Source organism: Argiope bruennichi, chromosome 4 (assembly GCF_947563725.1).
Source record: "Argiope bruennichi chromosome 4, qqArgBrue1.1, whole genome shotgun sequence".
Taxonomy (NCBI): Eukaryota; Metazoa; Arthropoda; class Arachnida; order Araneae; family Araneidae; genus Argiope; species Argiope bruennichi.
Window position 1 is genome coordinate 38,820,595 of NC_079154.1, and position 144,179 is coordinate 38,964,773.

The 144,179-nt window shown below is 28.2% G+C and overlaps 1 protein-coding gene across 1 annotated transcript; it reads right to left on the minus strand.

Annotated features, from left to right (window-relative positions):
• Nucleotides 1-37,486: 37,486 nt before the first annotated feature.
• On the minus strand, nt 37,487-114,342 carry LOC129965859 (metabotropic glutamate receptor 6-like). The gene is made up of 7 exons (XM_056080099.1): nt 113,728-114,342; nt 75,158-75,312; nt 63,860-64,030; nt 60,113-60,257; nt 45,007-45,543; nt 42,589-43,848; nt 37,487-38,592 (listed from the first exon to the last, which is right to left on the minus strand). The coding sequence occupies exons 1-7, from the start codon at nt 114,269-114,271 to the stop codon at nt 38,447-38,449; spliced, it is 2,958 nt and encodes a 985-aa protein (XP_055936074.1). The 5' UTR covers nt 114,272-114,342; the 3' UTR covers nt 37,487-38,446.
• Between the last annotated feature and the right edge of the window lie 29,837 nt (nt 114,343-144,179).

The following is a 144,179-nucleotide window of genomic DNA, read 5'->3' on the forward strand; positions in this document are numbered from 1 at the left end:
AAAACTAAACAAGTATCATTCATCCTTTTGATCCCACAATACTCTTTCAGACTTACAATATGTTCTGTCATTCTTCCCAACTTATTGCATGATTGTCCCAAGAACTTATATTCTTCACAATTTAACATCAGCCATATTACCATTCCGATTCCTGTGGATCAGAAAATAGCTGCACAAGTCCATGGGAAAAATTAGAGGTTTATCTGGGGAGTATATAATACACCTATTGGCTCGAGTAATCTTCGTTCCAATAGCAAGATATTCCCCTTGAGGGAAGGATTGAGCCGTAGACAGTTTTTAAGTTTCGGTCATAGATCTTATCCTCATTTCACTTATTAATATCATGGCAACAATTATTTATATTACTATTATGCCTAAATAGATTAGGTATTACACAATTGCTCTTACACATTTTAAGAATGCATAATCGGTGATATTTAGAAACAGGATTTGCTTTATATTTCAACTTACATTTTATTATTATTTCCAAATAGAAAGTTTTTTGTTCGTAACATCTCGATTATGAATTATTTTTTTTTACTTGTATACGCTGTACAAAATTTTTTAACAATATTATATTTAAATATACATCAGAAAATTCGCTTAAAGACAATATCATATATAAATTTATGTGATATGTAAATTTTTCTTTTCATTCAAAAAAAAAATATTAAAGCGTAGAAGCGAGTCGGGCTTTGATTATTTCATATTAACACGAAAATGCGAAGAATAACAGGTCACTAAGTAACACTATATCAAGTTTATTAGCTGTAAGCAATTCGTAACAATCAGGCGAAGAACTGACACCACTGCTTGTGGAACTCAGAATTTATACCTTTACAGAATAAACTAGAATTATAAAAAAGGTTATAGAAATTTCTAGAAAATTAACAAATGAATAATAAGAAATTGAAATAAAAGTTCAACCTATAAATTAATGCGATTTGACTGGAATTCGAACCCCCTACCGTGTGCTTCGAAAACGCGTGCTTTACTTCTGAGCTATGCTGATTATGTGCAGATCTTCCTTTTGCGGCAATATTCTGAATTTGATAAAAGCTGTTTTATTTCTTCTCAAAATTCTTAAATTTTATACACGAATAATGAGACCATAATCTGCGTGCTTTGAAAAGTATGTATGTATCTTATACGTTGAAAATTATGGTACACTAAAAATTAACCCACATTATTATGTACCCGTTTATTTCAATTATAATTTTTTAATTCCAAAAATATATTTTTATTCTTTATCTAATTTTTAATTCATATTTTTTACTTCACTAATAAATGCATACCAATGGAAAAAAAATTTTGAGGTCGAAATTATTATGAACATTGTTAAAATAATTTAAATGTATCAAGATCCTGTATCTTTTTTAAAATTAAATACTTTTAGAAAGAATGAAATGGATTGTTAAGTGAAAAAAATTCAGAAAGGAAAAATGTTGAATACAGTTTATCTAAAAAACAGCTCCTTAAGTGTCTGCCTTTGCTTTTTAAACACTCTTTTTTCGAAACGATAAAACATTAGTTTAAGTCTTCTTTCTGGTGAAGTATTAACTTAAATATTTCACTTTAATCTTTTTAAAAGTCTACTTTACAAAAATCAACCTATTTGAAATATTACGAAACTGCATTTGCTATTACTTTTAAAGAAATAATTACTTTTTCACACTTTTTGGTGAAAACATTCTAAACTAATTCTATTTTTTTAATCGCAGTACTTATCCAAAATTAAATGCATCGATCCATTGTATAGGTATTTCTACAAATATCAGATTTATTTATTTTGCTCAATGCGCGTGCCAAGATATTAGAGATGAATTCCAAACTAGGCTTCAAAAATTAGCATAACACAAATTATAATAATGAGTTATTTTAAATTCAATGCTCGTACTTTTAGATGAGGTAGAACACACAAATAAAAACTGCATAGGAAGCCATGGCTGGAAGTATCAACTGAAAGAGATAGATGGCGTTGTTTTGCAATATTGTGTTTGTGCATGCTAATTTGATTGTGAGTTGAAAACACGCAACATTATATTTACTACGCAGTGTCGGAAATTCCAAACTCGGCGTAAGAATATCAATGCAAGTTGATATTTTTCACAGGAAGCTATATATCACTATTGTGAGCTCATTTTAAACAGTTGTTGCCAAAATGAAAATGTTCACATATTGTTCAGAATTATTTATTTACAAATAATGATATATTTGACAATTATTGTTTGTTTTTTTTTACAACACTGCATCTTTGAATACATTCGAGCTCATAAGAGTGGTATTTCTAATTATACATTATTAACAATATTGGCTTTTATTGTGCATTTTATATATTTTCTAGCAATTTGTCCAATGTCTTTGGAATTGTCTTACGTAATACTTTTATGAAATTCTAAATATTGTTTGCACTGAATAAGATATTGGACACCTTGAGAAGAATAATGAATTAAGAATAATGTAAAGACAATTGTAAATTACGTATAATGTATGCATCAATAATACTAAATAGTTACAAAATTGGAACATGAAATTGCTAATTTTTAGAAGAATAAATTGTTATCGAACAATCAGTAACAGTTTAGAGGGTTTATTATTTTCCCTCTATATTCAAAATTTCTTCAAATATTTGTTACTTTGAAGGATGACAACTATTGTTACTTATTTTTATCTAGAATATTTAATTATTCCCCCCTTCAGGGAATAATCCCCTTACCATTCGATAACAGTAATTAAAAATGTGATCTGTAAATTAATTATTAAGTTATTTTAATGACACTGTATTTACTTCCAGATATAGCTCTTATTTCATGGCCATATTAAACAAGTCATTTCATCTAAGTTCGGGTAACACTACAAATATTCGATAGTAATTTAGAAATGCTTTAATAAGGAATGCTCTTCCTAATCTTTAGTCGCTCAAATTTTCATTTACTCCACACAATGAAATATTTATTGAATTATTCTTATATACGGTTCTAAATCAATTGTCTATATCGCTTCAAAAACTATCAGAGGTCTAAATATCATACCTTATCGTTAAGTTATTCAAATTTTATAGTCATGAAGATAATTACACAGAAATAATCAAACTTAAAATGTGATAATTATCATATACTCTTATCAATATAATAATTAAATAATGCTAATATCATATATTATAAATACTAATTATCTAATAATAAATACTAAATTACTGATTGTCATATATTACACGTTAATTTTACAAATGTATTACATAATTACAAAAATACAAATATCATCACAATTAAGAATGTTACTAAGTATTTTAACCTACATAAATACATTCATGATTTACACTGTAACCTGAAACACAACAAAACAGCGAGTCCGTACTTCTTTAAAATCAAGGAAAGTCCATTTTATTTATCGATCGAGATTGAGATAGCTACAACAGTGTAATACACAAGATTTTAACTTTTAATTAAAATGAAAACACAGTTGTCAACAATCAGAACACACTGCGCATGTGTGCATTTTCAACGCCAGTTGGGGTAACGCAAATGCATGAATTTTCTACACCAGTTGGGGTAACGCAATGCATATTAGAAATTTTTAATTTCCTTTAATCTGTTTTATTTTAATTTAAAAGTATTTCAGAATGAATCCAAAAGATCGATTAATTAACAATGCTTGGTTTTAAATGCATCAAACACCCAGAAAATAAACAGAATCCTTTGAAATAATCGGTCGAAAATATATTAAGCCTTACCTCATTAATGTGGGGGAAAAAAACTCAAGCCCTACTCATTTTCGGCGGGATTTGACCTCAGATTTTTGGCGGGAAAGTTAGTCTTTAATTAATAAAAAATTCACCACTCAATTTACCATGAATTATTAGTAGCCTGTGTCCTATTCCAGACTATAATCTATCTATGTGCTAAATTTCATTCAATTCTGTTCAACCGTTCTGGCGTGATTGACTAACAAACATCCATCCATCCATCCAAATTTTCACATTTATAATAGTAGTATAGATTAATTTTATATGTTTAGCACAGCTGTAACAGAATTCTATTAAAACATAGGCTAAAATACGCTTGCGTAACATGAAATGTTTCAACACTAAATCTGGAACTAAAGTGAATAAGTAATTAAATGTGATAAAAATTAGTTTTTTTAAAAACAAATGCAATAATTTTTTTTCAAAATATACTGTTATTCCTATATATTTCATTTTATATACATACATTTTATATACTTAATTTCTAATAAGTTTTTCTCTTTAAACAATTAAGTTTATCTTATGAGGTCATTGTTAAAATTTTCTTATTTAAAGAAATAATAATTTCAGAGCAATAAATTGTTAATTGATTTAAATATTATACCAATAATTGGAAAATTCTCCATTTACCCTGGGAAAAAAAATTCAAAACAAGTCTATGTTATGAAAAGAATGTATAGCTAAATAACACAGTTGAAACTATTTTTTCCCTAATTTTAGCAAAAAGTGATGGATGGGCTGTGCAAAATACCCAATTATGCAGTTTACGTTCAGTGTAGAAGCCTTAGCTAGTAAATTATAAATAAAAAATGTTTGTTTTGTAACACAATTAAGTACTCTCTCTTTTAAACGTAAAGTGTTGAAAAAGTAGTAATTAGATGAAATAACATTAGTTGCCAGTTAAATTCCACTTTAAATAAGTCATCAACTATATATTAGTGAACATGAACTATTAGGAAAGTAACTGCTGATTTCTGGGAGTTAATTGAAAGGATTTTTTTTGTATTGAAATAACAGATTTATTCAATAATGTTTGCATTAATTTATTTGATAATGATTTGTCTCTTTTGAAAAGGTTCATTCTATTATTCTAAGATCACATCTATCTCTAAAAGCTAAAAAAAAAATATTCCCGAATGTTCTATTTGCAGGATTTCAGATATTAGCAATTTCTTCCTCTTCAGAGAATTCAGCAAACAAGGATCTGGTGCTATTCCAAAAACGATAAGTTATATTGATTAGGAAGAAATGGTAAAGCATATCATTTAACAATCCCCTTGTGAATAAAAATTCGTGTGGTCTAATATTATTCTCAGGAAACACCATCTTTTACGATTGTCCAATTTCGCTTCTAGGCAATTGCTTGCTATAATTGCTATTGGTTGACCAAATTGCTATTATACTAAATGCAGTTAATTATCTAGTTAAACCTTAGTGATGGCGGTTCATAACTCTATTACAAATTTCCCTCAACAATATTGTAACCAATACATTTCAAAATGGACTGTTTACGCTATGTTCAAACAATTTACGTGGTAACACGATCCAATTAAAGTTTACTTTTAATTTGTAAAACACTCAAAATGATGATACCAAATGCGATCAAATGCTCATTTTGACATTTCCAAAAACTAATTATTTGTGATTAGTGTTGTGCTTTAGTGTGTTGAAAATCATAAATCATGTTGTGTGATCATAAAATTAGGTGATCTGTTGGAAGGTTGATGGTGGTAAACATGAAATTCAAACATCTCAGTTTCATGTAACATATATGCTCTTTCCATTTACTTAAGGCGTTGCCGCCATAAGTAGAAGAGTGTGTTATAAAGATATAGAAACAATGCTGTTAAATATCTTGTATTAATAAGATATACTTTAAAATATCTTTGAAGACTGGAAAACAGAAAGACGTAATTCAAAAATTCAAGATATGTTTACACCTGTAAGTGCCCTTGAGTGTAATACTTAGTATTCCTTATTGTTGATGTTACATATTACATTTCATACTTTTTTTCCGTATATTAATGTTTTTATATGATGAATTCAGCGAAGTATTACTTTACTCATAATGGAATTAAAAAGATAAAGTATTTGGAAAGATTACTGATTTGTCTCATGATATGTTATGAAGAACAGATCAAATGTAAAGCTAAAATCAATACTTATATATTTTTAATGTAAATATTAGATGGATTTTGTAATTTTATTTGGGGGGGGAAAGGAATCATTAATATTATAACTGTTTCATAGGACTGCATTTAAACGCTGTGGAAAATATTTTCAGAAATCAGATTATTTTAGAAATAACATTTCAATGTCTAAATTTTGCCATTCAAACAATGATTATTGATATCAAAACTTATTTAAGTATTAGAACTGTTAAAAGAAATTCTTTGATTTTGAGAAATATAGGAAGTAAATTTAGTACATTTATCAAATCAGAAATAATTTCTTGAGGACATAAACAGGATGAAAGTTTCATAATACGATAATATTAATATTTACAACGCGATAATGATTATTGCACTTCATACACTCAATTTTAAAATCTAAAAAAATATTATACAAGAGTTAGCAAGCTCTTCGATATTGTTAGATACAAATTGTAAGAAACATTCATTCATTGAAACAAATTATCAAATTAAGCAATTGTAGGACTTCATAAATTGACTTACTTGTAGAATAAGTTGAAAATACAACAAGCAGAAAATTTATGTTCATATTTTGCCTAAAATATTAGTAATATAATATCAATCATAAAAGTCAGCTTTTTGTTTCAAATCTTTTATAGCGATTTTAACTCTAAACATTAAAAAAAAAACCATGATATTAGAAATGACAGTTTCGTAAAAATCAACTGAACTCGGAGGAGCTCTTAAATTTAAAATATTTAGATAATTTAAATACAAATATGCAGCACGCAACAAGAGAAATTCATTTGCACAACAACATACTTTACTTTTAATGTTTCCATAAATCGTGTTGATATCCTTTTTCCATTCCAAAATTGTTTTGGAGCTTAAGGCCTTTCTGGATGAAATTCTAAATATTTTCCTGGTTTTCATGTTTGTGAACTTCTAGAGAACCAACAGCTATGTAGACGAATGTGCTGTTTCTTAATATAAAAAACAATAGGAATGATATGAAAATGGGAAATAATATTAACAACTGCAAGCAAGATAAGAAAAAAGGAATTTAAAGTTCACATTTCAAAATATATCAAACTTGCGGATTAAATTTAATAAATATAGGGAACATTGTAAACTAAAAAATAAAATGTAAACTCTGTTGTTAGAGATTGAAGAACCTTTGTATTTTTGTAATAAAATAATTTGCTATTTTGAGAAAAAAATTAAAGTTTTTCTTTTCCATGAGTATGTCTACTGAAATGTTTTTCTAAATAGACGGTTCCTAATATGCCGTTTCCTAATAGACGGATCAATTCTTTATGGAATTTCTTTTGTAGCAGGTACATGTTTGCATTGTTATTTGTGTATTGTCTTATATTTGTAATATGCATATCTGGAATTTATATTTTGATATATTTTGCTTTTGTTTCATCCCTTCTTTTTTTTTTCTTTTCATTGCCTATTAATTTTTGTAAAGGAACTGCTTTATTCAAAATTAAAATTATTTTTATACCTAATTCTGTAGGCCTTGTTTTTATATCTGCTGTGCATGAGTAGTTATTAATGTTATTATAAATAAATAAGCAAACATGAGAACTAAAGGAACTAGGAATAACTAGAACGGCAATTGAAGATTTAGTCTATGAAAAATTACTCGCTATAAATGATAACAAAAATTAAATTAAACTGTAGGATATTTCATTCAAAGAAGGGAAATAAATCAACGCAATGACAAATGCAGCATATTTTGATGCACAAATCAAAGAGGTTACGAAGTCTGATAAGTATATACCTGAAAGATAAATTTTTTGAAGTATTTTATGAAGCTGAAATTAAAAATGATGCGAATTAGTTAGTTTTTTTGACATTTACTATAGGCATATGAAATGCAAGCTAATTGGAAATTAGAATAGTAATAATGCAGTTGGAAAATTTATACCGTTATAAACAATGAAATATATAATAGAATTCGAAATATTTGTTGGTTAGGTGAAAATTGGTAAATACGTCATTAAAAAAAAGTATTCATATGTGGACAACAAAGTTCACATTCTCTGTTCTATTAATTTGAAAAGAGAAACAGTGTTTTTGTGTTTAAAGATGTAATGACTTGAAAGAAAGAAATCAGTACTAAATCAGATTCTCCTGTCACTAGAGATTTGATTCGAGTCGAGAAACTAGAAATTTAGTAAGAAAGAAACTGAATGCTAGAAGAATATCTATAACCCCTTTTTGTATTTTCTCTGAAGAACTGGATAACCAAAGAAAATACCAAAGACGTGAGGAATTTGTTTATAACTTATTTTGTAAAAAGTCGTACACTGCTTTCGGAACTAAAATGGTTCTTCAAAAATTGACACTCTTAAAGAGGATTTGGAAGAATGCTACCGCCTTATGATGATTATATTTTGGTTTAATTAATTTAAATGTAATAATATTTTTTTTTAATTTGAATTTTCAAAAATCTTTAAAATGAGCTTTTTGCTCTCTTTTTGTGCTTTTTTAAAACTTGATATCTCTAATAACGTCTATCGAAACCAAGGATAATCAATCAACTTTCTTCTATAACTGCTCTACAATTTTCCATTAATTTTACGTAGAGTTATAGGAAATGATCCTTCAACAAAATCGTAATTATAGAAACCAAATAAAGAAAACAAGTATTAAAAACTTAATTTTTTTATTCCTGAAACATTTTGCAAAACAGATGTATTCACTTTTGATAAGATGTTCTTCGTATATATTACACTAGTCGTTATTGGCGACCAGATAGTTTGTCCAGTATAGTGGCTTTATCTTATTTTTATCAAATATTTTAGATAAAACTTCATGTAGTTGATTTTCTTAACATTAAAGACAAGGAATTTTAATCGACTTACATGTTTTTTGTTCATTGCCTACTTGATTTTTTTTTAACGGAGACTAATTGTAAGACATCATGATGCTTTAAAAAATATGAATGTGTGGTTCTTCTAAATTAAACAGTATTGAAATTTCACTTTTTTTACTCGTATCTTAAATGAAGCAGATGTTAGAACATTATCTTGTTTCTTTAGTTTTCAATAATAGAGAAAAGAATCGCGTGATTTAATATTTGATGAAACAATGAAAACAATTTCCTTTTAAGAACAACAATGTTTTGTATGCTTAGAAATTAAAAAAAAATTTTTAGGAAATTAACGAAATTAAAAAAAATGCAGCTATTAAATTGATATTGTCAAAAGGGCATTTTTCTAATTGTGAAATGATATAAAATGTCTTTTCATGCAATATTACTTTTTGTAAGTTATTGGTGAAAAATATCAGGATTCAACTTAATTTTTAATTAAAATTCTAATTAAAACTTTAAACAATCCCTATAAGGAGCACATTTCCACCTTCCAGGATACATATATGCCAAATTCGGTAGCTTCCGGTCAAACTTTCTGCCCAACGCACGTGCACAAAAACACAAACTCTCTCATTCACCTTTATCCTTATTAGAGACAATGATGTACATAGACTCTACAGCGTTCATTACATAAGATGAAATTGGTTATGATTATATTAAATAAAAGCCTAATAATTGCAAATCTCTATTTTCATATATTTCAAATGTTTTTTAAAAAATTAATTGTATGTAATAATCTGTCCGCTATGTAACCATTATGTAATAATCTGTCAAATTTTATTACAAATTGGTTTTAGAGATTTAATTCGTTAAAATATGGCAGATGCGGTCAGCACAATTTTAGAAAGTGGATTAAGAAGAATTGCCTTATCTTTTTTATTAATATCCTTTGAGATAAAAATACTGGAATTGAAATAGTATCATTGAAGCTTTATATATTATAGTTTTATCTACATGGTTAGACTTCCCATGAACTGTCTGAGTGTTGATTTTTACAAAACTGCTAAGACTTCAGTTAGATAATTCAATAATTGATGACTGTATTTAGCAAAATATTTGCTTCGTGATATGGACAAGAATTACCATAAATATTTAATACTAATGTCAAACCAGAAATCAGCGTTACCCCTCGTCTTTCTCACATAATTAGACAAAGCACACTATCGTACGCTCACCTGTTGTTCCATCTCTATTGCCTTGTGCTTTGAAATCTAAGTAAGAAAAATTCATACATATTTTGAAAGTCTAAATTTCGTTGTTTTGGATTTAATATACATTTGAAATTTCTAAGATAAATCTGTTTATTTAATTTCATCCATACCTACATTTGCATTTTTGAATTATAACATTCGCAAGCATTCAGACAGTTGGACAGATTTACTTTTTTTCAAGGAATTTTATTCAAATTTTGAAAGGAATCTACAAATTTAGTGTTTAGGCTATATATCATTTTTTTTACTTTGGATGTTCGCTTATTGGATTATGGTATTCAAGGTTGATATAATTCTCAAAATTTTCTGGAATTCTCAAACGTGAAGATTTTTTGAAATCTGAAATTTGAAATTGTTGATAATTGCAATGCTTTTTATTTATATATTTAGCATTAGGAAAGTTACATCATTAGAGAAGTTACATCATTAAATTATTTTATATAAATTACTAAAATGCAGAGTTTTAATATTGGCATATTTAAAGCAAATAAAAGTGATGAAGTGTACGAATCTTTTTGTAAAATTTAGTGATATATGCTTTTTGAATGTAGATGCTTGCAAATACGAATTCAAAAATTGGCATATTTAACTTTAAAATTAAGTATAAGATTTGTTTGAAAATCTATGTCTACAAATTGTTTAGTTTTGAAATATTTGACATATAATCAGTATTATGAAAGTAAATAAGCAATATAAGATACCGATAACATTTATTAATATTTTTCTATTCTATTAATTCTTTATCTTTAGTCAATATTGAAAATAATTTATCGTAAATGTTAAGTTAAAGGATTTTACTTCTCTAGAATAATTAAACATAAGGATAATCAAAGAAAATATTTGTCACTCAGATCGAGTTTGCAGAAAGGCTTTTGCTCCGTCTTATGTAAAGAATTCGAATAAATATCGATTGCATAGTGTATGGAGGAGGAAAACTGCGACGAAAATAGATCCTCTTCTAGAAGGTAATGATTCGATGTTTCGATTTCGAAACAGAAAGAATACAAGACATTTTTAAATTAAAATAAGTTCTTTTATTCTTCTAAGTAAAGCTTAATGGTGAAACTTGTCTCTTTAAATTCGAAAATGATAAACGGAATTTTCAAGATTAATGCACAAAGACATAATCTTTCCACAGAGTACATAAATTCAAATAATTACCAAATAAGCAATTAATTAGGAATGCAGTGAAATATGCTCCATTTAATCAATACTTGTTAAAGATTGTATTAGCTTTGTATTTTTTTAAATTTCCTGATAAGAAAATTTTTTTGATTAAACCTGAAAACTATTTTTTTAAGGAAGTATTCAATGTGATTTGAGATTTATTGAAAAAAAATATACATTTATTTAGTAAAAATATAGAATTAATTATGAAAATATCCGTCCTCGTGTTCGTAAATTTGCCCCTGGAAAGAATGTTAAGCAAATAGGCACATTTTGACAATATTTGAATTTGTGCAGTCTGAAGCATAACATCATCAATGATAGCAGGGCAATGGCTCCATTTATATTCAATAAATTTCAGTTCAATGCTGACTTTATTTATGAAAACTATTAGCGCCAATATATTTAGAGATGAATTAAACGACGCAAATGATTCCAATATACAATTCTTGTTTGTTATAATCTCAACAAATTATAATTAGAAAAGAAATGAATAGAAAAATTTTAATAAGAGAATTTGATAACATTCGAGGCTGTTTTAAGAAAGTATTCACACCCTATATGATCTATAGAAAATTTGTTTAACGAGAACCATTCATTTGAATTGGGTTTCTTAAGATCAAATTTTGTAACTATAATGAGAATTATTTTGAAACAAACCTAGAAATTTTGTATTTAGTTTAATGATAACATTGAATCCTCGTCCATCCTTAGGATTTTAACGTGTAATTAACACCATACACATTGTATTTCCGTCGAATTGGGTATCAAATCCACTGTCGTTTGGACCCATGATCATGACGATGCTTTTTGACCACCAAGATCCATCGAAGAAAATAAGTTTGCTTGCTACATACATAAGGAATGCAAGTGTTGCTTTTCAAAGGGTGGATTTTGTGTTGTAATTTTCTAAAAGTATTTTAACAACCAGTTAATTAACAATTTACATACATTTAACGCGATATGCATATAATCATATATAATCTACTTTTAACAAATACATTTTCTGATTGTTCTTTATAGAATAATAAAATAATTTTATAAAATATTGAAACCTCTGCTGTATATTGTAGGTTGTAAGAAAAGAGTCGACTTTTGCTGATTTCTGACAGATTAAAACTATTTTTGTACTGAAATACTACTTGTTCTACTTCTTGTTTGTAAAGACCGAATTTTGAAACTGATTTTTTTTACTCTCTGATGGAATAGAGCTTGAAAATTTGTACATTTGTTTGCTTCGAAAGTAATATTCTATTTTGATACTTTCAGAATTTAATTTTCGAGAAATATATTGGGATTTTTTTTAATCCTATATGAGTGTCACCACTTTGTAATAAGTTGAATTGGTAACGACAATCAACCAAATTTATAAGTATCTATGTATAAAATTTCAAATGAAGTAAATACTGATAGTATTTAATAATATTATGAATGCATTGAAGGTATGAATGCATTGAAGTATTATGATATTGATCGAATTTAAAAAATCATTTTTTAATATATTAAAATCGTGCTTTTATAAAACTGCATTTTATTTAATTTATTTTCTAATTTCTATCATGGATCAACTCTAATAGACTTGGTGAATCTAATTCGATGCTTATCAAAGTTGGATTATATTTAATTTAATGTATATTAACATTCATTAACGTTTTTATTCCTTTGAGTTAGATTAAATTTGATTTTCTAAAATCTTAAAATTTTTCTATAATCTGAAACTTTATTTTTCTAATGTTTTTTTTAATGACTAAGATATAATAAAATCGAAAACTCCTACAAAATTCTGTAGGAGTTTATCATACTTGAGATATTCACTCGGACTTTGATTACATTTTACATTATTTATAGCATTATTGCTTTCCTGGATACAAAAACGACTTACTTTATTTTCATACTAGCCGCCTTTGGCGACCCGCCGGTTCGCCAATCTTAATATTCGTTTAAATTTTAATAATTAAATATTTTACGCTATTCCTACTTTAATAGAATCTTCATCAAAATATTTTAATACTTCAAATTTTGATAATCATATAGTTCACTCATAATATTATAAAGGCCTTCAGTCATAACGTAATATGTTTCTATCTAATTTTCTGTTAGCTCCCGTAGAATTTATGCTTTTTATAGATGTTATGCTATAACATCAATGTATATCTAATGACTTTCAGAAATGAAGAAAAAAATTTCTGCACTAAGCTGACACCTTTTTTTTTTTTTTTTTTTTTTTTTTGTAGTTTCATAAATACGCTAAATTTCAAAATAGAATAATTACGAAGGCTTGCTTTCATATTAATTTAAATTATGAGATGTATAATTTAATTATTAATCTCATTATGAGATGTATAATTTGCTAAAGTTCCATTCTAATCATGATAATACTTTTTGAGATGAATTTTACGTTTGCTTTTTAATCCATGAAAGTAAACATGTATTTAAATCATATTATGAATAGTATATATTATGCATACATGTATGTAATATATAAACTATAAATAAATATAAATAACGTAATATAATAAACAACAAAATAGTTTAAATATAGTTTTAATTTGAATTACATTAATTCAAACAAATGTCGAGTATATTCTTAAAAGCATGTTGAAACTTCTTCGGCAACATCGTCTTTTCCCTTTCAAATTTCCTTCAAAACTCATGATAATAAAAATTAGTTAGACTACGTGTGTTTAATTAAAGCTAATGTTCTTTGTCTGTTAAAGGAATTTAAATATTTTCGTCCTATGGTTACAATAACTATTTCGATATTTTTTTAAAAAGAACGATGTTCTTAAAGAACAAGAAATAGAACATTCTTTTACTAATAGTTAAAATTTGAAAACAAAGAATATCTGTTCAATCATTTTTAACATGCATTTTTCCAAAAACTTCCAACGAAAAAAAATTATACGTTGCATATTTGAAAGTTAATTAGAATGTCTGCAACTGTTCAATAGCGTCTACTAAAAGTATGCAATATCAAAATCTGTAAGTTTTTGACATGTCGGTATTTGAAAGAAAATGCATCGTAATCTAAAGATATATTTTAGTTAGTTTTTTTTTTTTTTTTTTTTTGGTCTAACTAGTTAGGGTAATTAATTTTTTCTACTTTTGTAATAGGCAGAATATGAGCCGCGTTCATTAAGTTTACCAATATTTAGAAAAATTACATTTTCAAAGAACATTCACTAGAATATTGAAAAATTAATCTATAATAGCATTATTCTTGTCCTCCATAAAAATGCTTTAAAATCACCGCATGAAATGGAAATATTAAAAATTGTTTGGAAACAAAACAGTAAAGCAAACTATGTTTAATTGCTTATAAATATTGAATAAAAATATTTATATATTAGCTTAAATTAATAATAATACATTTTATTTTATGAATAAAAAATCAAAATAAAGAAAATAATAAATCTTTTAAAGTACCTTTCCAGTGAGGTCTCTTTAAATAATTTTTTCATTTTTTTTACTAATATTGATAGTTATATTATTATGGATGTTTAATTGCGCAAACACAGAAGGATTATTTGAGTTTTTCCGAAATTGTATTTCATTTGCTTGTGTATTTTTTTATTACATTTAACTTAAAAAAATTACCCCATGTTGAGTGATTTACATATTTACTTCTCTCGCATTCGCCATGTATAAAATTACCCTTATTACTATAAAGAGAGTAATATTACCCTTATTACCCACTCATTCTTCATATATTCGAGTTCTAGTACCTTTGAATACTGGAACATAAGAGTTTCTCTTTCGAAGAAAAGAAACATTCCCTGCCTTTCATCAAAAATTGCTAAGATAATACTTTTTTTTCAAGGGCTTCTATGGAAAAGATGTATGTCCCCGATTACTTGATAGTTATTAAGCAAATGTATGCTCGGACATCCTTTGAGCATTCTCAAGAAACTTCCCAGCCCGCTAAACCCATTTAGGCTAGCATTTCCGAAAAACAAAGCACACACCACGGGTTTTCAACACAGTGGTTGAAGCGAAATGAAGGAAAAATTTCCCAGTATAGTGAGTGTGTTGTGATTTTCTAATGAACTGCCCAGTTTTAAATATAATATTTTAAATCTACATAAACACAGCTACACCGCAGAATGTACAAACACACATAGACAATTAGATTAAAGAAAACAGTATGGTGGAGGGATTCCACCAGTTCCAGCAGAAAGCAGTCGGCGTAAGCGCGAGGGTCGCTCATGGGAAAAAGTCGACCTCAGGATACAGGTCTCCCGTTCAACTGCTTGTCTGTAAACGCCACAAGGGGGCGTCTCTGCTCAAGGGGGGGAAAGATGTACTACAGCACTGATATCTAAACGTTTCAGGCATTTGTCGTAGTTTTGGTGAATGGGTCTTTGGGGCTTTTCAGTAATAATAGAATTCACCCATGTTTTTAGTTATTTCAATATCAATGAAATATCTCATTTGGAACATTTATTATTGTTTTAATCCGTAAAAAAAACATGAATGTTTGTATGACATACTAAAAAATGCATAGACTATTATTTTAGTGTTACAAAATTAATTCACTTACCTACAGATTGAAATATCCAGATTTCAGTAAATGTAGCGAATTAGAAAGTTCATGTGTATGGAGCAGTTTTATGGTCGAACAAAAGAGGGTTGTTGTACTGCAAAATATCTACAATATATTATTTGGTAAATGTGTAATATAGGAAAAATAAATATTTCTGTAAAGATTAAGCAATATTTGAATAATATAATAGCTTTATCTAAAAAATTATTGGCCTAAAATCCTATAAATTCACAAACAAACTAAGAATTGTGAAGAATATAGGAAGCTGCCTTCGGTGCCAAAGTGATCTTAATTGAATTTTGCTTCTTTTAACACTCTATAAAATCTGTGTAAATAGCTAAGGTGAGAAATCAGAAAATAATTTTCTAATCACATGTTGTGAATCGTATTCTTATGTTTCTCTTCACCCTTTTCTCCGTGGTTTTTATTCCAGCTCCAGAATTATTAATTACTATCCGTTTTTAACAACTAAATGGTTCACTGGAATGGTTCACTATTGAGTATGTTTATTTCAATTAATCAACTATACATAACTTGATATTCATGATTTCCTAATGGTAATAATATTATGCCTACAATTAGGGCATAATAAAAAGCTAATTTCAAATAAATTTACAGTTGCTCGGTTTACTGCGTACAAGAAACTTTGTAATCCATTAGTTGCCACGATCTCCATTTGGGGATTTTATATGTACACCACTATTCTGCGCCAAAAATATATTTAGTACCCCTGTCAATTTAATTATATATATATATATATATATATAATCAGTATTGTATGTAACGGAATGTGCACATTCTGTGCTTCACTTGATTGCAACACGCGAACAAATTTGAAATTCGTCTTTAAGTTTAACGAAAAGAATTGTCTTATATGAAGAATTATACTTTTTGATTTGGTTTTTATATTATCATTACATACTGTGCATATATATGTAATTTAGAGTTTAAACTAACGCTCTGTTTCTTACTCAGTCTTTTATTTTTAATTGAAATGATTTCATAACTATATCCTTTTTCAAAAATATAAAATCCTTTCAAAGAAAAACATAATTTGAATTTAATTATACTATTATAACACACACACACACATACAAGCACACTTATATATATATATATATAAACTTGTCCTTCTAACAATTTCATAAAAAATTAAAAAATGTGACAATTAATCGTTTAAGGCAAGTTTTGTCCCAAAACTTCATAGCCTTATTAAAAGTTAAATGTCTGGATAGTATATTTCAAACTGCGCGTTGTATATGGAAATACAATTTAATTTTCTAATATTTCAGTCAGACTACACAAATGTATCTTTGTTCCTTATATTACAACAGTGAGTGGAAATTATGCAATTGAACATTTGATAAAGTAATTATAATATTTTGCATTTCATTGTAAAAATGAATCTTTCTGTGAAAATTATGTATTTTTTAACATTATCAAAATTTAGCAAAACATTGTGCGATGGTTTAATTTCTATCCTTAGAAAGCCATTTTCCTTTGTATTTATAAATGGTGCATAAATGGAATTTTACAATATATTCTCTACAAATTTTTTTGTTTGCAATAACATAATCAAAAACTGCCTGAGCATAATATCAAAATCTCGCTTGTCTTTAAATAATTAAAATTTAAAAATGTCCCACATTTTCACATTCCAAAGTACATTTGTGTCAAATTTAGTAGCTTAAGGTCAAACGGTGTGTTCTTTAACCCATTAAAAGCAAAATTCAAAATCATTATTTGTTTTCGATGCAAACAATACAAGTTATTATTTTGACCACTTATAATAGTAATTTAATGTATAAATAAGGAAATTGCACTTACCTTTAAAAATATAGGGTGTTGCGTTGGCGCAACGTCAGCGGAAAAGAAGTACGAATGTTGATCGTTATCACCGAGTACTACGCCACATTTTTTTTTTCACGCTTTAAAATACTAGAAATTTTTGTGAGCTCATTAAAGGGTGTAAAATAGTCAAAACACTTCTTTGAAAATTTTAATTTATTAAACATTAACAAATAAATGTAGTTGACATGCTTATTATGTAAGAATAAGGTGATACAAATTTCAAGTATGATATGCTTCATTACAATTATGGTGTAAAGCAACTTCAAAAACATTGCACCAATAAATTGTTTGGCTGTGGCAATACTTGCAACGTAGTCTTCTACTGTCTGTAGACTTAACAATAAAATGTCCTTCGGATATTGGTTTTGTAAGGCTGAATTTGCTCGGACGTCCTGTAGCGGATCTTTTCTTATTTATCTCACTATCCAAGGGCGTCTGTAACAGATGAAACACAACCTCTCGTCTGAAATCCAACAGTGACTTTTTACTTCCTTCCTCAGAAAATCTTGATATTTTCCAAAGCATTTGTTAGTGCAACATCAAAGAAATTTGAAAATATCGGCCACCACCATCTTTTGCCACGGACCCTAATACTGTAATTGGAAACAAAATTGTCACACAAATCTACACCACCTATTTTCTGATTATATTGCTCAATGCAGTGAGGTTGGACTACTAATATTTTCTTCTGATTTTTAAAGTATCGAGAAACATTCTTTAGTGGTTCAATTTTTCCAAACGTTGACCCTATTGTCACAAAAGAGTTGTCGTTCCACCGAACAACAAATATCTTTTTGTTTTCTTCATATTAAAAAAAAAAGATTGAAAATATCTGCACTAATTTTATTTTCTATGATTTGTTTGATGCGATCAATTGAAGCTTTTTCTTCCTTTTTTGGTTGAGGCCTATCAATTGACTCCTTTCTTGTCCATCATAATTCCTCCTTTTTTTTTTTTTCTTTTTAGCAGAACTTTTGGGAGGATCTAACTTCTTCTTTACATGAACTTCAACTTCCCCTGCAGTATCTCTAGGCAAAACTTCATTATCGTTATTTAAAATATTTTCATTACCTTCTTCTTCATCACTAGCATCTGCTGTTTCTAGAGGTACAACAGCAGTATCGGTCTCATCTGCATCTTCGTCATCGGAATTGTGTTCGAAAATTTTTTCCAAAGCTTCTTCTAACGTAAGATATCTTGTTCTACGCATTTTAAACCACAGAGGATAAAAAACGTTGCTACCAATAAGACGCACAGTACTGAAATGAAATCTTTCAAGAAGGATAACAGTCTACCCCTTTCCGCTGACGTTGCGCGAACGCAACACCTGTTTTTACTTTCCCCTCCTCCCCCACAGAAATACCTGCTTTGTAGAATATACTGATAAAGAGTGACCTTGGCTAATTTATTCACAACCAAACTTTAATGTGTTATTAATTTTTATTTTTTCTAAGAAAAAATGAGTTTGGAAATTTGGACCTAAAAAATGCTTAAAGTAAAACATAGATAATTAGGTGTAAAATAATTTATTTTAGTCAGCTTTTTCACTGATTTGTTAGTAGGGCTATTCTTTAACATAAAACTGTAATTTATTTAAAATTTGTTTACTCGTTATTTTTTTATATTTATTTATATTGACCGTTGCGTCAACGCAACACCAGCGGTTAATGGGTTAAAATACTTACACACATAGTTATATAGAAGCTGCTCCAAATGCTCGATTTCCATTGTTCATATATGCGTTAAAAGGCTTTTTTTTTATTAAAATATAAATTACACGTTTAAAATATATCTCACTGAGGGTACTTTCTCAAAGAAATAGAAAACCGCTTTTTCCTACTTTCAAATAAATGCAAGATAAGGTTTCTACAATTCATTGATTTACAGTTCTTTCTTTTTTCCATTGCAATCAATTTACCATTACAAACGATATTACTGTATAGAACTGGGTAATAAAGTAACCAGCCTCTTGATTATACATAGTAAATCTGGATGAGGATCTGAAATAAAAGAAAATTATATTGCATTTCCTGTGGTCTTTAAAGAGATGTAGAAATTAAGAATTCCGTCTTTCCTTAAGGGAATGGCTAAAGTGAAAATTCCGTAATCTCTATTATTAAAATTACTACTATAATTAATAAGTAGTTGTGTATATTGTGTCTGTACGTGCATGCGCTAGAGTTTTATAGGTCCATTTTTTCTAGAACAAACATATCTGATTTAGATATATTTTGAAAGGTGGAAATTTTCTTTTTTTAGCAAATTTTTAAGCATTCTAATTAATTAAATACTAAAAAGAATTTTGGAGAGTTTCAAAATAACAAACAAAAATAGTTTTATACAAAACTTACAATGAAAGCAATTTAAAGGTTTAAAAAATATTTTTTAATGATATTTACGTAATTACCCTGCAATATTTTTTCTTGTAATGTCGAAAAATTATTTTAAATATACATATTCATTGTTTTTGGTTTCGAGTTTTATTTTTGCAATTCAAACCATATTCATTGCTTTATCAAAACTCTAATTGCAAGATTTTCTTGCATTTTTGAAACCTAAGGAATAAAGATTCTGTTATTTATTGCTCAATTTCATTGAGGAAACAATAGGTGAAATTATAAATTTGCTACAAAAAAAAAAAAGAAAATATACAATTTAAAACAGATAAATTATGTATTTAGGTTTTTAATGCCATTATGATGTCATGGAATTACTATTATCATGCTACTGCCCATCTTCGCTTCTAGAATGGGAGGCCCCTGTTGTTTAGTTTAGCATAGAAGTAAATGAAAAAAGACGGAGAAAAACCTCTCCTTTGTAGAAATAATCATGAAAATTTGTGCATAAAAATGTTAAATGTAGTTAAACGCAACAATGGTTAAAAGAAAAGAACTGTATTCAAATTATTGACCACAGTATGACCTTTCATACTCTGAGCATTTATCTTTCAACTTGTTTTATTAGCCAAATAAAATTCATTTATCATAATTTTTATTAATATTTGCATGCGAGTGGAAAATACATCATATATAATAAGAGATTAATTGCATTTAGAACCGAGTGGTATTTATTGATTTTACCTAAATGCATTTTTTACTGAACCTAGGTAATTATATGTCCTTGTTGTTTCTGTTTAATACACTATTTATTTCAAGAAATCAATGTTCATTTCTATTACAAAATAAATAGGCCTGTTACAAATAATAATAATAATAAAATAAATTTAGGACCGGGATAGCCTGACTGGTAGGGTCGCATCCCTTGGGACCCTTCATCCGAAGACCCGTGTGTCTGTCGTAGTCACAAAGTCCTCCATGTCGAGAGTAATACCACTGGGGGTACTGGACCAGAGGTGATCGTTCTCTGGTTCAGGTCTAAATTACGATCTGTGGTTGAATGAATGAATTGCATGAATGAAGTCCGCCCCATAAAAAGGGTTGTGACGCGTGAATAGCTAAATCGTACTCTTGGAACTAGATGGCACTACTAAAAAACAAGAGACGTAAAAATTTCGGCTTAATTCTCTAACTTAGTAAAAGCGAATTTGTCTATGACAAGCGCCATCAGAAACAACAACAACAAACACATATTTTTCAATATCGATTATTCTTCTGTTTTTGAATTATGTTGACTCAAACCGAAATTTCAGAACCAAAATTTAAGCTCAAACTATTGATTCTGTATCAAAAGTTAAATTGAACATTGAAACTGACGTTAAGAATTTTTTCCTTAGGTGTCCTTTGATATAAATGAAATTCTACAACAAATTACAGAAATATTTATGAGTACTCAAATTAAGTGAGTTTAAAAATAATAAATTCTTAAGTATTCCAAAATATTCAAAATTCCTAATTAAAAATCTTTTCATCCTCTGAAATGGAAGTTTTCTAAGGAACTGTAACAAATGTTAAATCCATATCTGAATTACAAATTTGCTTCGTAAGGCAAAATACAGCTAATGAGTAACTAACAACCTGTCAATGGTGCTTATTCTATCTCCACTTTATAGATTTCACCATGATTAAGTGCTTATGAATCTGAAACGAGATCATCCTATATATCTGCTCTGCTGTTGAATGATCACCTTTCATGGTTTGATACTCAATTGATTCTTCATACGATATCTAATGACATGAAATCTACTTCTGAGATTATGCTTATATTTCATCTTTAGCAAATTGAGAAATAGTATTTAAGCATATTCAGTGCCATGTATTTTAATTAGATGAACAAAATTTTATTAAATTCATGCATACTTAACTCTTTTCAGTGCAGACTTAATAAATACACGATATTTTGTACTACGAAGGAGATGATTTAAAATTTATCACGGACTTGACAAATTTAGTAATTTATACTGCAGTCTAAAGCATTCCATTTAAGAAAATAATTATCTTTGCGAAAGGTCAATGTTGGTTGTATTTCTTGGAATTCTTAGATATTAAATATTGATATTACAGTAATATAAGAATGTGTACATTAATTTTCTGCAGATAGTTTGGAAAACGCTGTTCGATAAAATTTCCAGAATATAACAGCTTTAGGAAGATCGCGAATTTCAGGTTGTCTATTAGATGAATTATATTCATTTATCATTTTGTTCTTTTTCTGAACTATAACTGTCATTGTAATATTAGAATTTTATCTTAAAAAGCGATGTTATTTATTATATAGAGAACAGATTTATTTCTCGGAATTTCATATATTTCAAAAAGTTGATGGTTAAGTGCTATGGGGATAAAACAGCAATACAACAGTTCAACTTCTTGAAATTTTTAAAGTTAGGCTATTTTTTAATTGGCATTTTTTGAATTAAATTACTTAACTTTGCTTAAAAACTTAAGGTAGAGTTGAAGCTCAATAAAAATTCTGCATTCATATTGAAAATTATAAGCGATTTTTTCTTCCAATTTTCGTTTCGGAAAAAAAGTGTAATAATAAAATTGGCCCCTGTTATCTTAAATACTAATTATTTTTATTATCTATAACTTTCATTCGCAACATAAAAATAAATAAAGTGTAAGACACATGCGGAAGAAAATATTACATTCGCCCATAATCTTTTTTATGAGTAATTTTTAAAAAAACACACATTTTAATAATTAAATAATATAAATATATTAAAAATAATAATTTACCATTATTTTAAATCTTAGCAATTGTTTTAAAAGTTTCATTGTTATATTTTATAAACTTTCATTATAGTAATAGTCTGTAATTTCATTATTTGATCATATTTTTAATAAATGGCTGTGACACAAGCGTCAATTTTTTTGTATATTGTTTATTCTATCTGAATTGGCAAGAAGTTATTTAAGTATTTTGATCTATTTCTTTACTTTGATCATTATTTTTACTAGTAAATTATTCTTAATGGATACTTTTAAATACTTTACTAGTAATTTGTTCTTAATGGATATTTTTAAATGTTTTGGATACATCATTTTTAAAATTTCAATTGCATTTATTGGCTTCACTGACATCCTTGTAATTAATTGATTTTGAAGCTGTTGTCATTTAATGATGATGTTTTATCATTTAAGAACAAGCATCATGATATTTTTCTCATATTTTACTATTTATGAGAAAGCAATATTTTAATTTCAACCTTTCAATCGATCATAAATTTGAAAAATTAAGTAATATTTAAAGCAAATTAATATCACAAAACTATATACAAAGGAAAGAATTTTGAATATATTGACTTAACATTCACCAGAAAAAGAAGTTAAGTTAGTCTATTTCGTAATATATTTGCAATGCAGAATTAATTTGATGAAAGTGCATGGAAAAAGTTTTGCATATATTTGAAACAAAGTTTGACTTCTACTTGCGCAGTTTTTTGTTAATATTGGAAAAATTAATGGATTGAAGTTTCGATTCTTTAATGAAATTCAATTAATTAATTTTTCCATTAAGAGAAAACATGAGGAGAGAAATTGTCCTTACAATTTTTATACTTCGCAAAGCGTACCATCTCAAACTTCTCAAAAGAATTTCCACTTTCTAAGAAAGTTGATTTTTACTGGAAGCTCCATTAAAGACTAAGTGAAGATTGTAATTTAATTTATTAGTTTTCGAGACAGATTGACTGCATTTGAAATGTATTAAAAAGACATAATAACAATTCCAAGTATGTGTTTCCTAAAGTGTAGTGAATTTTCAAAGATTATCTCTCCTTTAAATGCTGATAATCTCTCAGATCATTTGGTAAATATTTCTGCTCGTACTTGTGATCAGTTTCTAACATATTCGAATAATTTAGATATCCTTACTGATGCTAAATGATGGTGTAGAAGCGGTATAGAAAATGGTAATATTTATTTTGGATATATTTATGCAAGTGATTTTAATAATGAAGCATAACAAAGTTCATCTATTTTGAGTACAGTTTTTATTTATGTTAAAAATAATTATCGTGCAAAGTATCTGATTAGGAATATTATATTCGATTCCTTATTTTTTTTCTCTTTAGAAACAATATTTGATATTCTCACACTAATTTAATTTATTTTGGATATATTTATGCAAGTGATTTTAATAATGAAGCATAACAAAGTTCATCTATTTTGAGTACAGTTTTTATTTATGTTAAAAATAATTATCGTACAAAGTATCTGATTAGGAATTTTATATTCGATTCCTTATTTTTTTCTCATCTGCTTTTTTTCTTTAGAAACAATATTTGATATTCTCACACTAATTTAATTTATTTTGGATATATTTATGCAAGTGATTTTAATAATGAAGCATGACAAAGTTCATCTATTTTGAGTACAGTTTTTATTTATGTTAAAAATAATTATCGTACAAAGTATCTGATTAGGAATTTTATATTCGATTCCTTATTTTTTTCTCATCTGCTTTTTTTCTTTAGGAACAATATTTGATATTCTCACACTAATTTATTTTAATACAAAGGTCATTTATTTCTAATTTGTAGTTTTTTACATTCTGTGCTGAATTTGAATCAGTTAAAATAATGCTATTTAAACTATTTGTATGGATATCTTGTAATACATCATCTTTCACATCAATGTTACTCAATTCTCCAATATCTTATGCAAATTGTGCAGATAGTCTTTCTTTAGATTTCAACGACAGAATGGAATCATGTTCTTCATCATTTGATGAAATAAAAAAAATCGCTTGAATTTCATTGTAAGCATGAAAACTAATGTTCATAATTAAAAAAACATCATGGTACAGGGAGACTTATTCATTATGAGTAATTTACTATCATTAAAAAGAAATTTTTAAACATTTTTATAGGTTTTAACGATTATTTTTGAGCAATAGTAGTGTTTATAGAAACCATCAGGCAAAAACACCAAAATCTCGTCTAATTTCAATTAATATAACTTTAATTACAATTTTAAAAAATCTCGAAGCTGCACATTCCCACCATCCAATGTATATTTGTGCTAAATTTACCAAACTTATATCCAACAGTCTGTCATTTAGAGAGTTAATGACATTCTCAAGTTAGAGACATCCGCAACCGCATACACACATGTACGCATTCATTCATTTATTATTAGTAGATACAGATTAAATTTTCATTTTAGGCTCTATTCATTTTTATTTCTTTATCATAATCCATTTAATATGATTTCATTATTTTCTTCCTTTTTAAGAATTAAATAATAATAATATATGCTAATTTTGTAGTCAAAATTCTAATTTAATTTTATATAATTATAAATGAAATATCTAAATTAACCCAAAACACGTTTCAAGCAAAACACAGAATATCGTGCATTTATCGTTAATAATCATTTGTTTCAAAACACAATAATTTACAGCAATTTACTTATTTGAAATTTAGTTTGAAATATTTTTTTGATTATAATAAATAAATCTATCGCATAAGAAGCACATCGAGCATAAGTTTAAGACATCGAATCAAAGAGAAAAAGAAAATCTGACGAAGAAAAAAAAATCTTAAATAAATTAATATAAGTAACACTTATATTTCTTTATTAATTAACCGCCTTAAGTCCAGCTGTTTCTCCAAAGATATGGAATTCGCTTGAAGTTGTTCATGATTCACTTAACAAAGTAATTTTAAACAGCTTGTGCAGATGTTAAAACCGTGTTATTTTAATAATTTTGTTTCTGTTTTGTTTATTTTGATCATTAACCTTCGTAATATAGTCGAGATTAATGACATCACAGTGGAATAAAAAACCTTAAATTATAATTACATGGGTATTCTATTTTAAATTTCCAGTTGTTTTTCAGAGTACCCTTTCACTTTCTTATTTACATACAAAATCAACAAGACGTTTTATTTTAATTTCTAATTTTAATTATTTCCGCTGATTCAACAATGCAGGGAACGTACGCACTTAATATTCAGCTAAAAAAATAAAATCATGCCAGTTTTCTGTTCAAAAATAAAAGTATTATTGAAAATAATGCAAAAAAAGTATCTAAAGTATTACCTAAATTTAAGGAAAATTTACGGGACAAATAAATTGGTACTATTAAAAAAAAACACCTTTTTTCGGTAAAGTTATATTTTTGAGATTTATCAGGTCGACACATAAAAATCTCCCTTCAATTTAATTTATTAAAATTTCAAAGAAAAAAATCAATACAAAACGCATCCTTCAAATCACATGTATACCCAATATAATGACTTTTGATAATACTGCTTGTACCGTAGAACACCAGTACATATCATTCTTTTTTTTAGTACAGATATCAACCGTTAAAAGGTGAAGATAAGATTTTAAAAAAAAATATGAAACAAAGCGTTTATTGTTAAAATATTAAGTTTGAAATAATAATACTGAAATATATGAAAAGCTGAATATTGAGAAAGTGATTACTAGAATTTAAAAAAGTAACACAACTAGAATGGTGCTAAATTTTAGAAATGCTTCTTAATTTTTTTTTTATAGTACCACAACTTCCTGTTCCGTCAAATATATTTACTTTGGAGTTTTTGGAAACATGATGTTATGAAAAAAAAAAAAGTTAGAAAATCTCGATTTTAGGATTATGAATTAAAATTTCTATTTTTCTTGTGATGTGATGTGATGAATCCATTTGTGAATGTGATGAATCCATTTGGGAATTTTCTGATTTCCCTATCAATTTAGTTCCCACAAAATAAATTTGAATTGCATTTGTTGTGAAGGTTTTATGTTTGCCAGTATAAGAAGAATCAAAATATGTTAAAAAAATTATATATTATAAAATGGGTCAAATTAAGTCAATCAGGACAAAGTTAGGATTGAAAATAATATAAAATTTACAAGAGACTAAATATTAGTTTCTGAAACTGGCAATATAGAAATTATTTTAAAAATTTGTTCCTATATGTTTTCTGTCCCAATTAATAAAGACAATGACCTTTAAGATTTTTAAAACGAATGGTAATATTCAAAATTCTTCCTCAAAATTAACAAAATATGGATAACAATTATTCATAAAAGATCAAAAAACTGTATAGGTCACTTTTGCTGATGTCTAATTTTGAACAGAAATTCCAAACTAAAGATTTAAAATTTGCTTTACTTAGAAATTTTCTATTTCATCATCAATTCTTGAGCAAAATTGCTAAGATTCATTTGAAAACATAAGTCTTAACGAAGTAATTATTGAATTTTTCAGATATAAGTTTTAATTTTTTAAAAAAATTGAAAATAATAAATTATATTGGCCATTTCTTAAGCATAATTTGGCAAAGAATGAATATATTACATGGTCCCATTTTCTTTTAATTTTATCTTTGCATTATATATTATATATTACTCAAATATTATGAATAAAATTCCCATAAAATATTTTTTCCCTCCAATTGATTCTGTATTGAGTTCTTTATTTCAACATAAATTACAATGTAGTTTTTCTCGTAACTCAAAAAATCTTTTACAATTTTCATCGCTTGCTTTTAGCAATGATTAATAAAAATATTATTCTACGCTAACAAAGTATTTTGAATTTCCGAATGTTAAAACATATTTCACATTTTAAAACTTTCCATTTTAACAAAAACACCTTGAAACGCGTCTTTTTTAATTTAATTTTAGAAATAATTTTAAAAAATCAACAGACAGTACCTTTACACTTGTGGATACGATGCCTCTATTTAAATACTTCCAAATAATTGATGCTGGTATGAACAAAAATAAAAGGCTTAAAAGTATTTAAAGATAAGACGAGGTTTAAATTCATGGCGTAGAAAGATTCCGTTCGCGCAAATTACTTCAGTGTTTTAACAAAGAATTAAGCCTTCATTCCAAGAATGTTTAGCTCTGTTGCTCAGCAACGTTGAAAGAAAATAATTACAAAATAATTGAGTTGACTCTCGATGCATTATCTGAGCCTAAATAATTAAATGAAGTTACTTCATTTTTATTCGTAAATATTTACATAAAATTTAATTTTTTCAACTTTTAACAGGAAATTTTAAAATCATACCTTTAAAATATAAAATCTTTAAGATTATTAGCTGTGACTCCAATTAATTGATTTTTTTATAAATTGTAATTTAAATACAACATTTGCAAAAGGCCAAAGAGAAGTCATTTGACAAAGAGATTTCAGATGTTTGTGATTTATTCAGCACATTCAGAACATATTATCTCTGTGATATCACTATGAAAGAATTCTGTTAATTTGATAATACTGATATGTTGACATAATAAATGTAAATTGCAGGATGCATGATCAAAAATGTTTTAAAATGCTTAATTAGGCTTATAGATCTAGAGCTTTAAATATTTGGTAATACTTCTTCTAAGTAGCTTTCTTGAAAAGGGTTTTCCAAAATTTTAATTTAAAATTAATAATCCAGTTGAAGGGATTTCCCTTCAACTTTCTAGTATACTCTACAAAATGTTTTGAGAAAAAATGAATGTTATTTACGAATTATGAAAGAGTCTCTTAATGTGCATTTTTGCAAATGCTTTGATTATTAATCTCTGGGATCCGATTAACATAACAATCAGAATATGGAAAGTGTTTTTCGGAAATTTTTTTCAACTAATTTAAATTAAAATTGTATGCCGAACTACAAATGCAATCCCAAAATTGTACGGCAAAATTCATATATTTAAGAAATTGCGTTTTTGAGTTATTTCTTTCACAAGCTTATAAAAAACAAAATGCCAAATTCTGTACAGATTTGGTTCCAAATTTTGTACAGTTCTATATTTTTGATGCAAATCTTTGCACCAAATTTTATCCATCTTGCTTTCTCCGTTTTATAGTTTTCGTGTGAAATTACATTTTAGCAGCTGAGCAGAAAGATTATATCTAAAAGAATTATGTTCAATATTTGATAGAATTCCATACATTTAGTCCAAATATCACATACCAAATTTCGTCCTTACAGCAAAGAGGGTTAACGGGCAGACAGACATAATTCCAAGAATGTAATATTGGAAGTTATAAAGATCTAAAACGCGCATCTTGAGTAAACACTTGTCTCTTGTATCTTGAGTATCTAACATGAATTTCTCGATATCTAATAATCTTGAGTTCGAATACTTTGATAACTGCTTTACTTTCTATTTTTATACTTCATATATCAGAAAGTAGATATTAATAAAAATTTTAACGCCTTTTCTCTATATGTTCTGGGTCTGTTATGAAAAAAAAAATCTGATTAAACAAAATTTAAAATAAAAACAATATGCTTTTTAGTGACACTTCTTTATTTTTTCTTTCATTCCGTCCATTTCATCTTCTTTAATTTTAATAGATTTTAATCTGTATATATATTTTATAAAATATTTGTTTAAATTTTATTCGCTGAATCTATGCTTACGCGCGTTCTGGATATATATGGACACCTTATCGTCACTATATATTTAAGAATAAATTTTTAAAAAGTAAAATGAAAATAGACGAATCAAATCTCAAATAAAGTCACATTACCATGTTTCAGAATAGAGATTATATTTTTCTTTCAAGTTTGTTTTTATAACAGAAAACAGAAACCATTCAGTACTGACTCCATCAATTGGTATTCGTTAAAACTGTAGTAAAAATAATTTTTAAAACCTCTATTAATTTTTTAATTTTATTTTATATGTTAATGAATAAACATTATTCTTAATACGATACGGAAAGAAAATTGCAAAATGGAACTAAAAGGTTTTGGAAAAAAAGTGCTTACTAGAACGAGTGAATAAAATGAACCTAGAAGTAAAGTAAAGTCCATCTAAGGACGAAATATTATGATTTTCATACATTTTTATGGTCATATGTGAAACTTCTCGCTTTAATTAAAGCAAAATTGAAACATAATGTTTAAATGGACAAATTCCGAAAACATAAAGAAATCTAATGAACTCATATGCACACACATTTGGTACTAGAACTGTGGTTGTTAGTACTTAATATTTTGTAAAGAAACTTAACAAATAGGTTTTTCGAGCACATATAATGGAAAATTAATCGATCAAACGCGAAAGTTAACGCAACATGGATCATTTCGACTCTCTGAAAGCCATTAGAAGGCTGTTTTATTTCCTTTGGTTGAAGTTGGAATGCTAGTTGGATATATTTATTGTTTTCCATTTAGTGTATCTAAGTTTCTTGGTCTTTCAGGATATTTCAGAGTTATTTTATTTCAGCACATGAATGGTTGTTTTCCCTTTAAAACAGCTTTCTGTTAAAGAAATAAAAAATTATATTCATTTGTGAAGATATTAGCAGGTTGTTTCATTGAAACTTAGGTATTTTATTAAGGCTTTGCTTATCGATCATTCTTATTTCCATCATTCAGACATTTATTTCTTTAGTTAATATTTGCTTATTTATTAATTTTGACATTTTGTGCGATTGCCTTATTTGTTTTGAAAGTTTATTTTCTGGCTCTTGTGCCATAAAAGAGTAAAACAAACATAATTCTTCTTTGTGGTATTCGTTAAAGTACCTATGCATATATCTATAGTTACTTTACCGAATTGTTATTCCTATAAGACATAACATTTGATTCTTCTCAGATACCTTGGAAATAAGATGCATGTGTTATCCATTGGTATTAGGACGTATCATAAATTTCTTTATTTTATGTTATTTGTTGTTTGTTGTCGTTTTTATTATTTGTTGTTTAATATTGAACTTTGATATAGATATAAATCCGTCTGACCGATAACCTTCATCCATCTCTCAGAAAACTTCATTATTATTCTTACCCAAACTATTAAGACTTACTTTTAAAAATATTTCTCGAGTTGTATATTAATTTTGCTTACTTGACTGGAACCGTTTATTATTTGAAAAATATTAATGAACAAATGATAGTCAGATATTAGTTTTGCAGAGTAGGGTAGATATGGTTGAACATTATAATCAAACTATAACAGCCTTTCTTTTACAGCATAAGCAGAGTTAAGTTTTGCATTGCCATGAAAAAAGACGACCCTCGTCGGTTTGCCAATCCTGGCTATTTTTTTCCTTACAACGACTTTCAATTTATCAAGATGATAGCAATATTTGACAGAATGGATAGTTTCACCTTAAGAAAGGAGTTCGTGTCTAGTACATCGTAATTCATAATACAACTTTCTCATCCTACCAAAGGGAATAAAACGACTATCGTTGGATGAAGTCCCAATCTCACAATATTTGAATATCTATTAATCTTAGACCAAGGGCGTTTTCGATACTCATTTTTCAAGTTTGTCTCCAGTGGTAAATGTTTTTTTCAGAAAGGATTCCTTTCATTTCGCCTGAAAAATAAATTGTACGTAGAGTGCGGGTGATGAGACCGGCCCTTGTGATAGGTATGGAACTAAATTTTTATATCATTTCCCATATCACATCTTGATCAGGCATTTGGTTATGCACCGTTGATCTGGAACTGTTATTGGCACCCGCTATCTCACGCACACTATATTTGAATTTTCATTGGACATGAACTTTATAAAGTCAGATTCGTCGTTAATGGAAGGCCGCTGTGGTCTTCATTTCACGTCATAATTGCTAGCTCTATAATTTTAAAACCAATTGTGGATTTCCGTAATTGTCGTAATACATATCCCGTTTATTTTAAAACAATGAAACATAATATACCGAAAACACTTTAATTATCTAAACTCAAAGGTGTAAAAAAAAATATTTTTAAAGAGACTGTGTACCAGCAAAACATTTTTTATATCAGCTTTGGGACTACTGAAACCGATGCATGTATGGCTAATAGATAAGGTTATACATTTATATAAAAAAGAGCTTGTTAAATCCTAAAGGAAAGAACATTATGGACATCCTATTATAGATTTAGACATATCAATATAAGTGGACCCCATGTGTGCAACACTTGAGAGAGAATCTGTCTTTTGGATGTGAAAATGCACAGTTATTTATCAAATGACATTAAAGAACATATTTTGAAATTATTTAATAATATTATTTTAAATATACATCTTTTTTCTCATATAATTTAGATAAACTGAGTTAAAGCAAACTGGATAAAATTAAAAATTCTGATTTACTTTTAAATTATTTGGTAAATCATTTTAATGAAATGTAGTAAATTTACCTGAAATATTAAAACCATAAAATAAGAGCTGTAAATGAAGTATTGAAATATTACTTTGTGAAATATCATTGAAATGTTGGTAAATACCACAATTAAAATTAACATTTCCAACATGATATAACGCTTTTTACATTCAAATTTTAGTAAATGATGTGTTGTCAAAGTATCAGAAAAAATTGCTGGCATTAATTTATTTTCATGAAATTATTTCAATATTGCCTTGATCGTATATAATGCGATTTCCTGAATTATTTGAACAAAAAGAATATTATTCAAAATCTCTTAAGCTTCTGAATTTTTCTGAGCAATAATGGATATTAAATATTCCTACACTGAAAAAGGAATTTAATCATATAAAAAGGAATTTTATGGAATTTAATCATATGTAAGAATATCAACGAATTATCCATAACATTTAAAATGTTCTTTTTATCCGTTGATATTTCAAGTAACATTTTTCCGCAATTCTATTCTACTCTAGTCAGTAATATTTCATTTTCACATTTCTTTGTTGTATTATTTTGGCTTGTTCTAGATAGTAAATGGACCGAGCATTCAACAAAATATCACAATGTTCTTGCAAAGCAAGTGGTGTTGAAAGATTATTTCGCTAATGGCACTGAATATTAGCAGGCATACTAAGTTATTCAGGCAAAATTTATTTTGGAGCTAAGTCTGTTATAAAATTTAAATGACTTTAATATTTCACATCACCAAGTCTACTAAAGAAGTAAAAGTTTTTGTCAAACGACCTTGATTGAAAATATTTAAACATTCAGCTAGAGAATGATCAGATCTGAATTTTACTCTTTCAGCAATATTCTTCGTCACACATTGATTTGCAGATTTAAAATTCACTGAATAACTTTTTGCGCTTAATGAAAAGTTCCGCAGGCGTTTTCTTTCACTTTTTTTTAACATAAAACAAAAAGAAAATATTTCTCCCAGTTTATCAGAAATAAGAGAAGAAAAGGAAAATCTTCAGGATCCATTCGAAGCAACAGCAAAATTTCTTCCGGTTGAAGAAAAATCATTTATCATGGCAAAAAAGAGGTCGAGCGAGACGAGAGAAATGTCACATTTGAGAAATCACTTAGCAAGGTTGAATTGGCATGGAAATCGTGACTAGAAATTTCGGTAATACATAAATACAAAGCATGTCTACAAATAAATTGGAGAACTACTGTGGAGATATGTAAGTACAGACAATATAAAAAAGCATTGAGGTTTAATGCAAGTTTGTTTCAAAATTTTGCATAAAATTATATACATATATAATATGTAATGATATTTTAAATCTAATTTAAACTTAATGAATTTCTTAATTTTTAACTTTATTTTACTCATATTAAATTAATTCTTAAAATTTTCTTCTATTTCTTGATTCAATTCAAAATTTTCTTTTATTTAATTGATATACGAGCTCTGTAAAACTGCTTTAATCAGCTTTTTCCCACGCTCCGAATAATGGAATAAAAATTTGTCATTCTATGCAAATTCTTTTAAAGGATACCTATATCCCCCTTTCCTATCGACACGTATAAAGAAACCCTATCAAAATCTCATTGTAAAAACTACCAAAAGGAAAATTTCGTTTTCTTCTGCTCTTGTATCGCTTGTGAACGGACATCAGTTTTATCCTTTCTTCTTGTACATAAATTATGCCTTCGGGGATGGAATTAAGCGAAGTTTTAAATGTGCTTGTGTTGGTTGTGTTTATACATCAGCTGACACTGTAATAATTTCTTTCTCGAGTGCAAGCAAATGACCAACAATACTTGCATCAGTTGGTGGTATATAAAAATATGCAAATTCTTCATCCGGTATGTCATTTTTAAAATATTAAATAATAGTTTCACTACATATAGCATGATTCATTCACTTAAACTTTCTGAGATCATTAACTAAATATAATATTTTTTTCTTTATAAATAAATCGGCTTTAATCCTTTTATTTAAGAATGCATTTAATATCTTTTAATATTTCCGTACTTCCTAGCAGTGTTTTACAATCCTCCCTCAAGTTAGAATAAAATTATCATTGATGTTAATGTATTCAGTCGCAGACATTAATCTTTTAAGTATTGTTAATACTTTGGGAAAATCAAAAATATTTTTAAATGGTATGAAATTTCTAAAAATATTTCAAAACTCAAAATAAATAAATATATATATATATAAAAAATAGCATTCAAAAATGTAATACTATAGATAATATATTTGAAATAAATAAATGTACGAAAATGTCATAAAGTAACTTTCAGGAATGTAACACTATTGATAATATTTAAATAAATATTTCAAAGCTTTTTGTTGTGCTTAAACTTGTCTGAACAAAATATTGCCAGTGCCAAGAATTAATAAAAATTGGTTCTTAGTGATTTTTGTTTTGTTTAAAATAAAACACCTGATTTTTCAAATTTAATTTTTATTTTAAAAAACGTTTCTCAAATATTAAGTACCTGAAAATATTCAAATCTTTACTCAAAGTTTTATCTCCTTCCCTTTTTTACCGACCTAACTTTCTATAATTTTTCTTTCAAAGCAATATTTATTAATTCCCACTTCACCACTTCATCAATCTTTTGCCATACTTCTGCCACTTAAATGCCGGGAAACGAAATTTCAAATGTATTCACTTTTCTTTAAAATATATTAGTAATTTAAAAGTAAGAAAATTCAAAACCCATTATCAAGCTATCTCATTCATTTTCAATTATTTCTTTATGCATTCCGTTAGAGTTAAGGTAAATCATCGCTTCTCATTATTGTCACTATCTACCAGTGAATATTAAAGCATGCTTTCAAAACCAAATGTCTGCATCGCATATTACGATTCTCGAGATTCTCTCTATGCTTTCTAAGCTTATTAACTTCTTTTTATTTAATACTAAATATTTCTGAATGATTCATGGTCTGCAAAGAATTTTACGTTTCTTTGTTATAAAATATATTTTATATCACAGTATTGAAAAACCTATACCATTATATATTTGCCTTAGATATACTATTTTTTGCCGGAGTCCTGGCATAGGGGTAGCGCGTCTTCCCTGTGATCAGGGCGTCTCGGGTTCGAGTCCGGTTCGGGTATGGCTGTTCTTCTGTGTTGTATCTGTGAGATGTGTGAATACCCCCCCCCCCGTAAAAAGGGGTTGCGCAAGTGAATGTGGCGCATGTAATAGCTAAGTCGTACTCTTGGTCCTAGATGACGCTCACTCGGCTTAAATCACTGACAGTTAACTCACAACACACATACTATTTCATATTCAACAAAATTTTACTATTACATTTTATATGCTATTTTAGATTTTTAAACTTAAACTTTTTTTAATAAAAAAATCATTTTTTATATTTTTGGAAATATAAACATAAAAACTTAATTATCCAAATTATCTTTATTCTCTTACAATTTTCAATAATTTCCTATATCATAGTGTGGTAATATAAATACCGTTATATATTTGATTATCATAAACTATATAGTACTGAACAAAATTTTAAATTTTAAATTTTGTAATCTATTTAGAGTTTTGAACCACTTTCAGTAAAAATTTCAGTGAACGATTCCATTTGCTTTCTTCTAAAAATATAAAACATAATATAATAAATCTATAATCCTAAAGGACGAAAAATGCTACCCGTTATAAAATAATAGTGCATTTTAATTAGATTTGTTGCAAAATCAATTTCAATAATTATTTTTAAGGCTTATGATTAATTATGTCTCAACACACAATTTCAAAACACAACTTCAATTTTTTTTAAAAAAAATATTGTTTTGTATAAATACTAAGTAATATTTATTACACATTTTTGCAATTTGTGTAGTAAATAAAAAGAAGTAAATAACAAAGGCTTCTCATTTGGAATATTTATTTTTCATTACAACCAATTTGTGATTTTTACATACATAAATATTATATTACAGCCATGTATGCAAATTTGAAGGACAAATTATTTCACTGTTATAATAATTTTCTCAAATACAATGGATTTCAGTTTCATCAGTTTAATCACTTACAAATTACATTTAAATTGTATTAAAATCAAACTTTTTAAAAATCTACTAACATACAGGACTACAAATCAAGATATAAACACCTGTATAAATGGTAACGTGATTTCTATTAGTATAATATGTTTTTTAGAGGAAGAGGATGTTCAAGTGAACTATCTATTTAAGTGCATAATTTCTAAAATCGTAACAATTTGAACAATTTATATGAAGTCATCACATTTGTTACAACATGCGTTTCTACAATCTTGGATATCGAAAAATATTAATCTGAGGATTAATTTAGAAACAGAATCGAGTGATTTTTTTTCAAAAATTTCTGTTTAAATTTCTCTGAATTGAAAAAAAAATGAAGTACACTATATAAATAACTAATATATTTAAGAAAAAGATGGGTTCTATTATACCTTTTTGCAAATTTTTAGATGAACATATCTAATATCTAGCACATATGAATTACAATATAAATACATCAAACATTTTATAGAATTATTTTAAATTAAGAAATAATTTTATTTTTATGAAATAAAAAGTAAATAATATTTTGTTATTTCATTTAAAAATAGAATTTTTTTTGATAAAATATGAATACATATATATTACGTTATTACTAAAATTATTTTCTTTCAAAGTTAAGTTGACAAATAGTTGTTGAAATCTAAGGTGCTTACCTAGATTTATTTCAATGCAATATAGAAATCGTCACTATAAAGTATATGCTTTTCACAGAAAAACGTAACCATTTTAAATACACTGCTGTTTGGAAAAATCAGTTTTGGTAAAGCAATTAAATATACTACTTACTCAACTGAACGCATAAGCAACTAATGTAACTTAAATTCACTAATTCTAATGCAGTTTTTAAAATATAGTATAGTATTACATAGATAAAAAAATAAAATAGGATTTTTTTTTATTATTTTTGAGATATTTTGTAAATATTCTACCATTTTAATTATTTTCCGAAATCCCTCAATCATTTTCGCTATAATTGCACTACAAAGGCAAGATTTTGATAAAATTTTTAATTAATATATATCAATATATAAATAATGCAAGTAATAAATTACCATTAGTGACGTTCTTAATTTTATTCATTATAAAGCAATATTCATCAGATTTTTCTTCTTTGCTTTTATTATAATTTTGAAAGAAAAATACTCGCCTTTTTAAAAAATTTTAAACAATTCGTTTTTTTTTTAAATATTGATTAGTCTTTTTTTGGCATTTATTTAATCTTTAATTAGAATTTGATTTATCTATTAATGCATATTAGTAAATTGAATAAATGACAAACGTAAAATTGCTTACATTATGTATTAGTAATTTAAATAAAACGAACAAGTTTCTCAAACTCTATAATTTAATTTAAAAGTAAATTAAGATTTTAGAGTGTATCTTTTTCTTTAAAAATGATTGAATACTTTATTGGAGATTTTGAATAAATCTATAAAACTCAAATATAAGGCCCATTTTATTTTCAAGTTCCAATAAATTTATTATAAGTAAAAGCAAAGGCAGAAAACAAAATAAATTCATTACCAAAATTTATGACGCAGCATGATTTGTTTTTTTACATAATTGTCGTGGAGATTCAGGGATTTGTCATATTGGTGGCTTAGGATTTCTAACCCTTCTTCGAAAAATGTTGCTTCTATTGATGTAATATGTATCATAATATTCCTTTGGAGCTACTCATTATTCTGGATGATTTTTGAGTTCTTTTAAGAGAATAAAATGGAACGGAAACGTCTAAAAAATCATAGTAAGAAATCTCAATTTTTGTGTCCTGGTCTGCCAGCTTTTTGACTGGGATTCTATAAATCTTCATTTCTTCGAACAACCTGATCAACTCTTTGAAACCAGATGTTCTTTGGCGACAGACTTCGTCTCACAATGATGTGGTTTAGAATCGTGCGATTTTCTTTTTTTTTACTAGAATAGAAGAATTTGCTGGAGTGGCAACATAATAATTCGAAATTATTGAGGTATTTCAAAGGAACGTTAAGGCCCATATCACATCATTGTCGACAACTTGTTTCGAGGAAAATATGGAAAAATTTTATCCACCGATACGATAAATGCATTAATCTCCAAGATGATTATATTAAACATGATCGTACATAATTTTTGGTGATTAACCTACCTTGTTCTTTTATACTGGACTTTTTATATGGTCCATCAGATTTTCAAAAAATGTGTCCCCCGTATTCACTTTTCTGTCCTTCAATTGCATTTATTTCAAATAAGGTCTTTTAACATAATTTAGTGTTGGCTAGGAAATGACAAAAATTTAAGTGAGTCACTATTTTTAACTTTAAAGAATGTACGATTTCTTGCATGTCGTAAGTATTTTTTCACATGACTGAATTATGGTGGTCAAATTATTCTATTCCTTATCAACTATTGCCATACAACTGGTACATTTAGTGATTTCTGCATCAGTGTTTCCATTGTTAGTTTGGGTACTGCTGGTTTTCTGTGCAATTAGCTTTGCACACGGTTTACAATTCACATCGCTGGCTTCAAGGGAACCTAAAAAAAAGGAGCTTTAATTAATATTTTATATAAATCTAAGAAAATATAAAATTTGGGATAGTACATATTATCTTTCATTTTCATCAGTGACGTGGAATATATATTGATTTCGATTTTTAACCGTCAATTGAATCAAAATTCCTAGAATGCAAATTACCTATATCCAGAAACCATTAATTATGATCAGTGAGTTCTATAGTCGTGGAATTAGATTCATTTCTTTGCAATTTTTTAACCTTCGTGCAATTTCAGCAACCGAATGACCTGAAATAATGACCTTAAAATATTATAATCAGTTGCATTTAATCCTTTGATTCCTATGAACCTAGATATCTTGGCACTACAAATTTCTGAAACTTCCAGACAGAAATATTTAGATTGCGGAATTTCTCTTTCAAAAAGATCGAAGGAATTTCTTATTCGCTCCACTGACGAAAAGACATTAATGCTATCTCATATTCTGCAGGGATTGATTCTGCATATTCTGCAGGGATTGATTGAAGAGAAAAAATCTAATAAATGGCTATAAAAGAAAAATTATACAAAAAAACAAGTTCGGCTCTTAACATTTTCATATTGGTGTAAAAATTTACAGTAATTCAAAATGGGGTAGATTAAGATTTCTCTTCATGCATTCTTAATGTGATGCGTCAATCATTTCTCATTTCAAGATATAAAAATATGGATTTCAAAATATGTTATTTGTTTGCAAGTGTACAAAAGAAATAGAAAAAAAGTGATAAGGAAAGGATATAAAACACTGATAATTTTTAAATACAAACTTTTTTAAAGTTTATTTATTGTTAAAAACAAATTGTTATACATAAATATATAAGCTAGAATTGTTGCTGATTTCTATACTAACATAAACATTTGTTTTTGCCTTTTTAATAGTACATGTCTTTGAGAGATTGAGTAGTTGAAAATTTACTGAAAGGACTTTTAACGCTAAACCCCGGAAGCAGTCAAAGGAATTATTAATATTTCAGTCCCAATATATCAGTGACATTCTGATACGTTGTATTAAGAAAAATAAAGTGTAATATCTTTTTTCCCAAAAGGAATGAATCATTTACATTTTAAGGATACACATCTGGCATGCATATCTCCATAGATATAAACAACTTCGTACGAAATACACTAAAAATATTGCTGTTATTATTTAAAAATAATTTACATACATATTTCTTTAAAATATTTTTTAAAAGATTTCATGTCTTTGAGTTTTATTAAAATGTATTTAAAAAGAATAATGTGATCCTGTTTTTCAAAAGAAAGGGAATAACAATGTTCATTCTCTACGTTATATTTTGCATGTCTGCCTGAATATAAGCAGCACTTTATTAAATAAATCATTCCAATTTTTAAGGGTGCTTCTAAACATCGTTTGTATGTTCATTATCACCCGAAATAAGAAATTTTCTGACTATGAAGTGTATTCCACGGATAAAAAAAATATTTTATGATGTGATGAAAGGAAAACTGTTAGATATTTCAAATTTTATTTCGAGAAATATTTAAATTATGATCGTACGTAAAACATTTAAGAAGTTATCGTTAAATGAGATTCAAAAACTATTCATTCTACGAGAAGGAAAATGGTCTTTTCAGAATCTTATTTCTTAAAATGGATAACGGATTTTTTATTTTTTATTTTTGTTTCTGTAAAAAAAGAGAAAAAAATTTAAGAGAAAAAAAAGAAGAAAAAAAACCCAGTGGAAATAATAATAAAAAATATCTTTTTTTTTTCAAAATTTATAAGCTGAACTTCTTATTTTATATTCAAATTACTATTTTTGTAGTAAAGTTTTATGGAAAATCTAATTTATATATCTAGAGAAGAAAATATTTATATATGAAGAAAAAAAAAACGTTTTGTTTCTTTTTCTCAGCGTTCCGTTAATCCGCTCCGTTTCGATTCAAGCGCCGTTAATCTTCTTAAGAAGAATTTATTCCCAAGAAGAAGTAAAAAAAAAACTTATTTTTGCTAGTATTCTATTAATGTTAAATCTCTTGCAAATGCGTGAAAGCATACGGCACACTAAAATTCCATTTGTATTAAAATTAATGTCATTATTACAACCCTTAAGATAAAATTATTTTATAAGAATGCATTTTTATTCAATTTCAAACCAATATTTTAAAGATTTTTTTTAAATAAATCGACAAATAAAAAGCATAATAATAGTAATACAAATAAAAAGCCTTATTTTGATTAATGTTAAATCTCTTGCAAATGCGTTAATACAAATAAAAAGCATTTTGTTTTTAAAAACGGTTTAGTTTTATTAAGAATATAAGAATTAATCAAAATTCTTCATTTCTATTTCAAGCACATTATTTAAAAAAAAAAAAAAAAACATTGGTAAAACAACTTTCAGACAAAATGAATAAACAATATATATATATATATATATATATATATATATATATATATATATATATATATATATATATATTATTTAAATTTTTAGTCCATATATATTTTGATAGACAAATTATGCATCTTTCGAAAAAACTGAAAATTTAGCAAAATTTCTCAAATTTGCAACGCGGAATTTCATGATTGGATATGTATTGTGTTCTTAGAAAATATTAATTATTTTTTTAAAAAAAGTAACACGTTTTAGGCAATTGGACTTATTTAACAATGCTTTTCTAACAATTTATAAAAATGCTTTATAATTTTTTAAAATAAAAATTCATAATTCTCAACAGATTTGTGACAAAATCCTTTGGTAATCATTTAAAAATAATTTTCGAATTGACATTTACTGGTGCACATTTATCTCTAAATTAACAAAGGGCCAAGTATTTATTATGCTTGCTTGAATTACAAATTCTATTAAGTTTAAAACTCTTTTATATTTTACTTAAACATAATATTATGCTTCCCGTTAAAAATGCGAAAATTACTGTGTAGTTAGTAATTTAATTTAGGTGATGGATGCCTATTCTGATAACCGGATAATATGCTTATTACTTCATTAAGATATTTTATGGTAATACACGTATTAGCAAAGTATATAATATTAATTTTCTTTCGTAAGATTTATATCTTAACTTATCTAGGATCTATCGGATCGGAAAGCTAAAGAGTTTTTATAAAAAATCAATATTTCAAGCATGATAGCATCACATAAGAGATTGAAAATTTGGTATATCTTGCTCCAAATGTTAAAGATCAGTACTTGAAGAAAGAAATATCCCACTATTTTACAAATTCCTTATATAAGTTTAATACACTATAAATAAACATAATACACCAAAATAACTCCATGCATAGTTAATATAGTTTAAAAAAATAAAGAACACTAATTTAGTCTCTAAATATTTATATATTATATGTTCATTAAATATCTTTTTGGGATGTTAGTTTGTTAAATTCTATTATTTTAAATAATTATTCTTTTCTAAGGAGAGTGCTTATAAATTTTCAGTAATTCCTATTAAATCTTCTAAAAATTTTAAAATGTTACTTTACTTGAACATTTTCAGTTAAAATTAGAGTTGATTATCCTAAAGATGGTTTCTCCTCCATATATTAATTAAAATATCTTTATGTTCTATACAAATTAATCTACTCTTAAAATGCTAAACTGCGCTCAGAGCCCTTTCTGACTAATACGCTTTGCACGTTCCTTTCACATTTATATAAAAAAGAATTTTTATCTAATGAATAATTTACTAACTTGATGTTACATAATGGAAATTTCATATATTTTAATTGTTTAAACGGTTAGATTTTCATTAAACAATTTTACGAAACAAAGTTTAAAATGTAACGTTTATTTCTGAAAGTTCAAAGCCTTTACGAATTAAATTCTATTAGTTGTTTCGTAGGTAATTTTTTTTCTTAAATGTAATTGTCTGTTAAACCAAAATAATGTTTTATTTACAAATCTCAGAAGCAGTGTTATTAATTGCACGATTTTATCATATTTTAAAGAATAAATATAAAAGAGAACAGTAAAAACATCGGATATTTCTTACCTTCAGATGTTGCGCTCTGTTCAATCTTGCTTGGAATTAAACGGTTGTCATTTCCTCCCCCAAATTTATTTTGATTCATCAATGGTTGTCTCACATTTTTCTCCGGGTGCAATAAAATTATATACAACTTAGGTGTAAACATGCAAAATAAAGTTACTGTTGCACTAATGCTCACGGTGACGGACATTGTAAATACATTGATTTCATCATGATCAGTTGTGGTAAAGTATAATGGTATAAAAGCTAACCAGACAATGCATGTAGTATACATTGTAAATCCTATGAACTTTGACTCATTAAATGCTTCAGGGATCTTTCTTGTAAGGATAGCATATACAGTGCATATCAGGATGAGAATCATTGGATAGGCAAAGGCTACCATATAAGTTGCATCAATGGATGCAGCACACACAAGATGGCTTTCATCAGGATTCGGATGATAGTGCATAGCTCTTGGAGGACGAAATCCCATCCACATTGCTGAAAATAATACTTGAATGCTTATGATGCCTCCACAGATTAGCAACTGAGATTTGGGGCTAATGAAGCTGGGCTTTTTGGTGCTACGAGCTCCAGATCTGAAAATGCGATCGATTCGATTGGTTTTAGTGAGGACAGCACTGTATACTATAGTGAAACAGAGACCGATTCCCATTTTTTGAGCACCACATTTGATATCTGACGGTTTCTGAACTAAAAGAAAAGTAATAGCATAGCAAAGAAATATGCCAGCTAAAAGAACGTAACTAAGTTCTCTACCAGATGCCTTCACAACAGGTGTCTCTCTATACTTAAAGAATACAGCAATGACGAATAACGTTATAATAATGCCCAACGTAGAAAATGCCATTATACCTATGGCCCAATAGCTATCTAATCTCATATATTGTAAAGGAATCATTTCACAGATAGTGTGCTCTGTATTAGGTAAGTATCCTAATGGACAATCATAACATGTAGTTTCATGCTGAATGATCTGATATTTAGTACAGTTGAAGCAATGCCAGCAACACTTGCTGCCTTCTACGTATTTCTTTGCCTGTCCTGTTAGGCACGGGGGACTACACACTGACTCGGGCATTGCTGGTTCTTCCAATCGAAAACGTATGTCTGGGAGACTGATATTCAGTTCTCCGTCTCTATATTCCCCAATGCGAATCCATTTGTAAACTCCAGGAGATATTTGTTTAAAATGGATAATATTATATCGAGCTGGCCCATCACCGTTTTCAGAGAAATGGAATTCATCACCACTAAGTCCTGAAATAACAAAAAGTGACCGGAATTAATTACTTTTATTTATTTTTCTTACCTATATCATTACAAACGAAGAATGTTTCTGATATTTTACAGTTCCTTCTGTCTATTCATTCTAAAGTGACTAAAAACTAATCCCCTCAATATTTTGCAACCCAATATTTTTCAAGAAATTAAAGTTTAATCAGCAATTTCGTGCAATATGTATTGTTGATAGTAAAACTAATTAAAAATTAATTTGACTAATTATTATTGAAACATAGATATTTTTTTCTAATAATTTCTAAATATTTAGTGTTGCATAAAAGTTAAAAAGCTGCGAATCTTCAACAAACAAGTATGCGAATAAATCAATAAGATTAATTATTTTTTGTATTCATTTTTCTTAAATACTCCATGAATTAATATAAAAATGTGTTTATATTTGAGTAATAATTAAAGTAAGGCATAAGAGGTGTCTTCATAAATATAATCAAACTTTACTTAATAATAATAATATTTAATTTTAATTTTAAATTTCTATAAATCCAACATTTGCAATTTTCGTTTGATTTAATCACTGTCATATAGAATGCATAACTTACAATGCATACTTTTGATTTTAAAATTACCAGATGATATTAAAAATTGATAATCAGAAAGCATTTGAAATTTTTGAAACCATAGGTAAATATGTAAACTATTTCTAGTCAAATAATTCCATATTTGTTTTATTTATATGTAAAAAAAAATTATTCACATTATAGATGAGATTACATAAATGTGATTAGTTGACATAAGAATCTATTTGTCACATAATTATTATTAATATTTTAAATTATTAGCGCATAAAATTTTCATGGGAGTAGATGATACAACTTATTCTTACTTTAGATAATTATTTATGACCAATAATATATTTTTCTCTTTAAAGTATCTTATTCAGAAAAATGGATTCAAAAATTTTCTTTGTTCATTAGTTTATATTATTTTATTCCAATCACAGAAAAATTAGTTTCCTTTAGGAGTATCCGAAAGGCAAGTTTCGGATTACTGCCATGGTAATTTTGAAATCGAATTTTTGGAAAACATTTGGGGACAAATTAAATATATTTTTTGAGTAAAACACTCAGACATTACTTTTGAGGGAGAACTAGAAAATTTGGAAATGAATTACTTTACCTTTAAATGAAACATTTTTCAAATAGTTGAGAAACACTGCTCCGTCAATTGGCTTCATTTTTGAGCATAAACCTGGTATTCCACCACATTTATCAGCATGCATAGCTTTCAAGGCATAAGCGAAAGCCAAAACAGAATCACTCACAAACTGTAACTGTTTTTCAGCTTCATAGCCAGTTTTAGGCGAAATGACTTCCTGTCCTGTGCACGATCTGTCAGTTTGTTGATTATAAGGTGTCATTAAACTATTTGGCCATTTGCAGTTGAAAAAGTGTTCCCAGAATTCTGTGAACCAGGGATTTCTTATATTGTTTTGAACTGTCAGTGATTGGAAGTATTGATCAAATCCTTCAACAGGATGTGCCTTCGGTTGGACTGATACGGTACCTTCAACCTGTTCTTCATTGCCGTCAAAGACCAAAGAACGAGCACTCCAACCGTCGCTTCCGATCCAAGAGAAAGTACCAGTACAGTTGCTTCGGCGTACAGCTCTCATCACTCCAGCAACTTCCTGGTCTGACGCAAAAATTATGACACCTGTTGAAAGAAAGAATGCATTTATGTTTGACTGAAAAAAAAATTGCATCTTAAGAAATATTTCAAATTTATATTCTCTTCCAATATATGCGTGATTATTTAATTGCTTTGTATTCTATATAAATGGATCATTCACGCGTTTGAAAAAACTTATTTTTTGAATAATGTTCTCTAAAAAATTAATTAAGTGGATTATTTTTATGAATGAAACAAAATTTTCTATTTTCTCCAGAATATCTTTTTTGTTGACGGCTTTTTTCAAATATTTCAAACGAATTAAATATTTATTTAAAGTTAACTTTACTCCGTTTTCAAATGTTTTTTTATTTTTATTTTCTTTCCTTATAATTTTTCTAAAACTCTTAAAATAAAAGGAAATAAAATTTCAGTAAGATTATTTCAAATATGTAGCTGTATGTGATTTTCATATAATGATTTTCAAACGCGTTTATTAAAATATTTCTAACGTTTAATTTACTTAACCTAATTGAGAAAGGGAAATTAAAGATGAAAAATGCAATTTAAAAACTTGAAAAGCAAATTTAACGATGGAAAAGGAAATTTAAAAATAACAAAAGAAATTTAAAACGATACATAACGGAAATTTAAACATTAAACGTAAAGTAAGAGGCATAGAAATCAACAACAGCTTTATTGTACAAGAGTCGTAAATGAATATTACCAAGAGACTTTTTAGAAGAGCCTGTATTTCCCATTTTTATTAATGGAGACCTGATAGTTTGAAGTTGTTGATCTCCAAATTTGTATTTGGATTTAAGAGTTAACCATTTAATTTTCTATTACATATAGAAATCAATCAAAAATTTACTAAAGTTTTGATAAAGGACATGGTGATCCATGCAAATCCCACTGCTGCATTAAATATTCATGAAATTGGCATATTATTGAAAGAATTCGCGAATACACACGGCGTCTCTCATGTCGCTTATATTACTTATAAATTATAAGAATTTTGAGCAGTTTTATGTAACTAGATTTTCACCAGACAATTGAGCAGAAAATGCACATACAAATGTGATGTATTATTAAAATACAGGATTCGAAATATTGTTATCCCAATATTTCCGCCTCTTCGAATATCGTTTAATGCAGCTGGGCGACATTGCTTTGCGTAATTCCTAAACCAACCTGGCTGTCTTTGTGATTCTTACCTCTACCAAATGATTTTACATTAAATTTTGAATCATCCTGTATGTTGATACTGAAATAAGTTATTATTGCTAATTTCAAACTTATTTCAGCTATTTACTGTAATAAAAATTAACTGAATCAAACACCCAAAACCTTTTCTTTAAATTCACCATCAAATGTTTTAATGTATAACTTGAATACTATTGCTCATATTTATTGATTAATAATACGATTATTGTAACTCAAAATACGTAAACTAATTAAACTACCAAATTATATCAATTATGAACCTTACTTGTTATTCTGAATAATTCCGTCATCCAGCAATCTTATTCGTAATTAAATAACTTCGTAAAAGTTCTGAAAGCAGAATTCAATTATCCAAAACTGAATCTGTCCCTCACGTCAGTCTGAACCTAAGCTTACACTCCAATGATAAATTGAGTAATGAGACGGAAATAGTTTCCTTTAAACTATCAGCAACCAAATTCGAATTTTGAAGCGTGAAGCTAGTTAAAACCACGTGTTGAATGTCGCTGTCGAGAAATCAGACGGTTGATAGCTATTTGCTTCCAGCGAACTTGAATAAATGTCGATGCCAATAATGGCACTTGAACATCTTATAACTCGCTCTTTAATCAAGTAATAATTAATTATCTAATCGTTTAGTGTTGAAGTCATCCATTTCTTAGAATAGTTAACGGATTTATAATTCTTGGGTTTGAAAACTTTTAAATTCAAGTGACATTAAATATTATAGCTTTTAGTCACTGAAATCAATATTTAATTTTATTTTGCTAAGATCAGTTAATATTTTATTAATTAAAAGTGTAAATAATATTATTTGTAGAATTTATTTTAAATTTTGTTGTATGGGAAATACCATGCAAAGTAATAAGAACTCATTCATAAATTTTATCTTTTTTGTTTGCCTTTTTATCGCCTTACTGATTGTTTTAGTCCTTTTTTAGTCTATTTCCTGATAGTCTATTTTATCATTGTTTATATTTTCGGTAGATATATTGTTAATGATGGGGAATTAGAGCATGGTTGTCGCCATTGATATGACATGGTTTTTAACACTAATTTTAAACTTTTGTTTAATCTGGAGAATGCTCTATTTATCATTGCTTTTGTTATCGGTAGTCATATTGTTAATGATGGGGAGCTAGAACATGGTTACCGCAAGTAATATGACACGGTTCTTAATGCTACTTTAAAATTCTTCATTACTCTGGAGATTGCTCAATTTTATCATTGCTTATGCTTTCGTAGATATATTTTTAATAATGGGAAACTAAAACATAGTTTCGCCAGTGATATGACTTTACTTTCAAACTCCTCATTCCTCTGGAATTATAATTTTACACTCTAATCAGTTCATCATTTCAGAGAAGAGATATGAATCACTCGACTCTAATCCGGATTCTTTATGAGGGTGGAAAACGACTGTCGCAGCAGAAGATTTTGTTGAAAGACTTCAACAAGTCTTTCGAACAATATGAAGAACGCTGAAATTCCAGACGAGAGTGAGACGACCAGCATGCCAAAATTTCTACTTTGGAATTTGAAAGTTTATGGTCATTTCTACACCATAGTCTTTCTTTAAACGAAACGTAATGAAATTCCACACAAATGAAGATTTTCAAAGGAATACTGTGGCCCATCTCACAGTCATTCTTTAAAGAAGGCCACCTTTAATTCTGTTCTACTGATATTAAAAATGCCTGCATCTTCATAGCAATTATTTTGGAATATTATCATTATTTTGCATAACTGTTGACAATGAATTTATTTTACTCTCTACAATTAATTTTGTTTTATGGCTCATCAGAATTTGTAAGAAAAAACAATAACGGCTTATGTATATATTTTTGGATCTACAATCAATTAGTCAGTAATTCTCTTCTTTACAAGAGACGATTCCGAATTTTATTTTAATTTCAAGTATGCAAAATTGTCATAAAGCGTAAGGTTTCATAATAAGACCATTTCACCATGATATTGCAATAAAATATTCATTTACAAACATTCGTATTATAAAATGTCAGCTGTTTTTATTCTTTCTGTAAATAAAATTAATTATAAATTTAGATGCGAATGGAATTCATCTTTGAAATTATGCATAACTTATTTATATTTATCATTAAATTTATTTGCTTCCAGATAAAAAGAAATTAAAGTTGTTTAGTGATAAAGTTAAAAAAAAATTACATTAATTATTCAAATAGAGTAATAGAAAGTTCCAAACTTATATAATTAGATAATTAATCTGCATGGGGGGAATTTTATTGTGCATTTAACTTGTAGTAAATGGCATAAATACCATTATTTTTTAACAGCGAAAAATTATAAAACACTCTACTAATGTATTTTCTCAATTAATTATTTTCGAGGAAATTTATTTTCATTTATGCAGAAAAATCTGAATTAAAATTACTTTAAAAATATGTATATTAATTTAATGTAAGTTTAAATTTAAATTATTATAAATGTGCTTGATTCATCTTAGCTTTCTATATCCCAAATAAAGCACTTTATTACAATATTCTGCAGATTCCGTAAAGGAAACCAATCATTTTTTAAAGAATTAAATAGCACGAATCAAAAGAAGAGAAATAGAAAAAAATCAATATTATGGTGAAAAAATAATTTTTCTTTTAACTGATAAAAATTCCAAGAAGATTTTTTTCGTTTCCAATACTTCTTTACTTTCTTACATTTAAATCATATTATAATAAATAATTTCTTATAAAAAATAATTTTTTTAAAGAATTAATTTCTTAGAAAAAAAGATCTTTAAATTTTTTTTTTCTTATAAAAAGTTTTTTTTGTTAAATTTTGTACTTTTTTATTTCTGGTAATATCCATCTTCATTTATATTTTTTAAAAAAAGAACAGCTCTAATAATTTTAACTAAGAATCACAGAATATAAATTCTAATCGCATATATTCCCAAGATATTAAGGATAATGAACTACTTCCAGTTGGAAAAATGCTAAACTTATATAGGGAATAATATTTTATGAAGTTTGATTGATTAAAAGTATTGCTAAAAAATGACAGCATTTAAACTTTTATGCAGTACTCTGGTCCTATTAGTCACATTTATTTTTGTACCCGTTTTCTCTTTAACAAGTGGATCACACTATTGGCACTAAAATTGAATGAATAATAAAATTTTCAATGTAATTGTGTGAGACCTTTTTAATGGATGTCTCGAGGCAGATGTAATATGCACTAATATTTTTATAAACGACCGTTGATTGGTTTAAAATAATAAATTATGTTTCATTTGCCCATTCACTAGTTTCATCGCCCAGTTTTGACTATAAATAATTAGAATATGCTGGTGTAGTATGAATATTTCCTTTAAATACGGCTAATAGAATCCAGATAATTAATAAAAATTTAGAATTATATATATATGTGTGTGTGTGTGTGTGTGTGTTTTTGATTCAAACATAAATTATTATTCCTTTGCATTTAGAGCATTTGAGCATTTTTCCAATAAGAAGTTAATGCCAGTCTTTAATGGCTCAAAAGTTGGTTATTGCTCCAGGATTAAAATGGCATCTCTCGATATTACATTGAATTTTTTTTCTCATAAAACATTTAAATGCCGATTATTAATCTTCAAGTCTTTTCATTCGCAGATTTCCCTCTTTTATACATTTTTATTTGCTTTTGGATTTTTGAAAGTTACAAAAACGTCATTTAGATGTTCAGTTTTTAGAAATTAAAACAATACTTGAATGTTTCGATGTATATTAAAGACCGTGTTAATAAAATCAAATAGTAATTTAAATCGCAGTTTTTTTATATATATCTTTTAAAGACTTCAAATGAAAAACCTTGAACCGAAATTAGCTCAGAATTGATACAAATGGGCACTTTTGTCATTAGATGCCATCTGTTGCTAACATTTATTGTCATATTTAATATATGAAAACGGTTATGTTTCTTGAGATACTTTAGGTGAAAGCCCTTTAAATAATGACAAATAAAATTAGAATTATGTTTATGACAACATATTCTATATCTATGAAGAAAATTGCATCTCATCACAGGTCTTATTTTTAAAATATATAGTATCCATGAAGAAAAGATTTATTTGAAAGCAATAAACTGCTTTTCTTATTAAAAACTATCATCGTGAATTATTTACTGTAAAAAATAATTGTATGGCTATTATGACTTGCAGAGACGGGAACATTTGTTTTAATGAAAGCTGTTTCCATAGCTATTAATGTATTGATTTGGAGTGCAATCCAGAAAACAAAATTATGAATAATTTTGAATTCAAATTTATTTGCAAGTTAAATTGTTCTGGTTCGTAAGAACCCATTCTGGGTTTCTAGTGGTAAAAATTTTCTTCAGTTTATTTTGGAAAAGTAAGGTCGAAGAATACGTTCATTCAAAATTTAAAAATATCTCACCTTACAGGACAATGGCGAGTTCATATATGATTTCCTATTTATCGAATTTTATCATGCCATTACGATTCTTTTATATGTATCGTTTAGATTCCATAATTTCCATTCTTTAAACTGCTATTATAAAAGTTTCTTTATATTGAAAAGTATATCTTTATATGTTTACAATTTGCTTCTTTTTTATTTTGGATTGAATTTAAAACTTAGAGTTAAAAAAGCAACAGCAAATATACTTATCTTTAAACTTTTGTTCCGTACCTTTCTTTAATAAGGAAAAAACAAACAAATTGGGAAACTTTTTTAAATATATTTCTTTTTCTTAAAAAAAGTTGAATTCCTAATTGAAAATTTCTATATAAAAATCAAATTAATTTTTTTATTTCAATTAAATTTAAATAATTCTTAGATGTTTTAGTTATATTGTAATTTGTTAAAAATGTGGATTCTTTACAAACTATAAATATATACTGACTATAAAAATTAATAGTAAATAATAACTTTTAATAGTAATTAACAGTCTAATAATCATGAATTGATTACAGCTTGTATTATCTATAATTATACTTATTGTATTATGCATTTTTATCTTTATAATCTGTAATACTTTTTAGAATTTATATATTTAGGTTGATAAAATTAATACATATTTTTTCTCAGGGGCCTACTTTTAAACTAATTTTAAACATACTTAAAATTTATATCTTTTTTTCATGAACTAATTGTTTCAGAAATTCATTGTTCCGTCATTTAAAAGAAAAATGTTTCAATAAATGATAAAATAACTTTAAATGAAAAAAAAAATCTATGAAAGGCAGTTGTAAAGAAAATCTTATCTAAGAAGTGTACAACTTTGAAACTGGAATGCAATTTATCAAGACACATTCTAATTCAATTTTCTTTATGCTTCTTGGCAAATGTACAAAAATTAGATTGTAAAACTTGTTACAAAGTGCTTTAAAAGATACCCATAAGTAAAAATTTAATGACTGTCATAATTAATCCCTTCTAAAAAAACTCTATTTATCTACTTATATTTCTGAGCTCATTTATTCATTTCTCTTGTGTTTGTGCATAAAAAATGAGTACTTTACTGTATTGAATAGAACTATATTACAGTTTTGGATGTTTTGTGGTCTTTAATGTTTTGGATAGAAATAATTACACTGATGTATCTTACAATGATACAAAAGAAATGAAATCTCATTTGCATTTTCCAGTGTTTCTCAGTTTTGAAAAAAAAATCAATGTATCTCAATTCCGTTAAGAGAAATTAGATAGAAGAAACTCGTATATTATCGATTTTCCGTAGATCGGTATCTCTACATATCGAAACTTTTCAAGAATCTAGATTTTTTTTTTTAAAAAGAAAGGGAAAAAAAAAGAATTTCTGCGTATTAAATGAAATTTATGTATATCAAACAAAAGTTTTCGTATAAGAATTTGTGCATATATATTGCATTAATAATTATTTCTCAGATTCAATTTGATTCTCGGAATTCCCATTCTTTAAAAAAGTTAGAAAAATCGTCCAGTGAATTATATATTAACACTACCTCGTGATTCTTTTCTAACTTGTTACGATATTTTTACAGTGTAGTTTCATAACGAGTCAGTTTTATATAGTTTTATTTAACTCTCATAGTGATAGATAATATAAATTAATGGAATTTTTTGTGCCAACATGGAATTAAATTTAATAAAAAGCTATAATAAACGAAAGAAAAAAGAGTTCATTCACCATAAAAAGATTTAGATTGTATCGTAACAAATTATTTAGAGTAGCATTTCAAATATGTATTCAAATATCAACAATTTTGAATTTTTTTTATCATTTTTACAAGTATTTGAAATTTTTTGTCATTTTTATTAAATTTCGATATTTTGAAATATCTGTATAACCAATTTTTTTTACCACAAATTGTCAAGTTAGATAAACAGAAGTTTCATATTATATTTTTTCATTAAATATAAAATACATAATAACGTGTTATGAAAAATAAATGTAGTTTTTGCAATTTGCTTAATATGACCTTGCATGGGATTAAGGATTATTAGAGCTTTGAAATTCTTCATTTATTTTGACCTATAACACAGATCAATTTGAATAATCATCGAGTTCCAAAATTATATAGCTTTACAAATATACAGATAGAACTTAATGCTAATTGGCAGAATTAAAATTACTTTCTATGATTCCCTTTGCCATGTGAATCAATATATTGTTACGAAAATTTTTCATCTACAACAAATGCCGCAAATCAATTGTAATAGCGCAGCACATTTAACTGCTATAGTTCAGCAACACTCTTGCCTGTTGTCTAATCCTCTCCAAAATCTTATTTTGTCGGCGACTCCGACTCCTCTCACATACAGCTTTTGACGATCCACACCACTTCAGCTTCAGATTGCCTGTCTTTTATAGTTCCGGGAGGCGGGGCTGGAATCTTCAGACCAATCAGGGCGTACCTGGCTGTAACTCGGGTCTTCGTGGATGGATCGTGAAAGTTCTCGAACTTTCCAGTAGTATCCATTTAGTCGCCAAACTCGCCAAATTCGTCGTCAAATGGTCGCCAAGCACTCAGGTCATTGATGCGGCAGCTGCTCAGCACAGATCTTACAACAGTCTTTCTCACGATGACACTATTCGTACCGGGTAGCAAAATTACAGATTTATAACAATATGATTGCATTAGAGTGTCCCATAAATTTCTTTACTATTTCTAATATGAAAAGAGTATACGGTATTTACTGTTTAAGATATTATTTATTTTGTTATATAAGAACCCTTTTGCTCTATTACCTTTTTCCATCACTCAGGAAACCTCAAAATATATTCCTCGAGGTGTGCTTTTAATTCGTTGATGGATTTAAAGCGCTTATTGCGAAGATAATTTTTTAAGGACAGAAAGAAGTAATTATCAGATGGAACAAAATCTGGAGAGTAATTCTGGCCTTTTTTTGCCATGGCAGCTTTCAAGTGATCCAGATAATGACAGCATTTCGTAGAATTTATTGTTTCCCCTTGAAAAAGGAGCTCGTAGAAAATTATGTCTTTCCAATCCCACCAAATGGGCAAAAAAAACTGTTTTGGGGTGTAGTCCCGGTTTGGGGTGTAGTAGAGCCATGGTACGACTGAAACCGATGGCATAGACGCCTAATAAATAAGCTTGCATGTTTGCACAAGCAGAGCCAGAAAAGACCATTCATAGCGCGATGAGAAAGAAACTTTTAAGACACCCTAATAAGTATAAAGAGTCAATGTTGTCTACTCACATATGACTTTGTTACGCCACACATATGGCAGGGAATAGATTATAGTAATCTCATTCTTGAATAAGAAATCACGGATTGAAAAAAGAGTTAATAAGAAAAATACTGTTTTAGATATGCAGTGTTGATATCTTAGCCCATTTACATGGCTCCCAAAGATATCCAACCCAACGGGTTGCTATTTTTTTTTCTTTTGTATTATATTAAAGCGTTCACAATGCACAGTTACTGCCAGCAACTTTAAAGAATTATCTCGAAACTTCAAAGAATACCTTCTTTTCATAATTTATGGCTTGAATAATGAGAATTATAAAGGTATCATAAATGAATTCTGATAAAACATTTTTTTTTCCTCCCAAGAAACTATAATATATCTTATTAATCGACAAAATTTTGTATAACAAAATTTAAAAAAAAATCAATCACCTCATTAATTGTTCATCAAGATATTAAATAAATATGAATAGCAAAAAGGATTGCAACAGTTTCTGCAAATAATGCCAGATAATTAATTGAAAAGGTACTGATTTCCACCAAAATGCTACAATCGACAAATGTAGATAGGAGTCAAGTTTCTATACAAAATGAAAATACAATATAAAGAAATTAAAAGAAAAGTATACATTACAATAGCAATATGAAGGATGCACTGATTTACAAGTTGAACAAAAGTGTTGTCCAAATTGATTTCATCAGAGATGGTTTTTGCGTGAATAAAACCCAACAAACAAATATTGATTTAATCCCTCAATGATCAATTAATATGTTGAATATTAATTAATTAATTTTTTCACTTTTATTATTCATTTATGATTCACTTTAACAGCATTCCTTCAATTGCAGAATTTTGCACATTGGTACGATTTGCGTTATATTTTCTTTATTTGCCTTCATTTATATTTGGCACATTTATTCTTTAGTGAGATTTATTCTCAGATTTCTTGTTTTATTTTCTGTTGTCACTGAGGTTTTACTTGGATTTTTTTCTATCTTTTTCTATAAATTTTATTATATATAAATTCTATTTAAAAATTAAGAAAGTTCTAATTCAGTAGTTTATCGCGAAGGAGATAAAATCCTTATTCCTTCTCTTTAATAACAGCATTAACACTAATTATGCAAATAATTGATTATTGTGTCAGATCGCCTAGCCCGAAGTGAAAAAACTAATATCATGTGCTATGCGTCAAAAATTTAATAAATCTTTTTCAGAAAAATGTCTTGTTTTAATGCTTTCAATACATTTTCTGATTTTTACTACGCAGAATTACACATTATGTATTTTTCATGGTTAAAGAAATACGTACAATATTTTGCCCTTTTAGCAGTTATTAAATTACAAAATAAAATATAAAACAAAATGCATAAAATTACCTATGACGCCAAATTTAAATTATATCTTCAATTATTAAAAATCAATGATGCTAAATGATGATCATACTGGCAAAAATATATTATTCCATATATAAAAATTAAATATTCTTAATATTAAAATAAGATTCGTATATTATTGTTCATATATAAATAGTAAATATTCATTTGAGTGTATCATTAAAGTTATTGAGACCAGGTAATTTTAATTGGATCAACCGATTTTAATGAAAATTTTCAGTAGGAATATCCTTTATATATCAGTGTTAATATTTATCTGACTTTTATTGGTTTTCATCAAAATTTATTATTGCATGATAAAATGGCATGTAATGCGAGTAGTTTAAAAGTCATAAAATGAAGTGCATGCCAACTACACTGCAAAGTTTTGAAAAGAAACACTCTTTCTATTTGGAAATATAATGTTGTTTCAGCAATATAGTCCAGATGAAAGGTTATTTTCTTTTCTTTGCAGAAAAGAGACAAACAAGCATCCATTGTTTTAAAAATATTTTTCATCATTAAGATATTTTCGCATCATCAGTACATTTTTCTCAGAAGGAACATTCACTTTGCTCTCTGAAAGTAAAATATTATTTTTCCCATAAAAAAAAGTATATGAAACAAATAAGTGTTTCAAATATTTTCCGAATGAACATTCGTAACTCCTTTTGAACTAAAAAAATAAATAGAGACATTCAAAACATATATTTCATGTATAAGGAATACCAGTAACGTCTTCTAATAAGGAAAATAAAAAGAGAGATGGATTCTTAAAAAAAAGAAGAAATGAGATTTTCTTTTTTTTAAAGAAAAATCAATACACGCATTTTATTATTCTCATTATTTTTCCAAAGCAAAGATAAATAAAATGGAACTCTGTTTTCTGAAGAAATAGGCTTGTAAGCACTGTTCTTTATAAATATATGTTTTTTTTATATATATAAATCTTTTTTCAGCAGTTAAATGATCTTTCGACAATCAGAAATAGAAAAGAATATTTTTAAAGAAAAAACTCAGTTACGAATGAACTGGGTTTTGACTTCACATTTAAAGTATAAATCTTTTATAATATGATTATTTTGTTACAGTACATTATTTAATCCTTGCATACAGCTCTAAAATTGTTTATTAAATACATAAGCATGCAAACAAAGAATTTTTTCCTTTTATTTTATAATTTCGATGAAAATTCTGTTTAACCGAAGAAACAATATTACCTTTATCTAGCTTGCAGCGCTGATATTTACTTGTTTTTCACATATATCTATTATTATTCATCAAAATTAACTTCGGAAGAAGGAAGATAATTATATATTTTAAAAGCAGATTGTAAATTTGTTTTTATCTGAGAATTATCTTAGTACCCCTAGAGATGACTTCGAAAATACAAGATTTTATCTTTGAAATAAAATGTCTTATGTTCTTGACTGTTTTACTAAGCATTTGAAGGCATAGAAAATGGTAAAAAAATATCACTTTCTAAATATAAAATGATGTATTTTTTTTTTCAAATCACAACTCTCTACATATACTGATTAATTAATTAAAATGAAGATAAGATTTCTAACTCGCAGCAATTAATTCTCGCCAAAACTATGTTAAGGGATTAATAAATAACAAGTATATTTAAAATCAGAAGGAAATAGACAAAATAAATACTTTATTAAAAAGAAATAGTAAGATTGTCCTTTGTTAAGAAACGGCAGAAAAAGTGTTATACTGATTTTATATGTGTAATCATAATATGATTTTTTAAATTACCATATTGTAACTTTTGAATTCTTATATACCATAATTGATATAAATAGAATGCTATTTTATTCAATACCTGTTTTTTTTCTATTATATAATTGGGGATTAAATAGCTGATAGAATTATTTTCAGCTAGGACAATCCATTTCAAATGACAGATGAAGGCCAATATTATCTTGATATTATTTCATGTATTATTTGTAGAGTATTTCATCTATGCTGTAAAGATATTTATAATCCCATTATAATTTGAAAGCAATTTTTTTCTATTTTCATGAATTTAAATTCATTTTCTCTGCCAATTAAAAATTGTTCTTGTGATGGATGACCTTTGCGGAAAAAATTGGGAGATATTTCTGTGTAGAAGTTAACATACAATTACCAACAAAATAGAAAATTGGTAATTGTATATTAGTTTCATTGCAGTACCATCTGAAAAGCATATGATGTGTATTTTTACCTAGTAATTTTGAATACTGATCAGAAGACGAGAACGAACTTCTGGGTTGGTATCCCCTTTCGAAATTCCACATTAGGCCAATGGAAAGACTTCAGATCCACTATATCAGATTTAACATACACGAGATATCTTTAATGCAATCGGCTTTCGAATTTAGAGCCTACTAAACTCAAACCCATAACCATATCACTTGACCGTAGAGGTCCCAGAAAAAAGATTCTGAACAAGTGAAACTTATATTTAGCTTTATCCATTACTGAAAGCACATTTAACCTGAAAGACGTGGCATTTTATATAGTTCTTATTTTCTTATTGTTATTATTAAGAGCAGTAATGCACACATTTTTGTGCAATATTGCATGATATTGTAAAATTTTCGCAATATTGTATAATATTATTGAATGGAGAATAATGTATTTTAATGTTACACAATATTGTACATTTTTGGGCAACACGCAGTGCTATTGTACAATATTCGTAATATTAAATAATATTATTGAATACAGAATAACATATTTTAATGTTACACAATATTGTACATTTTTGGACAACAGGAAGTGCTACAGAACATTCCAGGAATATAAATGCAAAGAACAATTTATTTGTATTCCTACTTTTGAGTTTTCAGAAAAGACGTAAAATATTTATTATGAGACAAATTATTTCTATGGAATATTTTTCTGGTTGCCTCTAGTTCTTCTTCTGCAGCTAAAAATTCCTGCTAAATTAAAATTCTCCTACTGAAAACAAAATACAATTCTTAATGAAAATTGAACAAAAAGAATTGATTTAATGTTTACAAGTATCTCACAAAATGACTTTTTCTGTTTGCTAAGAATACTTCAAACAAATGTGTTCTCTGTCCTTATTTTGATTGATTGTTTTTTTATTTTGCTATCTCAGAATACTTATTTATGCTTATTTCAAATTAATTCGAAACATTTCTTTTAGAAAACCAAGGAAATGAAAAGTATATAAAAAATATAATCAGTGCTTAGCAGAAATGTATAAAAAATATTTTTAAAAACTTTCCTCCTCACGATGTAAGAAAATCATATGAAAGCTAGCGAAGAAATTTCTCAGCTAAATAAGAAGGATATTTTTATAAATATTTCCATTAATTATGAACAAGTGTTAAAAACATTTTTTAATACAATAGCCACTTTCCTTGAAAATAAATCAGACGATTTTGACAGGCATTTTGACTAGAGTAAAAATGGAAGATTAAAATAGAGCAATGGCAAGCGTTTTGACTAGAGAAAAAAAAACATTTTTTAATGACAATTTAAGTAATTTTAATGTACCTCCTTTTTTTACATTATTTTTTTAAATTAAAATAAGCTTCCGTAGTTAAAACTTTTTCTAAATATTAATGTTTAGTTATTACTTTTAAGCTAATTAAAGAATTTTGTCTTTAAAATGCTTCGAAAACAGCATACTTAGATTTACATTTAAAATATTCAGGTTTATTATAACTAAATTTGTGTACGTGTTTGAAAATTATACATTTCCATGAAATATGACTATAGAAATACATCTCGATAAAAATTAATATCAAATTTCACAAAGCCTAAGCAAATTCATAAAAAGTCTTTGCGGTATTATGTAGAAATTTCACTACATTATAATTAATAAATTGAAAATAATAAATGCCTTTAAAAGTGTTCTTAAATATTGATTTTTAAAAATATAATATTTTTACGAAACATTTTCGGTAAAAATTACTTTTATTGTTCGAAAATACTAAATAAAATTTTACTTGATATGCACATTATTTTTCAGAATATTTAATTTCGTCATGCATCCATCATTGTCTTATCCAATGATATATTCATTTATTTACTGTAATTTTTTTTAAGTTAAACATATTATCTAGATTAGGCATTATAGAGTGACTATATTTGATGTTTAACCTTCAAAAGGCTGGGGAAAAAAAGAAAGAGAGAAAATTTGGACAAAATGACATTAAACTAGAATGGAATATATGGGAAAGAAACGCATCTGCCAATTTTGTATTCTTACAGCTAGCATAAATGAATTTAATTCAATTTAAATAATTGATTAAATCGATCTTCATTTTTTTTATAAATAATACATTAGAATATTGCGAACAAAAAATGCTCACCTCTGGCTTTCGGCTTCGACATTAGCTTTTGAACAATGCTGTCATAATATGAGTCTCCAGCTACTCCTGAATCTTTGGTCAGTCTTTCTTTGACAGCTATGCAGATATCATTCTTAGACAGCAGTTCTTCTAACACTGTAAATGCCTGAAAAAGTTAATTCATTTGTTTGTAAACATGCAAAGTAATTTCATTCAGATGACCAAAAAAAAAAAGCGTATTTCTAAATATATATTTGAAAACTTTAAATATTTTAGTTCTATTTAATATTTTTTTAATGAATAGTTTTTTAATATTAAAAGTTAAGTCCGACATCCGGATGTGAATTATCACCTGAGCACTAGAATAAGAAATGAAGATAATTTATTTGCATTACGTAAGACCATTATTTATCACACCTCATGTATCTGTAAATGTTAAGAAAAAAGTTACATAAAACTGACACAGAAATTTTTATTGCTTAAATTTTTTTAATAATTTTTGTAATTTATTTTAGTTTAAAAAAATTCATAAAAAAGCATACACTATTCGGATGCATGTATGTGTATGTTTCTTCTTATGAACTTGTAATGCACAGGCATATGAGCTTTCACTTATAATAAATTCACAATTTAGAACTCGTTGCGAAAAATAGATTTCTCTCAAGGTTATACATTTGAGCACTTTAACAATAGCGGCTTGCACGTAAGTGATATAGACCTGCATAGTTAAGGCTTTGTTATCTGTTATTAAAACTATCTAATTTGTTTCGTTTTTTTCCATTCTGAAAGTTTAATATTATTTGCTTATACTTTCAATTTGAAAGTGTGATGATCAACAAAGATGGGAAAAAAAAACGATAAAAAAAGACGAAAAAAAAACACACATGACGATAAATTAGGATTTGGATCAACAGAAAATACAGAATCAAGTAACAGAAAATACAGGCTCAGGACGGCTTATGAATAGCTCTGAAATATACTCCGCGACCATAACTTATTGATTGATTTGGTGAATAAAGTTAACAATGTTTAATTTTGAAATACAAAACGCTATAGCTGTAATCAGATTAGCCTCGGCTTGAAACACAGAAAACTGATTTCTTCTCCCCCCCCTCCTTTTCATAGTTGACCTTAGTTTCTCAGCTGTTTTTTTTTTTTTTTTTTTTTTTTTTTTTTTTTTCTCTTAGGCCTTTTATGAGTTTCGGCTATGAGTTTTGATGTCAAGACAAAAAAAAAAATCTGGCTTATTGTATATTCGTTTTCTTTTATTAGAGGTCACTCAGCTAAAAACATTAAATAGACAATTTTCTGAAACAGTATTGATATTAAATCTGTTATAAGGAAGTATCAATTATTATTAATTAATGTAAAATGAATGAAACGATGGGTGTTTTAGACCGTTATCTCTTCGTTGCAGATAAAACACATGTTATTTGAATTTCAATTTTGGTAGAAAATAATCGAGCAACTTTGACTAAGATAAAAATATATGTGTGAGGATGGGTCATAGTTTTATCAGCTGATTCATCTCTTCAACATTCGTCTAATTTCCTTTTTGTAAAACTACAAATAAAATTATACTTTATGGCTGGCTAATTTTTGGACACCAAAAATTTTCATTTTTGGCTTTGAAATCTTAAACTTGTAATAAGTATAACAACTTTTATAAAATTGCGATCTCTTAATATTACAATTTCCTTCAGAACTTCTAATTTTTGTACTGAGAAGCCTCCTCTTTTCTTAAGATATTTAGTAGAGCAATACAAATGAACAATATTTACGATAAAATAGTAATGTAATATAATCTTTATTTTATTTAATTTATTTAATCTTTATTTCAGATCAGACTGCACAAGAATTTATATTTTATTTACCCGATATTCGTCCATTTTTAAGGAAAATGTATAGTTTTCATTCAAAAATATTTTAAAAACATTTATTCATTATTAATTCTGAAGATATCTTTTCTTCATTTCATATAATCAACCAAACTCTTCAAAAGAAAATAAATTAAAATTTTTCACTAAATAAATGAAAAAGAAACTAAATACTAGTAAAGAAAATTTTGAAATGTTCTACATTTTTTATGTTTTTTTAAAATGTAAATGAAGCTATTTTGGATGGATTTCAAGGGTGATTAAGTTACTTCTTCGATTCGTAAATTTCAAATGAAAAATAATACCAGATTTTAAAGCTTTTTTAGGCTTGTAGTTATTTTAAATCCTCCCTTCTTAAAACTAACTTAAGATATTGCTTTATAATTCGACTCAAATTCCCGGCTTAGTTTTTGACATGGTCAAAAACATTAACGATCATGTGTCATCCTTACTCAGTGGAGGTAAAGTAATAACTCCTTTATCGGTGATTATATTTTTTGAAAGATTCCAGAATTTCTGGAACAGAGTAGAAATTTTCGATGGACAAAGTCATCAAATATACCACCAATTCTGACGCCACATCATCAAATATGTGACCAAGAAGCCAATATAAATCAAATCCGTTATAATATTTATAAGACTGATTTAATAGCTTAATTTTCAGTTATTCGCTGGAAGGGTTTAACATCATTTAACATCGGTGTGTAAATTTTAAATTCATAATATTTTTGGAAACAATTAAACTGCATTAAGCATAATTAAAACAATACACAAAAGCATTGTAACTCAAGAGTGACAGAGGTGGATTAAATGAGCGATCGGATGATTATTCCAAGAATGATTAAGAATGGGAGAAGAGAAAAAAAGAACGAAAGAAAAAAATTATTAACTTTCGAATTGTGTTAATAAAGAAATACATTCATTTATTAATAAATACATTTTTAATTTATTATCATCAACTCCTTTGCTAAATCGACGAAAATACAACTTTACGCCAAAAATTCAATAGTTCTACCAATTGAATTTCCTGAATAAAATAAAGTTTTATGTATTGACCTCGTTCCTAAATGATTGAGCTTTCGAACTTGACTTTCCGTTCAGTCCACTAAAAGGCAATAACATTTCGGACAACATTTACGATGTTGCTTGTTTGTAGCTTTCAACGCGAGTTCTCATTTCAACATCTGCCAACATACTGGTAATGCTCATTTTTATTTATAAAAAAATGTGATCATGTGCTTTTTAGTCTTTTTTTATAATTTTTTTAATTCATAGGAAGAGACCTAATTGAGAAGAGTGAATCTACCTCTTTTATTTATTAATTGATTTTATATCATTATATATATTGAGGATACCTTTAAATAACATATTTGGAATATCCACACTAGTCTTGACCCAATGTAACATTTCTAAGCTGTAAGCATTGGTATATTTAGCACAATAGATAAAGCGTATGATATATAAAAATGCTTTAATTAGAGTAAATAATTATATTTTATCTTGTTGAGAACATCAAGGGAGCAAATTTTTATGCACTCTCTAGGTTATCTCTAGGCATTAATAGCATTCAGGAAAAAAATTGACACATCAATATTTTAAACAAAACATATAAAACTTTTTTGGGATCAAATTGATTTATATAGCAATAGTTTTTTTAATTTTTTATTTAGCAATAGTTTTAACGAATCATCTTTTTTATGGGGACAAATATAATACGGCAAATAACAAATGTAATAATTTAAAAAAAAAAAACGGATGAATTAAAGAGCTTTATACAAAACTCTCTTTTTAAAATGTAATTTATAAAAAAAAAAAAAAAAATAGAGAGAAATTTTCTCATGTACCAAATTTACATTGACAAAATTTATGTGTTATTAAAACTCATTCTTACCTGTATACCATAATTTGATTCTTCATACAGTATTGAAATGTAGGTCCAGTTCAATTGTTGAATAATTTGTACCATTGCATCAGCTTGGTTTGTATCTGATGGTACAGTTCTCAAAAAATACTCAAATCTCTGTTTGTTGCTTAACTCTGGGCTTGTTGAGAAGAAACTAATCTAGAAAATGATGAGAATGTACATATGAGCATCAACGATCCAGAAATAACGGAAATATAAATTAACAAGCAAGCGAATTTAAAGTGTTGCACTTACAATACGCTTCAATAAACAGAAATTACAATAAACATAAACATGAAAAAGGAATTCATAAGTACTAAAAATAATCTAATACACTTATCGTTTATTACTAAGCATTCAGTTTAAATTAATGGTTAGTACTAAGCGCGAATTAAAGGAAAAGGAAGCAGTGACGGATTATTTTCACTTAAAGGATTCATTGATAGTTCCGTGAAAAATCAGTAATATTCATAGATATCTCAAATTCAGTTCATATTTAAAAATACTTTTACTTGATCTATGTCATTTTGACAACTTTAGAATGTAGGCCTACAAATATAACAAACGCCTAATATCTTGTGCTTACAATCTTCATTTGCCTAGATGAATTTATGCCATCGTATAAATGGAGAGATAAACAGGTTGCCTACATTTTTAGAGGGTTTGTACGACTATTTTGTGGTAGCCATAAGTAGAATTTTCAGAAATTTAGATTTTCTAAATATTTTTCTGTTTTAGATTTAAAGTTAAAATTTTTAAAAATGTTTAACGCTTTTGTTCATTTAATTTTCAATATTTGCAAACTAAAATTTTTTGGAGAATTCTGTTAATGAAATGAATGGAATTAGACTTTAATTTTGGGTAACTAAATTAGTTTTGAAAATAAAGCTGTTTTTTTTAATTGTTTGCGATTTTTTTTAATTTTACTATTTTTTAAAAAAAATTCCATTCAGTATTTTTAAAAATTGGTGTTTAGTTCTATTAAGTTGATATTTCTGAGTTTAAACAAAAATGTTCAAGTAATTGGAATAAAATGTGTTTGTCTTTTAGCTTTTTATAGTAGACATTATTTCAGAAAAAGCAAACTGAGTAAAACGGATTTGAAGATTCGGCAGAATAATATTACAATTAAACCAGCTTGTGTTAAACTAGTTATTTTTTTCAACAATAACCAAACATTTCATAGCAAGAATGTAATGATTTTATAAAATTTCATTGTTTCCCTAATGAATTGTTGGCCTGGTTTACTTAATAATTAGAAAACAATAATATATATATATATATATATATATATATATATATATATATATATATATATATATATATATATATTGATTATTTTTTATGTTTTAAATTCAATACATTTTGAATAACATTTAAATTATTTCTCAAATGTTTAGTAATGCTTAATAATAATCATAAAACACAATATAAATTTAAGTAAAAACATTTGAAAGAAACAGACGTTCTAAAAAAATCGGTTTGAATAAGAATGGGTTTAAACTCATTTACACAAACTTTTTAATCTATGTTTATTACATAAAACAAAACTATATTACAAAACTCAATTATAAATCTTGCCTTGTAAAAATAAAACATTTTAGTAAACACTCACATTCATTAAATTCGGTGCCACTAATAAATTTGAGAACTAAATATAAAAACAGTTTTTTCTAAGTTGTTTTATTTGGGAAAAATATTCAGCATCTTTTACCAATTATAATAAAATAATGAGCTTTTCTGTCGATTCATGGCATTTCCAAATCTATCAGAATTAAAATGAGATATAAATTATATTGCAATTTTGAAAATCTAATTTTCTTTCTAAATGTGTTCCAAAATGAATACAGATTTTGTGTAAATTAATTAATGCCAAAATTATAAGATTTTGGATTAATACCAAAAATAAGTGAAATTATCAAATTTTTAATCAAACATTGAGTAAACAATATGATTTTTAGAAAAGTAGTTTATTTTACTTCAAAGTAAATAATTTGTAGGCTTAGCAGTAAGCAAAAATAAAACAGTGGAAGAGGGCATGGATATTGATATCACATATGCCGAAATGACTTTGTATGTCTCAAAATATTTGATCAAAACTTTTGATATTTTCAGAGAATTCAAACACCGTACCAGTGAAAATTTTAAATGCAAAATTCAAAAATAGGCCTATTAATCGATTTTAGTGTCTCAATTCCCCTTAAAGGATGATCCGCAATTGCATATAAAGTTATAATTTAACAAATACTAAATGCCAAATTTTATTAATCTAACTGGTTCTTTTATGAGCATTTTTTTACATAAAAATAGAGAGAGTAGTATATAATTAAAAATTGTTTGTTTTGCTTGTTCTTTGTATGTTTCATTTAATAGAATCTGAAAATATTTAAAACTTCAAATTTTTATAGAAAAAAAAATTAGAATTTAAGGTTGATAGGTTGTTAGAATTTAAGATTCTTATAGGTTGTCTATTATTGTTTTTTCTACACAACTGTTATTTAATGAAATCTTATTAACTGTATGTAGAATCTCTTTCTCCTCATTTTTACGAGGACTGCGGTGACCGGGTGGTAAGGTCTCAGCTTCGAAAGCAGAGTGTTTCAGGTTCGAGACCCGATTCCACTGAAGAACCCTCGTGTAAGCGAGCCTAGCGCACGTTAAACGTCCTGGCCAAACGTCCTTCCGCTGGTATGACATGGTGTGGAGAAGGGGGTGCCAGCTCAGTTATAGTCCTCATCTTCTGACCGCGGTACAATATTACGAGGTCCGTCCCAAAATAGCTCTAGAGTTGCTTTAAAACGGGTCGTTAATATAACTAAACCTAACAAATCTTTTTTTACGTTCCACTTTATCAATGTAGAACAGAATCATACAAAATGTCTACATTTATTTAACCTGGAACTTTGAAAAAATTATGTATCGAGAATCATAAAAGGGGCATCATTTTATCAAGGGCATAATGCCGAAATATTGCAGCTGTCCAATTAATACTTAGACATCTGGTCTTTTAAATTTAGACTGTTTATAGCCATTAACGGTTATACAGACTTTAAAAAATTAATCAAAGGAAATAAGTTATAAATCTCTATTACTCATTTAAACAGTGGATCAATGTTATAAGCAGAGCTTAAAAATTCTTATCTCCAAAAAAAAAAAAATTAACAGTGAAAACCTCATATGCTGCACTTAATCATTAGTAAAAACAATATACTTTAAAAAAAGATCTGAACATCTATAAAAAACTTTTTTACATTAGGATACTGTTCTAAAATCTAACAGGGCAGCTTATCCTATACACATCTGACAATATCAGGTTGAAATATTACTTAATGTAAATGTAAAATAATGATAAATATAAATATATTGAATACAACTATATAAATTTTTGAAATTTTATATGTTGTACTGCATTTAGTTTTCAATATTTAAAATCGCAATAAATGGAATAAAATTGAAGAATAAAAATTAAGAACTTTAATAATTGGAAAACACGCAGAAACATTAATTTAAATCGCTATATTCACCAGTGAAAAGACAGGTTTAATTTTTCTACAATTTGCCTTTAAAAATATTAATATGTTGAGTCCTCGAAGAATTCGAATATTTCAATAATTTTTATGCTTATTTTTGAAATGTATAAGGAAATAATTAAGTAGTAAATGTAAGATTACCACTAATAAAGTTATTGAATTATTTTAATTATATAAATAATGAATACTTTTAATTATTTACTTAATGAGATGAATTATTTTCGAAGAGTGTTTTAATTTTAATATTTGATCATCAGCTGAAGTTTATTTTCAATTAAATCCGTACCTGCCGTAATTAGCATGAACAGAAATATCTTATTAAGTATTTGAAAAATAATTCAATTACCTGTTAATTAAAACTGCACTTTACAGCTTCCATAAATCATTAGTATTAATTATACATAACTAAATTGCTAAGTAGCAATATTGCCAGAAATTTTATTTTTATAATTATATTACCTTTTACGATTATGCTTCTTATTTTTCTTTCTTTTATCAGTTAACATATTTCAAAATTTTATCCTTGCACAATTATTTTTCTGAAAATGTTTACCTTAATGAAATATTATTAAATTTCCCTTTTTGTCTTGTTTTCTACCATTATGTGAATGGTACATGTTCTTTCTCTGAACTAAATTAGTTACAGAATTCATTGAAATATATCGAAAGAAGCGATTTTTATAAATGTATGTTTAAATGGCTTTTATATATCTATCTAAATACTTTTTTATATACAAATGCACATTCTAATCGAAATACTCTTAATATATTTTCCGTGAGAAAAAAAAAACTAAAAAGCGTGACTTTCTATTCTTTTTGACATTAAGCTATAAAATTTTTTTAAATTAATTTATAAATAATGATTAAATTCTTATATTTAACACCGTTTATTGTACAGCTCCATCAACAAGTACTACAATGACTTCCATTCAAATATAGCTCACTTTCAACAAATATAAATATAAAGAATAATTGATAATTTTTTTATTGTCTTATTTATTATTCATTGGAGTCTTCGCTATATTTTAGTCAAAATAATTAATAAATTAATGATTGCAATTGTTCTTAATGGTTCCTTTTAAAGGAATAAGAAGAATTAAAATTTTGCAAGATCTAGATTGATATAAAGTGAAAATAAGCCAATAGGTTATTTTTCACCTCTAATTGCAAGCATATTTTCTATTACCTTTACACATTAAATTGTCAGGTTCTTGAATCTTTATCTCAATTTAAAATCAAAGAGGATGTGCTTGTGTATGTCGTTTTGTGTTCTAAATGTAAAGCGTTATCAAATTTGACGCAAGTATTTCTGGAGGATGGAAATGCTCACCTCGGAGAGTCAATAGAAATTTGTATAAGGATTTTTGTGAATTAAAAAAAATGTCCGAGATTTTTTCTTATTTAAGCGATGACATCCGAATAATATTATTACACGGAAATTATTTTTGTACTTGCTTTTTTTTCAAAAATGCATCTTTTCAGTGACAAATTTATCCGTCAAGTAATTTTTTTAGTATTATATTTTTTTTAAATATTATTTTGCATAATATTCCACAATACTTCCATTTTTGAAATGAAATTCCACCTTTTGTATTGTTTCATCAAGCATTTAATAATGTTATTGTCCTTTATTATTGAAAATAAAGAAAGAAAGTTTTACATATTATCAGTGCAGTTTGCATAATAAAGAAAAAAATAAATAATTAAATTATTTGAAATGAAAAAGAAAACGAATAATTTAAAAATCTAATTTCAGACAGTTATGATTTTAATGATATTGTAATACAATTGATAATTTTAATATAATGCGGTTCGTAATCAAAATTTGTGTAAGATATTAAAATATCATGGTGGTTATATTCATCCCAATTTTGCACTTTAAAGTATTTTTTGAGAAGATTGTGAACATCAAATTATGCATCAGATATTCAGAAAACTTCAACACGATTAATATTCCCGAAAAACCCAACAGGATCCAGAATGTAATTATTGAAAATAAGAAAATAGAAAGAAACAAAAAGCATACTGTTTTTTTCACGAAAGGAATAAACTTTATTTGGCCCACTTGTGTTTCAAAATAATCTTAAATGTGGGTGATAGGATTAGGATCTGGAGATAGAGATAAGCAATCGATTCTTTCTACATCTTGAATCTCAAGCCTTTCTCTGTGAGATTAACTTGATTTTTTACGTTAATTTCACAGAGTTAATTCCACGTGATGCTCATTACCCGTAGTACCAGCATAGTGTTATATAGGAATTAAGCAATTCATATTGATAGCTTGAAACTACCAACGTCTTTTCTGTAGAAAAAGAAAAGTTAAAACAAAGTACCTAGCAAAATCTCGAAAGAAACTATATTCCATCATTTCTTAATTTTTTCAACAGATTAGAAATTGAAACATATAGTCTTTATTTTCTTTCCGACTGTAATTCGACTTCAATCATTATTTTTAAAATTGTGCATCGATTCGTCCGTGTCAAGTATAAAATTTCGTTTTACGATTAAAACTTGCATGGTTCAAGTGAACCGTTCTTTTGTCCAATACAGTCTAGATTTTATATATTCAGGTACTGAAGTTTCTTAAAAAGTACACGCATAATTTATATTCATGCGTATAGGCCTTGAATATGGAGGAGGTTGAACAATTTTAACTATTCTTGTGACTATTGCAGTAAAGCGTTATGCAAAGAGGACCGGCAGAGAACTGTTTCTTCTGTATGGTACCGAAATAATTATGAAACAATCGTCAGACGCTGTTGCAAAAGAAATATTCACTCGACAATGAATTTTAAAACTAGATATAATCTTAAATTCTGTCATCCGCACTTAGAGGGGCTTAAATCCATTTTGTAGAAACATCTTGTGATAATTCCACTCGGTTACTTTAAAAAGTGTTCAAATCCTGTTCCTTCCAAGAATCGAACGCGCAAATATAAGAATAAAAGAAGCAAAAATATTCAAAATAATGGCTTTGATCACATTCTGGGCTTATATGTAATAAGGTGAATTTTTAAAAATATAATATGTGTAACATTTTTTCATATAATTAAGATTTTCTATGATCTTACATATTTGTAAGCAATCCTTTTATTTTTTTTCTCATTTTTTAAAATAATGAATACCAAAAGTTTGGTTATGCATTAATGTTTGAAACGGCTACATATACTTAAATAGGGTTTTCTATTGGTAGGTTTCTTATTTTCCTTTTTGAATTTCAAAGATTTTTTTTTTTGTTATTGTTTTAGTTATGCCGAAAATCAAATAAAAAATGAATACAATTTATCTTGCTAAAACTTTGGAGATTTTTGAATGGTAGGCCAAAATCTCAAGAATGGCAATAGAAAATTTTGCCAAGATAAGTCTAGAAATATTTCATCATATCCCTATTATGAAACAAATCTACATTTTATCCTGTTTGAATATATTTTATATTATTTATGTGTTACATTTCAGTTTAAAAAATTCTTTTTTGAAACCTCTACAAATATCTAACACTCATTTTTAAAATATAACTTATCACCATTTTCCCACAAATTTATGATTTATGACGTTTGAAATTGTAGAAAGTTACTTCTATGTTTCTTGTTTAAAAGAAAAATTATTTTCACATTTTTAATGTTTTATCATACAATTTTATTTTAACATTAACTTCTCAATTCCTAAATTTCGATAATAACCATCAGATATTTTGAATTATATTCAACTTCAATACAAGAATATTTCTAAACCATTCAATACTTTGGTTCTTTCTGAAAGATAATATCTTTATACCAAAAAATCTAGGATATAAAAAGAGTTATTTTATAGGTACTACGATACTCTATCCACATGTTCGGAAACCAGCAGCGGAGATTACTTTTCTAGATTTTATTATGTGTTAAATCAGTTTTATTATCAAAAATGGTGTTTCGTTTACTTTTCAAAGATTAATGTTGGCTTTCTGGGAAATATATCGTCTCAAAGTTTGAAAAGGGAGGATGAACTTTCTTTAGTGGGTTTTATTTCCCATTTTCCAGCACTACTATTTCTTGAGTGTTTTTTCTACTATATAAAAATTCCAGTCCTTTTTCTCAAAAGAATTAGATAAAAATGTCATGATTTATTGCTTTTTTGAGAACTAATATCAAGTTTGCAATAGACTTAATTTTGAACTTTTAACTCTTCTTATAATGTTTGTCGTTATAAACTGATTGCTTACTAATTTTTAGTTATAAAATGTTATACGAAAGATTTCTTTCAACCCTGGAAGGAGTTTTATTGTAGCTAATACAACTCTAGTATTTATTCTTAACTGGTCCGCAAAGGGTGTTGTAAATTCGTTGGAAATGCTCAGAATGGTTGTGTTGAATTTTCTTTGATATTCTTATTTCTGAGATCATTTAAATACTTCAGATTTCTGAAACGTCAAAGTTTTTATTTCAAAGATAAGAAAAATTCTCTTTATAAACCGTATTAATACATGTTCTTAAGGAGTTGATATACAAAAGAGAACAGCACTAAACTCATAAATTCTAAGCAAATGCATGCCTGATAACATTTAAGTATTCTCAGAAAACTGCCGCGCCCCCAAATGCCTCTGAGAATGTATTTACCGAACAAAGCATGCACTTCGGTTATTCAAACAATCACACATGAAGGAAATTACTACATAATTCAAGTAACGTAGCATTCATCCACGCGTTTTGGGTGACACCCGTACTTTTTTTGAATGGCCGTTTGGGGCTGTTCTTTTATTCACAGAGTTAAATCTCTTATGCCTAATTCTGATGCTAATAATTTTCCTCACCAAACGATAAACGGCGATGGACATTAAAGACGTATTATCTTAACATATTACATGTGGAAAATGTACTTTTACTGGGTTTTGTTTACAGCCGATACAGTAAATATTTATTAGATTTGTGAAGAAGAGCCGACTATATTGCTCAAATGTGCAGCGAAATGTGCCCACTTGCGAATTAATGGATATTTGCCCACTTAATGGATTTATATCATGCTCATTGTATACATGTACCTTTCCTGTGGAGTCAATTGCAATGATTGATATTCATGGTATTAAAAACATAACTGTTCTGTTCAGCTATATTCGGAATATTCATAAATTTATAATTCAGTTGTTCATTTCTCCTGTAACTGCGTAGATATTAAAACACAATTATTTTTCCTTGCTTTCAAAAATACGATGGAAACCATAATTAAATATTTGATGAAACAATGCAATATATTGTTGAAAATTGTGCTATATATATATATATATATATATATATATATAATCAATACATTTTAGAAATATTTACATGTCAGAAACGAGATCCATTAAAAAGTTTATTTTTAAATTGCAAAATAATGAGAAAAAAATATTTTTGTATAATAATACTTTTTGCTAATTATAGCTGAAAGACGGTAAATTCACCCTTACATTTAATTAAAATTTTAACAAAATATTTTTAAAAATATCTTTGTGATATTATATATATTTATATATATATATATATATATATATATATATATATATATATATATATATATATATATATATATATATATATATATATATATATATATATCCATTCTTCAAATTATTTAAAAATGAAACTCAGTTGCTCTAGGTCAAATGGTTAGTGCTGTTGAACTTCAACATCCTTACAAAAGGCACGTATTCTTCTGCATTATTTGTGGAGTATTAGACTTAAAGCAACATAGACGTAAAATCCTAGAATATCTATGACTATCTTGTATATCTCTCACATTCGATTTTTTCGTTTAAGGGATTAGATATCTATGAGTCTGCACGTGTAATTTGAAATATACAAAAATGAGAAAAATTAGTTAAATATATTAAATGAATTCAGCTACTCTTCTTGTATGACACTGGATTGAAAAATTTCCATTTTATTAAATGGTATGAAAGTATTTCCTCTATGAATTCTTAATGATTCAAAAAATCTTAGCTAATAAGTCAGTTTAATAGAAAACAAATATTCTTCTTGAAAACAGTCAAATTCAGCTGCATTCTGCATGTAAATTACTAATAATAAATTCAGCTGCATGTAAATTACTTTAAAAAGCGTGTGTTGGTTTACATTTCTTAATACCAATAATACATTCAAATGAATTGATGCATTTTACTGAGATGTAAATGATAAATCAGTAATTAAGAAGGTTTTTGTAATAGTACCTATCAAACTCTTTTGCACATGCAAAAAAAAAAAGCGTGATATACTTTTTAGAATTTTCTTTTTTGAAAAATTCAATAAATCATAACTTATTAATGAAATCAAATACATAAAATACTTATAGATAAGTAGGTTAATGAAATTGATTATACATGCTTAAATACTTTTCGAAAATGTAGCAAGCTATTATTTCAATTTTTATGTAAGCCATTTAATTATATAGCATCGGAACTGTGTTAAGGAAGCTGCTACGTTTTGTACAATTAAGCAATATCATAAAAACATATACATTATTTTAGAAATTGTTAGGTTAATTCAGTAAAAACTAGAGTGCCAAAACACTGTTTTGACATTTGTTTTGAAATGGATTGTGGAATATCATAAGATTGTTATACTGAAAAAGATTTGAAGTAATCTTTGCTCTTATACAAATTTCTTAAAATAATAACATGCCAAAACAACGCTAATTCCATTTGTATAATTCCTGACTAAACATTGTATGGCAAACCAAAGTTTTTAAACCGAAAGTATCAGCAAATTATAAATATTACATATTAATTACAATATGTCACGCTTATTATTTTCACAATTTCTTATTTGTCTTCTGACTACATGAAATTTTTGGGATTACAATAAATAAAATTCAAGTTCAATAAATAAGTATTTAGGCATGACTATATATAAGTATAAATAAGCATTCGATGCATAATTATAACGATTTATTATTCAACATATAAAGTTGAAATATTAGATTTCATTTTTCACTTAATTTATTAATTATATCTTAATTTTTTTTTTACAATGTATTTTTTTTATAATGTTTTACAATTTTTTACAATGTTTTTATCCAGCAAAAAATCAAAAACTTAAAAAAATACATAATTTTTTGTATTTATTTAAATGTAAGTAAATTAAACCTTTAAACATTTTCAAAAGAGAATGCTTAATAACACCTCGTTACATTCACATTATCTTAAATCATCATATTATTTTTCTACACATGAACTAAGGAATATTTTTCGATATATTCGAATAGTTTTGGTTTGGTTTGGTTATATTAACGTCCCGTTTGAAGCAACACTTGGGCTATTTTAGGACGTACTTCGTAATTTTGAACCGCGGTCAGATGACGAGGACGATATCTGAGCTGGCACCCCCCTCTCCTCTCCACACCACACCAGCGGAAGGACGTTTGGTGAGGACGGATTTAACGTGCAACTGACCCCCTTACACAACGGTTCTTCGGTGGAACCGGGTCTTGAGCCTGAAACCCTCCGGTTCCGAAGCCGAGACCTTATCACCAGGCCACCGTGGCCCCCATAATCGAATAGTTAAAACTTACTAAATTATCGAATTATTAAATAAAGTTATCCTACAATAAGAAAATTCTTTTTACAAAAATTCATGTATCTAAGATCAGTTCATGTCTTAATCCTATTGACAATCATTACAGTCTTTCACAGCATATTAAACAGCAGTATTTCACAGCATTATATATATATATATAATTTCAAAAAATTTGTAATTGATTCAACACGAAGTTAATTGTTTATTTTTATTAATCAGATAATATTTACCTGGGGTATTTTAAACAACCGAAGCAAATTCGCTACTTGTATGGAAGTGACACTTGATGCAGCTCCAAGTACTCCAGATATTCTTTTATGTCGAATGGCTGGAGACGATCCATCTGGACAGCGGTAAGTACCATCATCAATGTTACTGATGGACCCTAGAATTTAAAAAAATGATGTAATTAAATTTTATTAAAGAAAAGACTTAACTATTTATTATGGAAACAATTTAGAATTAATGATCTCTTAGAAATGATATAATCTTAAAAGAGAAATAAAATTAATTATTCATAAAAGTGCTTCAAACCTTATTATAATTTTAAAGACCTTTAAGACATTAAGCTTTTGTCTAAGTATCTAATTTGTTGAAAATATAGCCTTATTGCAAGAAACCATTCTTAAATTAATGTTTATAGTTCTTTTAAATTCTTGAAAGATATTAAAATTGGGAAGTATGATGCAATTTCAGAAGTAAGCTTTTGAGGTACTTAAAGAAAGTGCTCAAAGGACTAATTCTTCCACAATGTTTTCAAAGGAATTACAAATGTACAGAATTCCGTCGTATGATATGATATGACATTGCGGAACACATATAAATTATAATAATACAGAATATGACATTGCAAAATTATTTTTAGGGTAAAAATCCAGTTAACAATAATTTAGTTAAAATATAAAAATAAGCAATATGGTAATCAACAAACAATAACATTTCTTAATATTAAAGTTGAGAATTGAGTATTCATTTGCAAAGTTTAGTAAAAAGTCGGGATCAAGTACTGTTTTAATAAAAATAGTTCATTTTTATCTGTTACGAAGGAATTGATTTATTATACTCCAATATATCCAATGATGATAAATTTATTTTATTGTAACTTGTTCTATTTTTAATATTTAAGAAAGTATACATATGTGAAAAAAGTTAAAAACTATGCAGAATAATTTCAATAAAGATTATAATAAGAAAAATGAGGAATTTTGCATTTGTTCTATAGCTTCAGACTTTTTTTTTTATTTTTTGTGTCTAATTAATAAATTAATAATCGCCTGATTTAATTTCACAATACTTAAATTAAAAATATTTTGTATCCTCTGATATTATAATTATATAATACAATATTGTACATTACAATATACAATACAATATAATTATATATAATACAATATAATGCAATATTGTCAAGCAAAATAGGACACGAAGACATCGGTTTAAAATGTGTTTAATTGTTTCTGAGACGTGTTACAAAGCATATTCAATGTGTCGTCCACCATTTTCTGAAAACAATTTAAATCGCATTACTGCATTCTGAACAGTAGCTCTTAGCATATCGGGAGGAATGTTAAGCACATACCGGTGTATCGCATCTTTCAGTTCCGCCAATTTGTTTAGATTATCATCATAAACAGTGCTTTTGAGGTAACACACACTGGAAATGCTTTGCAAGAAGTTTCAGAAACAGTTAAATACATTTTAAACCAGTGTCGTCATGTCCTATTTTGTTATCAATATTGCATACAGCGCCATTTTCATACTGGTAGTAAGTTTTATTTTATTTTTTTAAGAAAAGAAATTTTCACGATCTCTTTAAATTATTTCCGATAATATTTGATCCAGTAGTTTTCCTTTTATAACCATTTCAAAGTGGAACTTTAATTATAACCACCGTGTATTTAAAATCCAATTACAAGTATATTTTCCAATTTTATATCCGGAACGTGACTTTCAAAAGGTTTATACCTGTTTTAAACTCCAAGAATTCGAAAAATAATTCAGAGAATTATTAATATTTATTAGAATTCACGAAAGAATAAGCCGTAAGGAGGCTTTTAGTGATATCATGTATATTCATCCAATTAAATTTGCTGTGATCTAGAAGCACTATGAATCGACCATTATCTCTGGAATCCCAAAAGCTTCTTAAAATAATTTCTTCTAACTATCTATGTTAAAATCACGTATTTGGAATATCCATATTAATGTTATTCCTATTGGTAACGATACAGGGGGATTATAGGAATTAATAATCACTGTGTAACTATTTATATGTATTTAATCTTTTAAGAAGAATTTGTTCCTCGCCACTTTTTATTTTCTGAAATAACGGATACATTAAAAAAAGCGTTAGAAGTAGAAAAAGACATTACATGAATACGCATCTCTTATTTTTTTTTCTACTTAAAAAATCTATCAGATCAACCATAATCAAAAAAGATTTCCAGTTAAAAATGCAAGACCTAGAGAGTAAAAATAATAAAGTACAAGAATCTATTCTAAATTACCTAATAAAAGCACTAAATAAAGAGTGAAACAGGAAAGTGAGTTCGCTTAATGTAATTTTTGGAATATTACCCAAAATAAAAGGTTTTCTCAGAAACCACAATATAATGAAGTTTAAACTTCTTTCCAATTAGAAAACAATTGTTTATCGAAGATTCTGAAAATTGGATTCAGATAAAGCAGTTGTTTACCAAGGTTTCAACTTATTTCCTTTTAAACTTGATTAGCCCTGCTGTTTCAGATCAAATAGACTAGAATTGTTTTGAACTGGTTGTGAAAATCGATGGAATGAAGTTATTTTGTCGACAATTCGCAACTCGGTTAGTGTAGATGTTATTTCCTTGAAAAGTATTTTCTTAGAAAGATGATGATGCAAAGGTATTTTCTGTTTATATGCTTTATATAATTTTGTTCACATTGTAAAGAGTGCGGAAAAAAAACTTGGACAAAGTTATTACATTATAGAATAGAAGTTAATCAATTTCTTTTTAATTTTTGTTAATTTCTTTTTCTCTACCACTCCAATTATAATATATTTTATAATGTGTCTTTTAGTTTACATACTGCCTTTTGGATTTTTAACAATTCCAAGCAAAATATATGCTATTTTAAAGTTGTTTAAGCAAGGAAAACGAACAGTATGAAGTCGCTCGTTTGCTTAATATGCCTCGGCAAACAGTGTCTGATGTATCTTTAGTTTCAAAGAGCTTGGCAATGATGGTCAAAGTTCAGGAAGTGAATGAAAACGTATGTTGAACACTTTCCATAGCCGTAAGGTTATCAAAAAGCGAGTTCAACGAAATTCGAGTGTTTCCGTGAGGTCGCTCGTGAACTTGGAATAAAGAACCGATCAGAATAACGAATGGCAAAAACAAAACTTGGATTAAAGCATTGCTAGTTCCAAAAAATTCAGCTTTCTGAAGAAAACAAACTCGTGCAGCTTCAAAAACACAGACAAATTTTGAAAAGGGTCACAAGTAAACGCTGACAGAGATTCCTTTTCACTATTGTGTAACGTCCAGAAGCTCATAACTCCTAGAACTGTAGGATCTAGTCTGTAGGCGCTCCATGCACTTCATCTATTGTTGAACATCGCAAAAATTCAGAGTCGGGTATGGGTTGGGGCGGAATTTGTGCAAGCAGCAAAACATCTCTGGTTTTTGTGGATGAGGGCGCTAAAATAAATCAAAAAGTGCACCAACGAGACTTCTAGAAGCTGTTATATTGCCATGGGCCAAAACGCACTTCAGAAATGTAAAATGGGAGTTTCAACAAGACTCCGCACAAACTCACAAGGCTAAAAAGCCGAAAGAGTGGTGCAAGGCGCATTTTCTGGATGTGGTATCTTCTGGAGAATGGGCACAATACTAGTCGAATCTTGATCTCATGATTGCAGTGTACGGTTGATTTTGGATTCTAGGAACGACATAAAAGTGTGGAATCTCTAAAGTAATGACTTCGGCAGTAATGGGATAAATGGCGGCCTATTGCTGAAAATTTCAATTAGCGTTTGAGCCTCTATCTAGCTGCAAAAGACGGCTACTTTGAAACAAATTAAATTTATTTATTAGTAAAAGTCTACTCTTATTATTATTTGTTATATTTTTTTATTTATTTATTTTTAATCAAGTTATATTAAAAAATTTTGTCCGGGTTTTCTGCTGCACCCTGTATTAAAATATGATTAGTTGTTATATCTTTCGATACTGTTTTTTTAACAGTACGTAAAGTTTAGATAAATATATTATTAATTCAACTGAAAAGGATAAAAATGAATTACTGCAAAGTATTTGCTTAACTCTTAACTTAATTCATCATAGATTAACTTTTGTCTAAGACTAAGATTTCAATTTTGAATTAAGAGTTCAGCCAAAAATTTCTTTTATCTATGCAAAATTGTTACAATAGACAAATAGTTAGTTGTTTTTGGGGTCAGTGAACAGTTATATATCTATTAAACTATCTGAATATGGAATTAAAATTTCTTTTTTATGTGATAGTAAAACTTTATTTGTCCTAAGTCACATATTTGCACTGGAAAAGAATTTAGAATCAAAATTACAAAATTGATTTCATATGATTTCCAATTGATCTTTAAACCAAGAGTATAAAATTGAAACATGTGATAACTTAATTTTCCCACAAACTAAGTTAATTTCTTCTTAAACGAAATATTTTATTCTTAATATTATAAGAAATATAAGCAAGAACTTCTCCGGTCAAATAACAAACGAAGAGTTGCATGGATCAATAAGATTTCATATTTATGAACACAATGCATCATGATAATTAAGAAACATTTATGAAAATCTCGACTATAATAGCAGATTATAACACCCATAAAGGAACTGTGAATACACTTAATGAACATTATACACTTATAAAAGAAAAACAAAATAAATCGCTGGATTAAGATTGTATTTTAAAATGTTATTCTAATAGTCCTACTGGCAACGTAATTATTCTCTAAAGATACAAATGATTATAAAACATATTAATCAAAAGAAGGTATTTTTGTTAACATTAGTCAAATAAAGAAATGAGCCTTGATAACAACATTACAGAAAAGAAGAATCGCGCAATATATACTCGAAAGATTACAGCGTAAAATGCAAAAGATTTTTCTCCAAGTTTCACTATAATTAAAAATTAAACAATAAATATTATCGCTTCGGGTTGTGTATATCAAATAAAACTAATTGTGCGAAAATTATAAAAAGACATATCTGTAATATTTACTATATTTTACAATATTTTTGGTTTTAATTTTCAATTATATCACATATATACAATTAAAAGAATTATTATTTCTCTCAAAATTTAATATTTTTCTAAAACAGGGTGGACTTAGTTCTTGAGGTTAGAATCTGATGTTCGAGGCTCTTTGATCCGGACGTCATTTCCTCATAGTAAGTACTAGGGTTAAAGAACCAAAACCGTAATTTACCGTTAAATAAGCAGACAGATATGAGAAGTTTATAAAATTCAGTAAATATAAGCATCTTCTGAAAAAAAAAGGTTCAACAGGTGTCTATTGGAAAACTATTTTTAAAATAAAACGTTAAGAATTTCATATGAAATAAAATTTCTCTGAAATTTTCATCCGCGAGTAAATTTCTCTTTATTTTGATGCTGGAGTAACTATTCGTATTGTCAAGAATTTATCAGTAAAATAACCTGCCCAAGCTGCCTGATACTGACCACTTTAAACTCTTAAAACGGAATTCCATTTATTCTTATTTTATATACTAAATATTTGAACTTGAAATTGATATTAAATTAGGCATATTTATCAATAATTCGTCGTCAGAATCCGTCGTCGTCAATATTTTGCAATTTGATATAAATACACTCAAAAATATTTGAGCAGTGTCATTGTAAATATTTTAAGATAACTCACTTTAAAGTTCGAGTTATAAAATTTGAAGTAGTTAGTATAAGAGGATGCGTTTCAAATGTTTAGCTTATCAAAGGTACACAAATTCATATATGGCCGCCCAAAGATTGAAATGTCAATTTTCGTACTAGCTTTATTTTCTTACTGTAGAAATTTCGTCCTCAAATAAAAATATGTTCTTACACAAAGGTTGTTAATATGCAAAATAAAACCAATCTTAATTGGAAAATTAATATTTTATCAATATTAGTCTTATTTTTCTATTGCTTTTTGTGATAGCTAAAATGTTAGCAATGTGATAAAAAAGGAAAAATTAAAACACAATGTTGTATAAACCATGCGATATTTGCTTCATTATAACAAAATTAAACATAATTTCATAATAACTTAATACTTTTATTATAATGTAAATTAATTTAACGGAATAAAGCTGTAACCTTTAAAACAAGGCATTCTTTTTTCCTAATGCTGAATGCCAAATATTAAAATTTGTTAATATTGACAAAGTTGCATTGTTTCACACTGCTCAAAATGATATTGACATAAAGATTGGCCTAGTTTCAATAATCATTAACATTTGATACACGGCCATTTGCACTTGGAGCAAAGTAATATTCCATATTGACATTTAAATATATGTCATATCTGGAGTTTAGAAAACTGTAATAAATTTTTGTCTGTGTAGAAATTTTGGTGCGTGGTTTAACACGCATTGCCAAATTTACTTTAAATTAAAGTATTAAACATTTTTACTTAATAAAAACTGCCAGCCATTTAAATAACAAAAATATATTTTAATTACAAATTAAATTAACAAATATATATCATGATACATTGGCCGTAATTCCATCTACCAGCACGAGGCAGAAGTTCTAAGCCATCTGGTGAAGGCAGGAAGTGAGTCACTCCATATCCGTTGGAGAGCAAAGGTATGATTGACGCTTATCGCCAACTGGCGAAACAAACAGTCATTTATCGCCTGTTTGGCCGCTGCACACTCCCTCCGCAGTCTCATTGGAAATGGACATAACGACGTGGGGGTCGAACTTGTCGCCCTGTGCGAGTTGTTTGCCTTGCTGGAACGACGATGGATGTCTCAGCTGGAAGTGTTTTGGTACACTTAGTAGTGGAACTTGCTTCCTGCTTGGCTGGTGGTATACTGGAACACTCAGGAGGAATAATAAAAGCAGGTTTCAGACGGTCTATAGAGATGGTATGGGAAGCTCCCTTGATCTCGAGATCGAAAGTTTTCTGTCGTCTGACAAGAACTTAGTAAGGTCCATCATATGGTGCTTGTAGAGGTTTACGTACACCGTCGTGTCTCACAAATACATGTGAGCACTCGTTGAGGTGAGGATGTACAAAGATTGTTCTTTGTCCATGACAGGAAGTTGGAACTGGTCTCATCGTTGCAAAATGACGTTTTAAGTCCTCCACGAGTTGCTTGGGTGATGCGTCTCCAGGTGTTGGATCGAAAAATTCTCCTGGTAGTCGCAGAGACTTGCCATATACCAGCTCAGCTGTCGTTGCTTGCAGATCCTCTTTGAAGACAGACCGGAATCCTAGTAACAAGGTGGGCAGTGCTGCAGACCACTGATCTGTGTTGTAGGCTTTCAAAGCTGCCTTTAATGGGCGGTGGAACTCTTCGATCAGGCCATTGGCCTGAGGATGATAAGGAGAAGATCTTATCCTTTTAATTCCTAGTAGCTGAGAGAGAGCACGGGACAAATCACTCTCAAACTGTCTGCCTTGGTCAGTAGTAATTCTTGCAGGACAACCAAATCTGGCTATCCAGTGCTTAAAAAAATTTTGTGCTACTGTCTGTGCTGTCATGTCTGGAATTGGTACGGCTTCTGGCCATCTCGTGAACCTATCTATCATTGTTAAACAATAATAGTTTCCTTGAGAAGGAGGTAGAGGGCCTACAAGGTCCAGGTGTACATGTTCGAACCTCTGTGATTGGTCCACAAATTTTCCTACTGGGGTTTTAGTATGGCGAATTACCTTCGATTTTTGACACGGGATGCAATGCTTAGCCCAATTGTTGCAGTCTTTTCGAATGGAAGGCCAAATAAAACGCGATCGGATTAATTTTGAAGTGCTGCGAATGCTAGGATGAGATAAATTATGCAGTGATGCAAAAATTTGCTGACGAAATGATTCAGGAATATAAGGTCGAGCTGTACCTGTTGATACATCACAATAAATGGGAGTTTCGCAATTTGGAAAAGCAATTCATTTAAATTGTAATGTTGCAGAATTATCGATTAAATTTTTTTAATTCCGAATCAGTTTGTTGTGCTTGTGCAATTTCGTTATAATTCATGGGATTTGGCATGTTTATTGCGTTTATCCTCGAAAGTGCATCTGCTAATATATTCTCAGAGCCTTTTATGTGATGAATATCGGTGGTAAACTGAGATATAAAATCTAATTGTCTAGCCTGTCTCGGAGAGCATTTGTCCAAGCGCTGTTGGAAAGCGTAAATTAACGGCTTATGATCAGTAAACAAAGAGAAATTTCTAGCTTCAAGCATATGCCTAAAGTGTTTGATGGCAGCATAAGCTGCTAATAACTCTCTGTCGTAAGCGCTATAGTTTCTTTCAGCTGGGGAGAGTTTCCGAGAAAAGAATGCGAGTGGTTGCAATTCTTCATCAACTAATTGAGACAATGACCCACCGATTGCAAAGTCTGAAGCGTCGACTTGTAAAATTAATGTGGCATCTGGTTTTGGATGTGCCAATAAAACAGCATTTGCAATTAATTGTTTACAATTTTGGAATTCTTCTTCCGCTTTATCTGACCAGTCCAATTTCGTTTTATCATTCTTTTTCGCGCCTTTTAAATATGAAGTTAAATATACCTGATGTTTTGCTATGTTAGGTAAAAATCTACGGAAAAAATTTAAAAAAACCTAAAAATCTTTGAAGATCTTTAACTGTTTTTGGTTGTGGATATTTGAGAATCGGTTCAACTTCATGGGGTAAAGGTTTAGTTCCCGAACTAGTAATTAAATGACCTAAGAAAGGAATTTCTGAGACGCCAAATATGCATTTTGAAACATTTATGGTTAGTCCATATGTATTCAATCTCTCTAGTACGATTCGTAAATGAGCTTTATGCTCTTCTTGACTGGAGATAAATATTAAAATATCATCCAAATAAACATAGCAAAATTTAATATCTCCCAGGATCTCATTCATGAATCGCTGAAAAGTTTGTGCTGCCCTACATAGTCCAAAATTTAAGAATGGGAATTCAAAAAGTCCAAATGGTGTACAAACTGCTGTTTTTTGTATATGATCCGGATGCACTGGTATGTGAAAATAAGCACGGACTATATCAAGTTTTGAAAAAATATTTTTCCCGTGGAGTGCATTGGAAAAATCCTGGATATGGGGTATAGGATAACGGTTCGGTACTGTACAGGCATTTAATCTCCTATAGTCACCTACAGGGCGAATGCTGCCTGAGCTTTTGGTAACGACATGAAGGGGAGATGACCAAGGTGATTTTGATGGTCGGCATATGCCTTGATCCATCATGAATTGAAACTCTTTTTTGACGGCGTCATACATTTCTGGATTTAGCCTTCTAGGTTTACTATGGAAAGGTGGACCTGTTGTTTCAATAAAATGTACCGTATTATGTTTAACAGGTTTTAACCCAAATGTTAATTTTGTTAATTCTGGGAATTCTTCCAAAATTTTATGGTATATTGATTCACCAGAAATAAGTTTTAGAGATGCATAATTTGTTGATTGTGAAATTATTCCGGGTTGGGTAAATTTAGTTACATTATCAATAAGTTTGCGCCCTTTGAGATCTATTAATAGGTTAAAGGTTTGTAAAAAATCCGCCCCTATTATTGGAACAGGCACATTAGCAATTAAGAATTTCCATGGAAAATTTCGCCTGAGACCTAAGTCCACATTTAATAATTTAGATCCATAAGTATAAATTTTGGAGTTGTTAGCTGTAAAAAGTTGTAGAGAATCAGGTTTTAGATTTTTTTGGTTTTTATTGAGTGGTATGCATGAAACATCAGAGCCAGAATCGATCAAAAATTTGAAATGTGATCCCTTATCAAAAACATGCAAACGATACGATTGCGCGGCTGCCGTCAATGTAGGTTGATCGACAGCCGCTATTGCGAGTTTCCCTGATCCGCGTTAGTTGAGTATGAACAAGGCGATCGGCACTTCAGTGCCTTTTCTCCGAAACGCGCATGATAATAACAGAATTTCTCTCACGATCACCGGAACGCCCACGCGAAAAACTGCGCTGTTTGTTTTTCCGATGGAAAGGGCCTCTGCTTCTGTCGCGGGAAAGCTGCTGTACCTGCTTACTTAAAGCGGCGATTTCGCTTCGGAGTGCAGTAAACTCATCCAGAGTGGAAGCTTTCCGCATGGCATTACTTTCCGCGCTTCGGCTTACGGCAAAGACGTTACTATCTGTTGAGGAAATACGGACCTCGGCAATTTTGTCAGCCATGTTGGCCAAATTATCCAGGGGTTCAGAACTTATTGATAAAATTGCCTGCATTTCTGACGGTAGTCTTTGCAGCCATAAAGTTTTGAGAAAATCGTCTTTTATGCCTGTACCACCACCGAGTTCGCGCATCTTTCGAAGTAACTGCGATGGTTTATCGGCGCCTAAATGTAGTTCCGAAAGCAGTCGACGGATCTGTTCATTTTCCGAAGCAGAACATTCGGCTATAAGTCGAGTCTTTAATGCATCATATTTGTTGGTGTCAGGGGGTGTGAGTAAAATATCAGCTACCGCAGATAAAGTTTCCGGATCAATAGTTGCAATCAAATGATTGTATTTTGTAAGATCGTTACTTATCTTAGCTAGAGCGAAATTGCTTTCTACTTGGATGAACCATAATTTTATGTTGTTCCTCCACAGCGGTGGTATTTTCACCGAAAGATGGGACACCTGCGACTCTATCGGAGCGTCAGCATTGACAGTTTCGTTTTCAGAATTAAGCATTTTTGGTTTCTCGTTGTGGAAAACTAATAATTTTTACAATATTTACGAATATCAGAAAAATTTACGATTATTTAAATACACGTGTTTTTAAAAAAATTTGGGAGTTAAAAATCATAATAGTAAACATGGTAGCCAAAACGAAAGTAATAAGAAATTAATACTTCGAATACAAAAAATAACACGAAAAATAATACTGAATATAAATAATACGATTTCTTCGCCAAAATAATGGGGAAATGAAATTTTGACCAATCACAGAGAAATGAACAGAAAATTTGAGCACATACCTGGACCTTGATGCATTACTTCTAGGCACAATAATTCAAAATAATCCATTACGAAAAGTAATTGAAGAGCTCAATCACCAAAATCTGATTTGAGCATATTTTAAAATTTTGAGGCTGGACTTCACAAATTTTAGAAGAGTAAAAACGAAAGTATCGGGTCACCAGTTTGGTGCGTGGTTTAACACGCATTGCCAAATTTACTTTAAATTAAAGTATTAAACATTTTTACTTAATAAAAACTGCCAGCCATTTAAATAACAAAAATATATTTTAATTACAAATTAAATTAACAAATATATATCATGATACATTGGCCGTAATTCCATCTACCAGCACGAGGCAGAAGTTCTAAGCCATCTGGTGAAGGCAGGAAGTGAGTCACTCCGTATCCGTTGGAGAGCAAAGTTCATCTCCAAAGGTATGATTGACGCTTATCGCCAACTGGCGAAACAAACAGTCATTTATCGCCTGTTTGGCCGCTGCAAAATCTTATAAGTTATCCTCCGTATGATCTTATCTCATATTTGAAAAAAAAAAAAAAAAAAAAAAAAAAAAAAAAAACCTTATATTTAATTTATTTAGATTGTCATGCAAATCACAAACTAAGAGTTATATACAATCCACAAAATTATATTTTTCTCTTTATTTTAAAAATTTGTGAGTTGTTTACTTACCATTTCACTTGAAAGTAAAGATAAGTTCAATAAAATTATTTGTTTTACAAATTAAATACACCAAAAGAAATTTGTTGATAATACTGTTATTAGCTTTACAACACTTTAGAAGGCATTAAAGTTAGGCGTATTTTCATTTAAATCAAAATATTTATTTATGAAAACTTTTGAGCTGTTTATACGAAATAAAAATAGTCGTTTCATTTAGAAATCCTAAATTTAATTTCATGAATAAAATGAAAGACGTGGAAGACTTATCAAAGAGTTGCTACTTTCCCCCGGAAGGACTCATCATGAAGAGGATTAAGAAAATTTTACTCGTTTTATTCTAGGATTATGCAATTCGATGAATAATGATGAGATAGCACGGTAGTTCAAAAATGTAATTAATTTATACTGGCCTGGTTACGGCCTCATCATTAAGATGCTAATGAAAATTTAGAACTAGTTTCAGCCAAAAATCATACAATTTAATTTGTTGGATAAATTAAACTACGCTACGATGACTTAAAGTTCTTTTATATTGGAATGCTAATGCCCTCAAAACTAAGATGTTTTGAAAATGCAAATTTTAAGCTGCAAATTGAACTCTTCTAATCAAAGTGTATTCGTAAAAAAATATATTCAACCCCAAAATGTAATTTTAATTTAAATTAATTTAATTAATTTATTGTTGACATCTGTAATCCTTCATTACTGTTAAATTTTCTTCTTTTTCTTTATGCAATGAGTAGCATACTTACTTCTGTAAGCACCATGTGATATTTTGTGGTGCACTGGGGTTTTATAAATGTTTCAATAAAAAAAAACAAATTTTAATATTTATAAAATGCAAATATCGTACTTTATTATCAAATGAACTAGATTTGCCTAATATACAGATTATTCTGGATTTCGCTTTTTAATGCATTATAATTATTGTTTATTAGTTCAGATAATTAATATTTAATAAACAAACAAATATTTTTGTGGTCGCTCAAACTCGAAAAATCCCAATGTAAAGCATTTAAAGCTTTAGATCTCCCCTAAGATTTAATAAAAATACCTTCTTCTGAACACATAAAGGGTTAAAAAATTGCCACCAGTAGATTTAAGCAAAAAATTTGCTTTGTGGTATTCCAGAAAATTATTTTCGGTAATGTTACTTTATAAAAAAAAAGTAACTTTAAGTATTAAAAAAATGATTTATGCAAATTTTCTAAATATATTTCAAAAACGGATTTTTTTTTTCATGACAAAATGGAAAATCATATATCAGAGCATTTTAATGACTTCTAAATAAAAGAATAGCAACGCTTTGATTGATTTAAATGCTACACATGGAGAACATTCTCTTTCATCTGCCAAGAAAGAAAAACATTGTAATATTATATTAAAATTTAGAAAATAAATAATGTCGTTTTAATAAAGAGACTTTACAAGAGATTTAATTTTTTAGATTGTGATAAATTTAATTTATTTATTTCCCTAAGTTGTTTGTTTTGCATTTCTTAAAACAATAACTCATGTCAATTTATTTCTTTATGTCTCAAAGATGTAGTCTTCACACTACTCTCTTATGATTTCCGTCAATCATACAGAGAAGGTTTTGCAATTTTTGAATATATTAATCAAAAAGCATAAATAGTACAAAGGTGTAATCAGAATCTGTTTTTGTAATGTAATTCACATAAAAACCTGTAGCTTTTTTTTGTGAAGTAGATATTAAAATGTATAGTGAAACCAATATATATATATATATATATATAAATTAATGTTATAAAAAATACTACGATATATTCTATTACCAAGTTTTATCTTCTGTATAATACAATTAGTTTAATCTAAATCATTGATTTTGATAAAAATATACAACCAAAGGATTGATTGCTATGAAATCAATAACATATAATTAATTAAAATAATTAATAGAAAAAAAAGCAGCCAATTCAAATATAGTCAAAATGGTTGGTACTATATATATTTAGCATTGGATTTATTCTTGGAACGAAGGATCGAATTCAAAAGAAGAATATAAATAAGAATAAGAAAACGTTAATCTATTAAAGACACGTGTGTTAGTTCTGCGTTGCTTTTTAACCCTAAGTTGTAGTATATCATAGGGTTTTAATTAATTGAATTTTCTTCCTTCTCACATTTCCTACTCTTATTAAATTAGAGCAAAATTCAGACTCTATTTATTTATTTTTTTTGAAAAATGGAAATTACATTCAACTTTCGGAGTGTTTCCTTTCAGCAATTTCTACAGTATGCATTCATTCAAGTAAGAGATTATTATTTCTTTACCATCAAATGAATTATAATCTGACAGAGAATTAAAATGAAACTGAAAACGAACATTAGAAGATAAATTTGCTCGTTAATTATTCATAATTGTGCATTTACAGTTACGTATTTTCTTCATTTTAATCTGGCTGATAAGTCTTGACAACTGCATGGCTTTTGAATTATGAATTCAAAAGCAGGGAAAAATACATAATACCAACAATGTAATAAATTCTCTTATTAACATAAATGAGAGGATTCTTTTGAATTTGACAGCTGCGATAATCCTAAAATTAATTATTCACTTCCAGACTTCCGGCCATACATTTAGCACCGGAAGATTTATTCTTTTATTTTAAATACTAAAAATGAAGAGTTCCCTCTCATTTGCAGTATTCTTGATAATAATTGTACTTACTCGAAATAAAAGCCAAAATGAAATTAAATAAAAATTTATCCTTGAAATTAGCGCACTCCTTTTGTTTAGAGTTTACACTCGAACAAGATTTTTCTTTCAAAGTAATTCTAATTAATTAGAAAAAATAGCAGGTGTTATTTAAAATCGTTTGCTTATAGTATTAAACTAATTCGAGCAATTAATTTCAATAGCACTTGTTCAGAAATCTTTCTTGTGCTCGTCAAGAATAACATTTGGAAAGGATGTAAGCTTTTTTAAGGCGTTCTAAAATATATCAATTGCATATGTTTATTTATACGAATAATAAATAATAATTTATTACAGCAATAAATAGTGATTGTTATTTATGTGAATATGCTTATTTTATTTTTGAACCATCAAATTTCTGTGTGCTCATATGTACATACTTTGTACATATTTTCATATTAATTATTTACTGATTTATCGAACTCCTTAGTTCTTTTTCGAAATAAAAATGCAAGGCATGTTGTTTTATTAATTAATAAAACAAAGGGTGGCGATGTCCTGACGGTAAGGTCTTGGCTGCGGAACCGAAAGGCCTCAGTTTCGAGATCCGATTCCACTGAAGCGAGATCCGATTCCACCAAAGAAACGTCTTGTAAGCGGGTCTGATGCACGTTATATCCATCGGGGCCAAATGTCCTCCCACCAGTGTGGTGTGGAAATTTGGAGAGGGTATGCCATATCAGGTATCGTCCTCGCAATCTGACCATGAATCAAAATTACGAGATAACCCGAAAATAACCCTAGTGGTTCTTTAAACCGAGACTTTAATGCATTTAAAATAAAAATAAACGTATTAATTAATTTCTTATTAATGTGTGTGTGCCTTTATGTTTGAGCTTGCGCTTGCGTGTCTGTGTATTATTGATAAAAATTTTCATAAAAAAGATAACAAATTTACAAATGTATCTCTATATCTATTAATAATAAAGCAGATTGCACGCGTTTGTGTGCATACGCTTAAGCTTGGATATGGTTATGTGTGTATTGTGTGGCTGTGTATTGGAACTGTATAATGTAGATCATAAAACTCAGAGCTGCCAAATTTGTCATAGATATAGTGAGGAAGGTAATTTGTATCTCTAAGTGTGTGTGCGTGTGGAACAAATAAATTTTTAGTATACTATTTTATTTGGTTTACGATTTGGTCAGTATATTTCTTTATGATAAATTTTAAAATAAAACGATTCTTATTCTCCTCTCGTTAAAATTTTCATTCTAATTATGAATATGAATCAACCCTAATTCTTCATGAAATAATCAATAAACAGGGAAAATAAAACATTATCACTTATTCCAAGTTGAAAAATATAATCGTTATACAATTAACTTCCTCTTTATCAAAACAAATTAATTCATTTTTTAATATGGAATAATCAGGAATTCTTTAATTAATGCCCTTTGAAAATAAGGCAATTCAAATTATATTTCAATTAATTTACTCTATAGTCAGTACTTAGTCATTAAGATAACAATCTCTGAAAGTTTAATTTGGATTTACATATTGAAATATAAAATCTAAACTTTACTCGAATTCTCTTTTAATAACATTTAGAATATTATAAAATTAAACGGAACTCACTGGCTAACTTGTCAGGGCATCTCCAACGTATGAGTTTTAGACATTTGCAATTTGTATTTACCTCTGGATACATTAACTGTAGATGGATTTCACAACATTTATGTACTTCATCTCAGAAAGCAGGCTTAGAAAATTTACAGACATTTGCAATAAATATTTGCACATATTTACATTCCTAATTATGTAATTAAATGCATTCCCATTAATGTCATAAACTAAAGGATGTGGAATTTAAAATAATTCCAGGGGACGAACAATTAATTCTTCTGGAAAACAAACTTCATTGATTTATAAATTGGTAAGAATTGTTAATTAAGAACAATTTATGTATATTTATTAAAAAAACAGGATTTCTTTATATTTATTAATATTTATTATATAAGAATATATAATAAATTTATATAAAAATATATTTAATACTATTCTACAGATTACAAATTGCAATTAGATTGATAAAAATTTCAAAAATTCCATGTTTGTGTTGTCTAGAGTAAATTTGTCTTAATCATGTTTAAAAATTACTATACAATGAAAGAAATTACATATAGTTTATATAAATGAAGTACAGAACGATTTCAGTGAAAATTAATTGGCGCAATAAGGAATAAGCCAACATTATTTAAAGAGTAAAACAAATTATGTTTTCGAACCCGATTAGATTATTTTTTCCTAGGGAAATATGTAAAAGAATAACTAGAAATACACGAAAAAATTGTAAAATATTTGCATCATTTTTTTTTTTTTTGCCATGGAATTGCTAAAAATAAAATATCTTGCGCTGGAAATTTAAACATTAAAACATTTCTTGAATATATTGTATATATTATTTGGGTATATGTTTTATTTTGATCTTTGAAATATATACATTTTTGTAATTATTATAGTTCTTTTAAAACATCGTTTGTATAGTATACGTAGACATTAAATGATATATACGGAAAATAATCATAAAATGAAAGCAAATGTCTTATCCATTAAAAAAAAACTTGATAACCGACAAAATTTGAAATTTTTAAGAAAACGAACATCATTATGGCATAAAAGAAATCTCTTCAATCTAAAAAAACAACAAATATTCCATAATTAGACATAACTTCAGCTTTCTGCTACAATCCCCTTTTAATGACTCATTCGCGTGCAACTCAGAAGGATCATATTTCCTAACTTACTTGACTGGCAGAAACAGATGCCATTGTCGGATTTTATTTTTGAAAAATGAAATGCCTTTCATAATTCCCAAGTAAATGCAAAGTTCGTTGTAAATGCAAGAAATCGAAAACTCACCAAAGTAATAAGAGAATTAAAGATGTCCACCACCACCTGAAGCAAATAGAGGAAGATATTTCAAAGTTTCGAAATTTACATGTACTCTCCATACAAGGTGCACAGAAACAATGCTTAAGGGAACTGTATCTTTCTGTATGTCAAATGTATACTTTTGGTACTGGTTCTAACAGCACATAGTAAGCATATTTTGCCTGCAAACAAGTATAATAAAGATTATACGTGTTCCTATAGTCAAATGTTCACCAGCAGGTCATATAGTCAATATAATATGGAAACAATTAAGACAAATGTCCGATTTAGCTCCAATTTACAAAGTTACTTTGCATCCCTGGAAGATATAACAATGAGACCGTTCATTCCAATTTTTTTTGAAGAATAATGGATCACTCTGCATTAAGCGTATCGTTTTTTAAATTTAAGAAATTCTAAAAACATTTGCACGAAAATGTTTTTGGAAATTGTTGTTAAAAACCCCAAAGATTTAATTAACTTTAATTAACACCATTTAATTAACTTTTCTGTAAATTCATTTTTCCATGCTTTAAACAAAATTTTTGTCAATTTTTTTAACTGCAAGTCATGTATTCTCCATGCAGAGAACAACAAACATAGGCAAGTATTGTCCAACTTTATTAAATTTTTGTTATAACACGAACACCGATATCTATGAAAATTCAACCATTTTTGATAGCCAACATTGGGCTGAATTTTAATCGAAACCCTTTCAGATAACTTGATTTTTATGATTGCCTTAACATAAGTATTTGAGTATAAAACTATGAATTATTAAATAGTGCTATTTTAATAGCATCAAACTTGTTATATTTATTATCTTCACGAAACTTCCTAGTGGAATCGTTATTAGTATGTGACATCTCAAATACTAAGAGCGTCCATCTATTCATTGTATCCATCATCAAATACCAATGTCTTGTATCTTCGATTGTTCCCTAAGCAACGAGTGAAAGACGGATGACAGATGTTAAAACAGAAGTTTAGTGGGAGATTATTCATGATTCATGAATTTAAGATGATGAATTAATTCACGATAAATAGATATATATTTATCATGAATTAATTTCAGAAAGATGGAATAAGTCAAAAATCATATAAGTGAAAAGCATGAATAGTGTTCAGGTTGGGTTTTTTTAGATATTCCAAATGGTATTAAAATGCATGTATAAGTCTTGACTAAATATTTATACAATTCTATATAATATTTTATACAATGTTATAAAAGAATGTTATACAAACAACATTTATACAATGTTATCTCGCCTAGACAACCTAAACTGAACTGAGCTAGAACTATTTTTCAAACATCATAAAAATTTATCCATAAATCAATATCTGTGTTACACATAAACTTTAAGAAAAAGAATATCAGTATGATTTTACATCCAATACACGAAAAAATACTTTCAGGATAGTTCTTTATCAAGAGTAAGTGAAGAGTACAGAAAATATAGAAGACTGAAGGTTTTTCACAGCTTTTTGGATTTACCATTTTTTCCATAGAATAAAAATTAAGAATATTTCATAACATCTTCGATTTGGACTCAAATCTAAACTACATTCTTGAAATAAAGAGCTTCAGCTTTAAATTATTATTTTTAGACTAGATGTTGTGCTTATGTAGACGGATTATTATCCTGTTATTAATATCTTCGAACCTGTTTGTCAGATATTATCCTTCCAATGATGTAGAAGAAATTCTTATCACTGGAATTCCTCAGATTATTGACCTTTGCTATTTACACATATTTTGGTTTATTCACACACTGATATATCACTCAATTTAAACATGATTAATAATGCATTAAAAGAATGTTTAAGTAATGAAAAAATCATTATTTACAGTACACTTTAGTTATAAATATGTAATCACATTGGCAGTTTTGTTTCCTTGCATTGCCACCTTCTCTAATGTTTCCGAACACTTAAATAAACATTAGTTGTTGCAATCCGATTTCAGTGATCTGTTAATACTAAAAACTGTAATATCGAATGCAAAATAAAAAAAAAAGTATATTCAAAGAAAATAATAGCAATAATCTACAATTTGGCCCATGAAGGAAAAAAAATGAATCATACTAAATATAAAATAAAAATGGAAGACCTCAGATTATTGGCCTTTGCTATTTACACATATTTTGGTTTATTGGCACACTGATAGATCGCTCAATTTAAACATGATTGAAATTTATCTCATTGCTAGACGTCAAAACAGAAATTGGGGTTTAAGATTTGAATCTTAATATTTGAAGACGATGGTGTTTCTCACTTTGAATAATTTCTACATTTGCTTTTTCCTGGAAATGCAATAAATTTAATCTGAATTTCTTTCATTCTTATCGTTCATTTAAAGAAAATTATTTTCCCATTTCTAGAAATAAGTTTAAATGGTTAAATAATAAATTAAACAAATGTCTAAAGGTCAGGATTTTTTCAATTACACAAAATATTTCATTTATAAAGACATTTTGGTTTAAAAAAACAATACAGTTATATAAGTGATGCACTCATTAATTTAGTTTGTTTATAAATACATCACTGATAAATTTCATTGTTCTTATAGTACATATATTTATGTTTGTGAATTTGTTAATACTTTCGTGAATCGAAATAACTCCTCAAGGTAACAAAATTTCCAAAAATAAATAAAGATTGAAAAAAATTTCATTGAGAGGGGGAGTAAAATTTTTTATTCTTCCATATTTACTTTTAATCTTTTCTTTCTCAAACAATATCTTCATATTTTACGATACCTAAAAAGTTTTGAAACAATATTTCATATGTTGTGAACCCCCCTCCCCTCACAAAAAAATTCCGTATTATATAAATCCTGATAGGTGTACTTATTAATCAAATTTTGGTACTTTAATTATAATAGGTTAGTGAGTTTTTGTGCTATGCATAATAGAGTAAATCATTTACGTTATAATTTAAAACACAATGTACAATTATAGTAGTGAATCTAGAAGTTTATAACATTGTGAAATCTGCTGTTCCAAAGGAATGTACAAAAGGAAATTTCAACAATCTAAAGGACTTTTTATTAAGCAAAAATATGTTTAAAAAAACATTGTCTTATGATAATAAAGATGAATGTTGTGTGTGTGTGTGTCTGTATTTTAAGCCTGTACAAGTCAGACTATTCTACTTACAACTACTAAATTGGCATATGTATAGCTTGGGGAGTGAGAATGTGCACTTTAAAGAGTTTTTTTTAAAAATTTTATTAATTTTTTAAAATTAATAATCAAGATGATTTTAGGCCTTTACAACAATAGCTTCCAAAAAAATTATTACTCAAAAATAAATTTAAAAACAATTCCAATTTTAAAAAAGTGTCCTTTTAATTAAACCAATATTATACTCATGCAAATTTTTGTTGAGATTTATCAATTTAAAAAAAATATTTTTATCCAATTTCCAACGATATATTACAATGTTGTCCTCAAATGCAAACGTTTTCATTGTTCATAAAATATTTCTTCGTTTAATTTTTTCCATTGTTGAATGTTGATTAATTCTACTGTTAAGAAAAATACTTTCTTAAATTGTTCTTTTTCCATATCTGTATAGTTTACAAGACGAATAAACATGTGAACAGTACACTATAGTATCGCGGAATTTAGAGGGCAGACGAACAGGACATTTTCATTTTCAATAACTCTGATTATTATGAGACTGGTCTTCATTAGAATGGTTAATGTACATAATAAACCGACTTTAAATAAGTCAACTAAAGTAGCACAGCTTTCATTTCAGACCATTTGGTTGAATATTTGACTCGAAATTTTATCTAATCGATTTATCTGAAACCAAATATAACCGATATTTCCGGTGAACCATCTGGTCATCTGAGGCTTAGATATAAAATAAAATCGTGCTTATTATTCCTAAAAATTAAACAATGCTTCTTAGTTGGAATTTGTTTTATTTAGTGAGAGTCGTGCTTGTATTTTACTTTCCAAAGTGTTATTTAAAATCCTCTTATCACATGAATTCATTCATAAAGTTTTAATTATTTCCAATAAGTTATATTTAACCATTTATATGGAGCAGTAGACCATACATTCATGCCAATAAATATCATTCAAACTAACAAACAACCAGAGACGGGTATATATCCAAGTGGCGAAGTGCTAATGACCTACTTCCCATTATTATAGAACAGTACATTTTACTTTCCAAAGTAGTATCTAAAATATTCTCATCCCATGAGTCTCATGAAATCTACACAATATTTTAATTATTTGGTATCAGGTAGATAAGAAACAATTCGAACAAATATGACATTTGGGCCAGTAAATATCAAGTGGCGAAGTGCTAATGACCTACTTCCCATTATTATAGAACAGTACATTTTACTTTCCAAAGTATTATCTAAAATATTCTCATCCCATGAGTCTCATGAAATCTACACAATATTTTAATTATTTGGTATCAGGTACATAAGAAACAATTCGAACAAATATGACATTTGGGCCAGTAAATATCAAGTGGCGAAGTGCTAATGACCTACTTCCCATTATTATAGAACAGTACATTTTACTTTCCAAAGTAGTATCTAAAATATTCTCATCCCATGAGTCTCATGAAATCTACACAATATTTTAATTATTTGGTATCAGGTAGATAAGAAACAATTCGAACAAATATGACATTTGGGCCAGTAAATATCAAGTGGCGAAGTGCTAATGACCTACTTCCCATTATTATAGAACAGTACATTTTACTTTTTAAAGTAGTATCTAAAATATTATCATCCCATGAGTCTCATGAAATCTACACAATATTTTAATTATTTGGTATCAGGTACATAAGAAACAATTCGAACAAATATGACATTTGGGTCAGTAAATATCAAGTGGCGAAGTGCTAATGACCTACTTCCCATTATTATAGAACAGTACATTTTACTTTCCAAAGTATTATCTAAAATATTCTCATCCCATGAGTCTCATGAAATCTACACAATATTTTAATTATTTGGTATCAGGTTCATAAGAAACAGTTCGAACAAATATGACATTTGGGCCAGGAAATATCATCCAAAACAAACAGAGTCAGGTATATGTCCACGTGAAAAAGCGCTAATGATCTACTTTCCTTTACGGTGGTACGTTACAATTTAGTTTCCAAAGTATTTAAAACCTTCTTATCACATGAATTTATACATAACGTTTTTAATTAGTTCGAATCAGGTATATTAAAGCGTATATATATGACGCAGTTAGACTAAACATGGCATTTGTGACAGCAAATATCATCCAAATAAACAAATACATAGAGTCAGGTATACATATACACGAAGAAAAGCTAATGACCTACTCTTCATTATTGAAGCATAGTACCTAGCTCGCTCCACAGAACAGACCTCATTACCGGACCTTAGCATCATATCTATCTCTTCTGTAAAGTCGCCGTTATGAAAGCCTATTATTTGATGAGGACGCTTAATATGCTGGTGGCTAGCCAGGAACCTAATACTTAACCGTTAATTTCCTTTCTAAGTGGTGGATCCTCTAAAGGAATGATACACATATTGCAATATTCGTATTGAAGGGTAGGTACCTTAGCATAATGCAGTCACTTATATTTCAAACTAAAATAGTGATGTTTGTGCTAATGTTGAAAAAATATAACAACACGTGGTTATTACTGATATCTGTCCTTAATAAAATTTTATAATCTCTTGAATTTTAATCAAAAATGTGGAATTTCGCCTAGTAAAGTTTTATTAAATAACTTTGCCCAAGGAGGATAATTAAATCCTATTTGCATTTTCATCTGTAAATTGTATTTCTACAGTGTTTTATTTCAATTAAGAAAGCATAAATTGGAAGATCCAACTTTATTATATTTATAAATATAATTTATTAATTTATTTTTGAAATAAAACGAATATAGATAAAAAATTAAATGAATAAATATTCTAAAATGTTGTCAAATATTTTTGGAGCCATCTATCTCCAGAAAAGACAAACATATTCACACTCACTTTGAAGCAACGAGAGAACAATTTTAGAATAGGAGGACCATTCTTAGGTGTTTTTTTTTTTTTTTTTTTGTAAGGCAGTTGACCTTTTTTTAGCATAAGTTAAAAATAATACTGAAACACTTCCTTAGTTCCACGCATACATTATACAATATTGTATGATGTTAAACAATATTCGCAATATTATATAATATTGCAATATATTAAATGATATAATATAATATAGGACAATAATCTTTAATATTGTGCAAAATGATGGACTCTCTGGGTAAAGTGACTCTAGTAGCAACAATGGATATGTTATCTTTAAATACCTTATATGAATTATTTCATTTCAGTATATAAAAGAAGGATTCAAATCTTTAAACCCCGAAATGTGTGTATTAATGCTGTAAAAAGAACATCTTAAATTCGAAATATCTTCTATCGATGCAAATAAAAATGCATTAAGTGAAGCTGATGTTTTGCTTCGTTCTGTCTGCAAATTTGCTATTGTTTCCCATTCTGAAGAAATTTTTTAAATGCATAAAGATTATTAAAAGGAAGTGTTAATTAAACGTATTCGGGGAACTATTTTAACATTAAGGAAATGCCATCAATGAAAAACAATTTTAATTAAATAAGAACAGAAAGTTTTACTGATAAAAAGTTCTTTCCATCTGCTCAAGTTGTTCGTTTCTTGTTACAAATTAATTATAGTGCGATGAGAATTGCAAAGACTGGAAATATTAGCATTTAATATTAAAAACACGATTTGCTGAATTGCGGCAAATATATATTTTTCTAAGCTTCTTTTGGCATCAGTAATTGTGCATATGTTATTTTTTATATTCTTTATGATATTTTAATTATTTTTATATTATTATATGTTTTATATTATTTAATGTCACTAAAGAACAAAATTTGCTAGATTCAGTTCCTTTAATGAATGAAATCTAATAAATTAATCACAATCTTTTTGAATTAAAAATGCATTTTAATTCAAGTGCATGCCATGTCAAATGCCTTAGGTGGTGACCTTATCTAAAAAAAGAATTCTACATAATCAATTCAAACTGACATATAACGAAAAATCTATATGCAAACATTTCGAAATATACATTGAATTGCTATATTATGTTATTGTTATGTTATAAAAATAACTTTTAATACTTTAATTATCAAAAATATTATTTTAATAAAAATGTAATATTTTAATTTTTTATACCTCACTTATCAAAATACCACATTATTTTTTTACAGTTTAATTTCACTTCCTCGTATGTAAATTATTATATATATATATATATTGTAAACATCAAAAATTTCGAGTTTTGAAGACACTCTACGTTTCAGATCTATGTCATTCATAGCCAACTTTTTGGAACTGTGTTTGCTGCTCTAACTGTTTGTCTTTGAACACAATAGAACAAAAATTCAACGATCTAGATCAACTAAATTGGTTAGTACCTAATGTCTATTATAATGTTCGCTAATTGTGCTGAAAAAATGTCTGTCTGCCTGAAAATAAGTATAAGAATATAATTATTCAAAATCGCAAAAACCTTTATATAGAAAATTTGTAAGAACCATTTATCATTAAATTAGTATTATTTTTTATTAAAATTAGAGGTTAATCCAACACAGGGGAGGGGTGGCTCTTTATATTAGACATAAATGAGCACAATAATTCTGCAACTTAAATGAATAAAATTTGTTATATACCCGAATGGCTGAAATTGTTCGTATGTAAAATTTTGGATCCAGCGGAGTTAAGGAAGGTATCCGAATCGTATGCTTCTTCGTTTCTTCATTATTTTACGAAACGTGCCGTACTGTGCCATTATGAGAGAAAGGGAGAGAGTCATTTAGTCTTACGGATTCTCATTAGCTTTAGCAGCTCGTCCCTCCTTTCCTACACAACCCAACTAAGATAAATATTCAAAGTATGCACAGGTGTATAGATGGAGAAGATGCTCCATCTATACACTGTCTAAATATACAGAAATTAGAGGAGAAAGCACTTCCACTGTTTGAACTCACTTTCTATGCCTTTCATTAAACGGAATTTCTCTTTCCCACTCGAATGTTCCGTTTAGTTGCCATGTTCACTTTAAAAATCTAAAGACAAATGGACTAAAAAATAGAATGCTCTTTCCAAGCTAGATAAGAGATTCATAGAGACAATGGAAATAACACGGTTCATCAATAAATGCTCTTTTAACGATATAGATCTTCTGGGAGTTTCTATTTACTTTGAGAATCAATGAATGGGGTTTACTCATTTTCTTATTTAATTCATAGTCCTTTATATGTATGAAATCAATAGTAGTCTCTTTGTAATATATATATATATGTATATATAGCCAATAAAGCGAACTACTGAGTGTAAAGGCTCCAAAGTTGGTGAACATTCCATTAGATATTATTGAAGAAATGAGGAGACAAAAAAAAAGTTCCAGAAATACCGATAGATGGCGCTGTTCAAAAAATAAGCTGAAAAGACTTAAAATACACATTTGAAACACACGTATCAAACATTCAATCACAATGACCTTATTGATGCTTACCGGCTTGTTCAACTGCAGATTCTAATGGGTCGATAGAGATGCGTCTCACTTGCATATAGTGATACTGTCTTTCAAATCTGCAAAAGTTGCCAGACGTCCTTGAAAAGCAAAATTTTTTAAGTATCCCCAAAGCTAAAAATCGCAGGGATTAAGATCTGTAGAATGGTTGCTGACAGGTTAAGATCTGTTAGGTTGCCGATAACTCACGACTAATTACTCTATTATTGGTAAAATGTTGCCGAAGAAACCGCTGTACACTGAGTCCAATGTATGGGGGCGCTTCATCTTGCAGAAAGGTAACTGAATCAAGACACTGTGTTGTTGCATTTGGGGTACAGCAAAATTTTCGAATATTTCTTGCACCTGCTGGTCCTTTGCATCAATTTCTAAGTCGACGAAACTCCCGAAGTGCAGCTGCATACCCTTTGTTTTCATAAAAACTTCACAAGCAAAACGCGAAGCCATCGCTGATAAGAATGACCTTTTCCCGGCTTTATCCCTCTTATGCCTGTATCAGTAGCAGAAAACCAATGATTTATACAAATTTTTGTGCTTACAAAGCGGAATTGCAGTTATAATGACAGTTTCATTTTCTTCACTTTTTATCATTTCAGCAATATAAACTAGAAAGGAAAAATTCCACACCGCATATTTTTTGTGATTATTTGTTCTTTTCAGTATGTTTCGTGTCCTATAGCGCTATCTATCAGTTTTTCTGGAAGTAATTTTTTTTGGCGCAATCCGTCTCCCGTTTGGCGCATTGTCTTGAATAGAATATTCACCAATTTTGGAGCCTTTACACTGAATAGTTTGCTCTATAGAGAGCTCAGAGTAAGAGTGATTTAACCTTGTTTGTTATGTATATTATATATGAGAATGTTCCATCCCCTGCTCACTTTTGGTCGTCAACTTCCATATTTTTTTAATTACAGCCTGTCACCTCGTTACCAAAGAACTAAAGCATATAATTAGGGATGTCAATTTCCATATTATCCAAACTTGCCCATTGGACATGTACCCAATGTTCGTCAATTCCATTTAGCAAGTTTTAAAACTTCCCTAGCCATTCGTTCAATTTAGGAAGCTTAATATCTCCATGATGACACTAAATGTTTGATGATAAGTTAAGTTAGACAAGATAAGTTAGGTATTCACTGTACACTTTTGACACTGTGAAACTCGGAATGTTGAATTCCCTAACGATTCCCGAAATAATATGTCCCATGCTTCTAACTCCTGCCACCATTCCCTTTCAAAGCTATTTAATTCTGGTCGTGTGACTATAATCATGTCAGAAACTTTCCCCATGAATCCCCTGAATGTGCAACCGAAAGCCCTGCCAATGGACTGTTTGGTTTATTCAATTTTTACAGAATACTATTGCTATCTGTATATTTGCATATTTCTAACTATGAAATTTGTCACCTCAGAGTATTTTATAGTAGTTTTCATGCTCTCTCTCTGTGTCTCTCTAAACTTTTTGTTCGACAAACAGGGATCTTATTCAATACATGAAAAAAAATCGATTTATTCCAGATAAAGCTGATTATATTGCGATTGTCGATGTTAGTCCGATGGAAGTCTGATATATACGGATTTCATTACTTGGAGTGCTTTTAATTGGGAATTTTATTTCACTAAGGAAAATGGAATAATCAATACTTAAAATTTTTTGACAGAGCAAATAAACGGTATAATATTTCAAGAATTATCTTTATAAGCAAATGATGTTAAAGAATATAAGGTAAATGCATTCTCGGTGCGCAGCTCATTGTTAATCTCTTGGAATTTTAACACATTATAGAGTTTCGTCAGATATTTTTAAAATATAGGTGTGGACGCTTCTCCTTTGGACCTTATCAAGAATAATTTTTTAAATCTAAAAAAATAAAGAAATGCAATATTTTGAGTATGAGCTGTTTTTAAACCTGAATGCATGAATTTCTTGAATTCATTGAAAGAATGTATTTTATCAGAATGTCACAGTATTAAGAAGATTCGTTTCTAAAATGAAGTTGCTTTCAATGATTACTTGATATTTCGGTTAATTAAATGTCAGCAAAAATGCTATTCTAATTGTATATTTTTTTCCTAATTCTCCATCAGAATAATTTATTTATTTTCCTTTTATGAAAATATAAAAGAGCCCTGTAACATGCAATTTTATTATTATCGATATACTCTATATTTCCGCTTTATTTTTAGCACTCTAAAGGTCTCGTCAGTTTTTCGAGACGTACGTTTTCTTATTTTCATGTGAGGTTATCCTTTTCTGCACTTATCATGTTCTCCCCTTTCCTTGTTCTCCGGGCTAATTGCGAGGTATCAGTAATAGAGTGTCCTTGGCTATTACAAGTCAAGTTCTACGAGGTTTTTTTTTTTTTTTTTTTTTTTCATTTTGTAATTACCGCATGGTGTTAGGTGTTATTAGATAAACCCTTCTTCTGGATAATTGCGAGGTATCAAGAGTTCTTAAAAGTTTTTAGAAGGTTTTTTTTTGCACCTCATAAATACCGCATTCGAAGTATTATCAGATAATTCAACATTTTCTAATATTCTTATTTAATGCTTTACTTTTGCCATTTACACAGCATTAATTCAGATTTGTTTCTCAAATGCATTGATGTATTTCTGGGCCAAGATGCATTCTTTACCTCCTTCGACAACCTTTTCCTCTACCAATAGCTTCCAGTAAAGCTTCAATCGATAATGCTCAAACTCGAAAATGTTGTTAAAAATGTACTTCGGCAAGACTTCGACAAATTCAATTTAAATGGAAAGAGTGTGATCAATTTTCATGACTGTAATGCTGTATATAAATTGGTCCTAATGGCTTATATATGGATCAAGTCCACGCAAACAATGAATGATGCTTAGTTTGCTTTTTTTTTTCTTATTGCTTCCTGTCAGTTGTTTCATTATATCTTCCTTACTTTTCACCTATTTTTTATTTTAATGCCTGAAAGAAAGATGTTTACTTGTTTCGACATTGTATGATTATTGGACATTAGTATTCTTTGTTCTTTTACTGATATTTGAAAAATCAAACATTTTGTTCTTGATTAATTTGGACTTTTGTCAATAAGCAAAATTTCCGCATATTGGGGACTGAAAATCCTCATTTCCATTCCAAACCCATAAAGAAGTATCTCCACTCAAACAGAGAACTGTTTGATGTGTACTGTAGTGGCGGAATGATTGGAGCGATACACATTGAAATGTTTGTAACTATTAAATTATGTGTCAACATTTTAAAAAATGATATCACCCCCTACAATCCAAAGTGGTTTATGCATTACGGAATAAACCTCCATTGTACCGATAGAGTATTTGAAGTTCTGAAAGACATTACTAGAGATGCAAATAGCCAAATCGCTATATGCTATTGCTTTCAACCTTCTGATTCATTTTGCAGGGTAATATTAAATGGAAAATTTACACAAATAACCTCTAAACATGATTAAGCACAAAACTACTTTTCCATTAGTTATCGGAAATATCAATATCTCTTCAATGAATTTTGCAGAAATTTTCTTTTCGCACGGACCACGCCGTAGTCATTGATGACAAGCATATCGAACATGTCATAAACCAAATTCGAATATATGTTGTTATTTTTAAAACTTGAATAATATTTTCGAGCTCAATAGTTTTTAAAATTTTTATTTCATATAGCTAAATAATTATTATTCTGTATATTTTTAATATTTGTCTACTTTCCACTATATTCTATTTTCCAGAAAAATCTCAAAGACAGTATTTAATTATGAATTCCTTATAATAAAAACCTCGAAATAGTTTCCTAGCAATTACTCTTGTTCAGAAATTTCACATGAAAGCTTGTCTCAATAGATACGTCAGCGACAGCCGCTTACCATTCCCCGTTCGGATAGTTAGAGTGTTATTGGCAATAAATCTTCGGCAGAGTCTCCAGGTTTAACAACTGATTAGATTTTGTCAATTTGCAGATATTGCTTATCAATTATAATGTTCAATAACTATTGCTAATGCTTAATTTAAAATAATACCTTCTTTTACTGCGATAAGATATAGTTCACCCAAATGCATTGATATGATTAGATTAATTCTTGACAAATTTCTGGCTACCGAAAGTGATTGGCAATACATTAAAATACACAAAGTAAAAATAGTTGTTCATATATTTATCTAGCGTCCATCAATGGATATGATATGAAAACTTTTTTTTACAATTAGCACATTTTAATTTACATATTTAAATATACTAGAGTTTCGAAATTCTAAAATCATCTTTATGATTTAATAACTCCTCAATGACTGATATCAAATATAGTTCTTGAATTTAAAATAAGATTCAGTTGTAATGGGTTTCTTTTACATGATTCACAAATTTCCAGCTTTATATTTTTCTATTACTTGACCTTATCTGGTTTGTTAACTGAATAAAAATTGTTATTTACCAAAGAAAAAATGAAATGTTTTATTTACAGAAATTGATTAGCAACAAAATGGATTAATTGACATTTATATGCTTATACACTTTATTAAAATATCATTGGTTGAATATATCAATCAATTATTTCACTGCATTTACCTGCGAAGATTTTGATGCAGGCCTTTTTTTTTCGAATTTATAGCTATTCGGTAAATTTAAGAGTGTGATAAAATATTAAAATATTTTTTATTCCCATTCAGTTCCCTTTGTTTTGATATCTATGCAGAAAATAAAATAATTTCTGAATCAGTTCTAAAATTATTATTATAACCAACGAGGTTATTAATTACAGACTCATTCGTCCAAGCATTGCATTAAACCAGCCGTATTTGCATCTCCGAAATCTTCTCGCACATTCTGTAATAAAGGAGTAACATGCTCAGATTTGTATTTGCAGTATTTCTCACATGAGCGGTTTGTACTTCGTAGTATAATAAAAAAATCGCGATTACATATGGAATACATTTTTCTGAACAAATAAAACTAAAATTTGAAGAAAACTATAATTCTAGTAGTTAAATCACATACAAATTTCATTTATCTAAGTTATTGCAAGTTTGAGCTATTGCAATTACTTGTGTAAGAATTTACTAATCGATTTACGATTTATCATTTAATCGATATGAGTCAAAATAAGCAATATGTCTAAATCTTAAGTGATAAAACTATGTACTAAATTTCATCTATTCAAGCTGACGCAATTTTGAGTTACCGAGGGCATGTATGCGAAGTTACAGATAGAGAGACGTTCAACGTTTCAAAAGATTTAATCTAAAATCTGATTGCAATCTGCATTTGAAATGGTAAAACTGCGCACCAATTTCATTTCCCTAAGTTACAGCGTTTTTTCTAAGTCACTGAGACAGACAGGCATAAATACAAATGTTTAAATTACGGATTCTGTACCGGGAAGATTCGATAAAACTTCGAATTAGAATTTTTTGATGATCACAATGCTTCCTATTTTCATTTTTCGTATATGAGAAAGTAATAAAACTCCTGGAAAATGGATGATGATAAACTTATTATTAAATTGAAAAAAAGCCCCCAAAATTGTCACGACTGATTTTGAAAATATTTCTATTATTTCTACTGTTCTGTTGTTTCCCCTTCCCCTTCTGCTTCAAAATTCCTAAGTTACAGCGTATTTTCTAAGTCACGGAGACAGACAGGCATAAATACAAATGTTTAAATTACGGATTCTGTACCGGGAAGATTCGATAAAACTTCGAATTAGAATTTTTTGATGATCACAATGCTTCCTATTTTCATTTTTCGTATATGAGAAAGTAATAAAACTCCTGGAAAATGGATGATGATAAACTTATTATTAAATTGAAAAAAAGCCCCCAAAATTGTCACGACTGATTTTGAAAATATTTCTATTATTTCTACTGTTCTGTTGTTTCCCCTCCCCCTTCTGCTTCAAAATTCCTAAGTTACAGCGTATTTTCTAAGTCACGGAGACAGACAGGCATAAATACAAATGTTTAAATTACGGATTCTGTACCGGGAAGATTCGATAAAACTTCGAATTAGAATTTTTTGATGATCACAATGCTTCCTATTTTCATTTTTCGTATATGAAAAAGTAATAAAACTCCTGGAAAATGGATGATGATAAACTTATTATTAAATTGAAAAAAAGCCCCCAAAATTGTCACGACTGATTTTGAAAATATTTCTATTATTTCTACTGTTCTGTTGTTTCCCCTCCCCCTTCTGCTTCAAAATTCCTAAGTTACGGCGTTTTTTCTAAGTCACTGAGACAGACAGGCATAAATACAAATGTTTAAATTACGGATTCTGTACCGGGAAGATTCGATAAAACTTCGAATTAGAATTTTTTGATGATCACAATGCTTCCTATTTTCATTTTTCGTATATGAGAAAGTAATAAAACTCCTGGAAAATGGATGATGATAAACTTATTATTAAATTGAAAAAAAGCCCCCAAAATTGTCACGACTGATTTTGAAAATATTTCTATTATTTCTACTGTTCTGTTGTTTCCCCTCCCCCTTCTGCTTCAAAATTCCTAAGTTACGGCGTTTTTTCTAAGTCACTGAGACAGACAGGCATAAATACAAATGTTTAAATTACGGATTCTGTACCGGGAAGATTCGATAAAACTTCGAATTAGAATTTTTTGATGATCACAATGCTTCCTATTTTCATTTTTCGTATATGAGAAAGTAATAAAACTCCTGGAAAATGGATGATGATAAACTTATTATTAAATTGAAAAAAAGCCCCCAAAATTGTCACGACTGATTTTGAAAATATTTCTATTATTTCTACTGTTCTGTTGTTTCCCCTCCCCCTTCTGCTTCAAAATTCCTAAGTTACAGCGTATTTTCTAAGTCACGGAGACAGACAGGCATAAATACAAATGTTTAAATTACGGATTCTGTACCGGGAAGATTCGATAAAACTTCGAATTAGAATTTTTTGATGATCACAATGCTTCCTATTTTCATTTTTCGTATATGAGAAAGTAATAAAACTCCTGGAAAATGGATGATGATAAACTTATTATTAAATTGAAAAAAAGCCCCCAAAATTGTCACGACTGATTTTGAAAATATTTCTATTATTTCTACTGTTCTGTTGTTTCCCCTCCCCCTTCTGCTTCAAAATTCCTAAGTTACAGCGTATTTTCTAAGTCACGGAGACAGACAGGCATAAATACAAATGTTTAAATTACGGATTCTGTACCGGGAAGATTCGATAAAACTTCGAATTAGAATTTTTTGATGATCACAATGCTTCCTATTTTCATTTTTCGTATATGAAAAAGTAATAAAACTCCTGGAAAATGGATGATGATAAACTTATTATTAAATTGAAAAAAAGCCCCCAAAATTGTCACGACTGATTTTGAAAATATTTCTATTATTTCTACTGTTCTGTTGTTTCCCCTCCCCCTTCTGCTTCAAAATTCCTAAGTTACGGCGTTTTTTCTAAGTCACTGAGACAGACAGGCATAAATACAAATGTTTAAATTACGGATTCTGTACCGGGAAGATTCGATAAAACTTCGAATTAGAATTTTTTGATGATCACAATGCTTCCTATTTTCATTTTTCGTATATGAGAAAGTAATAAAACTCCTGGAAAATGGATGATGATAAACTTATTATTAAATTGAAAAAAAGCCCCCAAAATTGTCACGACTGATTTTGAAAATATTTCTATTATTTCTACTGTTCTGTTGTTTCCCCTCCCCCTTCTGCTTCAAAATTCCTAAGTTACGGCGTTTTTTCTAAGTCACTGAGACAGACAGGCATAAATACAAATGTTTAAATTACGGATTCTGTACCGGGAAGATTCGATAAAACTTCGAATTAGAATTTTTTGATGATCACAATGCTTCCTATTTTCATTTTTCGTATATGAGAAAGTAATAAAACTCCTGGAAAATGGATGATGATAAACTTATTATTAAATTGAAAAAAAGCCCCCAAAATTGTCACGACTGATTTTGAAAATATTTCTATTATTTCTACTGTTCTGTTGTTTCCCCTCCCCCTTCTGCTTCAAAATTCCTAAGTTACAGCGTATTTTCTAAGTCACGGAGACAGACAGGCATAAATACAAATGTTTAAATTACGGATTCTGTACCGGGAAGATTCGATAAAACTTCGAATTAGAATTTTTTGATGATCACAATGCTTCCTATTTTCATTTTTCGTATATGAGAAAGTAATAAAACTCCTGGAAAATGGATGATGATAAACTTATTATTAAATTGAAAAAAAGCCCCCAAAATTGTCACGACTGATTTTGAAAATATTTCTATTATTTCTACTGTTCTGTCGTTTCCTCTCCCCCTTCTGCTTCAAAATTCCTAAGTTACAGCGTATTTTCTAAGTCACGGAGACAGACAGGCATAAATACAAATGTTTAAATTACGGATTCTGTACCGGGAAGATTCGATAAAACTTCGAATTAGAATTTTTTGATGATCACAATGCTTCCTATTTTCATTTTTCGTATATGAAAAAGTAATAAAACTCCTGGAAAATGGATGATGATAAACTTATTATTAAATTGAAAAAAAGCCCCCAAAATTGTCACGACTGATTTTGAAAATATTTCTATTATTTCTACTGTTCTGTTGTTTCCCCTCCCCCTTCTGCTTCAAAATTCCTAAGTTACAGCGTATTTTCTAAGTCACTGAGACAGACAGGCATAAATACATATGTTTAAATTACGGATTCTGTACCGGGAAGATTCGATAAAACTTCGAATTAGAATTTTTTGATGATCACAATGCTTCCTATTTTCATTTTTCGTATATGTGAAAGTAATAAAACTCCTGGAAAATGGATGATGATAAACTTATTATTAAATTGAAAAAAAGTCCCCAAAATTGTCACGACTGATTTTGAAAATATTTCTATTATTTCTACTGTTCTGTTGTTTCCCCTCCCCCTTCTGCTTCAAAATTCCTAAGTTACGGCGTTTTTTCTAAGTCACTGAGACAGACAGGCATAAATACAAATGTTTAAATTACGGATTCTGTACCGGGAAGATTAGATAAAACTTCGAATTAGAATTTTTTGATGATCACAATGCTTCCTATTTTCATTTTTCGTATATGAGAAAGTAATAAAACTCCTGGAAAATGGATGATGATAAACTTATTATTAAATTGAAAAAAAGCCCCCAAAATTGTCACGACTGATTTTGAAAATATTTCTATTATTTCTACTGTTCTGTTGTTTCCCCTCCCCCTTCTGCTTCAAAATTCCTAAGTTACGGCGTTTTTTCTAAGTCACGGAGACAGACAGGCATAAATACAAATGTTTAAATTACGGATTCTGTACCGGGAAGATTCGATAAAACTTCGAATTAGAATTTTTTGATGATCACAATGCTTTCTATTTTCATTTTTCGTATATGAGAAAGTAATAAAACTCCTGGAAAATGGATGATGATAAACTTATTATTAAATTGAAAAAAAGCCCCCAAAATTGTCACGACTGATTTTGAAAATATTTCTATTATTTCTACTGTTCTGTTGTTTCCCCTCCCCCTTCTGCTTCAAAATTCCTAAGTTACAGCGTATTTTCTAAGTCACGGAGACAGACAGGCATAAATACAAATGTTTAAATTACGGATTCTGTACCGGGAAGATTCGATAAAACTTCGAATTAGAATTTTTTGATGATCACAATGCTTCCTATTTTCATTTTTCGTATATGAAAAAGTAATAAAACTCCTGGAAAATGGATGATGATAAACTTATTATTAAATTGAAAAAAAGCCCCCAAAATTGTCACGACTGATTTTGAAAATATTTCTATTATTTCTACTGTTCTGTTGTTTCCCCTCCCCCTTCTGCTTCAAAATTCCTAAGTTACAGCGTATTTTCTAAGTCACTGAGACAGACAGTTATAAATACAAATGTTTAAATTACGGATTCTGTACCGGGAAGATTCGATAAAACTTCGAATTAGAATTTTTTGATGATCACAATGCTTCCTATTTTCATTTTTCGTATATGTGAAAGTAATAAAACTCCTGGAAAATGGATGATGATAAACTTATTATTAAATTGAAAAAAAGCCCCTAAAATTGTCACGACTGATTTTGAAAATATTTCTATTATTTCTACTGTTCTGTTGTTTCCCCTCCCCCTTCTGCTTCAAAATTCCTAAGTTACAGCGTATTTTCTAAGTCACTGAGACAGACAGGCATAAATACAAATGTTTAAATTACGGATTCTGTACCGGGAAGATTCGATAAAACTTCGAATTAGAATTTTTTGATGATCACAATGCTTCCTATTTTCATTTCTCGTATATGAGAAAGTAATAAAACTCCTGGAAAATGGATGATGATAAACTTATTATTAAATTGAAAAAAAGCCCCCAAAATTGTCACGACTGATTTTGAAAATATTTCTATTATTTCTACTGTTCTGTTGTTTCCCCTCCCCCTTCTGCTTCAAAATTCCTAAGTTACAGCGTATTTTCTAAGTCACGGAGACAGACAGGCATAAATACAAATGTTTAAATTACGGATTCTGTACCGGGAAGATTCGATAAAACTTCGAATTAGAATTTTTTGATGATCACAATGCTTCCTATTTTCATTTTTCGTATATGAGAAAGTAATAAAACTCCTGGAAAATGGATGATGATAAACTTATTATTAAATTGAAAAAAAGCCCCCAAAATTGTCACGACTGATTTTGAAAATATTTCTATTATTTCTACTGTTCTGTTGTTTCCCCTCCCCCTTCTGCTTCAAAATTCCTAAGTTACAGCGTATTTTCTAAGTCACGGAGACAGACAGGCATAAATACAAATGTTTAAATTACGGATTCTGTACCGGGAAGATTCGATAAAACTTCGAATTAGAATTTTTTGATGATCACAATGCTTCCTATTTTCATTTCTCGTATATGAGAAAGTAATAAAACTCCTGGAAAATGTATGATGATAAACTTATTATTAAATTGAAAAAAAAGCCCCAAAAATTGTCACGACTGATTTTGAAAATATTTCTATTATTTCTACTGTTCTGTTGTTTCCCCTCCCCCTACTGCTTCAAAATTATTTTGATTTATGGGTTTAATATTCCACTTCAAAGCATTTCCATAAATTATTCCTGACGTGTTTTGTGGTTTTTAATTTCGGCATTATGTTAAGACAACTAGAAGGCATTCTAATTATTGATTTCGCTTTCCTCTATGAAGATTTTAATAAAACTATTCTATTATTTATCATACCCCTTTCTTAAAGTATGCTCATATAATCTGAGAAATATGACCCTTTGTTTTAATAAAGAAAACTATTTAATATATTATTTATTTATTATATTATTTTTTGAGGAACTAAGAGAATGTATGCATAATGAATTTTATATCTACTATACTCAATTTATATTGCAAGTAAAAAAAATGAAATTAAAATTTTAACGTATCGATTATTAAATAAAAATTAAGAATACTAAATGAATTAAAAAATAATATACATGTTACCGTTAAAGTGTATAATTGTGAAATACATTTCATAAAATGTGAAAACATATAGAATAATTAGATATTCTATTAAACAACAAAGAATTTTATGAAATAATTGAATTACACATTTTGAAGATAACACAAAAACTGAAAATATGAAAATCACGCCGAACTACTGATTACATCGCTTATTTTTAAATTCGGTTTGGTCTTATAAATCCGGAAATTTTAACATTTTTGTCTCTGAGAAATTTTAGCTTAGAAACTTATTTATTCTGCCCAAGAAGTAAAAGGGTATTAAGATATGAAACCTGTCGATTGAAGCAACTTTTTAGTGTTTCTTAACATCAACGAAAAACAAGTTCCAGTTCAATATATAGTTTTATTTCGTGTTTGCACATTTATTATCATTTTTTTTTTTTTACTGTCCTCATGGCAAACATCCATTAAGCCCTTAATCGATTTTTATATATATTAGTACGGTATAAATAAAGATAAGAATAAGTATCATCGCCGACAATATAAATAAATGAGACAATATAAATAAATCAGTTGCTCTTATTCACTATAGTCTAAGATATTCTTACACTACTTACATATTAATAAACTTTTGGGAAAAAATGAATGCACCTAAATTTTAATATTTTATCTGAATAGAATTATTTCATTATAATTATAACATCATATTTGGGGATGAAGGCTTTTTTTATGTCGAAATTCTTGTTTTCAAATTGTATGTCATACAGTAATATTAGAGCAGCGAAAATTTTAACTCTTTTTACCGGTTTTCTCGTTCTGGCTTTTTCCGTTCAGATTAATCAACATTATTAAGTATACAGATGCCAAATTTTTATGTAATTTAAATATTTAATAAACATTAATTCTCTTATTCACTAAAAATACTATTCATTTTTTTTATCAATCATAAAACAAAATGTCTCATTTTGTTAATTAAACCACAATTTTATGAAAAAAGTAAAAGTACATCTTTAATGCATCTGCTTGATTTTGGAATTTTACATTTTACCTAATATAAAAAAAAAACCTTTTAATATTATTGGAACCATTTTTTTACTATTTTATTGAAGCAGCATGGCCATATCAGGCATTTGTGCAAAAAAAAACAATTTTAATATTTTATTAAATATATACTCAAAAATAAAAAATGCAAAAAATTATTTATTTCAATTTTTTTTAAAGTGCTTTATATTAATCTTAGTAAAACGTTTTTTTATCAACTGTTTTATAAGCATATAATAAATCACATTGTAATGAATTACGCGCGAAAAAAAATTGAGGTGATATTTTTAAAAATAGAACTAAATAAAATAATAAATTATAGAAAAATATCGCATCGTACCTTTGATAAAATCCACAGCTTGTTCTAGACCATAAGTGTCCTTATCACAGTCGTCCAAGACATATGCTCCAAGCTTAATACCAGGTAAGAAATCTTTCTGGTCATTAACCCAGTCCATAGTGTACAGCATGCACTCGAGCGCTTGTATCCCTCCCTGGGGCATAATTGGACCACAGATGCGCTGGTCCTCTCTCTCGTGTATCATCATCAAACCGCCGAGGATGACATCGCCATCTATTTCGGCAACTCTCTTCACGGGCCACGTGAAATTGAACGAAGTCAATTTACGTTTTTTGAAAGAAGTGAAAAATTCTTCCAAAATTGCAGGCATAAATCGTTTTTCATGCTTGTTACCAACGAATTCCTTTCCAAATCCTGGTTTTTCTTTAATGTGTAGTAATTGTTTATCGTCAATTTTGTTTGGATTTATCTTCGCGGCTTTAATTTTAAAACAATTAGTGAAAGTATTCCAGCAAAAACAAAGAATTAATATTTCAAGAATAATAAGCAAATTTAATTTGTTGTAGAACTTCATGGCATCCATTGATTAGAATCGGGAATAAACTATCTTAAAAAGTTTTAACTTTGTTTCTAACACGTGCGTAATGAAGACCTTCCTGCTGTGCGTTCAAGACGCAGAATCTGTGTTCCACCATCTGGCCCGAGAAGATATTCGATTTCATTGAGCGGGTTTTAGTAGAATACACAGCGCCCTCTTGCGCCTTTAAAGGGGAAATGATAAACCCCAAGTTAAAGAAACTTCTCAACCTATTCGACAACTTCTCTTTCAACTCGCACAAAAAATTTTCCCCTAATAAAAATTACTTTAAATTAGATATTTTAACTTTGAAAAGAGTAATTACTGATAACTTAGAAAATAATTAAATTTAACTGAAAAAGAATATTGTTTTTCTTTTTTGATTAAAAATTTTATGCAACTGAATTGAAGAAGATATTTAAATTAGATGATCTGTTGCTTCCAGATTTAAAAAAAAAATCATATTCATTCGTAATTATAATTATATGATGATTATTTCGTTTTATATTGGGACAATTATTATCAAACTTTAGATATAGCTTTAAACGCTAGTATTACAATTTTCCTCGAAATATCTCAGCCAGTCGTTTTCAATTCCTATAAAGATAAATTTTAAATAAAAAGCGCATCTGAAAACATTTGAAAATGCACTCTATTATTTAAAAAAAATTAAATTTATAATTATACGATAATTACTTTGTTCTACATTGTTACAATTATTATTAAACTTTAGGAATAATTTTAATTGTTAGTAATACAATTTTTTCTTGAAATATCTTGGTCAATCTTTTTCAATTCATATAAATGTAAATTTTAAAAATAAAACATATCACAAAATAATTCAAATACACTACACTGTTTTATAAAATTGAAATTTATAAATGCAAATGTTAATTATAAAATGCAACTATATTTACAACAAAGATAAAATTTTGGAAATATTTTATACTATTTCGAAAGTATATTATTATTCGATTCAAAAAGATATACTCGTGATAATCAACTTTTAAAAAACTATAAAATTATTTTAATAAAATTATAAATGTTAATATAAAATTACTCCTTAAATTAATAAATTTCTAATGTTAGAATAATATTCTGATATAAATAAAAAGTATTTGACATCTTCATCAATTTATATAACCCATTAATACAAATATTTAACAGAACAATAACTTAAATATTACTATAAAAAAGTACAGCTAATTATAACAAAAACTATTATCCTTTATGTTGATAATTTATATTTTTAAATACATGAAAATATAAAATTTTAAAATTTCTTCTTCACAAAAATTTTATTCTTGTAATGTAAAAATAAATCATTAACATGAAAATTGTCTTAATGTATGGTTAAAAAAATACATATGTTGTCCTAATTACAACATTTTTATTCCTTAAATGCAATGCAGTGGATTTTATCATAATTAAAATGAAAAAATATATAATTTAAATACTTTCAAAAGACTAGATATTCAAAAAAAATTATCATACGTATGTGCGCTAGATGCAAAAGAAGCTAAAGACAGCCTAATTTTTATAAATAGACTTAAATGCAGTATAAATAATTATATAAATATTGCTTTGGGGTGTCTTCCTTTTGACCATAATAGTTCAAAATTTGTTGAGTTCCATAGTTTTTGAATGCAGAATAAAGTACTAAATTTCAAATATCTTTGTTCTTCAGCATAAAGTTTGACGCAAATTAACAATTCATATGGTTAACCGATGTGCTCAATTTCAACGATCGGGAATTGAAATTTTTGAACTGTCGTGTTCATATGAACACCGATGGCAGGCAGACATGTTGTCTAAATACGAGTTTTATATTAAAAAATAAGAGGAAGATGCTTTTTTTAATATAAAACCTATACACCAAGTTTTTTCCTCTATTCCATTGAGTTTTTAGTTATTATGTTCCTTTTAAGACTGACAGCCAGGCAATTTCAAAAAGGATTTTCTGACACTTATGTAAATATAAAATGTGGAGACTCAACCAACTCTAGATTTTGAATTTTATACAACTACATTATTTTCCTTTTGATTATTTAGTATACACGAAAATAAAACTAATACATTAAAAGCGTTTCAGTAGCTTTCACAAAAAACTGGTAGTTTCTCTAAGAGTGTCTTGTCAAGAGGATGTTGTGAAAAAGAAGAACGCCGATTAGCATCTATTAAAATCGCATCAATCAATTAGAATCGATGTAGATATGTTCAAATAGAAGTGGGACATGTTCCTCTTCTGTGAAAAATGGATTAAAATCATGATTATTCTTTGGATGGAGAGTACATTTAATACTTTATCATTGATTTCACATTGCGAAGCAATAACTAATTATCAAAATAGTTTAAATAAATAGTTTTTGCCATTGAAGTATTTTATGAATGTTTCACTAAATACATCATAATTCTTTTAAATTTTTACTTTCTTATATACATAGCATTTCGAAAGTATAGTAATAATCAAAAATTTAGAATTCTAAGTTTTGATGTATCTCCAAGTTTTAGATTTCCATGATTTCGAAAAATATATTTTTTGAAAATGTCCTTCTGTCTCTCTGGCTGTTCGTGACAAAGATAACTCAAAAATGCTTTGAGCTAGATAATTGAAATTTGGTATACCGTATTTGCACCAAGTTTACAGGTTTTTATCGAATTTTGAGCAAATCTGATTAGAGGAAGTGCGTTAGTTCGTCTTCTGTAATATAAATTAACGCGATAATTATAAAACGAAGAAATCTAGATAAATAAATTCAGTATTTGCCATCCATCTGCTAAACCTTGAGTCAAATTCAAAGGCGGGCTGACTGTCTATCTGTCTTTACTTTCAGAAAAATGTAAACGCTATAGTTGAAAAATGCAATGATTTAAATATATAAAATAAAGTTTCATATGGGATTTTACAAGTACAGTTTTGTGACAAACATTTGTTTCAATCGGTTGAGAACAACATGACTCGATCAGAGATTTGATTTTTGGATATTAATAATACATGGTAGGGATTAATCGCCAAACAACTCGCCAAGAATGACACAATAGATTCAGTAAATGCTAAATTCATGCCAAAAGTGAATATTTCGCAACTATTTTAAGCTAATGCCATGTAAACGTTTTCTGGCATGACAAGTTTATTAGAGAGTATGCGAGAAAATTTTGGAGAGACCACTGCCGTTGGTTAGTATTTATATTTTTGATCGTTACGGCATATCTCAGAAAATGGAGATGAATACAATGTTGTTTCAATTGTAAACTATCGACCAATGTTATTTTAGTTGTATCAAACTGAAAATGTTGACAGGAAGTTAATAATTAGAATTAACGAGAATCTATTTAAGTTTACCTTGCATTGAAATAATGCACCTTGACCCAATTAAGATTGTGATGCATTTTGTGAGAAATTCTGAGACAAATTAGTTTAGCTATAACATTAAACTCGTGAAAGTTCCAAGCCAATTTGATAGTTAAAAATTTCACGGTTATTACCCAATTAGTGCGAATTGATGGGGGATTTTATATGAAGTTTTCCCATAAATTTAATGATTTTGGACCGTAAGGAATTTAATAAATCATTAACTGCGTATCAAATACCAAGTCATATCTAATTAGGATTATATGATAAAGGATGATACAAGAAAATATGGATACGAAATGTCGAAAATTTGTAATAAAGAAATCTGCTAACTTCTTTTCAAATACAAAGAAAAATATTAATAAAGAGAGAAATCAAGTTTAAAATACAAATATGTACGTAAAAGTTCCTTAACTAGCTTTATTGACAAACATGAGCGATAAGTTTCTGCATAGTAGGATCCTACAAATTAGCAAATTCGAGCCTCAGTCCAACATTTTCACTGCGATCTTAAGATATTTGTGTATTCAAGTTTATGCCATTTTGTGATTGCACTTGAATCTTCATAATTACAGATAATGACAATTTTTTCATATATGAAGCATTTCATAACTTAATATATGAAAAAAAAATATTTACAAAAGTTAAACTTTGCCAACAGTTTAAATATGGAGCATTTCATAAATGGTTATACAGCTCAAATGGAATGAAAATGAGCGCTCGTTTGGAACTTTCATTTCGTCTTTTTTTTTGTGGTTGTAGTTAGAAAGATAATTAAAATTAGCTGTTGCCACATGATTATAATAAATATCTTCTGTATTAGAATTTATCCATTTGTAGCAATAATAGCTAAAACAATTTAAAGCTACGGGGTTGAAAAATTATTTTCAATTCCATATTTCGACTGCTATTTAACCTTTATTTATGCCATCTTGTTTTGAACATCTTATCAGTTACATTGCCTTTGCATTTTCAGATTATAGTAATCTACCTCCACTCCCCAGTTTCTTGAGATTTGGGATAAAACATCTTATTTACTAGAGTTTTATTATTATGAAAAAAATAACAGATATATAGCCATCATCAGCCTTCTTCATTAATGCTTCAAAAGTACTGAGATATCCTAATTCATCATAAAAAAGCAGAGCCCTTATTTCGCTATATTTTATAGACCAATTCAAATAAAAATGATTGGAGGATAACCATCATTATCCCAGGTATTTTCTTTTGTAATTTAAATATGCCACAGCTAAAATAATTTCACTTAAAATTATATTCAGTGATTTCCATTTAGTGACTCGGATCTTTCTCGTGCATAATAAAACCTACGAAAAATAATTGGTTAATTATTTAATTTCAGAAACTACCTCCAGATAATGGCTTTCTCTGCCTGTAACATCAAAGATTCTTAGCAAATAACCGAGATAGAGTAATTACAAGAATTACAAGACCAATTTATTTGAGCATTTCTATGCTTCTGTAATTGCTTTTATTTTTCTCTTATATTGTTTAATGACTTCCCTCTTTATTTCTCCTTCATCCTGATTTCTAAGTAATGCAAACAATCAGATAATTATAAAAAAATATCAACGGCTTTAAGGAAATTTCGATATCTTTATTAGGTAATTTCTCTTAATTTGTTGAATATTTTACTGTTTAAGCTGGAAAATGAGTTAAGAATTATATCTAGTTATAAATAAGTAAACATGTTTTAGTATTTGCGTGGTCCAATAGAAAAAGCATTTGAAATTTCGATTTATTATTTATTATTTCGATTTTGAAATTTCGATTTATTATTTATTATTTCGATTTATTATTTATTATTTCGATTTATTATTTATTATTTCGATTTTGAAATTTCGATTTATTATTTATTATTTCGATTTTGAAATTTCGATTTATTATTTATTATTTCGATTTTGAAATTTCAATTTATTATCACAGGAGGCATATTATGTACAAGAAGCGATGATAAAACTGACGTCCGTTTACATCGCGATGCGAGTGCAAAAGAGACCGAAATTTTCCCCTTCGGTGGTTTTATTATCAGATTTGGATAGGGATTTCTTTGGCATGTGTAATCTTAAGGAAGGGACACTTATCTATTTTTAAAAGAATGTTGTAAGCATTAGGAATTTTTATCCTATCACTCGGTGCATGAGAAATGCCGAGACCATCAGATTTATAGAGTGCGTGTAAAATTAATTAAATAAAAGATGGGAATTGAATCAGAAAAATGAAAGAGCATTTTAGGATATTGTTAATATGGGCTAAATTGAGATAAAAATTAAGAATATATATACTGTTTACTTTTAAAAATGGGAAATGGACGTAATATCTACGCAATTTTAACTAAATGTTTTACTTTTCATGGTATCTTTTGAATTTAAATGTTCGAATTGACGTTTTATAATTGTTTTAATAATTTTAATGAATTTAAATGTTCGAGTTGATGTTTTATAGTTGTTTTAATAATTTTAATGAATTCAATTAAAATGCATTACACTAAATAGTTATAATAAGTTTTTGTAATAGAGATAATAGTGTTTGCACTTCAAGTCAGTTGACAGAGAATAATCAAATTAAATGAAATCTGTAAAAAAAAAAGTTTCCAAATTTTTAAACATTGCACTCTATTTTTCTGGAATCTGCAGTTATCTAAAAATCGAAAACACAGCTATTCACTTCATGTTAAACGCAATGAATTTTTGGAAAAGCCTACGTTTTTTCCGGAAGATATTTTGTAGACCAAAAAATGAAATTTTGTGAAGACAAAATATTTATTATTATTATAAATATTTACACAAATGATAACGAACCACTCCGAAATTAATTCACAATCAAAATAAATTGAACGTTTTCAGAGAAAATAAGTTTCAAATTGTACTGTATGAAAAAATAAGATCAAATGAAGCTGATTTTGGAAAAACAGGCAAGACGAAAAATGTATTCAAGAGAAAAAATAATCGATTCCTTATATACGTTATCTTTATATTGATAAGACGATTGCTTAATTTATTCATTTCTTTACACTTCCTTATATTTGGTGCTGTATTTTATATACGACGTATGGAAGGAGAACTATTGTCAAAAGAAATACGAACTCTAGGCCTTCTTAAATTTTCACGTTTAAATAATTCCTGAGTCAGAAAACATATTTTAATAAGATATATTTGTCAGTGGACACGACATATTAAAAACGATTTAAGATTGACGGATGAAATTTGGAATATGTTCTATGACAGAATTCTACAAATTAGGAGTAAATTTTGAGCGAAAACCATTTAAAAGTTTATCTGTACGGCTATCCGAATATAAGTTAACACAATAACAACAAATCCACGAAACTAAATGGATGGCATTCAGTTCACAGAATTAACGTATAACTTGTGGATATTTATCAAATTGGAATCGAATCCTGGAAGATTCTGACTATACTTTGATTTGTACTTTTACAAATCTGCATGCGTGGTAATTCCAAAAACATAATAATTTCGCTAAATGAAAATTTAATCACAATTTTAACATCTAAATTGTAAAGTCTTCTACATTTTGAAGATATTGACCAATTTCTTGTTTATAGTCTTAGCACATGTAAACGCAACGCTCAATAAGACAATGACATATAAATAAAATTTACAAGTGTACTCACAAGATCACATAGCAATTTTATATCACAATTTTGGCTCAATCAGTTGTAAGAAAGGTATCCAAAACATATATTTTATTTTCAGATACTTGTGTCTGAAAACCACATTACCCGCCAAAGGTCAAATGATTGATTTAGTAAAGATTCACACTGAGGATCTATATCTCATAAGCACCTATTTTCTTTATTATGATATGAAGTTGAAAACTTTTATATACGGTAATGTAAAAATAAAAATCTGAGTACTTGTGTCATTTTCTGTTCACATTTTTAAGTGGGCAAGAGTAATAGCATCCTTATTAGAAAGTATGTAAGCAAGTTTTGTAAAGATAACTTCCACTTTCTTAATGTGTTGCTACCATGAATTTTGATGAATATTTTATACTTGATATCACATTTTTCCATATTGCGAAAAGTTTCATATCCCTTTGAAAGCATTTATATACATACACCAAAACTTCCGGAGGGGGGCATCTCGAAAAGAGGAGGGTAAACAAAAAGGTGGGGGATCTGATTTCTCCCATCGATGAAGGGACGTACTTCCTTCGGGAAGGGTTGTTCCATAGCCGGTGATGGCCTTTAGGACTCAACCACAGTTCCCGTCAGTGTTGTTGTTGCGGCGGTCCGATCATTCAATTTTCTTTATTCGTGTGCCTTTAGGTAGGAGAGTCAGTAATATGACTATACATTCACTAAACACTTATCCGCGGTTCACAATATGGAAGCTCTTTCTAAAACATGTAGCAAAAAAAAAAAAAAAAAAAAAAAAAAAAAACTGATTTTGAAATGTATGATTAATTATTATCTTATGATGCAATCAAGATTTGGTAGGACTAAAAATAAATCTTTAAAGTTAATGAATACATGATATTTAAAATCGATTACGAATATGTACAGCTCCTCTCACTTTTAGATGATAATGTCACAGATAATTTTATAATTACAAGAAATGTAATTTCCTTTTTAACCCGTTCAGGACCGATGAGAGGAGAAAAATGCTCTTCCAAGCCCGTACTCACCTATAATATATGGAAAACACCCGCTGGAGTCGGAAAGACTCGTCTTATATATAATAACTTTGGCCGTGAAAGGAGAATCAAGTGATCACATATATATGATCACGTCCTGAAAGGGTAAATTGATTTTTTTTCTCGGATCATTGATTTATTTCTAAAGTACTAATATGTTACTCTCGAAATATTGCATAAATATTTTAAAACCAGTTTGCAGATGATAGTAAAAATGAAAATTTTCTTTAAAATTGTTTCTTCCTATTGATTGGTAGAATTACAATGATTAACTACTTTTAAAGTTGCTGCCACGGTAATATAGTTGAAAAGCATTTGGATGGAATGGAGCACTTAAAAGGTTAAATGCATCCACACGACATTAAACAAGTGAGAAATAAACCTGCCAACAGTGGTCTACTAAGCAGTTCTTTTCGGAATTCTTACTAATTATCCGTACGAAAATCATGTAATTAAAGTATCAACATCGTTTTTCTTCGTGCAGAAAATCCGACATTCGAAACACCCATGAGACCACTACACTTATAAATCATTGAGCAATTATTTATGTTTAAGTTCCACAGAATTTATTCTTCCCTTCTTTCTCGTTGAACTATATACTGGATGTCCATTAGAAAGTTTTATGAATGAAAACATAGCATTAAGCGATCTAGCTTGTTCTTTAGCAATTTTCTTAATTAAAGAATCTGTCAGATTCTAACAAAAACAATCCGAAGAAAACAATCCACTTAAAAATGCATTTCCTTGAGGTAAAAAAAAGTTAATTAAGGGAAACAAATTCAAAACGTAGGAAATCGACAAATTAAGTTGTACATGAGAGTACAATTTCTCAATATTTTTTGTTTTTTTGGTACTTGGAGATTTGTTTTAATAACCTATTTTCTCATTAAACGTTCACTAATGGAGATTTAAAATCATTTCGATTGAGGTTCTTTCAGAAAAAATAATGATTTTAACAAGAACATTGATTTTATCTGTTCTAAGAGCATTGGAAAAAGCTAAAAATCATGTGATTTAAAAAAAAAGAAAGCAGAAGCTTAAGTGATACTTTTAATTAAAATTTTTCTATAAAATTATATATTTAAAATTTAATGTTTTTTTTTTTTTCATTTTAAGCCGAATACGATAAAGACGTTACAAATTCAATGGTTCTTATCAAATTTACACTACATAATATGACTTACGGACTCTATTCTAGGAATACAAGGATGTGATGTAGGTGAATTATGTAGGATTTTAGCTCTGCCAGGGCTAATAGTATTCATAAAGACTGGAACTATCCGTATGATTATAAGTATTTCATGAATGGGATTCTCGAAATAGGCTCTATCTTGTGTGTCTCTTGAAAAATTTATATCTAAAATGATCTTATGTAGTATTCTGCATTTTAAAATCCAGTCTATAAATTAAAACAATATAATAATACTGAAAACGACGTTGCTAAAGCATATATATATTGAAAATGCAAGTCATTACCAGGGTCAAAGCCATAAAGAAGAACTTTAATCTTTTACGTTTCTGGTTTCGATAGGATTTGAACTTCATAAAAATATTGGATATAATTATCGCATTCAGTCTTATTTTCCAGTATATTGCCTAAATAGTCTGCTATCACTTTAAGTTAGTCTCATTTTCAACATTTAAGATCAATTACTTAAGTTAGTTAAACTATATTTGGCATCTTTAATTTCGTTTTATTCTATTCCGAGTTGCAAACATGATTTTTTACCAGAAGGCGCAGGAGGCACAAAAGCAGAAGAAAAAGGGGACGAACAAATGATCACTAGTCTTATATAAGATGGGATTTCCGGCCACGCGCCAATTCAATACATGTGTTGACCTTGAGAAAGGCAACGGAAGTATCACTTTCATTTGAGACGTAGTACTGATGGCGCATTATTTTTACAAAGGAATTAATTAAACCGAAAGTGGAATTGGAATATTTTAGAATGAAGTTACGATGGGCTAAATTAAGATAAAACCTTGGAAATTAATTAAATTGAAATTAGAATTAAAATATCATTAAATATTATATTTTATATATATATATATATATATATATATATATATATATATATATATATATATATATATATATATATATATATATATATATATATATATATATATATGGAATGACTCAAAAGTCACATTTCCAAAGTATCATTGTTGTCTTCTTAATTTGTTTCACATTAATATAATGTGGGTTTTTTTTCTTTTAGATGAATTGTTTCTCAAGAAATACTATTGTTCTCTCAATTGTAAACAATATCATTTTTATCTTAGTAATTTTTTTTTGCACAAATTTGCAAGATAAAGAGGAAAAAAACTGTTAATCACAGCTCATTTGCATTAACTTATCTTGCTATTTCATGTCCATTCGTTTCAATTCATTATTTGTAATAAAACATTCTTCTTATTAATTATTAGAATTTCTTTCTTTTTTCTCATAGAAACGAAAGAAAAGTACAGAATATACTACTTCTTCAATAGTAATGTATTTATACACCACAAAGATCGATTTTCTTCAGTTTCACTTTCATTAATTTACTCTTTGGCTGATATCTTCTTTTTTATCCTAAATGTTAAGGGAAAAAAAGAGATATTTCTGTTTGAAACCAAACATTTTGGAATATAAATCAACATTTTTTTCTTCCAAGAAATCTTCAACAAACGATAAATCAGAGTCATTAATTCAAAGTGAGAAAAATAGCTGCTACTAAACAAGTATGTTTTAATCAGACAAAATTTATATATTTTTTCAAAATGGATTCCTTTGAATTATCTTTACTTTGTGAAATACGCTAATTTTCTGAGAGGAAAAAAAATTATTTCTTAGATTGAAAGCATGTAAAATTAATAAATGTAGATTGCATTTAATCATACCTTTCACAGTTAATTTAACTTTTAAAGAAACAATTTATTACAGCCATTGTTTGCACTGGCGTATTTTGTTTTCTATTATAAATTGCTTTCAAAACAAAAATTTTTCAGTAAGCATCATATTTTGCATCTCTGAATGCTTTTCAATTATGTTTTTTATTTTTTTAATTTTTATTCAGTCTTATTTTGCAGAAAAAATATTTCAACTGAAAAGACTTCGCTTCAGAACAAATTTCATTTCCTACTTGCTGTGTTTTCGAAATTTAAAGAAAAATTAATAACAACTCTTGATAACTTCGAGCTTGAAATAATAAAAAAGTTAATATATAAATTATGAATTTAAAATATTATTTAATGTTTGAAAATTCTTTCAAAGTTATTTTAAATTAAAATAGCCAAAATAGTTATATAAGTATATGGACGAATCCATTTCTACAGAAAGATTAAATAATTTTCAATTAACAATCTAAGATGGATCAAAGAGAAATCGATTATTAGATAATAATTTTAGTCCTAGATAAATAAAAAAATGATATAAAAATAAATTAATTATTTTTTTAAAAACTTATAATTATTTCTATAAATCACATTTTTATATTTCAATGAAGTGATTGTACTCCATTCACTATTTGAATCAGTTTACTTGAAATTATAATTTATAGAAATAAAAGTAAATACATTTTTTTTCTAATTTTTTTCGCATGCAAATCTGTAAACATAGTTTGCTAAGAATTTTATATTGTTCATATACGAAGAGCACGGGGCAGGAGAGTGCCAAACCTATATCTAAACTTCTGAGATATATCGATTTAAAGTAAAGTTAGATGAAATATTGCAATGGAAACATATCATAAAGATTTTCTGCCAATTTCTTAGTAAAATTTGAATTATTTTGGATAACAATAGGGAATTACTATAATATTATTATTATTTCCTTTGTAAATTAGCTTTCTTCATCAGCAAAACTTGAAAAATTGTGTGGCTTGACAATATTTTGCTCCAATGTAAAAGAGATATTCACTCACGAGATTTGACAACTGATGCTTCACATTATGATTTTAGAAGTTAATGAGATAATTCGATAAGGTAATTGCTACAGGTAATTGCTGAAGGTAATTGCTACAGCCAAAATAAAATAGTAGCAGTTAATAAGAATATTTATTATAATAAGGAATTATTATGTAAGAAAAATAATGGTTCTTTAATTAAGAAAAAAAAGATATATAAAAGTAACACAAATCAAAAATATAAGTTCTGAGTTCATCACATTTCCACAATGTTTTCTGTTTCTTCACGATCAACAATTAAGTTCTTGTAATAATTATGGTAGAATGCTGGAAGGTAATCCAAAAGTTTTAAAACATCTTTAATTTTATTTTTCTAAACTTTTAGAGCAAATTATTTTTATATAACTTTAAAAAAATTTTATTTCCCTTCTTTTTTGTTCTATATTTCTCAAACTGCAGTAATTTAATATCTGAATTATTCTCATAGGAAATGGAAATTTACAATAAAATAACATATCGTACTGATATACAAAACCTAATTGCATGCATTGTTGCACTTCAGAATTAGCTTTGCATATTTGAAAAGTTTATTAAAATAATATTAACAAATTTGAAAATCTTTGATTAATTATAATATTCTGAGCATATTAAATTGAAAATATCGTTTAATAATTGATTATAAAATTTTATAGAACAAAAACAACAATGATTGCGAAATTATGTACAAAGTACTATTATTTTAGATAAGTTCATGTACATTAGTACTTTGTACATAATTATGTACAAAATGCTATTATTTTATTCAAGGTAATGTCGTCACAAAAACAGTTTTTAGCTTTTCTAAAGGGCTGAAAGTAACTAATACCTAAAATAAAACAGTTTTATGAATAATAAAACAACACGTTGATTATAGATAGATAAAATATCTCATAAACATAATATACGTGAAATAAAAATTACTTCACTTTAATAGTATTGAAGAACAAAAATATTTTGAGTGAAAATAATGTTTTTCACATTTACTTCCATTTTAATTTCAGTAGATGATTTTTTTTTATTTAAGTTGATGATCACTATACAAGTATTCCTTTATATAAGAATCATCTGAATTACTATCGACATTCATTTTCGCCTATATTACACAATGATATCTGAAACTCTTACTGCTTGCAATTTTAAAAAAATTCTGGAAAAATTTGGCACAAAGCGAAACTTTTGACATATGTTCCCCCATAGTAACATTATAAATAAATAATATGTACTCTATCATAATTTTCATGAATAAGCAACAGATTAATTTGTTGGATTTCTTTCTTATAAAATGCGATTTGGTACTTTCTTCTCAGACCCCTTCGTATGATTACGTTGTACAACAGCAAACTTGCCGGCACCCTGGCATAGGGGTAGCGAGTCTTCCCCGTGATCTGGGCGTCCCGGGTTCGAGTGATGAGTGAGTAGCAAAGTCGTACTTTTGGTCCTAGTTGGCGCTTCTATAAAAACAAAAGACGTTCCCCCTCCGGCTTAAATCGCTGTCTTCGTAACAGCGGGCTTGTCCGTGGCAAGTGCTATAAGAAACAAAAGCAAACTTCCATACATTTTTAACTAAACGTGTTTTTTATTGCACATTTTTTTAATTTCGCTGGTTCAAACTACTCTTATCACTGAATTTCAAATTTTCATTTGAATTCGGAAATACTGTCTTATACATCAGTTTGGAATCACTCTTAAGAAACTGTGACTCACAGAATTATCAAACGAAAATAAATAAATAAATCGAACTATCGACTGAAAAAAGCCGTTTCATTTTAAGAACTGTATCAGTAGCAACTACTTATTTATATACGGAAGTAATCAATAACTGAAATCAATTCTTTCATGATAAAATAACTAATTTTCCCATTTCTTTTGTTTAGGACTGAAATTGCGGTATTTTAGAAAAGAAATTGAGATCACATCATCAGTCAACGATATCCGAAATGATAAACGAAGTCGAAAAAAAACGCGAAATATATTCGACTATTTTTTTTCCTTCTGTTTCTCTTTATTACAGCGGCAGATTGATTAAGTGGACAGGAAATCATAAATTATTTCAGATGTTCATCAATATTAGAAAAAGAAATTATGAGCTATTTTTCAATACTAGATCAAAATGTTGATTAATTTAGGGCATTAAATTGTTTTTGATTACATGGAGTTACAAACATAACTAATAGCATATATAACTGGTATAAATATTTTTCGCTGTTTTTTTTTTTCAAAATCGGGTAATTAGTTTATAAAAATTAATAAATTATACTAAAAACATTATTTTTTTATCAAACAAATTTTTATAAGAACTTAAACAAAAATGATACAAAGAAGTTTTTATGGAAATCTGACAGTTTCGCTTTATATATCCAACATTAATGATTAACCTAAATTATAACTTAATTCCAAGGACTTGATTTCATTTCCTAAAAGAAGATTAAAAAAAAATAGGAAGAAATATTGGTTAGTAAAAGTATTAAATGATTTATCAGTATGTTTTTATTCTTTGCTTTCAAATTTTATGGAAAAAATGTATGAATTACAGCCTCCATCAATCATTTTTATGAAGTTTCAATGATTTTCCTTTCCAAAATGCATTATATTATGTTTATGCATGATCGCGATGCATTTTCATGCATCATGACTTCAGTTTTTCATGCAAATTGTGGAATCCGTAAACGTTATTTCAATTAATACCTCGAAAAAACATGTTTTTATTTTTAATAAAAATGACTGACAATAAATAGAAAATGATATTTAAAAAGCTAAGAAAATATGATTGCATGTTACATTTTATGGCCATTTCTTCTTCACAATAAAATATAACAGCCTTTTAAATTGTATTTTTTCTTTCAAATTTCAAGTTATCTAAATACAATAAATATTTCATCTCAAAAAAACGTGGAGGGTTTTTTTTTATTATTATTTTAAAAATACTTTTCACAATAAAAATATTGGCAAACATGAAAGTGAAATAATGAAATGAATCTAAGAATCAATAAGTGTCTTCTAGAGTTGGAAATTGTATGCAAATGAGAATCTAGAAAATAGGTTGAAGTAATTCACAGTATTGCTTTAAACTCTAAATATTTAAATATCTAATACATTATTATTCATTTAACGTAATCGCTTCATGCGAATTAGTGTATATTAGATGTTTAAATATTTAGAATTAATCTAAAACTGTCTTTTAAATAGATTTGGCTCTAAATACAAAATACATGTATTTAATGATCAGGTTTTCTAAAATTCACATGGACATTAAATTGACCGATGTTTACAGAAGGTATTGCAAAATTCTACCGGAAAATTCTGAGGAGTGATAGTAGGCATCAAGACGATAAGAACTTTTAAAGAAATATAAAGTCGCAAACGACGGTGAAAATTTATGTGGTGGAATAGAGATACAGCATACATTTACAGCACAGACATTTTAACATAAGAAAGGAGAGGATGAGAAACTTTTATAAAAATTGCTCAATGTTGCGGCCGCGAAGGTCATTACACAACCGACACCGACGTTTAAAGGACCGCCGGACGCGCTCTAACCTATCAGATGTGCTTACGATTTCTCAGCAGCGACGATGATCCGTGCTTTGAGATCTTCTCCCGCATCCAAAGGTGTCCGATAAACAGGAGATTTCATGTGGCCCCAGACAAAGAAATCCAAGAGCTCGTGGAGGCCAATCGACAGGTCCACCGTGTTCAATCCTCTTCCTATGATATTTATCATCTAGGTAGTTAAAGAAGAATTCGAAAAATGCGCTGGTGCACCATCATGCATTGATCACATGTTCTGGCGTGCAATGGCCGATATTCCATGCAGTAAATCCGGAAGGACGTGCTGCAAGAAAACAAGGTACTTTGCGCCACTGAGACATTCGAGCATAAGATACGGTCCCAACAGATAATCTCAGAGAATTCCTGCCCAGATGTTAATACTAAATATGTGTTGCACGTTCGACGAGATAGTGATATGTGGGTTTTCGGATAACCAAATATGTGCATTGTGCGTGCTGAAGACGCTTTCTCTAATAAAGCAGGCATCGTCTGAGAATAAAATGCTTGCAGTAAAGAGTGCATCTTCCTGTGCGGCACCAGGCATCCAGCGTGCGAACTCCATCCGATGAGGGAAATCGCCATCGCATAGGAGATGGATTTTCTGTAAGTGGAAGATCTGCATGTTTTCAGCACGCATGCCTTTCCATACCATTTCGTGCCGAATACCCAATTCAGCTACAACTGATCTCGTGCTTGTCGATGGGGTATCGGCAAAGCACTGCAAAACTCGATGTTCTGTTTCAGGTGTGCGCACACTGCATTCTTGCCCTGCATTTGGCCTCGTTATTTTGAAGGATCCTGTCTCCCGCAACCGTCGATCAATATTTGCAAAGGTGCTGTGGTGTGGACAACACCTACTTGGATATTGCTCTTAATATATTCTTTGTGCTTGGTGTCCATTACCATCCGCTCGGCGGAAAATTAAATGCATATCCTCATTTTCGTCATTCGTGAAATCCGACATGTTGTTTGTGAATGAAACTTATAGATTATTAATTCTGCACTGCTTTAATGAATACAAACTGCTTTTATATTGCTGGATCCATCCATTTTGCAATGCTCGCTGCTTTTATATTCCTCAAACACATGGAAAATTTAGATACGAGAAAGCATCTTCTTCTCGACTATCTTGTCCCAAATCATCGCATTCATAGGGCCATTCTCTTCGCCAGGCTGACTGTCATTTCGATGTCTGTTTTTGCGATTTTCACAGAATAAACGTCTTCTGAGACCGTATGTTTTATGATAATTTTTCATCTCCTTAATGGTTACTGTCATTTCTATAAATTTACCTTTCGAATTTGGCAATACCCTATGTAAATATCGGTACTGATGTTGCAATGGCGTTTCCTGGCAAACATTTTAGTTTTTCTTGAATATTTTAAAACCTCCTCTGTTTTCACACTACAGATTTGTATCGAATTAAAGAGTATCAAATTCCTTATATTTTTAAGCTTTTATTTTTCTTTAATATTTTTGCAGATAAGAGTTCTAAACTACTTTTTCAGTTTCAATAATTTACTATCCCCTGGTTCATCAAATCGGTCTGTTACATATATGAAAAATAGCCTTTAAGAATGTGCTTTCACTTAAAAAAAATTTATAGTTGAAACACCATTTGTTATTTTTTATTATTTTTTTTACAGTTTCCAACAGTTTACGGACTCCCTATATTTTTGCGATTTTCTACCCCTAAACGTCGTTTGGGATCCCATATTGTATGGTGATTCTTTATCCTGTTGATGCTGACTATCAAATCTCTGAATTTGTCAGTCGAATTCGGCAACACACTGTATATTTATGCCCGTGATTTGTAAGGGATTTTATTTTAGTACCAAAGATTCGTAAACGCTTGCAATTATTATCAAGCTATAATATTTATTGATATATAAATGCGTTCAATAATCTTTAATGATATTTTTAATTTTTCATGTACATATAAATAATTTTTATTGCTTTTGCATTTTGTATAGATTACTTCTAATTTGAAGAGATTTCACACAGAACAAATAAGTGTTTCATATAGGGCACATTTTTTCAAAAAAAGATTTTATTCATTTTTGATATATAAGTTAATGGGTTGTTGCAGTTTATTATTTTATTTAATGTTCTACACTAACTAAAAAAACCTAAGTAAACATTCATGTGGATTAAAAGATTAAACTTTAAAGCAAAATAATGTTATTTCACACAAATAAAGTGCATTTGACGTTATTAAACTTGAAAATAAACCAAAGAAATACCAATATTCATAGCAGTATTGAATATAAAATATTTGTTTTAAATGTATATATCCCCTTTAAAATGTGAGATAAAAATCATAATTTAATAACTAAGATATTTATTAGCTGAATAAAAATATCATTTTTGATAGGTTATTATAATTCCTGTATCTTGTTTTTGAATAGATGTAGTAAGTAAGTAAGAGATATAAAAATATACAGAGAAGAACGAAAAAAGCATATTAATATTCAAATAATTCAAAATTTTTGCTTTGAATGCCATAAATGAAACGCAATAATAACTTTAAAAAAAGTATAACACATTTAATGAACTCAAACGAGAAAATACAGTTTGAGAGAATGAGTAAATATCATAGGATTTAATATTAAAATCAATTTAATAAGTTAAAAATGTTTTAACGGATCTCAAAACTTACGAATGCTCAACAATTCTGCATATTAGTTAGACACCTCATGAAGAACTGATGATAAATATTTAAATTAAACGAGTTTGAATTAAAACTATGCAACATGTAAAACTTTTTCATTTGATTGACATAACACTTAATGTTATTGAATTGTTTTTACCTTTACACTCATTGCTTACAATTTATATGGTACATTAATTACATTAAAACTTATTTATTCGAATTATTAACTATTATTGATGTAATTTAATGAGTTTGTAGCACTATATGTTTGTATTGAAAACTATATAAATATTTCGTTGGTGATAAGTAAACATTTATCTAAAATTATTTGAATTTGAAAGAATTTTCAGTTGTAAGAATGTTCAAATAATAATCTTAATAAACTTACAATACTTTCGTAGAAATTTCGAACTGTAATTTTCGAGGGAAGTAATTTCCTGAAAGAAAAGTTCATACTGGAAGAGTATTTAAAAATGAAATTTTACAATATTTATTATTAATATTTTCTTTTTATTCATTTGGACCTATTTTTTCTCCCTAATTAGTTAAAAAATACAAATATGATGAATTTAAGTAAAAGTTTGAGATTTTTCTTCTTTTGAGTTAATTTCAATACGAAACTGTGCTAACCAATTTATTGATTCGAGGATATTTTTGCTGTGGCATTTATATCAATAGAGATCGAATTTGTGCAACGCCAAAACCAGCCGGATATGCACCGCTGCCTGTCGACATAGATTAGCTAAAAGCACCGTGTGAATACAGCTGACATGTTTTCAGCTGTCGGCCGAGTCGGCGACAGTCGATTCTTGAACGTATCGTTGTCAAGACTTACTGTCTGAAAATGGGATTAACTCACCCGTCTCTGTTAAACAGAAAAACTAATGAATAAAAAAAACATAAAAATGTGGATTATAATCGAGTTTTCTAAGAATATATCAAACAAGTCAAAATATTATTTTTTGTGATGCCATTTTCACTCATAATGATTCGCCAGCTGTGACAAGTCAGAATTCGTATTCAAAGGTTATGTTAAATGTTTTAAAATCTTTACATCGACAACTCATAGTATTTTATAAAAAAAGTATTGGTTTGTATAAGGTATATAAAAAATAGAAATATAGTTCATCTTTAAGACCAGACACTCATCTATTTTTAGAAAAGCACTGGAAGTACATGTTAAATTATGGAAAGTGGAATAAATTATTTTTTCCCAGTTTCTCAAATCTTAGCTGGTACCATTAATATGAAATGACAAAAAGAGAATCGCTTAAAACTACTCTGAAATAAAATAATCTATAAAATGCTATGCTATAAAATTAACCTTGTCATTCTATAAAATTTTGCTTTCACATTCTACAAAATTTTAAATTTTTAATCTATCTCTTTGCTTCTAATTTTTTGTTCAGATTAGAAATGGCAATTGTTCAATAGTAGAGGCTGGTAATGCCCTACTTTCTATTAATTTCTCAATTTCTATTAATATTTTCATTAAAATACCTCTTTTATAGCAATTTTTGACTCACTTTTGAAATTTATCCAGTTATTAGCATTTATCAGAAGATAAAGCACTAATTCTTATGTAAATATATATTATTAATACTATAACAAATTATCTCGTATTATGTTACATCAAAAGTTACTATTTGGTAATATGAATATTTAAATAACAAATGCTATAATATGTATATAACAAACGCCTTTAAAATATTTTAATAAAATTTATATTCGATGGACTATCATGCAAAATTCGTTACAATAATTACAATGAATTATTCAATTAATATAAAAGGGAGATTGATGATGTTTATAGAAAAAAATTGTTTTCAAACCTAAATTGTTGTTGATCTTCTACATTAAATTTTAATTGTAAATTAAAAACAATGAAAAATGTCGTTTAAAAGTAATACAATCTCTAAATTCGTGAATATAATATTTGCATCCTTTGGCGAATAGCTTGTTCTCTGGATATAACGCTTATACAGTTAAATCTGGCTTAACAAGCGATGTTTTGCATAACGAGTGACGAGAAGACATTATGATATCACTTGCTGGGTTGGCTTTATCAGTTTGTGTTGAGAGCGTGTTTGAAGAGAACTCTTGTACTTATAGAAGAAGTTTTGGCCGCATAGCATTGCCAATTGTGATTCCAAGAGGTTTAAGCAAATGGCTATGGAACATTTATCGATGAGATTTTGTCTTTGGCTGTTGTTGCTAGATGAGGATCGCAACTACTTCAAAGAGCTGGTAGAAGAACAAAGTCAGAACTATCAAAGAGCTTATAGAGCAGTATTTTGTGTTACAGAAAAACGCGTGTGAGGAAATTTAGTTAAGATAGGGATAAATAAATAATAGACTTAACAGAACCAGAAATGTCTGAGGAAACAAGAGAGATATTAAAAGAATGGGAAATCGATGCCTCTTATGCTGAACAGAAACGCAATGATTAGTAGTAATTATACATGCTATTAATTTATTTAACAATAATGCTATGTCATATTTCCGAAATCTTGAATCCTAGATAAAGATAAATGTCTTTATACAATTTTCTTGTACAAAAAATAATTATAATATATCATTATAATAACATAAGCGAGCATTAAGAAATAAATCACGTTACTATACATTTTTTTCGGAATAGATCACATTGTTCTGTTTTGCGTGGATATCTATTGAAAAAAATTATTTCCCATTACAAAGAAGATATACGAATGAAATTATATGCGAGGCTCTATTACATTAATTTAAATTAAATCGTTTAGATATAACTTCATGCTCGTAGATCTCTTATATTGCCAGAATGCCGTGTTATATTGAAATGCTCTTTATATGTTCTGTTTATTTTATACATGGACTTTCCTATAGAGTACAATCTCATGGCATAATAGCGCTATTAAGAACATAAATGTACAATTTATCTATTTTCTAAATTTTTGAGACAATGTAACTCCATTTTTTTATCCGTCTTGTTAATTACACAGATTTACACATAATTATTTAGCTTTCAACAATGGAAAAAAATCACGCGATTAAATATTTGATGAAATGATAAATAAAGTTTGAATTTCTGGGCAACAATGTAATCTTTTTCTCAAAACTAGGCAAAAGAATATTTTTAATAAATTGCCAAACTTCAGAGAAAAACGCCAGGATTATATAATTAGTGTCATTAAAAAGATAATCAAATACGCAACCTTGAAATGGTATGAAACTTCTTTCTGTGCAATAGCATATTTGGAAGTTACAGCAGAAAATCGCCAAAAACTAACTTAATTTTTAATAAATCAAAATTTTAAAAATCGCCTCAAGGTGTACATTTTTTTACCTTTTAATGTACATACGTAGCAAATCTGGTAACTTAAGGCCAAATGTTCTAACGTGTTCAGCGCCAATACATATATCGCATTCGTCTTTATTATTAACAGAGATTGCCAAGTATGCATTATTTTCTCTTACTAATAGCTTTTTAAAACTCTTAATCCCTCATTTTAAAATATAAAAGAAGTAAACCATAATCATTCGTTATAAGTCTTATTCTCATTTACTTCTAATTTCATTATGTCGAAATTTGTAAATATTTTCTCACTAAATTTAAAATCTAGCAACATAACCAGGCTAAATTTTACGATATGAATAAAACCAAAAACCATATCAGACATAAAATGTCTCTTAATTTTACTTTCTGGGTGGATATATGCGAAAAATTTCATTTACATTCTTGCTCACAGAAAAAAAAAATCATAATCCAAAAGCTTTACAGATATTAAATAATGTCATTGAAATATCTCTTCGTAGAACCACTTTATTTTATGGATCTTTTATATAGATCTGTTTTAGCATCTCCCTTGAAGGGTTTAAAGAGCTTTCCTAGAGAAATTTGCTATATTTAAATGACTTATTTTACATATATATTACGTTGACTTTCATTTTAAAGTTTTAAATCTGTGGAAGAACGTATGGCTTTTACAAATACTAGAATTTTTACAACACAAGAAACTGTGCTTATTCTTACATTTACTATAAAATACATCTTTTATCTTCTACAAAGCACATTTTGAAAATCTCCATAGATCTTTAAAAAACAAATCACAATTTTCACTCATGAAACGGTTTTTAATGGATTAATTTTTCATATATTTTGGGCGTAAAAATAAGGAATGTAAGATACACGGTTCTTCAAATAATTCAACGCCCATTCTTTAGTTATCTCTGGTTAATATTTTTCTTTCTTTTTTCTATCTGCAGATAAGGTTAGTGATAGTAGATTTCCTTCTAGTTAATCTAGAAATGTACATTGATTAACGAGGTTCTTTCTCACACTGTTTTGGATTAGCGCAGACACAGTGAGGGCGAGTCTATGAAATGTTTTTTTCGCTTTACATGTGAGAAAAATTTATTTCAGTAAAAGAGGAGTAAAAAAATTTTTTTTATGTTTTTGACAAAAATTGCAGTTAAATAACAATCAGATAAATTTTGACAATTGCTTTTCTACAGATTAAATTTGAGGAAAGTGCCAAATCTACTAATATTTTATTCACCCTCCTGAACCATGTGAAAAATGTGGTGCAAAAGAGGAATTTTAATTTTTTAAAAAATGTTTTTGTTAAAAATTGCAGTTAAATAACATTCAAATACTTTGATAATTGTGCTTCTTCAGATTGAATTTTCAGGAAAGTACCGAAGCCTCAAATAATCTTATGCTTCCCCCCCCTCCCTCCCTAACCATAAAAATTGTGTTTATTTTTTACTATTGTTGCTTTTTATTTTCTTTCATCTATGTATAACTTCATTTTACTCGTACCATATCTAATAAAACCATAATAAGTAATGCCATTATATAGCGACTAACTCTTTAAAAAACTATTAAGTAGTGGTAATCTGAAGCTTCACAGAAAAAAAACCAATTCATGTTTAAGAGTTGCGACAAAATATTAACTCCAAATTTAACTTTTTTACTGATTTGTTTTCCCAAAAATTGAACATAATAACACCATTTCTTCATGCATTTGTTCAGCACTTTTGCGAAAATATTTTTTTACTTCTCCTAGAATTCAAATAAAAAAAGAATGCTATTTTTTTTACGACTCTGCTTTTTAAATAAAAAATTTAATGTAGATATAACTTTAAAAATTTTGCGAATTATTCTCTTTCATTATATCGTATTTAAGCAGAAACTATTTTTCTAAATTTTCACTTTATAAAATTTACTCCTGATCTTTTTAAATTATCATAATATTCAACAGCTCAATTTATAATATCTAGAAATTTTATTGTTTATATTTCTCAATTCAGATTAATACTTATTTTATTTCAACTTGGAAAAATTGATCTATAAATTTCCATTTTCTCTCTCTTTCCGGTAACACATTCTAGTAGAAACATAGTGATCTACTTTGGATAGCCAACTTAACAACTTATGCGAATTTAATTGCTCTTACAATAATATTACTGCTAAATACGCTTTTTCTATATCGAATTACAAGTCGACTCGATTAATCCGATGAGAAAGGAATTTCTATTTTATTGAGCGAGTTTGGATGAATAAACTGCGCCCTCTTGTGGTTTGAGCAAAAACAAGCCTCGGGTCCGAGAAACTTCTCTCTTATTTGATTATATTCCCTAACTTGACCTAAATTAAGGACTCAATGAATAATACTGTTAATTATATCTTTTTTTTTTCTTTGCAGAGAATTACTAGTTAAGTTTGAATAAATCTGAAAGCACCAGATCGAATGTGTTTCTCTTATTGTTTAGGAGCTAATTTCAGAATTCAAGAATAATTTTAGAATTAACATTTTGCTAACTAAAAAAATCAATATTATTTTTAATATTAATCTTTTATCATCATTTTCCTTGGAAATATTTTTTCTATATGTGATCCACATTAATCTTTATACATCTATTGAGCTAAAAATTAACATTTCTATAATATTAACAAATTATTTCGAATTGATTCTACATTTCTATATTAAAGTGAAAATTGTAGTAATATCTTTATATTCGTAACTAGTTTCATTTTATTCTCTTTGTGTTTAAGCTGTAATAGAATTTTTATTATATTAGTCTTTGCAAAAAGCAATACTTACTTTAGAATATCAAATAACATTCCAAATGAAATAACAAATTTGTAATGTATGTGGTTATAGTAGGAAATAAAAATATATAAGCGACAAATACTCGCCTTTGAGGAAATGCTGCTTTCAGATTTCCTGTATTTGAAGCAGAAGATACTGCACGATACTGTTACGATAAAAAATACTGCATATCAATGTGCGAAATAATCTCATTTTTAAGTTTCTCTAGTGCAATCCATCAAAAAAGTAAATGAGGCTTGTTATAACTCGTAATCTATAAAAGTTAAAACGGAATAAACGTCATTAATTCAGACGATTGTCCTTTTTCAGAATTCCTTTTTCAGCATAAAATCTATCTATAAACATGGATTTCCATAAACTTCACATTTCCCAATTTCAAGTCCTACTTTTCTATCTTTTAACAGTTTCTGTATAATGAGACATCTCCAGATACAAAATTTAAGACAATTCGGTTCAAAATAACCATAGGTACACGAAAAGAACAATTTAGGGGCTGCTTCAATAAATAAAAATTCAGCAAAGAGGTCACTCTTGTAATAAATATTTTTGTTCATTCAAATTTTCATTTCAGTTGTTAATGCGGTAACTTTGCTCTAAGAATACTTAATATATTTTTTTGTTATTTTTACCGTAATAAAATATTGAAATAAAACCAAATAAGAATTCGAAATCCAGAATTCATTTGACTATTTCATTTCAAAAAATAATATATAAATAGTAATTTCAAGATTTCCTTTTACATAATCGAAAATTTTTGAGAAGTTAAGCAATTAAATTTAATAAAAGCAAACTTAAATCAAAAGATTTAGGAACAAAAAAAAAAAAAAAAAAAAGAAAGAAAGAAATCTCAGATGCTTATTTTCTAGATATATAAAGAATAATATGAAATTATGAACAGTATGAATGTTTCAATCTTCACCAAAAACATACTTAAAATTGTTTCTAAGATTTTTCTTTTTTTTAACTGTCTTATATGTTTTTATAATATCGTCTTTTGAATTAAAAAAAAATATTATTTTACATTAAAAAAATTAAATTAAATTAAGTTTATAAATTTTTGTTTCATTTTTCAGAAAATGTATTTTGTAAAAGTCTAGTGACTATTTATATAAAGAAATATTTCATACACTTACATAAAACATATTTCCTCAGCGACTATAAATCAGCCATCTAACTCTCCGACCCGCCACGAAGGCACACGGATTTAAACCATAAAACTGAATGACCTGACCGCCGCAACAGCAACATTGGCGGGAACTGTGGTTGAGTCCTAAGGGCCGCACCGGCCACGGTACAACCCTCCCCGAAGGAAGTACGTCCCGTCATCGATGGGAGGAGTCAGATCCCCCACCTATTAGTGTACCCTCCAGGGTGGCAAGATCCAACCACCATGCAGGAAGCATCTCATCCTCATTTCGAGGTACCCCCTTCTTCAAGTACAAATTCTATAAGTACAAATTCATTGTGCGGTAATTAATTTTGGGAGTACATAACAGTTGAAATAGTAACATTATAACGAATTTTGTTATACATTCAGCAATAAAAGAGCACTGCTTTCATCTCTCAGTAGAATGTAACATGAAGTCTGGTAAACAGATATTATAATATGATATAATATAATATAATACAAGCTTGAGTGGTTTCTATACGCCGTTATGACCGATAATTTTGTCATTTTTCAGAAAATTTAAAATTATGATAACTACCAATCCATGAAAATTAAATTAGTTATCTAAATTTATACAATATTGTTTTTGATGTCTTCTTGGCAAGGAACACTTACAATTTCCTTATAATACACATAAAAATATAATATTAAAAGGAATTCTCGGCGATTAAAGCGAGAGAAATATTTTGCATCAACCACCTATTATATCTTTCTATAAACTTACACTACTACGGATGAAAATATTTGATGCTTCCATATTCGAAAAAATTAAATTATGATACAGAGAGAATCATGATAAATATATTTCCATATATTATAACATTTCTTTTCATTATATTATTGTTTTAATCCTTTTTAAGCAGGTTCTGGTTTTAGAGAAGTCTGTTTAAAATAATACGTTTATCAAAATTTATAATAAATATTTTTCAGCTCGATTTCTCATTTTATTTTTTACATATTTATTTACGAATAAATTTAATTCCACAAAATAAAATAAGTCCAATTTGTTCCTGATAAAGTTAACATATCAAAGCATGCAGAAATAGATACTTCATTTTAAGTTCATTTTTAATACAAGGTAAATACATGGTTTAAACTTAAATTCATATTTTAAACTGGACAGTCATGTATTGACTGTTCATTGCAAAATGACTGAATGAAGCAATGATCAACGCCATGGTGAAATATAACGTTTTGATGAATGGTTTTGATAGTGGCAATGAGTGATTTGTGGTTTTGATGGCTCTTTAATATTTAATTTCAAAGTATATAATTCACATTTCTTAAACATTATTTTTAAAACTAAATAGAAATAATTCATCATATTTCAAAGTTTCCATTTCGTGTCAAGAAGTATTTTTTATTTACTTATAAACTCAATTTAAGAGCGGAATCTTATTAGATTAAATTATTTCAGTAAAAGTCTTATATAACAGAATATACAGGGTGTTTATTTATCCCGGACCCATTTTGATGCTTAATAACTCATAAAATAATAAAGATAGATTAAAATTAATAACATAAATGGTTAAATAGACTCAACAAGTTTCATGACCCTTGTCAATGAACTTTCACGTGCGCCCCCTTCGTCGCACGGAGAATATCAAGCCGATAGTCAATTCCACGCCAGGTAGCGGCAAGCATGTCGGCATCCACAGAGCCTATTGCGGTTGTAATTCTGGCTTTTAGGTCATCAATGTTCGACACTCTCCTCCTGAAAACGTTGGAGGATCTTTTTGGTAAATTCTGAAATTTCTCTGTGCTTGCACTATCGATTTCGTTTCTATGAACCACCATAAAATCTGTGCTTTCTCTTGTGGTGTATGCATTCTCATTAATATCCGCTCGAATAAAACATCACATACAAAAGTACTACATAGAACAAACACATCAAAAGTAAACATAACATTGCAATAGTTGCCAAAAACAAAAGAGAGAAAAATGCAATTAATAAGCAGACGATATTTAGAAAAGTACAGATATTTAGACTGGAAAATGAAATTATCTGAAATTAACCACACGTGCAGACGATATTTACAAAAGTAAAAATATTCAAACCTGAAAAGGAAAATATATGATTTATTCCATCGATAAATGCCATAAGTTTGTTTATATCTTCATTATTTTATGAGTTATTAAACATCAAAATGGGTCCGAGACTTTATAAACACCCTGTATAACCTTAGCAAAGAAATTGCATTAAAAGAAAAAAAAAGGCTACCATATGAATATATTATTCTTGTATTCACATATAAAGCGTTCTTCTGTACTGCTAAACCCGTTTATCTGTAGTTAGTTGACATTCATAACTTATTTGAATAATCATTTATTACGAAGCTTCTCAAATATGTGATTTAATGATGTGCATTCCTGGAATAGACATTTTAATGGAGTCCTAAATGGGTGCATTCTGTTTGATATTCAACCATTTGAGAAATATTAATGAAAGATTCCGATTGTCAAGCGAAAATCTTTAGTTTCAAAACTTGTGAAATTCATGAAAAGGAGTTATTATTAATTATGATAGGATTAACTAATATGGTCATTTGAGACATGATTATTACATTGCGTAGTTTTGTAATAACGTATAATTTTAAACTAGAGACAGATAAATGAAACTGCAACTATGACGGGAGAAACATTCGCTTTCTGAAGCTCATATATATAATGTGGGTATAACAATTCCCATTTTATACTAAAAAAATGAAAGATTACAGAAATTTATTTAGAAACTATGATTTTCTGTAGTTAAGTTACACCAATGATAAAATGCATTTATAATTAGAGGTTTATATAATTCCAATCATTTGCGTATCGAACAAAGGAATTGTGCTGTCTATATTCCGTTGTTCGCTTTTACTATTGTCGTCAAGAAGCCTGTATTTCTCTTCATACAAGTTTGAACATATTTATCCTGAATTAGAATTGTTTACCCATATTTATTCTAAATTAGAATTTAGAATCCCTGTTTTTTTCCCATATCTCCGAATATCAAATGATTTCTTGCAAGTACTTAGAAACTATCCTGAAATGAGACATAAACTACCTTATAATGAGAAAAAAATTAGCTTTATCGTATCTTACTATGTCCCCAGAAAATCACTGTAAACACGTAATCCAATAAAATTCAAACAGCTAGATTCAAAAATGAAGAGCTTTATGGGATTACGCAAATGAAACCCTTAATTGGATTGATTGTCAATAAATGAATTGGAGAAAGAAGTCACAAATTAATAAACGGATAGTTATAAACTACAAATATTTGTATTTTTTTCCTCTTATAAAAACATTCATTTTATAATGTTTAATGATGTGGATTTTATTAACACATTCCTTATTAACATATTAAAATATTTTGGATATACTTTCAAAGCAACGTACATCAAAATGATTATATATATAGAATAGAGAAAAATATCATCAAAATATATTGTCTCAAATTGATATTTTTATACATAAATTTCAAAATGCTATTTTAACTGTTTAATTATAATAAAATATAAATAAATAAACAATACTACTTTTATAAATGAAACCAATAATATCAAAAAACCCCAACCATACTATCTAATACCCACAGCGAGAAAAATTTGTTAACAACACAGTAATTATCATCATACTTAAAGTTGCGTTAGAAACACATTACAGTGATATTTAAAGTCAAATTTTATCACCGCTGAGTGTTAAATTTTGTTTATAGTCCAGAGAAAGTACATTATAGAGCACAAATCCGATTTATATTGCACTAACATGGGTTGCTAATAGCTTCCTGGCATCATTCTGTGAAGATAAAAGTGATCATTAGGTTAATGTAAACAATATTTCTTTCTGACAAGAAATATCCTTTTTAAAAGGATAGGAATATTACATTCTGCTAATATCTAAATGTGTCAATAATGCCTCTAGTGGAATCTATTTAAAACCTCAATATCGGTATCTAAAGTCATGTCGTTTGCTGCCATGACTTTAGATATCGCATCTCTAGAAATGCCTAAACAATGGTATGTTTTGCTCACACTTGCTTCATCTTGAAGGGCTCCTACAATTTGGCCTCTTTAAAAATCTGAGATTTCCGACATTTTACGCTTTTTTTTAAAAAAAAATCCAAGAATTACAGAACTTTAATAAAGCTACCACGTATTACCAGAATATATACATTGCTATTTATAAATAAATCTGGTGGCTATTATTATATTTTAATGCTTACGAAGCGCATTCAAAAATGTCCCTTTTATTCACAGGTGTTTCCATTATTTTGATAACCACCTCTATATGTCAAATTCCCTTATAAAAAATAATTGTAAATCGATACTTTTTAAGGATTCTTGGATTTTCGATTGAAAAAAGTTTCCTTATACTGAAAAAAATTCCTAACATCGAAATAATAATTCAAATTAAAAAAAAAATTATTTTTTACTTATTGCAGTATGAAAGCGACCAATGATTTCGCTTGTGAAAGGGAATACAAATTTAATAAGAAAAAATGTTCCA

What these genes read in the sequence shown, in the direction of transcription:
- LOC129965859 (XM_056080099.1), bottom strand. Translation starts at nt 114,271, where the DNA reads ATGGATGCCATGAAGTTCTACAACAAATTAAATTTGCTTATTATTCTT. An exon ending in AGCTGTGGATTTTATCAAAG is followed by an intron (nt 75,313 to 113,727) that starts GTACGATGCGAT and finishes TTTAAATTCTAG; the next exon opens with GGTCCATCAGTAACATTGAT. An exon ending in ACAGAGCGCAACATCTGAAG is followed by an intron (nt 38,593 to 42,588) that starts GTAAGAAATATC and finishes CCTTTTTTTTAG; the next exon opens with GTTCCCTTGAAGCCAGCGAT.